The 121,896-nt window shown below is 42.6% G+C and overlaps 6 protein-coding genes and 1 long non-coding RNA gene across 15 annotated transcripts in view; 4 read left to right on the top strand and 3 right to left on the bottom strand.

The window, feature by feature from the left end:
• Nucleotides 1-2,107: 2,107 nt before the first annotated feature.
• On the top strand, nt 2,108-20,563 carry acvr1ba (activin A receptor type 1Ba). Of its 2 annotated transcripts, XM_033629339.2 has the most exons (9): nt 2,111-2,308; nt 13,440-13,670; nt 13,761-14,021; nt 14,221-14,451; nt 14,612-14,779; nt 15,261-15,417; nt 15,848-15,972; nt 16,060-16,190; nt 18,152-20,563. In XM_033629339.2, the coding sequence occupies exons 1-9, from the start codon at nt 2,245-2,247 to the stop codon at nt 18,275-18,277; spliced, it is 1,494 nt and encodes a 497-aa protein (XP_033485230.1). In that variant the 5' UTR covers nt 2,111-2,244; the 3' UTR covers nt 18,278-20,563. The 2 variants fall into 2 exon arrangements, with proteins under 2 accessions (XP_078026161.1, XP_033485230.1); XM_078170035.1 differs by having other exon boundaries at nt 2,108-2,308; nt 15,848-16,190; nt 18,152-18,972.
• Nucleotides 20,564-24,520: 3,957 nt separating this feature from the next.
• On the bottom strand, nt 24,521-58,407 carry kmt2d (lysine (K)-specific methyltransferase 2D). Of its 6 annotated transcripts, none has more exons than XM_033629629.2 (55): nt 58,384-58,407; nt 55,302-55,384; nt 54,929-55,037; nt 54,604-54,806; nt 53,268-53,377; nt 53,001-53,163; nt 52,335-52,506; nt 52,059-52,173; nt 51,770-51,948; nt 51,364-51,659; nt 50,913-51,032; nt 49,976-50,778; nt 49,732-49,845; nt 49,475-49,588; nt 49,259-49,363; nt 48,992-49,173; nt 48,555-48,719; nt 48,248-48,357; nt 48,067-48,111; nt 47,774-47,959; nt 47,507-47,677; nt 47,286-47,408; nt 45,042-45,163; nt 44,807-44,942; nt 44,618-44,698; nt 44,453-44,530; nt 44,186-44,344; nt 43,955-44,024; nt 42,853-43,091; nt 42,653-42,726; nt 42,229-42,279; nt 40,485-42,119; nt 40,231-40,404; nt 39,710-39,849; nt 37,653-39,439; nt 37,441-37,564; nt 36,125-36,206; nt 35,966-36,032; nt 35,621-35,853; nt 32,554-35,511; nt 32,312-32,461; nt 32,048-32,212; nt 31,596-31,743; nt 31,432-31,513; nt 31,163-31,335; nt 30,831-30,955; nt 30,603-30,738; nt 30,104-30,225; nt 28,547-29,990; nt 28,303-28,439; nt 27,785-27,915; nt 26,266-26,551; nt 25,927-26,000; nt 25,250-25,358; nt 24,521-25,131 (listed from the first exon to the last, which is right to left on the bottom strand). In XM_033629629.2, exons 2-55 carry the CDS (start codon nt 55,348-55,350, stop codon nt 25,039-25,041), a joined length of 15,219 nt encoding a protein of 5,072 aa, XP_033485520.2. In that variant the 5' UTR covers nt 55,351-55,384; nt 58,384-58,407; the 3' UTR covers nt 24,521-25,038. The 6 variants fall into 6 exon arrangements, with proteins under 6 accessions (XP_033485520.2, XP_033485518.2, XP_033485523.2 ...); XM_033629627.2 differs by lacking the exon at nt 58,384-58,407 and adding an exon at nt 57,831-57,969; XM_033629632.2 differs by lacking the exon at nt 58,384-58,407 and adding an exon at nt 57,831-57,969 and having other exon boundaries at nt 40,485-42,116.
• Nucleotides 58,408-63,120: 4,713 nt separating this feature from the next.
• dhh (desert hedgehog signaling molecule) lies at nt 63,121-70,502 on the bottom strand. Its single transcript, XM_033628340.2, has 4 exons — nt 70,197-70,502; nt 69,453-69,871; nt 64,604-64,865; nt 63,121-64,450 (listed from the first exon to the last, which is right to left on the bottom strand). Exons 2-4 carry the CDS (start codon nt 69,759-69,761, stop codon nt 63,645-63,647), a joined length of 1,377 nt encoding a protein of 458 aa, XP_033484231.1. The 5' UTR covers nt 69,762-69,871; nt 70,197-70,502; the 3' UTR covers nt 63,121-63,644.
• A 4,618-nt stretch (nt 70,503-75,120) lies between these two features.
• lmbr1l (limb development membrane protein 1-like) lies at nt 75,121-94,524 on the bottom strand. Its single transcript, XM_033629710.2, has 17 exons — nt 94,302-94,524; nt 85,427-85,511; nt 82,875-82,908; nt 82,412-82,551; nt 80,837-80,940; nt 80,613-80,736; nt 80,449-80,517; nt 80,299-80,363; nt 80,117-80,189; nt 79,927-80,016; nt 79,484-79,560; nt 79,302-79,379; nt 79,137-79,210; nt 78,903-78,993; nt 78,722-78,788; nt 77,662-77,823; nt 75,121-76,897 (listed from the first exon to the last, which is right to left on the bottom strand). Exons 1-17 carry the CDS (start codon nt 94,356-94,358, stop codon nt 76,812-76,814), a joined length of 1,476 nt encoding a protein of 491 aa, XP_033485601.1. The 5' UTR covers nt 94,359-94,524; the 3' UTR covers nt 75,121-76,811.
• Nucleotides 94,525-97,222: 2,698 nt separating this feature from the next.
• On the top strand, nt 97,223-101,101 carry dnajc22 (DnaJ (Hsp40) homolog, subfamily C, member 22). Its single transcript, XM_033627970.2, has 4 exons — nt 97,223-97,355; nt 97,865-98,474; nt 98,586-98,878; nt 100,694-101,101. Exons 2-4 carry the CDS (start codon nt 97,925-97,927, stop codon nt 100,868-100,870), a joined length of 1,020 nt encoding a protein of 339 aa, XP_033483861.2. The 5' UTR covers nt 97,223-97,355; nt 97,865-97,924; the 3' UTR covers nt 100,871-101,101.
• A 131-nt stretch (nt 101,102-101,232) lies between these two features.
• ikzf4 (IKAROS family zinc finger 4) lies at nt 101,233-108,675 on the top strand. 3 transcript variants are annotated; one of them, XM_033627963.2, is made up of 8 exons: nt 101,233-101,738; nt 103,554-103,608; nt 103,707-103,814; nt 103,925-104,227; nt 104,326-104,493; nt 105,243-105,395; nt 105,497-105,631; nt 105,906-108,675. In XM_033627963.2, exons 1-8 carry the CDS (start codon nt 101,598-101,600, stop codon nt 106,724-106,726), a joined length of 1,884 nt encoding a protein of 627 aa, XP_033483854.2. In that variant the 5' UTR covers nt 101,233-101,597; the 3' UTR covers nt 106,727-108,675. The 3 variants fall into 3 exon arrangements, with proteins under 3 accessions (XP_033483854.2, XP_033483856.1, XP_033483857.1); XM_033627965.2 differs by having other exon boundaries at nt 101,623-101,775; XM_033627966.2 differs by lacking the exon at nt 101,233-101,738 and adding an exon at nt 102,324-103,435.
• An 8,003-nt stretch (nt 108,676-116,678) lies between these two features.
• The window catches only part of LOC144464212 (uncharacterized), a 5,274-nt gene continuing 56 nt past the window's right edge, over nt 116,679-121,896 (top strand). The window contains exons 1-4 of the long non-coding RNA XR_013491983.1: nt 116,679-116,777; nt 117,467-117,583; nt 118,693-118,780; nt 121,776-121,896. The exon at nt 121,776-121,896 is cut by the window's right edge and continues 56 nt beyond it. This is a non-coding gene — a long non-coding RNA (uncharacterized LOC144464212). The remainder of the gene's footprint in view (nt 116,778-117,466; nt 117,584-118,692; nt 118,781-121,775) is intronic.

Raw genomic sequence — 121,896 nt, 5'->3', positions numbered from 1 at the left:
GAATGAAGATGTGGCCTGCTTTAAATTAGAGTCATGAATTTGGTGACTGACCCTTTGTACACATTTTGAAAGAACAAGATGTTATTGGTTACCGGATATGTTCACAGTTTCTACCATTGTTTTAAATTATCTTCATCAGACCAATGTTTCCTGTCATTAAAAGAGACATTCAGTTATTTACATTTTTCAGTCATGATGCCAGTGGACGGTTGCCAGTTAGACCCAGTTCCCTGAACACATTTTTGTTTCTAATGGACCACTTACCAAAAGTCCTGTCTTGAGTAATAACCTTAATCAGGAATGCATAAACTTAGCATAACCAAGTTAACCAATGTAACCACTTGATATTGTTGCTGTTTGTTTCATGCCAATAATCAGATTGGGGGGAAATTTGATTTACTGAAAACATTTAGTTTGACATGAACTGTAGGAGATAACATTATGTAGTCATACAAACTAAATCAGTAATGCAGAAATGTAATCATAGTTATCTGATTTTTTAAATAATTCTGACTGAAATCAGATTATTAAATCCCTGCTACATAATATGAGGGAAACCGACACTCATTGTTTTCACCGTCTTTAACATCACCTTTATGTGTGAAACCCACTTTTTATGTCATGAAAAGAGAGATTTAATGATTTAAATTTTCATTAGGCGTTATGATAACAGTGGAAGGTGGCAGGTTAGACCCAATGTGTTCCCTCAGTGCATTTTTGCTTCAAATACACCATTCACCACCAGAACAATCTTGAGAAACAACACTAAATCAAGAAGGCCAAAACATATCAAATTTAACAAAAACATTTAGTCTGATACAATCTTAAGAATATAAAAAGGCATAACAATGTAGTCTTTTTACCTCTTTTTTTAGTACTGTCTTTTAGAGTGAAGCTCATTTTTATATCATAAATAGAGACCTTTAAAAATGTAACATAATCTTCCTTTTGTTATATTTTGTGATTTTTCTAAAGGAAGAATGCAAACAACCTCCAAGCCTTAAACAGTGGATGGACATAATCAGGGACATCTTTCTAATGGAAAAGCTGACTTTCTCTCTGAGGTCTAGAGGAGCAATATTCCTCAGCAAATGGGAGAAATGGACTGTCTTTATTTCCAAACAAATGGATGCAGCTTCGCCGTGAATGTCTGGGCAATGAAAGGACACTTAGCATATGGACTTATGAACACTCAACCCTGGTGGCCCCACACAGTGTTTATGTTTTGTCTAAACGTCTAAAAATAGGCTACTTTAAATAAAGATTAAAAAAAGGAAGAATGTAAACATTCAGGCCTATCCAGACTATAGAGATTTATATTAAGCTAATACAGAGATTCTATTTTAAAAGGGATAAAAATATGACAAATCAAGAAAAAAAATATTTAAAATTTCAATTTTATAATATGAAAATAATTAAATAATTTTAAAAATTAGTCATAATTTTCTGTTTTCTAATAAAGTACTGATTGGATGCAGATGATTAAATCCCTGGAGGAAAAACAACAAAGATTTTAACTGTTTTCACGTCTAACGTTATCTTTATGAGTTAAACCCATTTATAATGTCATAAAAGGAGAGAGTTAATCGTTTTACACTTTCATTGGTGCATCAGAGTATAATGTGGTATGTTAGACTCAGTTTGTTCTCTAAATATATTTTGTTTCAAGCAGATCATTAACCAAATGCAGTCATACATGACCTCAATCAAGGCTAAAGGTTCAGTTTATTCATCCATAAAATCATGTGCGCCCAAAAATAAAACACAGGAACACATTTAACAGGTTTTTAATCTGACACCAGTCTTTGCACATAATAAAAATCATGTTACAAACATCACAGGTGAACTGATAATGTAGAGATGAATACGTTATTCATTCAAAAAGATGCACACATTTTGGTAGTGCTCCCTCTGTGTTGTGATGATGTGAATCTGGAAGACTGTAATTCACCCAACATTTTTATTTACAACACAGAGCCGTGACCTCGGTGGCAGAAGAGGACATGCAGCAGGCAGCCCTCCCCTTTAAACATGCACACACACACACACACACACACACACACACACACACACACACACACACACCCCTTTAAACACGTCACTCGCCAGGCTGGCTGGCTGGCTGGCTAGTATTTGGCGGTGTGGTGTGTGCGGTCGGACTGTGGTTGTGTCTCAGGTCTGGGCGCGTTGATAACGACACACTTCGGACGCATTTCCTCGCGGAGAGATGGGAATTTTGAAGCAATGGCTGTGAACGAAATTGCCCTAACGCTGCTGGCCCTGCTCGGCTCGGCGGCTGTCGGTAATGGTAAGTTTCATCCGAGCACCTCTCCGGCTTTTGTCTCGATGTGTTTTCCTGGACTGGGCATCGCCTGTTGTCGCTCATCGTGATGGCGCTCTGTATCGGGGATTTGGCTAACCGTGTCTAGCTAGCGTCGACCTCAAAACCACCGTGGCTGTTTGCTTGAACATAAAGTCACGCTTTTTGTGTTTGTTTAGGTTGAATGTGATTTTTATTGACTGACGAAACCCGCCGTGTTAATGGTCGTTATTGAACAGGGAGCTAAACCACAACAACAACATGGTGGGGCTGTTTGTTTCGAGGCGACGGCTAACGCTCGCTAGCTAACTGGATAATGAAGTGTTTAAAGTTAAATATAGTCGATAATTGAGCTCCGTTTGTCAGCGATAAGACTGAATTAAATTAATTTTGATTTGTATTATCTATTACATCGTATACATACAGAAATAAAGGCGAATGATAAGCGACAGTGTACTGTTGATGTTGAAGTTATCTGTCGCTGTTATGCTAACATATTTACAAAACAATCTCCTGTTGGCTTGTGACTGCTTATCGCTGTGTTGCCCGGGTACGGCTCCCTGTAATGATAGCAGACATTAAACATGTGCAGTGTGGTCTGCCACAGTGGAGGGAGCAGAAAAGAGTCGCTGAATGAAGGCCTAACCTACTTTGTGCATGAAATGTGTTTTTGAGAGTAAACACTGGCAGCTCTTCCATTGGTGTCCATTTGTAAGGAGTGAAAAGGCTGCTTAGTGGCCTCCAGCAGAAAGTGAATGCTGGCATAGGGTGACAACAGCCGTGCATTCAGCCATCCCAGACAGAAGTCAGAGTTGAAGTCTGGGTTCATTGTGATGGAAATGTGGCAAGTGGGGTCTTTTGAGGCGCCAGTTATGGGGCTGCTTCAGTCTGAATCCTCCCCGTCTGCTGGGGCAGCTGATACCCAGCTCCACACCACAGCCTCAGATGGACATATGTTGTGCTAAACTTGTTTGCCTCTGCAGCACATCTTTGACTTCACTCACTCAAACACCACATTTGACCACAGGAGCTCATAGATTTTCATTTGAGACACAAACATGTTTTTGGTTATGCATACCTCCATTTGTCCTTTCCTGTTGCAACTTGCCACCCAGCAGGTAAACTAAGTAATAAAAAGACAACTCAGTGTGCCAGAACAAATATCCTGCATTGTCACCTATTAAAGTGCATGTTGTGCTTTAAACAGTTGAGTCATCATTCCAAGAATCGTATAAATATGCCTCCCACGCTTAGTTTAGATAAAGGTGCAGCACACCCAAGTCGATCAGTTCATTGAAGGCACGCTAGTAAAATTGTCACACCTGAGTGATCAGTTTGTTTGACTGGGTTACTTCAATATTAACATTGATGTGTGAGTGAAGAGTGGGGGTGGGTGTGTGGACTGAGCAGACAGGGGGTGATGATGGGTTTGTCCAGCTGGCGGGGTCTGTCGTGTAAGGGGCCCACAAGTCTGTCTGGAGCCATGGTTTCACGCCATATAATGGATTACACCATGCAAGGACTGAAACCAGACAAACCTGAAAGTAGCAGCACTAGAGCGAATTCCACGCTTTTGGCAAGTGTAGTATGCATCTGGGAGAATACACTTTACTCACAGGTTTGATGAATCTGTCACGTGTTGTTGACTTCATTAGGATTAGAAGTCACTAGTGTTATGGGCATTACATGCCTGTGTGACGCATTCAGCGTGGGTGCGTTGAACACAATAGCAATGTGATATGGGTACTGTCAACCACACTGCCGTGAGGTAGGGCGCGCCCCTGTCTTTCTCCTTTCCTCCTGCCCTCGCCATTCTCTATCCCTGTCATATAAAAAGCCTGGTGCTTTATCAGAATTTAATCTGTACTTTGTTATCTGTGGTCCCACTTCTGCTTTCACTTACTCACCGCCACCATAGGGTGCTGAAGCAAGCTTTGGCATGGGCTGTTTTTTCCCTGGGTTAGATGAGCTCCTGCTATCTCTTGAACTCTGCACTCACTTTTAGTAGCCCTTCCACATACTATCAAGACTGTGCCAGAGTCTGCCTCTGTGTAAAATCAAAGACATGGCGACTGACAACAAAAAAAGTCCCTGCTTCTCAATTTGCTCAGGGAACTGCCCATGCAGAGCTTAACTCTGCTACAGGTGCTGTTTCATGTCAAATTTGATGTGAATGAGTTCAGGTGGAGGAAGCATGAGCTAGTCAGATTGGAACATGTGTACACCTGCCCATTAGATCAGAGCCAAGGGAATGCACTGAGAAAGGTTGAAACTTAATGGGTTCAAAGGTGTGTGTCTGTAAAGAAACGAGACTTTGGACAGGGGAGGGGGAGCGGTAGTAATTCCAGGCTTAATCTTGGAAAGGAGAAAGTTGTTTTGTTTTTTCTCCCTAAATGTGTAGCAGTTGTCGAGGCCTGTTCTAGATAGACAGATGTTTTGGCTCCCGTATCCCTGCAGCTAAATTATGATTAAATGAAGATGCACGTTCTCTGTATAAAACGTCAGGTTATTCCCTGGCACGGACACCTCCACCTTGAGAAATCTGTGTTTACTAAGAGTTTCTATAATGTGGCGCTGAGCCAGTCAGGGTCAAGAGAGGTCTGGGGTGGTCTAGTTTTCCCTCCATAATGACCAGTGCCGTTAATGACCTCCGCTGGCCCGGAGGCACAGGGCCCTAATTGCTACAGCAGACAGCGTAGCCTCTGACTGACCCAGCTCCGCCATTACTGATGTTGGACCACAAGGGATTACTGCCACCACAGAGCCAGCAGTTTCACCTTCAGTTGCCCACTTCTCCATGCTATTAATTTACTGTGAACACTTTGTCTTTGTGTAAAGGGTTTTTTTTGTAGCCTGTGTCGGTGGTGAAATGACATCTGCTTTTTGTGCCATACCTTAAATGTACCCTGAGAGTTGTTTATTGTCACAGTACACCCAGACAGACCCGGTAGCTATGTGAGTTCACGTCTATAGGGCTGAACCTGACACCCATCCTCCATTACATGTCTCTTTGTAGACGTGCTTGATTTGTGTTTTTGGCTGTTGTTGGAATGCAGATTAGACTTGCTCTGCCTCCTGATTTTCTGCTTGAAGGTGTGCTGTCTACTGACTGGTGTGATCCAGGAAAGGACAATTGGTAAGAAAGCTTTTGCGTAGGGAATATAGTGTGAGTGTGTATTATCTAGCAAGTGCTTTAAGTACAATTTAAACCTCTATCTCTTACTTTTCTCCAGCCTCTGTGGTGACACTGGCTTTAACAGAACCTGTGTTTCTCACTTGGCAATAAGCAACCGCTCTTGCAATGAACGTCACTATACAACATTGATTTTTTTTTAAGTTGTAAATGTAATTTTATAAGAAGCATATGATTTCAGTATGCATGTGGCAGAGCCCTTTGTAACAGCGCATTTCCTACATCAACACTAGTATCGGACTGTTTGATGATGATAACCAGAAGAAGCTGTCATGCTGACAGAATGTTATCTGATTACACACTGCATGCAAAAGACAGTAGATAATGTCTTTTATTCCATGAATGTCATTGTTTTCTACATTATATTTTTTGTTTAAAAATGATAGTCCCGATCTAGTTGTCTTGTGAAAATATTTTTTATTCTATTTTGTTCTGTTGGTTATTTAGACCAGTGGTTCTCAACCAGGGGTTCAGGGACCCCCAGGGATCTCTGAGGTAGTTCCAGGGGGTCTATTTAATTCACTCGGAGTGACTTAGTGACTCGGAGTGTCACTAAGAGTGAAGCCAGTGTGAGTAAGAGTCATGATAACCATGGTTATCTCCTTAACTGTAGTTGAACTATAGAATTCTGGTCCTAATCATTATCACCAAAATGTTTTCTGATGGAGGTCTGTGAAGCAAAAATTGAGTCTGTGATCCAATGTGTATAAATTAAGGGTCCTTGATACGGAAAAGGTTGAGAACCACTTGTATTGACAATTAAAGTTTGTGTCACCAAAAATCAATGTCATGAAATATGATATTAGTATGTTTGTTTTAGCACTGATACTAAATTACACATATTTCTATACCTTACACTGAGAAGTATAAAAATGTTTTTCTGTAAGGCCCTTTTTCATTTCATTTAACATGAAAGCCAAAGTTCTCAATTGTTAAATGTTGTCGAGATACAAGCAAACATACAAGAAATTGCCTAAATAAAAATTGTGTTTTGTTTAAATACTGGAACTATTTGATTGAAAATTAAAGGTCTAACATGTAGAAATTTAGTGGCATGTAACAGTGATGATGCCAAACTGACAAACTGTAGGAGAACTGTGGTGGCTGATGCAAAAACACAAAAACGCAAATGGCCTATCCAGAGCAAGTGTTTGGTTTGTCAGTCCTTTGCTACTGTAGAGCAAGATGGCAGCGTCTATATAAGAGGGTCCTGCTCCATGTGTAGACATAAACAGCTCATTCTGAGGCAGAGTCCTGCACTGGGTCGGGTACCCACCCGCAAAGACAGTTGATTTGCGGTCGGTTTTTAAAAAACAATTTTTTCCCAGGTTTGGATCTGGGTGGAAAAAATAACATGCAGGTCCGATCGCGGGTTTTAGATAAACACATCAGTCATTAGTTCGGCAAACTACAGATAATTATCTTGGTCATTATTTACTCTCTGAGGATTGCCTCCGCTATTTCACAACGGTCATTGGTTCAGTTGTTTACACGCGTTTTACCATCTAATAACACAATTTGTGATTGGACGACAGAATCAACATGGCTGCCACCATCTAACAAGCGCCGCTTCCAAAACAGTAAATAATTATTTAGGTATTTGAGAAACAAGTGGATAAAACGTACAACTATCACTTTATAATGTTTCTGAAGTGTTTCTCTGATGGATTACTTCTCTCCTCGATGGATTCTAAAAACACGTGACGGCTCATAACTGCTGAACGTCGCTCTGGACAGAAAGTAAGTCTGTTATTACACATGTAAAGTTCCTTTACATAGATTAAAAGTTTAAAAGCATTAAACGTAACGAACGAGTGCTTTTACACTCGTATGGGAGAAGAACACAGAGGGTTGATAATGGAGCTGAAGTCAGGTTTTTATTGTGCGAGCTGCTTCATTCAGGTCGTTGTTTACTTACTGGCACCTTAACTGTGGCGATATGCTGTTCAATATTCAGCCAATTTGACCCAAAATGATTACTTTAAATCCGGGTTACGGGTCGGGCTGCGGGTCGTGTTTCAACGGGTCGGACCGGGTTGCAGTACTAATTGGCCTGATGCCCGGGTTTGCGGTTCGGGTGCAGGTTTGTACATCCCCATGTCGGGTCGGGGCAGATCTTGAAAACTGGACCCGTGCAGGACTCTGTTCTGAGGTAACAAAGACACAACAAATCTTATTTTCAGGTGATTCTAAACTAATGATAACATTATTATGAATATTACATACCATTCTGCCAGTAGATGCCCCAAAATCCTACACACTGGACCTTTAAGTTAATAACGTTTGATATAGCTAATACTTCAGGTTCTTTTGCTCTGTACCAAAACATCTTTGGGGTTTGATTGCTAGTTGTAACTGTAGTCAGAGTAAATCTTATTCAATAGTCAAAGAAAGAAAAGGGAGTAATTGTTAGATTTCTAGTCTGCTTAGACTCAAAGGGGTTTTTAAGCTCAAGTCACATGGCAGATGCCCTGGCTCAACAGTACTGAAACATTCTGGGGCATTATAGAGGCAACATGGACCAGTTTGAGAATGTGAGCAGCAGCATGAAATCCAAAGTGAGCCAGTACTCACACTTGTGTGCCTTTGAACTGATCCAGGGCAGCCGACAGACAGACAGACAGACAGACAGGATGGGATGTAGCCTAGAGGCTGGTGGTTGGTAGAGATAGTAGAGGCAACCTCGGCCCTAGAGACTTCACTTTAGAATCAGATCAGTAATCTGACCCTGAGATGCAGACAAAGGTAATGACTTTCCTCCTTCCCCTAGCATTGATTAGGACACAGTTGTGGTGTGTGTGTGTGTGTGTGTGTGTGTGTGTGTGTGCGTGTGCGCTCACGCGCCCGTGTATGTGTGTGTGTTTGCACTCACACTGTCTGGTGGCGTCTGCTTGTCTTGATCAGCTCTCAGTCTGGTATCTGTATGGATCTAATTTCAGCCAGTGCATTTTGGTAATGGTGCTCTGCTCCCCGCACACACGCACGCACCCGACTGTCTCTGTCTGCGTCGCTTAGCTCCCAGAAACCCACTGTGTTTGTGTAACCCTGCTGCCCTGCACTAAGCACGCGTATTTTCCACAGACTTTATCATCTTCCCGTACTAGAAAGTTCACCTCCTGTTTTGACTGGGTTTCTCCCGCGTGAGTAGGTCTGAGCAACACATACACACACTCACGTACACGCACAACACGGTCATCAGGGTTAATGTGTAAAGGTGTTTGGAGTGGGCTCTGCTGTGGTTTTTAGTTGGGTCCAAGTTAAGGCGATGCTGGTTATGGCAACAATGTTTTATTAATCCCCTCCTCACTGTGTCTGCCATTTCCTGTCTCAACATGAACGGAATGATAGGAACTTCACACACTTGCAGCTCAAAGGAGTTGCTCTTTGCGCTGAGTTCTCCCCTTTTTCCTCCACTGTTCCCTTTTCCTGTTATTTACCCCCTCCCGTAAGTCAAAGTCTAGACTGGGTTTTAATGACGGTCGCAGCTGGTCACTTGGGCAGACCCCAGTCGCAGCTGGGGGGCCCCTGCTAGTCCCGCTTGTTACCCCCTCTGCCCCCTCCCCTTCGTATTATCCCGACCAACTCGGGACCAGCCCCCATCCTGTCTGGCCTGGAGCAGCCCCCAAATATCAGGGTTGTTACTGTTAACCCTGGCCTGTCCCCTGTGTGTGTGTGTGTGTGCCACCCATCCCCCCATCGCTGCTCCACGCAGAAGTGCGCTCCCCCACTCCACTCTGCTCTTTGTTCGTGCAGGGCCAGTCCAATCCCTCCTCATGTCGTCTTAATCTCCACACAAAGGACCAGTGTGAAGACCACCAATTATGTGGATACAAGAGCAGAGTTCACTCAAAAACCGCATACACCAGGCCTCTACTCATATCCATGTGTATTTAGGCTTGATATTATTCCCTCAAGTCCTAGCTTTGTAACACTTCTGCTCTGAATCCAGTGAGATATGCAGAGCGCTGTGCAAACAGCATGGCATTTCGGCAAATGCCAGTGGGCCACGAGTTCAGTGCCCTCCCTGTCTGGCATGACATTCATTTTTAAATTTACCTTTTATTGTAGAGGTCTTGATTTTGCATTGTGCCATCTTCTGAGAAATATTGTTAACGGCTGGGTGATATGATAATGTATTCTCTGGTGTCTCTGTAATCAGTCAGCCAGTGGAAATTTTCCTTTTTGGAGGTTTCCCTTTAATATTTCTGGTTGTATGAGGTTGTAATGAGCAATGTTGCAAATCAATGAGCAGGACAGTTTTGTGACAGTATTGGATTGTTACTCCAATGTGATGAATGACCTTAATTTGCTTGGTATTTGGGTAACTAGATCAGGCTACTTTATCTATAAATGGTTTCTATCTCTATCAATATATAAAGGCACATTATGTCATTCAGTTTCTCCACGTTGGCCACCCATAGTGTCGACGCTCGTTTGTGTGGAAGCAGGCTACACATGGTGTACTCACAAGGTAGCCTTTAACGAAAGGGAAGACTTGCCTCAAACCAAACTCTTGGTAGACCACAAACCATCGGCGGCAGAGTCGAGAAGGAGATGTGTGTGTTTTTCAGCCATGTTTGGTTTCCTTCCTGAGCTTCTGTCTGTAAGTCTGTGGACCATCTGTCTTACCACACACAGAGTCTCCATGATGGATGCGCCTGTTCATTTCAGATCACGGTGTCCTTATCAGATCACTGTTGTTGCTTTGATGCTGTTTATTGGTGCAATGTGTGTTTCGTAAGAAGTATTTTGTAACCCTCGGTTTGATTCTCAAGAGAAGAATTAAGGCCAATAAATCTAGTTAACAGCAGTGTGGATAAGAGATGAAACTGTATAGAATAGAATGATCATAGTGACCTAAATTATCACAGTTATCAGGATTATGGCAGTGTCGTTAAAATGTACTAAACATGTTCAGTACTGAAACACACACTGAAATGATTGCACCAAGTTTTACTTTGTATCGGTCCACAAGCAGCCTGTCTTTCAAATACTTGCTCAAGTGTCTGTCGCCCTTTTTACACAAAGATTGCGCTACAAAGTCCCTTCATTACACCGCCTTTGTTTTTTGCACAGAACCAAATAACAACGGCGTCATGACGCCCCAGTGTGTGATTTTTAGATAGCATGCCAGCATTTTCAAAGCTACAGAGGCATGACGGGCGTGACATGCAACACAACAGCGTCAGCCTCCAGTGTGACATATAACATACGCGTCGGCAGCTCTTTCTAAACAATAACATAGCTAGGACAGTCATATACTATCTCTGTTATATGACGGCTGATCTTGTCAGGAGCTCAAGGACTTCATTGTCTTTCCAATTTGCAGGCATTTTGGGACACTGTTTTTCCTCTTTGAATTAGCTGCTAATGGCTGCTATCTGCTTTTTAAATGTCCCACAATAACTCGTCAAAACATCACACCCGTCCTGTCCATGGTCCTATCCTACTCGCTGTCTCTTTTACACAGATGTTGATTCCGCTCTGTTACTGTCTCCACTGCTGGCTTAAAAGCGAGACAGTTCTGTCCCCCCACTCCGCTATCGTACCTTTCATAAAGAACAGTGAGGCAGAATAATGGGGGACATTCCTGCTTGAACAGGTAGTGTTAAAGGGGCTTCTATCACAGTAGATGAGGAAGCGGAACCGGTAGCATCACCCATTCTTCAAATGCTATGCCTAAAAAATCTCGAGAGCACTGTCACTGCTTTCTGCCATGTTTTTATTGACACAACAAATCCATGCTTGTGTGCTGAGCCTCTGTCTCAGACTGTTGCTAACTTTGGTCGATGCCGGACAGTATGTACTGTGTGAGGTAACAAAAAAGGGCTTTAATCATAATGAATGTTTAAAATGGTAATCGTAATTGTCACAAATTTTGCCATGCTTTATCATAAACTGGTAACTGTTTCACCCCTAGTGTGGAGGTAGTTTGTTGTGGAGAATTGCTTCTCTCAGTGATGCATGTTTTTCCTTTTTTAAATGCCACTCTTACTTTGAGGATGGATTGATCAAAATGCCTCCTGTCTGGACTCACTTGCTGATTGATTTATTTCCCTGAGAACCAGTAAACATCCAGCCAGACAAAAGAGGAGTCTAATGGAAGAAAGGATTCAGCTTGTCTGAATTTGATGATGGATATTGAGCGTCATCCAGCTTTCCGATGTACAGCTGTTGCTCCCGTCATCTGTTTTATTTGGCTAAACTATTTGCTCCATTAATGCAGCAGATTAGCGTGATGTGGCACACAGCTTGTTTTTCTCTCTTTATCAGGCCCAGCCTGCTTCACCTCCGTGTAATCTGCAGGAAATTCCATCTGCATGCGAACTGTGGTGAATTTGGACACACTCCACCAAGAGTTCCTGCCACTTTCCCGCTCACCTCCTTGAGAGCCACACACAAACATGCTCACACACAAACATTAACTGATGAGAAATATCACTGAAGCAAGTCCTCCACATTTCCAGTTACCACTCACTGGACAAGCATAGACACATCAGCATACACGCTACATGTGAAAAATGCTCCCACACAGATTACAACCTCCCAGAGTTCAGTAGAGTGGAAACCACTCCTATGACACCAGGGTTTGTGGTTTTGGCCACTTGGATGTTACATTCTGATGGTGCAATCACTGTATCAGTCATTTGGAGTATTTTTTTTAAAACTACTCTGAACAAGAGCCAAAGTATGACGACTCAGATGGTTCAAGAATGCACTAAAATCTGCTGACACTTTTTGACAGAGACCAAAGTTGGTACAAACGGGAGATCAGTGAGCTCATCTGGTCAAAGAAACCCTCAGGATAAGACACAGAGGATTAGTGGAAGCTTGCCACTCTTAAAATCTTTTCTTTCCTCTGGGCCAGACATTGTCAGTGGTCCAACCGCTGCTGAGCCTCCTCTTTTTGAGGGAGAATGGGGATTGAAATTCCTCTCTGCTTTGTGTCTCCTCCTGTGTTGTTGTTGGTACGACGGTCTTGTCTTCGCCAAGTCCACAGCGATTAGTCTTGAGTGGTCTAGCCTTTGTTTACCGACCGAGAACCAGCTCTTGGCCTGTCACGCCTCACTCACGGCCCTGTTGTCACTCAGACAGTTCGTCATTATTTAGCACTGACAGGGGTTCAGCTGAGTTTAGCAGCTTCCCCTGTGTTTTTCCCACGTGAAAACTAGTCCCACATTCATCTAGCCTTGCCTGGTCCAGCCATGCATTCTGTTTGGTCACAGCAAACCTTGGAAGAAGCCTTTTGTGCTGACCTTACTCTAAATGAGAAGCATGTGTGCTATGACTCAGAATCACATTTCGCTCCAAATCTAATCAGCTTGCAATTTCTCTACTCTCTTCATTGCCCAACCGACTCTGGTTTTGTTTTAGATGTGGCAGATTTGTGCGGACTTTCTGGCACTGACCTCATTTCAGCATGTAGATGGACCACCATAGTTTTATTATGGCGGCGGCAGGAGTTCCATTGTGTCAGCTTTAATAGGTCCCCGCGCAGGAGTGTGCTGTGTTTAATAAAACTCGTGTCTCATTAGCTTAAACAGTGGCAGCTCTCCCTGTCAGTGTGAGAGAGACAGAGGAGAGGAATGGAAGCAGAATGCTGCATTGGGGATTTGGCAGGAGCCCTCTCCCCTTGTTGGGTTTCACTTTGTCTGTCCCACTGGGCAGGTCCGTCTCCACCCTGCGTGTTTGGGTTCATCTGCAGTGAAGGATCTGATTTCAGGGCCGCCAGGGCCGTCTGGCTGCTGCTGCTCAACTCAAAGCTCTGTGCCTGCATGTCACAAAATGCTTACAACTGAATGGGACACTACATGCTTTACATCCTGTTGAAACTGTGGGGTTAGTTTGCCCCCTGCTGGACACAGTGGAGAAGTGAAATGGATCTGAGAAACTGATTTATTTACCTCTCTGTGTCTTTTCCCTCAGCTCTACGTTGTAACTGCACAAACTGTGAGAAGACAGGCTATGAGTGCGAGACGGATGGTGCCTGCATGGCCTCTACATATTACATCCAGGGGAAGGAGCAGCATGTACGCATCTGTATCAACCGGGACAACCTGATCCCCCCTGGACAACCCTTCTACTGTCTGAGTGCTGAAGGCCTGCTCAACACACATTGCTGCTATGTAGATTACTGCAACAGTATTGAAGTCCCCGGTGAGGCTGCGTCACCAAACATTAGAGAGCTTTCAGTTCAACAGTGCTGTCAATTTAAAGTAACCACCTCGTTTCGTTTTGCCCTCCTAGTTCCAACAAAGGAGGTGGACTGGACGACCTCAGGTAGCTCCTGGGGGCCAGTGGAGCTGGTAGCAGTCATCGCAGGGCCAGTGTTTCTTCTGTGTGTGCTGCTGATGGTCGGCGTGTTCCTGTTCCAGTATCACCAAAGGGCCTACAGCCACAGGCAGAGGCTGGAGGTAGAGGACCCATCCTGTGACCATCTGTACTTGGCCAAGGACAAGACCCTGCAGGACCTCATCTATGACATGTCCACCTCCGGATCAGGCTCTGGTCAGTACATGCTGTTCACCTGATATGATGTAACAGAACAGTCTTCAACATGTCATTTTATAGATACAACTGCAACACTCAGTGACAATTATTCTGACCTAGAATTTCATGAGGGTATGTCTAACAAACCCCTTCTACAAAACAAGTCTGCAGGTAATATTTGCTAATGTTTTGTTTGTCTTCCTACTGCCCCCTTCAGGTCTGCCCCTGTTTGTGCAGCGGACTGTGGCCAGGACCATCGTGCTGCAGGAGATAATAGGGAAGGGTCGTTTTGGTGAGGTGTGGAGGGGGAAGTGGAGGGGAGGAGATGTGGCGGTGAAGATCTTCTCGTCCAGAGAGGAGCGCTCCTGGTTCAGAGAAGCTGAGATCTACCAGACAATCATGCTGCGCCACGAAAACATCCTGGGATTCATAGCAGCAGACAATAAAGGTGGGGAAGTTTGTGGGTTGTGTGGAGACTTGGACTATTCACATGAATATTCAGGCATTTATTCAAAACATTGTTAAGGTGGATTCCTAGACTTCCCACATCAGCTTGTATATACTCTTACATCTTAATTGATTGTTTTCTTTCTTCTGCTCTCTTTCAGACAATGGTACATGGACTCAGCTGTGGCTGGTGTCAGACTATCATGAGCACGGCTCTCTTTTTGACTACCTGAACCGCTACTCTGTCACTATTGAGGGCATGATCAAGCTGGCACTGTCAGCTGCCAGCGGCCTGGCACACCTACACATGGAAATCCTTGGCACTCAGGGTGAGATGGACTGTCACGTTAGAAGAGTACTTCACCCACAAAATGACCATTAGTATGTCTGTTACTCACTCCATGTTATACTCAATTTGTGAAGAGGTCTCAGTTTTTCTCACATGGCCTCCACAGTGAAGGAAGAATCCAAAAACTGAGGAAATTCTTAAACTGAAGTTAAAATATATGAAAACATACAGTATAATCCAAGTCTCATTTATCCAGTCATAAACACAGTTGTGGCATGCGAAAAAAAAATTCAGTCAGTAAGTAATTCAGTGTAATACAGGGTGAGTAATTAATACACAGATGATCATTTTGCGGGCGAAGCATTTCCTTAAAGAGCAGCACGCCGTGAAATCAGTGAACAAACAAATGAACACAGCGGGGACATGAACGTGCACACAGTCAGTGATTCACATTCAGCGAGCATGTGCTGTTCCTGCTGAGCTCTATTAAATGTAATGATGTGTTGTCTGTTCTCCTGCAGGTAAGCCTGGCATTGCTCACCGTGACCTCAAGTCTAAAAATATCCTGGTTAAGAAGAACGGCATGTGTGCCATAGCTGACCTCGGCCTGGCAGTCCGCCACGAGTCCATCACAGACACAATCGATATAGCACCGAACCAGCGCGTGGGCACTAAGAGGTAAATGTTTCCGTGCAGATTCACCCAGAAGCACTAAAATGGAGATATTTATCAGGGATCTTTGTAGGCCAAGTCTGGCTACGTTCTGTGTTTGTCTTACTGTCTACATGAAAAGATGAAAAACAACAGTGAATATTGTTATGCCACTAACAAGTTTTTATATGTTTTAGCCAAATTGACCAATTTGCCTGCGCTCTTTGGACCTTTTAGAAAAGCCCAGTGATGGATGTGTAATTTTGCTGATATAATGGTCGTTGAAAAGGGGAGGAGATTGTCATGTATTATCCCAAACAACATTACAATTTGGATTCATTAAACCTTAAATTTTATGAAATAAGATCATTTAGAAGTCTATGTAAAAGGTTTAATTGGTCATATAAATGTCTCATCGATGCTGTCACTCATTGCTGCCCTTTGTCTCCACCTTCAGGTATATGGCTCCAGAAGTTCTGGACGAAACCATCAACATGAAACACTTTGACTCCTTCAAGTGTGCCGACATTTACGCGCTGGGCCTGGTGTACTGGGAGATAGCGCGTCGCTGCAATGCAGGAGGTAAGACCCCAATCATCAGCTCAAAAAAATATCTAAATGTTCTTCATGTGACAGGGACTGAAAAGGCTTCCTCATTGTGTCCCCCAGGTATCCACGAGGAGTACCAGCTGCCCTACTACGACCTCGTACCCTCTGACCCCTCCATAGAGGAGATGAGGAAGGTGGTGTGTGACCAGAAACTGAGGCCCAATGTGCCCAACTGGTGGCAGAGCTATGAGGTATTTCACACTGCAACATATACACTAACAGCTGACAGTTTTCTAAAAATACATGTAGGGGCTGTATAGAAAGGCAGTTGGGTATTATCAGGTTGGGCAGTACAGGACGTTCTGACTTGAAAATGGACTAATATTTTCTAAATCACTGTAGTGGGGGAGTATTAAATTAAGTTATCTACAGCCTACATCCTATTTTTTATATCCTTTTATAATAGTGCAGGGCTCAGCATTGAAAAGTGATACTGTGTTTCACAAATTTCCTGATGTTGCTAAAAAGCTCTCCTCTAAAAGTTGGCCCCTTCAAACTCTGATGGATCAATTTTTTCATAGACAGATGCTGCTCTCAATTTTTTTGTTTTGTTTCCAGAGATATCAAGCAGATCTGGTTGAATTTTACAGGAAATATTCATGAAATAATAGTTATCTAATTTTTAATACCTTCATACCTTCCTGAAGTTTCATCAGGGTATATAGTATGATGGTATTAATATGCAGCCTACCTACCTGTATTTTTGACAGTTTTGAAAATCATATCTTAATACTGTGATACCGCCCATGTCTATGATACTCTAAACATTTAGAAAACTTCCACTTTATCAAATAGTGCCATCGTTGATGGAAATTTATAATTGTTCTTATTATACGATACGTTTGCCACAGTAGTTAATGTTACCGGTGTCACACTGTGTTTGGGTATACACCTATTACTTTACTTGCTTACTGCCCCCACCGTATGTATTTCTTTTTAATCGATATGTACTAGGATGACAGACACTGGAATTATAAACTGAAAGTGACGGCTCCGTACAGCAGCAGCAGAGTCACAGCACAGAGCAGCAGGAGTCAGATTTCTCTTACCAGTGAAAAAAGTTCACTGTGAAGAAGATGGCAGAGGATTTGGTGTTAAAGTGAAAAGTAGAAGCGCCTCCTTGGCAATATTTTGAATTTCAACCCAGTGCTAATAGGAAACCTAATAACGCTAACAGGGAGAAAAGTATGTGGTTGCATCATTGAGAAGTTGGAGGTTGCTGCCTATCGCCTGAGGCTAATCCTTCTTGTTCCATTGCTCCCTGCAATATCTCAAAGTAATCTGCTGTCAACACTTCCCCAAAATGAATGTTGTTTTGTTTTGTAGATGCATCTGTTGATTAAAGATAGTGGTAGTGCTGATGTCACAAAACATGGCATTTCCTGTGACTTCCTCTGAATAAAAGTCAAGTTATTTTGCCAGTCAGATGCTTTTAATGCGAAGCTGCAGCAGTAGGAAATGTTTTGGTTGTATTAGCAGTAACTAAAGGGGCCGTACACATGCTGCGTTTTTTGGCCCCAAATTCATAATTTTAATGTGAACGCATGGCTAATGTGCTCAAACGCTAGAGCGATGTCATTGCGGTGGGCAGGCGTTCCTGAGCGCATATTTTTCATGGCACGAGTTCAACTTTTGGAACGCAGCAGCACATACCACGTCATGTGACGAGGAACAGCCAATCTCAGCCGACAGATATCTTTCCCTTCATGCGTAGATATCAGATGGATAAATATGGAGAAGTTGATCATGTTAGTGCAGGGCCACTCAGGGCTTTACGTCTGTCCTATGGACGATAGGCTTACACACCTATAAACGGTGCCTGGAACAAGATCAGCTCTGCACTCAGGATTGTAGGTAAATAGGCTATGATATGGTGCTGGTTAAGGGTGCTTAGCAACCTCGTATACAACCTGCCGCCATGCTCTTGAAAGCTCTCAGAGAAAAGGCATAAGAGTAGCATCCAGCGCCTGACCTCGCGTTTTCCGGGAGGTGTGTACGGCCCCTAATACAGCGCTCTACAGATAGTGCGCATCATTGTATCTTTGCTTGTGGTGTAATCTGTAACACCGGTGATGTCTGTGGCGTCCTTGTTATCAGTCAGCATTATTGTTATGTGTCTTTGTATATCTAACCTATGTCCCCTGTCCTGCAGTCACTGCGCGTGATGGGGAAGATCATGAGGGAGTGCTGGTACGCCAACGGAGCAGCCAGATTGACGGCCCTGCGCATCAAGAAGACCCTGTCTCAGCTCAGCGTGGAGGAGGACGTCAAGATGTGAGCGGCGTAAAGGCACGCTGGAGACGCACAACCAGACCACACTCCCATAGGAAACAAACACTAAAGACAGACTGCAAATGAAAACCCTGCCAGTTTTAAAGCCACACTCCAAGTTGTGACGAGGCCTACCTCACCTTTTTAGCCAAAACTACTGAGAGTCACCCTTCCCCCTTCTTGACGTTTCTGCCCCCCGCCCCCTTCGCCTCCCTTTGTTCCTCGTGTCTCCTCCCTGTTCCCTCCGACCTCCCCTTCTCCATGGGCCACAACACTACAGCACTACCACTGTTAATATCATCACACTCAACCTTTTGTTTCATTTCCCATGGCAGGAATTACTATTGTACAGCGACGGGATTTTTTTTTTGTTCAATCCTTTTTTACCTCTCTGAAATGTGTCCCATGATGGACTAACCTTGTCCAGAAGAGTCGAGAACGTTGTGGGTGTAAGAACAATAACACTTCATATTGTGTTGGCCGTGCAGCACTGTGGTGCTGCGAGCGTGAGGGAGGAAAGAGGCTGAAGCACTGTTTCTAGTCATGTGTGAAAAAAAAAAAAAAAAAAGGTGTCTGGACTACTAGCATGTTTCTACGACACTAAGATGTCCTCTGGTGTAGGCTGTAGCTCATTAGACAAATCCAGTAATGGGACGTTTGGTAATTAGGCAGACAGATTCTGCTTTTTAATCCCTCACTTGAATACCCTTCAAACCGAAAACGAGTTGCACTCAACTGTAGCTTCCTCATCGCGTGTGACACCGGCAGGTATCACACGGCAGATGTGGTCCAGTCCTGGTGTTAGTCTGAAATGTGGCAGGGATAATGTTTGGGATGGTTTTATTTATTTGTCGATAGTTTTTATTTCATATTGATGAACACTGTGAGACGAGATGTGACAAGCCAGAGTCGAATAAGACGTGGAAATTAGTTCAGTCCGAGTCTTTCACCATTTTTCAGGCGTTACATTCAGGGGTCGTTGCATTCACTTTAATAAGATACTGAGCGCAAACATGGATGTAGCCATAGGCCCCTGTTGGTGACAGGCGATGACATCATGCACACTGAGCAAATAAGAGGCGTATGAAATGGCAATGAAAAATACTGTTGTTTTTTTTAAATATATTTTTGTGTTTTGTGTAAAGACATCATGATGGGTGTTTTCTTTTGACGTTGACATTAGACACTACTGATGATGGGTACATATGATTTGTATATAAAACATGCATATGTTTTTTTGTTTTCCTTTTATGCCACAAGCAGCGGTGTGACATCTGAACAGTGATTTTGCTTGAATGGTACTTTCAGAAGTTTCTTTGATCTGTCTGCATGGTTTCGAACTGTGCCAGGAAATAGACTCTGTCATCTGCTGGAATTTGTTTGCTCCTCTCATGACAATTTGGTGGTACTACTGATCCCAGATAATTTTGCTGCAACCTGTTTTTGTCTTTTTTTTTTTTTTAATGTGTAATTGTTGGAATTGAGCTCTTCTCGGAGCTCGTTGATGCAGATCTGTTTCTACATATGTTCTCCCGGGTGACATCTCTTTCTCATTGACACTGGAATATTTAGGAGCGTCACATAACCTTGAATTCTGATACTGCCAATGGCTATTTATTCAGAAGTAAAGACAGCTGCTGACAGTTCACACACACAGGGAACATACGGATAGATGTGAAAAGTAGTCGCGACGTTTTCAGAGACTGACATGCTGTAAAGTGAAACTGCATGTTTTCATTCTAATTTGTCGTCCGCAGACAAAACTATGAAAGTATTACACTGACGTTTGTCACCGTTGGGCTCTGCACTGTTAATGTCCACATGGACTTTAGTTAATGTTAGTTATGTCATCACTTGATCCAGAAACCATGTGTCATGTTACTATCCATTTTGCATGCTGTCTCAAACACTGGGTCCTCTGCACTGAGGAAGATGAACTTAAGTCTTTTCCCCTCTTCCTCCCCATTGTTTTCTTTCTTCCTGTTTTTTGTTCGGGTCATTGGCTGTGTACCCCAGAAATGTTGCTGCTACTGTTAACATGGGTGGAAGTTCAGCGGGCAGATGGGAGGAGGAGAGCTGTGGAGGGAAAAATAGGGAGACTGCTGTCAGTTGAACCAAAATTGTCAAAACACTCCTGTCCATGTTTGGTTTGTTGCCATGGGTATATGACCATCAGACATCATCCTGTTCACGAGTAATACTTTGAGATTTCAAAAATCATGTTGTGCAGATCTTTTCAGAATTAGTTGAAAAGTGTATATAGATGATATACAATAAATTCCTCTTTTTCTTATTTGTGACTTCAGCTGTTGTGCTTATTCAAGATGCCATGTAGTGTGTTTATTGTCAACTGCTGCGCTACTTACAGAGGATTAACAAAAAAGACCACTGCAATGGACAAATGCCCTGTGTCATAATGTTAACAAAAGAGAAATCATCTTTGTAGCCTGTCTGCCCCTTAATTCAAAACCACTCTATAATGTAATGGGTTGCTCCTTGGCTCATGTCACACCCTTCCACCAAGTTTCATGAAAATCAGGCCAGTAGTTTTTTCCATAATCCTACTGAAATCAAACAAACCAAACAAAAAACATGACCTCCTTGGTAGAGGTAAAAACCATTATTTAGGATTAAAGGATAAGTTCACAATTTTTAAAGTGTTCTTTTAATGGGAACTACACCCATTTTCAAAATTCATACATTTTTCTTATGGTCTAAGACAGTCCGAAAAACATCAGTAAATACGTACCATTTAAGTATAAAGTCTGGAGCTGCTTCATAGACAATGAATTAGGATAGATATTCTAAATCAGTCCAACCACGGGGTCCAGATTTCTCCATAGTCATTAGTTCAAGGTCCACAGAGTTTAATATGTTCAGCGTCATTCTTGGGTTTGGCCATGTTATCGAGATAGCTTGCTGTCTCCGTTGTGTAGCTCTCCAGTGTCCAGCTGTTAGTCACTCACTCTACAGCAGAAAACAGCACTTCAGAGTAAAATCTTTGTGCTGGAAATTCACTATACTTCAAAATAAAGTGTTTTTGGGGGGTTTTTTTTGTTTGTTTGGTTTTTTTGTTGTTGTTTTTTACAAACAAGTGACTTGAGGTATATTCAGAATGGACCCATGACCCACTTTTGGACCGCAACCCACCAGCTCGGAACCACTGTTTTAGATGACACTGAGAGCACCAAACTTCCCTGTGACTGGCCGTTATTTGACACCATATCTCAGGAGCCAAAGACACTGGTCAGATACTAAATTGGTAACACAAATCTTTGTGTCTTCCTCAAAACTTTGGTAATTTTATAGGCCAGGTGATACTCAACTTGCAGCCTGTGGGTGAAATCCAGCCCGATATAGAGTGCCAGGTGGCCTGCCAATTGTTTTCTACTTCACAAGACATTTTTTTATTATTTTAAACAGGTTATTTTTTGTTGCCAGAATGCATTAAAAGAATCAAAATAGAGCTTGTTCACAAAAAAAAAAGTGCCAGGGGAGGATCCTCTGGACCCCCTGACAGATGTCCAGACTATTCATTTATATACATTAATTACTAAAGTGTGTCATTAACTGGCCCCTGGCCTCCTGGCATTTTGCAAATGTGGCCCCTGGGTACAGCAGGTTGAGTATCGCTGGTATAGATATTCTGTTCTGCTGGTGTGTAAAGCATCCATGTATTATTTAGAATATGTAGCTTCTTTGCAACATCTATATTTCAAGCACTGTCTGTCATGGCTACGGAAGGGTCTGCACAGACATGGATATAAACTGTAACTGCAACTTAACTGGTTCAAGAATCAACCTTAAAGCTCAGTGTTAATATTGCTTCTAAAAAATGAAGAAAGAAAAAAAAAGAGGACATATTTAAAATGCATTTTATTTTCCTTTACAAGAAACAAAAGCAGACAAAGAAATAAGATGAGGGGGAAAGGGAGTGGGAAAGCTGTATATAAAGAGATGCAACCTCTGGCGTCCTGAAAAAAATATGTACAATTCAAAATAATATCCATACAAAACATGCCACATACAATAAAAATGATCATTATATTTATTCATATTCCCTAAAAGTATCTCTGCTGTACAGATGCAACATCTTTTTAAAAAGTAGGTGAGGTTAAAAAAAACCTTCAATTTGAGCAAACTTTTATTAAATTATAAGATATGCAGAGAACTTAAATTAAGATTCAGAGAAGTTAAAAATTATTCAGGCTAAAATCCAGTGAGCGGCATAATGTCTCGTCATGATCTTCTCTTGAAATAGAAACATACCAAAAAATATATATATCACTGCTTCGGATACTTGATCAATATCTACCACTTTAGAGAAGTTCTCCGTTATACTATGAGAGTGCAATTCATTACCAGGTTAAGTATGGGATTAACTTTGAGTATTACATCATAACATACATTAGGCCAAGTAACCATTTCACAAGGTTTACCAACACATTCACTTCTATAGGGAAGATATAAAAAAGCAAAACACTAACAATAGTCTAGGGAGTTCAAGATTTTCCATTCAAGAGTATATTAATCCAATTGTGACCGATTAAGGGACAGGTTTTGGTAATCAACAAGCAGTAGCATAAATAAAAAGAAAAATAAACACAAACAATATTACATAAATACAAATGCTATGCACCATTGTACTGCTTTACGCAAGAAAGTGATTCTCATGTCTAATCGGCGACCCTCCACGTGAATCCAAACAGGCTTCGTGATCACACCGGCCTCTCGTCGCAGGTGATTGGAGACGACCGGACATTTTTTCTCAAACCTATTTTTAACAAACTTGTCTCTGAGAGCTTATAGCAAAAAACACTAATAGAAAAAACAGGTAAATGCAAAACACTCTGGTTCATATACATAAAGATATTAGTTTGCCATTTTACATATATTTATATTTATATACAGCTTTATCTTTGTTAAAATGATATCCAGTGGTTGGTTTTTTTTTTTTTCTTCAATTTTTATTTCTCTACACTTTTTGACTTTATTGATTACAAAGGGGCTGGATAAAGAGTTGCTGTCCCCCTAATGCATATACTATATATACAGTTTGTACAACTTTGCATTTTTAAATCATGTGAGGTCTTAGGTTAGGGGGAAGGAGGAAACAAAGTAGTATGGGAAGGTGGAGTTTTTAGTAAAGCTCCCTTTAAAGACTTTTTTTTCATTCATCTTACATAGAAATGAAAACAAAATGCCCTTTTTTCCAATAAGTCTTTCCCTGCCATCCGTTCAGCCTCGAGAGGACAGTACCAGCACTAGAAAAGCACACTACAGGGTGGGGGGGTGGGGGGGAGTAGAAACACTGCAGGCTGTACTCAGGCAGAGGAAGACTTACTACAGTAAAGTTTAACAACAGTCCACTAAATAATACAGAGAGGAAGAGGCATGATTCAAAGTTTAAGGTTGAGTCGTGAGAAGATCGAGTTGTGGGGGAATTAAAAAGCATTAAATGGGACAGTAGTCATGCATCCACCCGGCTGGGTCTGCAGCAAAGTGGAACTTCAAATGTATGAAGCGACAAGCAAAATGTGTACTTGGTTAATTCTGTGATCCTACAGCCATTCACTCACACCATTACTGTCTTGAAGCAACTTAAAAAGGTGGATGTTATTGTGCTTTCACACAGCTGATAACACGGTTTCTTGAGATGCATAAATAAAACGAAAAAAGAAAAAGCTACATCAATATCCAGGAGGATTTGGTGGCATACAGGACACCCGCTAAGCTTCTGATTGTGATTCTTAATGCAATATCTTATCAAAACTGTCATATATTTCCTCTGTATAAACAATTCATGAATAATAATTATGTTGGCTCATTATTGTAAATCATCATCAGCATAGAGTAGATAGAGCAAACCTGCTGCTTAAGATTCCCTGCTTGTCCGAGAAGGCTAAGCCCATAAAAACATTCCCCCCTTTCCCCCCCCCCCCCCAGTTCCACAGTAGCAGTTAACAGTTTTTATACAAAGCAGTCGCTTCCCGCTAAATCAATGAGGTAGACTGGGTCCAACTAACCCACCTTGGGACTCCACACAGTCAGAACATCTGGTGCCTCTGGAGCCACAGATCAATAGCATCTCAGATTTTATATTAACTTACATCTGTTTTTTGTTTTTTTGTATTTTTTTTTGTATTTTTTCTCCATCGATCATATGTAGTTCTTACACAGAGCCACATCAGGATTGTCTAGCTAGCCAATATCCGTGTTATCTTCATTGATGACTTGATGGGGAAAGTGCCTTTTCTGGGAGGTGAGGGGGAGGTGTGGTCAGGTGGGACGGGAAATAGGTCCGACTTAAAACATAAAAATGCATCATTAGTTCATTCTTAGTATTTTAAAAATGGCTTTTTGTCGGAGCTCCAGGTGAGCTCTGCACTACGGGTATTGAGATCAGAGGGTCAGAATCATTTGGTAGATGTTGAGGATTGTTTTCCAGCCACTGTAAGGTTATTGAGAACAGTCGAGGGGGGGAAAGGGGTTTTGGCTGAGGAAAAAGGTGATTGACTAGTCCGAACATGAAAAGTTAGCCCCGCCATCGAGCTGCTGCCGATGGAGGTGGTCGGTTGCTTTTATTGATTAATGCTCTTCAAACCTTTGGCTACAGGTGTCAACGCTTTAGTCTTTCAATGACGGAGGCCAGCCTTCCTCCACATCTTTCAGAACAGCTTATGCACTGGCTATGTAGGATTCAAAGGCTTTGGCGCAGGAGTGTTCTGGCACCAGTGAGAGGGGAATTCTCCATTTGTATTTTTCTGGTTAGTTCATCCACTTTCGGCAATTCCAGGCTCCGCAGTGGCAAGGGATCTTGTGCTGATCGTCCTCGAAATCAAACTGGTAGTCATAGGTGAGCTGGAAGTGAGAAACGGAGACGGTTAATGGATGTTGAGATTTAAAAATTAACTTCAAAAACATGGTAAAATTAAGGGAACATCTAAGAGTGAGTGTTTGCTTGTCGTATTCACTGCACCTCTTCTCCCTTGGGGATCCTGCGGCTGGAAATGATGATAATCTTGTCTTCTTTGTCAAATGTTACAACTTCTGCAACACAGTTCGGGGCACAGGAATGGTTGACGTATCTGGAAAGGAGAAAAAATAGGTCAGTTAAAAATAGGGAGTGCACTGAAAGTTGAAGATCAGTCGGAGACCCCTCATTCAACTGAGAGTCTTCCAAGTTGAGCAGCTGAAAGTGAGTGCCCTCTGCTTTCACGCTGCTCCCCGGTACAGGAAGCTACGGACGCAGATCCAGGCTGAGTCTGAGTGAGACGGAGGCAGTTGCCCGCAGGAAGAGAGGCTTTGCTGGGTCAGGCTCCGAGATAATGTTATCTTCTGCATTCTGTTTAGAAGTGGTGAATTTACAGTTCACAGCAACTTAATACAATACAGTCTGTGGCTGATCCATCGTTAGCATGCATTAGCTCTGAGGGCTTACTTGGCTTGTTATCTTATGTATGTGGATATCACTGTCACCCTGAAACTCACACCAAACCCTGTTCAAACTCTCAAACTCCATATGGAAAGAAAAAGGATGGAATAGTCAAATCCCACTTGACTGACATAGTTCTGAGTCGGGCACAGTCCTGATTAAAAAATCATACTAGACTCAAGGGTTAACAATGAGGCAACCAATAACAAATCAACACCTACCGAGCTGGGCCTCCTGTCAGAGTGGCATCAATCACCTGCTCGTTGTTTATGCGGAACATGTAGATCCCACGGTTCTACGTTAGAAGAAAGAAATGAAACAGAAAAAGGGTGAGACACACTTTTCAATTCAAAGTTTTTATTTTTTACAGACCTATATTTCTTGTTGGTTCTCAAGTGTTGTCAAACTGTGGATTAAATTTGGGCAGCTCACCCAAATATGTATTTCCTCACCCCAAAAAGGGTCATTTATGTGTGTACATTTTGTCCATTCTTAAACTTTAATCCGAAGGAACGCTTTATGTGTACTTTGCATCATGTGCCAGTTATAAATCAGCATACCTGCAACTCGTAGATCTTCTCACGGCGATTCGCCACTTCGTTGCGTATGACAGTGCCAATGTACTCGATGACCATGGTGTGCTTCTCCAGATCCTTAGCAGCGTACAGACCCAGGCCCTGAATGCGGGATCGTGCCAGATACACGTTGTTCTTCCACTCGGTCTTCAGGCGCCTATACTGGGACGACTTGGAGTGGACAAACTGCTTGCTGTATGGTGTGTTGAGCTCTCCAGTGAAGGTGCTCTGGTAGGCCTTTGACACGCTGGTGCTATTTAGAGTGTGAGGCCTTGAGACAGACAGAAAGTGAAATGTGAGACGGTATCCAGTCATTCAAGGTTCTTTGGTCAAAATGCCTACAACAACTGTACAACAAATAATTAGTTTTAAAAAGCTGTGCTTTGGTCCTTAACATGTGACTGCATTACCTAATATGTAACACTGAGTTAAATATAGGGATATCATTGCTTTATCATTAATATATTAACCGCAGAGAATATTTTTGACCAGTTAGCTGTGTCGGTCTGCAGGTTTATTTTGCTACAGTTTTGTAGCACTACTAGCACTATGCTGTACCACAACAGCACTATAATACTACACTTTTTAGCTAGCAGCCACTGTGCTGAATTGCACACCTCCACGTTTATATGAGAGCTTGCTATGCTAATGCTTTCCCCACCCATGATACTGTTGTTGCTGGTCCCCCCACAGGCCGCCCCAGTGAGTAAGCAGCTTAATTTTGTACTGTTAACCCCTTTAGCATTATCAACTACGCTATCACTGTTAACTCTGTGTGCACCTTCAGCGGCATCAGCAAGGCTAGTGGTGCTAAGATAATAACCATGTTTCTGTAGCAATGCCATGTCGCTAGCTAGTCCCTGCCTGTCCTGTGCACAGTGCAGAGTTGCTAGCTAACCAGTGGAGACCTGTGGGTGGGTAGTGAACACCATGTTATCCCATGTTAATGCAGCTAACTGGCTCTCTTACAGCATAGCCAAGAAAAATGAAATAAAAGACAAGACATTTACATCACAAAACATAAAAATTTGACACCTTTAACTGGAGAGCGCTTTAAAATGTGGTGCTAAAGTTCACACTGTGTCAATGAGTCGAACTGTGAATGAGTCAAATGGGTGTCAGGTTATAGAAAGCAGGAACTAAGTGAAAATCACCTAATGCCTGATGTTAGCAAATTTTTACTTTTTTTTTATCTACTGTGAAGGACTATGTTGCCAGATGGAGGACAAACTTTATAATTACTGAAATAATAAATAAAAACTGTATAATTATAATGCTTTATTGTTATGCTTTGCTGATAATGATGTGGTGATGAGTTATTGTGCAACACTTCTCAATTTTAAATCAACAAGCCTCTTTAACAAGCAGACATGCTTCAAATGATTTCAGCACAATCTCACAGGTTTCTCTCTGCCTGATAATGTGCCTATCTGTACAGAGCATGTGTTGCTGTAAAGTTCACTGTTAATTTCTTGTGACTTATTGCTAAATGTAGCTGCTTTACCTCTTGCACTGTGTGGGGACTTTGGGCTCAGAGCGAGCACAGCCAGTGGGGTTGATCATGAGGGGGAGCTCCATCAGTGGGTGACGGCCGTATCGGAACTGGTAGTTCTGACAGTTCTCCACTCCAGGCAACTGAAGCACAACAAACACAAATCATGTTAGTCATGCACTTTGATGTACAGGAGAACCACCGTAGCTGTAGCACACACGTCTCAACTACTGGGCTTCATTTTGGGTCTGGTGAAGCGTTCTGCATACTGTCATGCCTGCTTTAGTCAATACCAATCTATCAGGTGACGTAGGTTTTTTCATCAGTTGTCAGTATTTCAAGTATTGAACAGATTTGGCAGTTATTTCAATTAAAATTTGTTTTGACCGTCTGCTTGCTAATTCATAAGTTTATTACCCTACCCTTGGATGTGTGAATACTGGTTTGTAAAGGGTATGAATTACATCAGGGAGAAAAGACTAAATCAAATGGGAGACAAAGTGGTGCTTATTCTCGCTGCAAGTTCTTACCGACTCCGTGATCCGCATGACAGCATGAATTGTGAGGCCGTACATCTCCTCTCCCTTGACATGTTCGGTGAAAAGCTTCAACATGGATGATTCATCTCGTAGTTTAGCAACCTGCTGAACCACCCGCTCCCAGATCCCTAAACACAAAGGCGATGAATTAAACACAGTGAAAGTTTCAAGTGAAGAAGTAAAACACTGAGAAATACTATGTCAAATAAAGTGGGAGCAGTGTGCGAGTTCTTACCTTCTGGAGTAGTGTCACGGTACTGCAAATCCTCCATGCCATGCTCCAGGACACGCACCTCGAACAGGGGACGACCTTCATCCTCGTTGATGCGGCAGCGGTAACGACAGCGCTTGTTGGGCACACGCGTGCTCCAGTAGATGCGTGTGGCCTCATAGCCAACAGGGAAGATGGCAGTGGGTGAGTGGAAGTTGGCCATTTGGGATGGTAGCAACTGACCAACGGCATGAAAGATGAGACCACCAACACGGAACAGGTGGACACGGTCGCCTCGCTGTAAGATGCTGGCGATCTGCTTCACCTCATCGCGCTCGATGTAGACACGCCGCAAAACAGCGAACATGCTGAGTTCGTCTTCACTGGGGCCCTTCAGCTTGTGCTGGGTGCACAACATGGTCTTGTCCTTGAAGAACATGCAGCGTGCCCGGATGGCACAGGCGAAGTGGTAAACATTCGGGCAGCGAATTCTGTTGCAGCTGTTTGTGGCACCTGTTTTCTGGCAGTATGCGCAAAGAGTCCGCAATCCACGACGCAGAGCTACCTCCACATTGATGAGGGCACCCCCCTGCGTCTCATACACCTCTGTGGACCACAGGGCACAGTTGAGGTGCACCCACAAGTCCACATCAATGTTAAGCAACCGGGCTGGCCCATCTGTGGCTCCATCACCTTCCTCATGGCAGAAGCAGCATTTGCGTTTATCCCGAGGCAGCTTGTCTGGTCGGAGAGTAATGCGCAGGCGTTCCATTAGCTCAGACACTTCACGGCTGCTCTCCTTCTTGGACCCACCCTTGCGTATTGTGATGACAATCTGAAGACGCTTCCAGCGAATCCCCTTCCATTTTTTCACCTTGGGATGTACCACCTCCTCATCAGGGGAGAGAGGCCTGCGCTGCTTGATGGCCTTGGGGGAAGAGTCCATATTACTGGGAGAATTTTTAGGAGGTTGAGCCTCATCAGTGGCCAAGTCCTCTTCCTTGATAACAGTACTTAGATTATCTTCAATAGGAGCAGCAGGGGCAGCAGGGGCAGCAGGAGCAGCAGGGTCAGCAGGAGCAGCAGGGGCAGCAGGGGCAGCAGGGGCAGTAGCACCTGGGACTGCAGAGACTGTTGCTGGATCAGTAACTGACTCTGGAGCAGCAACTTCAGGCTCTGTGACATCAGTTGGTTGAGCAGCATCAACAGGAGGAACATCATCGTGTTCAGGCTCAGTCGTGACCTGGACGTTGGTGGGACTGGAGGGAGGTGGAGATGGCGAAGCTGATTTTTTGGAAGGTTCAGCTTCACTAGCTGGTTCAGGGACAGGTGGGGGAGGATGTGGAGGAGACGGTGATGGGGGTGGAGATTCTTCCACTGGTATACTGGGAAGGTGCCGCACATCCAAGTCATTTACTTTTGTTGTGTAACAGTGCTGGGCCGGTTTGTCTTCTTTATCTGGGAATTCCTGAAAAAAAATGCACATAAGAGATCTTCAGCTTTCAAGACATATATATTGCCTGATATATGATGATTAAAAAAAAACAATAAATAACAAAGTTCAAGACTGTAATGACTGACCTGTTTTATAAGTGCCAGAATGTCCACTTGTTTCTTTAGTGTACACCCTGGTAGAGACACGTCAAATTGCCTTAGCCACTCATCCTGACTGGGTGAAGCGCCGTCCTTTGCACACAGAGCCCCTGGAAAACATGACCACATTATTATTAGCCTTTATTTATGAATTAATAAACTTAGAAAGTCTTGCAAAGCTAAACACAGATATGTACATCAAAATAGGCTGAAAGATCAAGATTATGCTGTTTGGATAAAGTGTACATTTTTTTTGTTTAACCAGAAACAGTGTTGTTCCTATTAGCCACTTAGACACAAAACAGGGTCCAGACTCAGAGAAAAAAATTCTTAACCTCTGGATTTTTAAGTTTATTTGACGTGTAGAAAACCACACAGCAGGTCTTCAGCATGGTAGCGGATTTGCTTCCCTGTCAGTGTAAAAGTATGTCACGTTTTGTGGACACAACAGTACAATCCAAACTAACAATAATCTCTACAGACATACCCGACTGGTCGGATCCCTTCCCAGGCCCATCCACTCCAGACATGTCAGGGTTTTGGGGAGGGAAAGTCACCTCGTAAGAACCTGGCATCTTAATGTTAAGCAGCTGGGCCATGTGCACCATGACGTCGTTCAGTTTCTGGAAAAAAATGTTTAAAATAGTTTAACATAGTTCAACAATGCATGAAAATAAAGAAAGCTTAAACAGGGTGTAATGATATGGCTTAGTACCTTTGCTGCAGCAGAGGACAACGTGAAGGTAACAGACACTTCGTTGTTTTTGGCCTTGTCCCAGTGGTTGGATGTGGAAACTACCTTGCCATCAGATGCTTCAAATGGTTTGTTTTCTGGGAACGCTACAACAACAACAAAAAAAGCATAAATACATTTTTTGGGCACTTTGCATTTTACCTGGCATCTTAATAAAATCAAATTGGTCTTGAACAATAAAACTTAATGCAACACATTCAGGATGGATTTCACCAGAACATGTACACACAGATATAATACATGAGAGATGTTGCTGTTGTTTTTGAGAATTACACCAGGATGTTGTGTAATACCTGGGATGGCAGTGCGAGGTATGAGGGGGATGATGGGGGATATTGCTCTTTCCGTCTCCTCCTCTTTAGGCTCCCGTAGGTGAGGGAAACGTGGCGTTTCATCTCCTACGTTACTCTCTGGGGATGATGCTGGGATGATGCTTTCTGGGGCATCCTCGTCGTCACTCTCCATCCTGTTAGAAAGACATTTCGTACATTTATAGCCACTAAGCAACAAGAAATCCATGTATTCTGTTTGACAAAAAATAGAGAGGATCATTCTATTGTACCTGATGTCCTCATTCTGGTTATGTGGTGGGGTGGGAAGAGCTGCAAGGATGTCTACACTCTTCACATCCTCTTTAACGGAATCTGAAGGGAAAATTATATTAGAATATTTAGATAAGATATTCAAGAAAAACATTCATTTAATGCTAAAGCCCAGATTGTTTACCCATTGGCTCCTCTGCTGGCTCTGTGTCTTTCTGACCCTCGGACATCTCCTCCCCAGGAGTCACTCCATTCAGCAGCTTGTGCTGGACTGAAGGTGGAGGAGTAGGTGGCAGGGAGGATGGAGGTGTTGGTGGGTTGCTGAGGTTACTCTGTAAAGGCACGGAACATTATCCTCATAAAGTGACTGCTTTTGAAACTTAACTCAACATCCAAATGTTATCACAGCCTGCAACAGCTGAGTGCAGGTAATTGTGCAGCTTATGCCTAGTTCACACTAAACGACTTGGAGCTCCCCAACAAAAGCTAAATGACTTTGGGGATTCTTAATGGTGAAAGATCTTGTAGTGTGTGGCCCTGTGTTGCTGATAAGTCATGTAGTGTGAAAACCACAACTTCAAGACTCCCAGATACAAGATGGAAAGTTACGTACTGTTAAATTAGCTTTAGTTATACCTTTGTGAGTAACTGAGAATAGTAGTCTGGGATGTTGTCCAGCACTGCATTTCCAAAGGATCCTTTGAGTTGGGCTTTGCCATTAGCTGGGCTGCTTCCAAAAGGGGCAAACAGATCCAGACTGGCCGTGATTGAAGGCTCCATCAGGGGCAGCAGAGAGAGACCCTGGAGGGTCAATGTTCATTAGTTTACATGTTGAAGAACCACTATTTGAAATATCAATTGCAAATATTATTTAGGAAATTCATTTTAACATCCTTTTACCTGTTTGAGTTGTTTTATCAGAGCTTCGGCACTTTTCCCGACTTCTTCCTTCTTATTCTTCTTCCGTGCGTTAGGCCCTCGGTCTCCAGCTGCCTTGTTAGTGCGCTTTGGCTTTTGTGGAGGAGCCCTTTTTGTTATAGACTGTAAATCCTATAAGAGTCAAGACAAGGAATGAGGTCTGTCCCCCACAAACAACAACACGATGAGGGAAAAAAGAATGAATTCACTTAATAATAACATACCTCCATATTTCGTGGAGTCCCTTGAAGTTTTTGCTCCAACATTGCTAGTTTGCTGTTGATGTGGCCATTGATCTCATTGTGGATGCCTTCAGACGGCCTCTGAGCACCAAGCTGAAGGTTCTTGGTTCTCAGGAGTTTCTGTAGTAGTTGCTGTCCTGTCTCAGATCGGGGACCTTGAGTCCCAGGGTCGCCAGCCATGTTTCCAGCATTAATAAAGCTAGTGTTGTTCCCAGAAGTAACTGCCTCGCCCGTTGCTTCTCGCTTTATAGCCCCAGGATGATCCTCTGGTGCACCATCACACTGAACCTCCCTTGGCTCCTGTTTAATGTTCTGAAGGGTCATCTTGCATAGCTCCACTGGCCTAGAGCCCTGTTGTGTGTGAGGACCAGGGCTCTCTGTGACCTGCTGCGGCTGTTGCTGAACATTAGTGCCTTTCTGTGGACCGTTGGGGATAACTGAGGCTGAATGACATGTTTCACTGCCTGATGTCTGAGCTTCTACTTTCAGTCCTGGACAATCAAGCGGACTCTTGGCTCCAGGTGACCTGAGCGGAGATGCCTTGACATGGCTGTACGGACTTCCTCTTCCAGCCCTACTGTCGGCTATAGAAGGTGAGGAGACATGGGATGAATGAGGTGAGGCCGGGTGGGCTGGGCTCATGCCGAAGGGACCTCTTGGAGAATATGCATGGGATGGAGAACCCTGCATGCGGCCTGCTGCAGCTGCCATTAGTGCTTGTTGGTTCTGGTTGGGAGTGGGTGGACGCATGCCCATCCCTTGATTAAATGCATGCCGTTGTGGATCCCCAGGAGAGTTAGCTATGGGCTGACGTGGAGATGTTGGCCGTACCATGCGGCCCTGGTCCACAGGGGAAGGTGGCACTGGTACCTGGCCTCTCATAATATGTTGCTGCATCATCTCCCCTACTTGTGGTTGTTGTTGCCCAGGGACCATCATCCCCTGCTGCATTTGGGGAGTAATGCCAGGTTGCTGGCCCAACATGCCTGCCTGCTGCTGAGTGCCCACTGCTCCTGGCTTCCCCATGGCTCCATATGGCATCTGTGGCATCTGTCCTGGTGGCATGTGAGGCCTCAACTGACCTTGCTGGCCTTGCCCCATTGACATCCGCAGCATCTGTCCCTGTTGGAGCTGCCTCTGAGCAATCATGGCCTGGATGTGCTGTATCTGCTGGTTCGGTGGAAGATTGCGGAGCTGAGGGTTTTGGGCAATAATAGCCTGGATGTTAATAGGGGTGCGGATCTGTCCAGGTGGACCCACAGGCCTCTGTGCCATCATCCCTTGCTGCTGGGCTCTCATCATGCCCATCATGGCCTGTTGTTTTTGCTGCTGGGCCATGAGGGCTTGTTGTTGTTGACTATGGCTCATCATAACAGGCTGTGGCTGCCCAGGATGGTTCTGGCCTATCTGCTGCTGCATGTTGGGATCTTGTGCCTGCTGCATGGCATTTTGTACTGGTTGCTGTTGTTGCTGCTGAGCTAAGAAATCAATTTGTTTTCCTTCCTGTTTAACAGTATTCAAAATGGGCTTGTCAACACTGAGGGAACCTTGCCTCTGGTGAGTGAGGGGATGTTGTTGCGGATGTTGCTGAAGCACACCAACCTGTTGGGTTCCAACCAAACCTGTTTGTTGCTCAGGTACAGACTGAGGATTTGCTTGCTGCTGCTGGGCCAAATACACTGAGTTTTGATGCTGCTGCTGCTGTAACTGCTGTCGCCCCAAGTCTGTTTGATGATCAGTTGCAGAGCCTAGTTGGGACATCTGATTGGGAGTGGAGGGTCCACTCTGCTGTGGTGGTGTTCGTGAATCAGGGCTGAGGATCCCACCCTCTTTGGGACCTGAGTTTTGGTTGTCTGTAGCTCCCTGTGGCTGCGGCGTGATACTTCCTGCTGAAGGCGAGGAGCCCATCTGAGGGGTCGAGGGTTGGGAGAGTACTCCTTGCTCTTGGCTGGATTGACTGATCAACTGTGTTTGTTGTCTTTGCTGTGCCATCTGCTGCTGCTGCTGAAGGTGGGCCAAATTCTTTGCAACATTTTGCTGCTGCTGCTGCTGCTGTTGTTGAGATGCAAGCATGCGTTGGGCCAGAATGTTCTGTTGTTGTGGAGTCAACTGGGCCTGAGGACCTCTGAGGCCAGGATGACCAGGAGATCCAACCATTCCCTGCTGACCCATCATCAACTGAGGCCTCTGTTGCTGGGATGGTGGAACTTGCGGGTTCCCCATCATTCCTGGTTGAACTGCCATCATTGCTTGAGCGTGGTTAATAGGTTGGCCTCCTGCAAGGTTCTGTGGCATTGGAGCTACAGACTGACCTCCAACCATTCCTTGTGGAACCTGCACCATGGTCTGCTGACTGGCCTGGGTGGCTAGCATTCCTTGTTGAGTGTTTGTTTGTTGCTGGGCCATTAGTGGGTTCCCCATCATACCTGATGGTGGCTGAGCAATTAAGCCTGATTGTTGATTTGGGTGTGGCATGGGTTGCTGGCCCATCATTACCTGCTGCTGCTGTTGTTGCTGCTGGAGCTTTGCCATTTGCATCCTATGTTGAAGCTGTCTTTCTTGGAGAAGCCTGGGGTCTGCACCTTGCACTCCAGGCCCCTGTGGGAAGAATCCTGCTGGAGCCCCAGGAGGACCTGGGGCTCGGGGACCACCGGGTCCAAGAGCTGCAGGAAGCTGGGGTTGGGCTCCACCAATAAAGGGCTGCCCTTGGGGCATCCTGACGGGCATTCCACCTTGGGGCATCACAGCAGGGTGCTGGCCCATAACTGGTGCTCCCTGTTGGCCCATCATCATCTGGCCCGGCATTTTGGGAAACATGTGAGGGGGCCCTCCCTGTGCAGAATGACCAGGGGTAAGAATACCTGAGCTCTGCTGATGCTGCTGCTGCTTGCTTCTATACTCTGCAATGAGATTGGTGTGCTCCTTCTGCTGCTTGCGTACCTAGAGCAGAATGATTATGAACAGATATTAATTGTATATCAAGATGCAAAGCAAACTTCTCATAAATGACTCATGAAGTTGTCTTTACCAGTCTTTAAAATCTACACACCTGGTCAAGTTGTTTTTGAATTTTGCTCTGCTCTTCTGTAACCAACTTCAGTTTCTCTGCATCTGCCTCAGCAAACTCCCTGCCAGCTTTCTTTGCAGTGCGCTGTTTAGCACACAGTGCCTTGCGTGACTTGCGGTGAACTCCAATCTGTTCCTCCAAAAATTTCAACTGCATTTGTAGTAACTGCTGAGTGTGAAGAAGCCATTCTTCATATTGATGCTGTTCTGCATCGTCTGTAACAGAAGAGGATAACTTAAGACCACCATAAAAGAGTATTATGGAGACAGCAATATAACATTTCATAATATTACATTTTTAATAAGAGACACTATTGGTAGAACATACTGATTATTCCTTGCACAAACTGAGGAGGGTTAGGTCTTGACTGGGTAGGATCACTTGGTTCTCCCTCCTAAACACAAAAAGAAAGCATTTAAATAAGTCAGCTATATAAGACTTAAAATGAAAGTAAATCAATCATCTCTGAAAAGCAAGACAGCATACCTTTGGGGGTCCAGACGGAATTTGACCTGGGTCTGTGCCGGGGGCGGAGGCCAGCCTCTGAGCAAGCAGAGAAACTTGTTGCCTGACGAGACAGCAAAACATAAAAATGTATTATTATACCTGCAGCATACTGAACAATGGCCTGTAAGGGCATGCAGTTTCCAAACCACTGAGCAAAGCAAAGTGGTTAACTACTGAAATGTTATCACCACCTGATGGGTGTCCTGTGATGATATTACATTAGAGAGTGAAACTATGACACTGCTGCATACTAGGTTACTCCCTTTAGAGGAGGAGTGGAGAACAGTGGGAAGAATCAATGGGAGTGGCACATTGTAAAAACGAGCATGACTTCGAAATGGACTTGCCAAAGATTTTGTGGAAAGATTGGTCAAGAGCCAAAAGACAGCTGATAAAACATTACTTCTCACTGGTTTTAAATCATTCTTAACATCTGCTTCAGTAAACAGTTGTGACAGTAATACTAGCGATTCTATAGCAGAGGTGGTTAGTACATGTATAAACACATCTTCTAAGTAAACACACTATAATGAATCACCATTGTCACTAAATCAGAAGCTCTTAGCAGCTGACCTCCACTTACTGGTGACTGGTAGCGCACTTGTCAGCCATGACACGTTAATATCACTTCCTTCTTAAATTTTTATAAGTATCTGTTTGTTTCTATGATACAACAGCAGTAGTAATGTTTCCGTCCAGATATTAGCTAACAAAAATGAAAATCAGAATGTGTTTCCATTTGTTAGTTTTGAAGAGGGTGTTGCGAGACTACATCATTTAAAGAAGATCAGTACAAGAGTTTTCCTGTCTCTGAGGTCTAACCTCAGCTGTGCCCTGCTGAAACTATATTTACTCATTTATAGCTGAAAAACACTCATCTGGCTGTATTTATATAAGTGGCTGAACAACTTGGGTACGCAAAGCCTGAATGGTGATGTTTTTTATAACAAAATTATAACAAAATAATTCCTAAATGTCAAAACCCACATCAGGACTGCAAAAGTAAAATTGAGTATGTTGACTATGTAACCCCCCGAAACATCTGCCCTTAATACAAGCAACCACTGACACGTCCAGGCAAAGGGGAAAGTATTTTTTTGGTCTCTGTCAGGTGTAAACAGTTGGACAGAGGCTAAAGAGTGTTTAAACAAATTTCTTCCATTTCCATTCAGGTTTTTCTATGTATATTAGAATGAATCTAAAAACTATTAAATGAAACCATACTGACTGAACCGACCCTAAATAAAAACGAAGAAATGTCCAACTAATGTATAAAAGTTGTTAAATAAAAGTACCTGTTGATGCCAGAGGGTACAACCATTGGGTCCTGTGCCAGCACTCTCTTGATACCCTTTAATGCCACCATCTTTGCCTTGGCGATGGGATCCATAATGTCATCAGTAGCAAATTTGTCTAAATCTGAAATGAAAGAATAAGAAAATGGTGGTTTAATATGAAAAGAATATCATTCCATAGAATGATGACAGTGACAAGCCACAGTGCTTACCTTTATCTGGGAAGAAGTTGTTGGCCAGAGGAGGTTTAACTACTGGCTGCTGCTGCGGTTGATGACCAATACCCGTATGGATCCCTGGCTGCCCCATCCTGACCATGGCTTGTTGCTGGGCCATGTTCATGTGAGGTGGAGGTGCCATTCCAGGTCCCATAAGCCTTTGTTGCTGCTGTTGTTGCAACATGTGCGGAGCACGAGGTACCATTCCTGGCTGAGCCATCATTCCTTGGGGTGGTGGACGATGGTGGTGTTGCAGCATTATCTGTCCAGGTGCCTGTGGGTTCGGCTGTTGACTTGAGAGGCCAGGAAAATGAGGTGCCATGCCTCCCTGGTGGAGTGAACTAAGCTGTTGCTGCTGTTGCTGTTTCTGCAGCTCCTTCTTCTCATGCTCCAGCAGATCCTGTATTAGAAGAGGCAGTTCACCATCTAAAGAGCTCTCTACCTTTGCCAAATCTACAGCAGGGGAGTGCTGTTCCCCTACGTCAGGCAGCCCCAGCGGATCATCGCCAATATCTGCATGTGGAGCAGCTGGAGGAAAAGGCAATGCATCAGCTTGGCCTGGCAGAGGATACGGAAGTCCCCCTAATCGAACAGAACTGAGTGAAGCTGACTGGTTTTCTGATTGTGCAGGCTTGGCTGATGGTTCGGTCCCACCAAGAAGCATTGACACAGCCTCTCTTATTTCATCTTTCACCACAGTCTGTCCTGGGTGGAGCTGAGGCGTCAGCCCTCTGTCCTCTACTTTGACTTTGGAGTTATCAGCAGTTATTGCAGAGGGTGGCAGTTGGGTATCAGACCCCTTTTTAGAGTCAGGGGCTGCTGTGACCAGCTTCTTCCCTGGCTCCACCTTGGCTTTTCCTTCCACTTTAACGGATCCAGAAGAAGACGACGGTGCTTCACTTTCTGCTTCCACCAACCGCAGCTGGTCTGAGAAGACATCTTTAGGGTCTCCTTGGTCCAGTTCAGGATCAGTGTAAGCAAGCAGGTCAAACTCGTCACTGTTGAGCAAGTCGTCTAGATGTGGATCATTGGTTTCAAGGTTGTCCAGGTTACCCAAGTCATCATCTCCTTTGTCAGGGTCCAAGTCTAGAGCCAAATCATCCTCATCCTCCACACCTCCATCCCCTGGGGCATCCCCAAGCCCTTCAAGGTCAGGCTCTGGCAACTCCTCACTGTTTTCTGCTGTGGCAGGCTGGGGCTGTGTGACTAGGCTTGGTTGTCGTAGCTGACGCTGCTCAGTGCTAGGAATGTTTGGAGTTGAAGTAGCTGCCTGGGGCTGCATGTGGGGCTGTTGTGTTGCAGGGCCTGTAGACTGCTGAGGCAGCAAAACTGACAGTCCGCCCTGCTGTAACCCCAGCTGTGAGTTGCTGCTCCCCTCTGTCTGAATGCCACCAGCTTGAGCTATGGGATGTTGCTGAACATAAGATGCTGCCATCTCTTGCTGTGGGACAAAGAGACGTGGTCTGGGCTGGGGTCCACGGGGCATAAACTGAGGTCGTAGGGGTAGCCTCTGTGAGTTGTGTCTTAATTCAATGAACTGTGGTGGGGGTCCTTGACCCATTGGCTGCATGTTCTCTCCTCCATGTCCTGGTATCATGGCGTGAGGGTTACCCATGCCTTCCATACCCTGGATGTTGACAGCAGGGTTGAGATTGTGCCTTATGCCCATAGCTTCCATGCCAGGTTGGGGGAACCTCCTTGGACCTGCAGCCTGGCCCTGCCACTGAGGCGGGAATGGTGGACGGGCAAACATGCCCTGAGGTCTGGTGGGCCCTGGTGGCCTGAACGCCAGAAACACACAAAAGAAAAAAATATATTTCAATCTAACCAGCATATACTGTATTAAAGATTTTTGAAGATGTGAGGGGTGCGAATAATTTAGGAATGATTTTACTTGGATATGTATAATCCTACAAATACACTTTAAACATGCTAAAATGTCTTGTGATGCCATTATTAAAATAGTGGGGGTACATTTGTAATTTCTGGAAGGGTAAACTATATCTTATTATTTCACCCCAACTGTGAATTTACTTAAATGATGTGGTTACCTTAGTGCACTAGGATCCATGATGGCAGGGGTTCCTGTAGGTGGTGGGCGAGGGAGCTTGTCCTCCATACCTCCAACAGCCATGGGCATCTTCCCTGCCACAGAAGCCTGAGGTCCAGCAGTTGTAGCAGCAACACGATCCTAAAGGCAGCAATAACAGCAAAAAGAGGCGAATTTAACATTTCTTTTATTTTAGCAAACTCACTGTCTTGCCCAAAGACACATCAACATAAAGGGCTTGGTACTGAACCATCAACTCTGTGATAAGTGGACGACCCACTCACAGCCACCCCACTCACTGTGTTCTTTTGTCATTTAACTTGCACCAGCCAACAGAGAAGTCAAAGTACAGACTGAATTGTAAGATTGTGCACTTTCAGTTAATACTTCAGTTTTTTCGTGAATTCTTCAGCAGAGCAGGTATTTGCTGTAATAGTAAACAGGCCATACAAAAACATCTTTCTAACTGCTATACCACACTGTTATAAAGTTGTAAAGTAAAGTTTTGCCTGAGTTGTGTACCTGTGGATAAGGTGGTGGTGCTCTGTGGGCCTTGTCTTGCTGAAAGGCTCCCATCTCTCCTCCAGACCAGCCAGGGGATGCACTGCCAGCCGCAGCAGCAGCAGCCTCCTTCTCTTGTCTGATGGAATTTCTCTGCATTTGTTGTCTGATTAAAAATTCCCTCAGTCTCAGTCGCTAAAAAACACAAAAAGCATTGATTAGCAAAACACCTAGTAGGTGCATAGCATGGCTGTTCACTAGCTAATACTTTGTACCTGTCGGTGCTTCTCCAGCTCAGAGGGGCTAAGGCCTACTAACGTGGGGTCCTGCACTGCTGAAATGTCAGGCATTTCTTGAGTGCCTGGCAAAGCTGGCTGATGAGGTGCGTCTGGAGGGCGGGCAGCTGGTAGTTCTTGGGATCCAGAAGGAGGTGGCACCCTGGAGCTGAAACTGTCCGGCCCCATAGTCTGCTGAGTTTGTGGCTGGGGTTGCTGAAGCTGTCCCTGTAACATCTGGTTCTGCTGTTGGTTTATTTGGAAGCCTCCCGTGCTGGGGCTGCGACTGAAAGTAGGAGGTGCTGACGGTTTACCAGAGAGAGAATCCCCGATGGAACTGTTGGTGGGATGGGGTGGAGGTGGCTGGTTAGGATGAGGTGAGCTTTTATAATTTGCAGTTCCCTCTGGGGCAACAGAGGGGGGGCGAGGGGGTTTGTGGATAGTAGCAAAAGGGTCTCTAGATTGTGGCCTTGAAGGTGGCTGAGAACAAGGGTCTGGGGATTGGAAACGAGGGGTAGCAGGAGACTGGACAGAGTAAGCGTCATTGGAGAGGCCACCAGGAGTGTGAGGAGACTGAGAGCTGCCCTGGGACTGTGGGCTAGAGGCCACTCTAGGGCATAGTTCCTGCTGAGCTACAGGGTGTCTCTGGGGTCCGAGAGAACAATTGTCGCCTGACTGCGGCCTGGGAGTCAGTGGAGGCTGAGGGTGGGGGTCAGAGAAAGAATGGGAGGGAGACTGCCTGTAGCCTTCAGAGGGGTGGCTAGGGGAAGCTCCAGGATGAAGTGCCCCACCCTCCCCTTGGTGCATTCGTGGCGTCATAGGTGCCTTAAATAAACCATCTCCAGACTCCAGCATCCCAGCAGGAGAGCCAGTGGATAGATCAGGTCTTCCAACTGCAGAGGAGCGTGGAGAAGGTGCACTCATATCAGCCCTGTACTGTCCTGTGCTTGCAGGTGAGGAAGCCACTGCAGAGGGTGATGGGGATGAGCCATATTCTGGCCGTCCCATCCCTTGCTGGGTTCTGAATGGGTCTCCATAGTGGGTATTGTGGGGTGGTGAGAAGATGGGTGACTCCCCAAGCCCTGTGCCTCTTGAATGAGGACTTTCTGGAGGTCCTAGAGACTCCTGGGAGCCTTGCTGTGATTGCGGTAGATGACCCTGTTGCTGCTGCAGCTGTGATCTGAAGTAGGGGTCAACCTGCTGAGCCCGTCTGGGGGTTCCAGGAGTTCCTGGTTGCATGTCAAAGGGGCCAAGACTGGCTGGCCGTCCCTGAGGAGGACCCTGTGGGCCGGAAGCGGAATAACCTGAGGAAGAGGCCTGTAAGGGGCTGGCCCCTGCATGGGAGAAGGGTGTGTTTGGGTGAGAGTGAGAATGGGGTGACTGAGGAGGAAGCTTGGCCAAGGGATCTGTCCGGATTTCAGCTGACCCCGGGGTCTTAAGAGGTCCATCTGAGAAAAAGACAGAGGATGATCCTGAATCTGGAGGGAAGGGAAATGGGCTTTCTGCTGAGCTGGGCTGGGAAGAGATTGACGTTGAGCCTGAAGGTGGAGGGATCTGGAGGTGTAAACTGGGCCGTTCTGTCTTCACACGCACTCCCTCTGTCTTGATTGGCCTGCACACCTGACTCTCTGCCTGCTGTGGGAAGAGGAGATTACAGAGGAAACATGAACAATCTGTACCACGAATCTGCACCAAATCTTTCAGTCATTTTGACAATACAATAGGATGCTGCTGTTTTAATCACCTTCTGCGCCTTGTTGATCCTCTGAGCTGCTCGGTTATCTTTGGCCTTTTGCTACAGAAAGATAGATATGAAAAAGAACATTAAAATAAATTTAAAATGTAATTTTTACCTCTGCATAAAAAAATATATTGTGTTGGTGTTGTTTTGTTTAAATGCACAAACATGTGTAGGCTGAATCTGGATAATATTAATGCCACATTTCCCATTAGGGTTCTAATATTACATTTCTGTGTTTGGTAATCTTTCACTTGAAGCCTTCTGCATAGAAGTGAGATACCACAAGCCACAGGGGACAATGTGATCAAACAGAGAACAACAAAAACCTGGCATCACTGACTACATTTGAGAAATATGTATTACAAGAGAAGCACAGGGAAAAAAATGATTTATTATATTTTTGTAAACAAAAAAACAGAGAGCCTACCAGATATGGAACCTTGTCAGCAGCTGACACCTTCCTCCAGATCTTCATGATTTGCTTACAGCGACTAGCCCAGTCTGTGACAGGAGAAATATTTAACAGCTGCTTAATATCTAACAGAGATGTAAACCTATGAAAAAGCATTTGCTTCGTTCGGTCTAGCAATAGGTTGTACATTGGTACAGTACTTCTTCCATACTCACCTGGGTAGTCCTGTTTGAGAGTGGGAAAGTTGGTATTGGCGTAAAGCACGGGGGAAATGGTTGAAAGTTCTCCCAGCTCCTCATCTTTCTCCCAGCGCTGGAGACTGCGCTGGTTGTAGGACAGTCCATCACCCTCTGCCTCGGTGGGCGTCGGTGGGGAGGACGGGGTTGCTGGGGTAGAGGGAGTGGCCCAGGGGCTCTCCTCACCCCCATCTGGACTGAACAGTCCTCCTCGGTCCCTGCACACCATATGAGATGTCATTGTGTTAAGTAAAATAAAGTGCTTTAATGTGTCAGCAACACTGAAAAAAAAACCGACAGCAAAAAGAAATTGCACGTATGCTTTTACACTATGATCTACAGCACAATACCACTGTAGTTGGTGTCACCAGTGTTACAAGATGTTTGGGCATACATCGATTACAAAACTGCTCCCATAACTGCTTTACTTTTTTTTATATTATTAAAACCAATTTAATTAATTTTTGCAAATCAGCACCCATGTTCATCAAATGAACCGCAATTTGTTCAGTACTAAGCCTGTTATCAACACGACGGACAGTGTAATTACAAACTGAAAGTGTCAAGTGCTCCACCAGAAGCAAGCCAAGACCTTATGCACAAGGCAACATTCATGGACCCGCATTATCAGGGTGACTACAACCCAAATGTTGAGGAGAGCAAGAGGATGATAGAGAGGAAAAAAGTCATCCTCAGGCAGAGAGCGCACCCCTTGAGAGAAGAGGGAGATAAAAAGGAGAAGGGAGCTACCGCCGAGCCTGAGCTGCAGTCTAACAGAATAAAAAAACTGCAAATTTATGTAAAAGAATAGCAGATGCTGCCACAGTCACACCACTTGTTACTATTTGTTATGTTCAAAGTAATGGAAAGATATCAAGATCCAACACTAGAAATATCTACAGATATTGAGCCTCATCAACAAATACCTGTTCTTGTAAAATGTCGCTGTAATCGGTAACACTGGTGTTGTGATGAGTTTTTTTAACCCGTGGGAAGATTTCCTCACCGTGGCATCCCAAGAGCTACATACAAAATATTGTTGTAAAATAAAATTTACTAGGCAATTCCTTATTGGTCTTACCGCATATCAAAGAACGGTGACTGAGAGAGGCCAGGAAAGGCATCCATCATTCCAGCTGAGGGCAGGGACCCTGCAAGAGATGTTCCATGTTTGAATACCAAGCCGAACTTCACTTAAACCTTACTTGTGTACTTAGCCCTGAAAAAAATCCTCAATCATACAGCAAATATGGTTTTGAACTTCAAAAAGGTTTTAAGATATAATTATCTGGGGACATGCCCTTGTACACACCTGAGAGGAGAGCTCTCTGTGGCAGAGCGCTACGATTGAGTTCTCCCTTACTGCCCTCCAAGATGGGCTTCATGCCCCCCAAAGAGGAGCCGTCTGACACTCCCAGAACCTTCCTGAAGAACTGCTCAGAGTCCTGACTCTCCATCCCTTGTGGAAGACCTGTCACACAAGGACAGTAGCATGTAAGGTATGATGTTGACATCAGGTATTAAATCTCCAGTTAATGTTGCATACTGTAAACACCAAAGTATCCTCTCAGCAAACTACCTTCACTTTTTTCTGCATCAGAGTCATGAGGATCAGTTGACGCCTGGTCCTTCAGCGATGAGGATGGTGCAGAAACTCCTAAAAAGATATAATTTTAAACCAACCTGCAATTACCCCAAGACCATAACAATAACCCAGTAGCAAAATGTCCAAACAGTCACTCACCTCCACCTTCTCCCTGAGCCTGGGGGGCTCCACCCCCTTCTTGCTTGACAGGAAAATTATCTTTCACCACACAATCCTCAGCTAGTGAGAGAAGCACAAAGGTCATAAAGGTAATAACCTTGTCTACCCCTGGTGTCACAAATAATTTGAACATTTATCATGTGTCATAGGTCAAATTAGTCTTCTTACTCTCTGTGGCAGTTGTTTTGACCCCTGATGGAGCTGGTAATGAAGGTCGGGCAAGAAATGCGCCTGGTCTCTGCCCTGGGGGTGTCATCACAGCTTTCTTACTCAAGTCTATTAGTGTCTTCCCAAAGAAAGCCTCCTGCAGTCAAACAGAAACATTTCAGATATTAATATTATGTCCCTGGATACCATAAGTTTCCAAACTGTTTAACGGATGAGACATAGAGAGACATGAAACCTGGAGATATGCTGGAAACATGTCCTCAAGTTTGCTCTTCTTCCGTCCCCGACGTTTCTTTGCTTGTTCCTCGCCCTCTGGCGGTTTAGGATCCATTATGTTATCTGTGTCAGGATGAGGTCCTGTGCAATGACCATACAATTCAGCTTCCCAAATTTACAATATTCACAAAAAAACAAAAGCAGTCACACTGGCCCTAGTAATCGAAGAATGAGAAGGGATTCAGACCAATTGTTAGTTCAGTAACTCCAAGGACAAGCTGTACATTTGGAGACTTTAACTTATGCTCGACATCCACAACAGCTGCAACTGCCAGCCATGAAAACAACAAAACATGCATCACTCACACATGCACAGTAGTAGCATAGTACTTAACTAACTCCCCTTTCTTTTTAAAGAAAAAAACAGAGTCCAAGAAAAAAACATTTAACAGATTAACATAGGTGTAAAGCTGCAACTTTAACTACTCAAGTCTGAGTGTTTTGTTTTTGTTATCTAGTCCATTTAGCCGTTAAGTCACCATACACCTTCACTGAGAGCACTCATGTGATGTCCCCTTCTTTGTCAGGTAGTCAGCAAGCTGCTCCTTGGTAACCATCCAAATGATCTGCTGGATGGTCCCAGAGTGGGTGAGCTCCTTGACACTGCTGATTTCAAGGTGAAGACTCTTCGATGACTGATTTGCATTTAGTCTATGCATTTGTAATGATGCATGCTGTTTACTGTTTATGCATTTTCACTGTCTTGTGTTCTAATTGTGCTTTGGCAACACATATGAAATGTCATACAAATAAAGCTTATTGAATTGAATTGACTGATTTGGTGGATGTAACAGCATCAAGAAGAGAGTGATTATCTGTTACACACAGTGGGAAAACTGTTCCATGTGCAGTCACCTGTGGTAAGTTCTGAGTAGAGTGTAGCTAGGAAAACTGCACTGTCAATGCCAACATCAGCAGGTGCCAAAGTGCTTCACACAACTCTCCTGATACTTTCACTGCCAGCATACAGGTGAAAATCTTCCATTCTCTCCCATCAACATGACCAGGTATCTGCCTTGAGTGCCTGAGGTTTCCCATTGAGGAATCACTGAGCACCACCAGTTTAAGGGAGCTGTCTTTTTACCAGGTGCTGAAACCTCAAAGTTACCAGGTCAGACAGACTATAATGACCTCCTTTGAGGTGTATTAGCATGCAAGGGGGCTAATTTGTGGGTGTTTCTTCCTCACTTTCATTTTCAGTGTCATACTCTCATTTAACCCAGATTCTAGAAGCGTGGTATGGTTTTCAGTCCCCTCCAGCTCATTGTTCAGTTCTTCTAGCACTGCTTGTGGGCCATCAACCTTGCGAAGCCTGGAGTTACATGAACAGAGGTGCCCCCATTCATAACAAATATCACTTCACTACACCATCTTGGCTGATGACCACACCTGGACCTTTCCATTCTGTACAATCCACCTGTTTGTAATAGACTTAGTCTCCTGTCTTGGATTCTCTCAAGAGCATTCAGCTTCTGTAAATGCTCTCCTTACAGCATGTAGTGCTATTTACTGCTGAGCTACCCAAGTACCCGTGTTTGTAACCTCTAAGCTGGGGGCTGATCAGTGGGAACCAAAGGCAGATTTGGGTTCTGTGCAAATATCAGCTGGTAGGAACTGTAGCCATGCATTTTGTGTTTACAGTTTTTGCCATCAGAGCTGAGTGTAGGGCCACATCCACATTCTCTTTTAACTTTCATCAGGATTTCAGTGAGGGTTTGATGATGCCTTTCCGAAAGCCCACTGCTCCATGGGCTGCAAGCTGCGGTTGTTTTTACATCAATGCTGAAGCTTTGAGCCATGTTTCTCATTTCTTCACTGTTGAATTCACCCCCACTGTCACTGAATAATCTGCGCATAGGACCATGAACACTTAACCAGCAATGAATTAAGTGTTTCACAAACTCCCTGGGTTTCTTGGTGATTACAATGCTCCCTGCACTGAGGCGTGTGAAGTGGTCAATGGCATGCAGACATGGCATTGCGTTGTGGGAAAAGTTAAGCCAGGATCCACTTTTTGCTGGATGATCCTGCTTTTTTGTCAGACCCTTCTACATTGGCACCTCAGCTGTGGTGCCTTTTCTCACGCTTGGCTAATGTCGGTCTACAGGACCCCCCCATTTAGTCACTACTACTTTATGGATTCTGGAGTTATTTTATCATAACATTTTAATACTGGATGAAACAATTGACTGATGTTACTAACCTTCTTCGATGGTTCTCTCTATTGGCTGTCCATCTAATGTTGTCTCTCCAGCCAGCTGGGCAAAAAATTCTTTCTTCATCCGTGTGTGACACTTCCTTTGTCGCACCATGAAGCCTCCAATTCCTAGTACAATTTATAATGAATACTTGTTTACATGTTGTGAATGATAAGACATCTATGTGGATGTTATAATTTGTTTTGTGAAATTCTGGGTAGCTTACCAGGCCTGTAAGGTTTCCGCTTGCGTTTTTTGCTGTCATCTGTCTCCTCTGCTCCACCTTTGAGACCCTCGCAGTCGGCCATGCCTTCAGTGCCTCCTTCTGCACCACCTTCTCTGTCAGGGCTCCCAGGGTTCTCCATCTTGGTATCACATTCCATGGGCTCCCCACAGCCTAGATATACAAGATAACATTGAAATTGCACAAAGTCGTACAATAAAGGGAGCAAACTTGTTGATTCACCCCAGGATGAATGGAAAGTGTGCAAACCTTTTCCATCTTCCCCTTCTTCACCCTCCCTCAGATCCATTCCATCAGGACCTCCTTCACAGCACAGAGTGCCGAGACGAGAGCGACGCTGCCGTCTCTTGTGCAATGGAGACATGGAGATGCTGCGGAGCAGGGACATACCCGACTCTGTCAGCCACACACCCTCCAACCGGTAGAACTGGGGTTCTGTAAAGTGACATTTGCATATATGAGTGATTTCAGTCAAACTAACAAAAGATGGCAGTATTTAATGTGCTTGTGGTAATAAACATGAATAACCAAAATCCACCAACCTGGCTCTTTGATCTTTATTGAAGCCATAATGGCTGACTCTACTACTGTGAACAACGGCGAAAAGCAGGTAGGGGAAAACAAAAGAAAACCATGTCATCAGTAAATACAAGAATATCCTATGTATATTTTTGAAACTATAGTCGTGTCTTCATTTTTAAATAGTGTCGTTCCGCGACTCACCCACAGGTTTTGGAACATATGGGGTGCAGGATGTGCATGCAAAGCCCTCATCAGATGCTTGTTCCACCTCATCCTCTGTGTACAGACTCTCACAGACAGCATGGACCCATCTGCACAGGCACACAGAAATACACTGATACTCATACTTCTCATAACAAATCGCACCGCGAATCAAAGATGTTATAGAATAATTCATGATGTCAAAAATACATAAATAATCCATTCCCCGCTTGTCTTCATTAGCTGCGGTCTCATGGATACCTCAGTTTCTAAGTGTGCGCGTGTCGTTCTAATGAGCAGCACCCACCGATCGCAGTACTGACACTGCAGCAGCAGCTCCTCCTCCATGAAGTTCTCTCTGCATACTGGACAAGTGACGAGGCTGGCACAGGGACCACAGTGGGTGTAGTTGTTCTGCCACTCACAGTGGAAACCCGGCGTGTTGGAACCACACTGCACACAGCACACACACCTGCACAAAAGTAGTGAAGCACTCAGTAACAAATATACAGCTAATATGCAAGATTTAAAAAATACAGATGCTAATGTGAGTGGTGCAACATATTCTCTGCTGCTACAGAAGCAAGAGGTAGAGGGATGGGCCTTTGAATTGCTAATGCAGGGTTGAGGCATGAGTGTTTTACATAATATGCAAATTTACATGTATTCATTTCCATTTGACCCCATTTAAAGCTACAAGGCTGAATGAAGCATTGTGCTCTTAAAGTTTACATTATTTTTTACCATTTGCACTTCCAGCCACCCTTGGGAACATTGTGCAGGGGTGGGTCCAAGCAGTAGGTGTGATAGCTGACATCACAGTCATCACACAGCAGCAGACGGGAGGGGTCCGAAGCCTTTCCACACACCTCGCACACAATGCATTCCAAACAGCGCCAGCCCTTACGGAGCATCGTCTTAGTGATCTACAGAAGATAACAGGTTTAATCTATCTGGCTTTCAAAAATACAGTAATGAAAAAGAAACATCAGAAGATAACATTGTGCTTACTTTGCTGTTCACACAGTAAGGATGGTAACACTGTGCACACTGAGCACAGGCCAACAACTGTCCCTCTGCACCCTTTCCGAAACTGCCACACACAACACACATATCCTGAAACAGAGGAGAGAAAGTGAGAAGGGAAAATAAGAGAGGAAACCAAGAGTTGCATCTGTGGTTGTGCCACGGGGTAATTAAAATGTCACACAACAACAAGAGCTGTACCTGGAGCAGGACAAATTTATCAGTGTTTGAGAAAAGAACCACTGTGTTCTGCATGGTGTCATCCTCCTCATCTTCTTCCTCCTTACTTAGTCCAGTGTCTGCAGTCATGCTTAGCTGTGGACAAGAGGTCAATAGTTAGAGACATACTGCCAAAATGTGTCATTAAATTACAAATTGTGAGAAGAGTGATTATGACCATATTATAAATGTAAAAGAAAAAAAAAGAGCATCCGAAAGGCATGTTAAGTAGAGCTCACCAAGAAAGCATCAATGCAGGAGGCCATGGCTTTGAGGCGCGACCTGCCACCACGCCCTCTCCCTCCACCACCCCCTCTAGGTCTACGCTTCCCAGGAAAACTATTGCTTCGCCCCTAAAAGCCAAGAGAAAAATCCATTTCAGCGTCAACTCATGTGACAATGTGACAATGACATTTTAGAAATACAAACAAGAGCAAAATGTCAGCTGTTCAAACATAATTCAGACCAACATGGTGACCTCACCTGTTTGACCCGGGAGCGGCCTGGGGATCCTCTGCGTTTTGCCTTCTCTCTGTCGCTTCTGAGGGGTTCGAAGGGAAGCGAGTCATCAGTCTCAGTGAGCAGGTTATCTGTGTGTGAGCGACCAGCAGGAACGAGCCCAAGCTCCATGGAGAGCTGTGGATCAGGTTCTCCTGGAGAGCCCAGAAAGCCACTGCTGCTCTCGTCTCCATGGCTCATATTAGACATCTCGTCTAGCAGCAATTCCGGCTTTACTTCTTGCTCCTGCGGTTCCTGCTTTATGTCCACATTAAGTCCTTCTCCTTTCATTTGCTCATCATACTCTTCATCCTCCTCCTCCTCAGACTGAGGTAGTAACCTCCCCTCCATCTCCATAGAAGAGAGGGCCTCTTGTGTGTCTCCTGATAAAGAAAGAGGAGAAGGAGACTGAGGGTCCTGGCATGGACTTCCTTCCTGCCTATTATCCATGGGCAAATGCTCTGTTTTGTCCACAGAGGCAGGAGAAGCTGGTAACTTTGGTGGATCCTTACTGAATGGTTCTGTGACAGGCATGCCATCAGAGCCATTGTTTAATAACTCTGATGATACTTGTTGTTTCACTGAGGGAGTGGCCTCTTGCTTCTCCACTTCCATGTTCTCAGGGCCCTGCTGTGACACTGGTGTTGGTTCTGCTTTAGGGTTGTCAGACTGTGTCTCTGCTGTGGGATCCTGGGATGGGGTGGCTCGGGTCACTTGGTTGACTGCCTCCTCTGCTCTCTCTTCATCAGCAGGTAGACAAGAGGCCTTCTGTTCTTTTGTTGCACATTCTAGATTTGAGATTAAAGGAATGTGTGGTTAACATTTATAAATCTATCATTAGTTACGGCACACCATCATACAAATAATAATGTGCTGCTTTGTGATCATTTTCAAATATGTCTACAGTGTGTTCTGAGTTTACCTGTGGACTCCAGTGGAGCAGCGGGCGCCTCAGACGTCAATCCTTCTGTTGCTACCTGTGGCTCGTCTTCCATGATTTTCTCCCCACCGTCTGTTGTCTCAACAACTGCAGATTCCGTCCCTAAAGCCAAAGTAGTTAACTTTCAGAGGCACATCTCAGACATGAATTACATCACATTTATTTGGCTGGTTCCTTTATCCAAAATGACTTGCAATGAGTGCATTCAACCATGTGGATATAACCCAAAAATCGAAAGAATCATGCAAGTACATCATCAAATATGCTAAACTACTTCAAGTGCTTAGAAACAATAAGAGATATAAAGAGGTTGTGCTTTATGGATCAAGGTGCAGTCAATATTAATAAGTTGCATTCTTCTACTGGTCCAATAAAACTCGTCACTGGCATGTCTCACAAGTTTTTTCTTATGTTCCGTCTGACGCAGACTTACCTAAGTCCATTGGTGTTTCTTTGTCAGTCGTGGCCTCAGCCTGACCCATGTCTGAAGTGCCTTTCTGTCCTGGTGTCACCTCTGTGTGCTCTTCTGTCACCATGTCTGCATCTGTTTGGATTGTCATCTCTACTAAATCCACGTTTCCTTCAGTCTCTTCAGACGCTTCCCTTGTTTGTATCTCCGCCGTGATATATTGTTGAGTGACAGGCTGCTGCTGATCCTCCTTGCAAAGCCGGCAAATGCACTTGGCTTCTGGAAGCTCCCCTGGTAGAGCACACTCACTGTGCACCCACCTAAGACAATAAACAGATCATCAAGGAATATTTTATGACAATATGAGCAACAAGCCCACACATGACCGCCACCTCCAATGAAAGCTACTGCGCTTCATCATCAGACCTACCTGTGGCACATGCTGCAGCACTGCAGAGTGACAGATGGGTTGGCAGCTTTGCTGCAAACACCACACATGGAGCTGCGGTGACGCTGGCAGCCCTCACATACGGTGTAGTTGTCAAACCACTGGGCTGAACCTGGCAGGCCAAGTCCACGGACACCACACTCCGTACATACACGACACCTCTGACAAAATACAGACAAAGGGGGTAAAATGTAAACGGAAAGATCAAAGACGCAAGTTTCAGTAGTAACAGCATCTCTTTGTACTGAGGTGAAAGACAAATGTGACTTACTCTGCATTTCCATGGGTCAGAGGGAAGAGAATCCATGGCTGGCTGGAGACAGAAGGTGTGGTAGCCCTTATCACAGGCATCGCAAACCAACATTTTGGAGTCTTCTCCCGGTTGTCTGAGAAAATTAAGAATAATTCACGTTATTCAAATTAATCTTAAAAATTGGAAATAAAGCTCAGGTAAAATAGGACACGTCTTAAAAAAACAATGTAAATATAATGCAAAGCTTTCAGGAGCTACATCTGAGTCGTTTGTACAAGGTGTAGTTTGACTCACCTGCAAGTCTGGCACACTTTACACTCCGGGCACTGCCATCCTGCCCGCTGGATAGGCGTGGCACCAATCTCCAGACAGGCCGCATGATAATGTTGGCCACAACCCGTACAGAACAACAAGTCAGTGAGCTCCCCCGCTGAGTCACACACTGCACACCAAGCCTCCTCACCTGCTGTAACAAAAAAGAAACACATGAACGGTTATTAGAAAAATAAAGTCACATTAGAACAATTTCCTTCTGAGTTATTCTTAGCTAGTTACATGAAAGTCAGCAGGGAACAACCACGAGGTTGGTAGCCAGTAGCCACTTCCCAAAGGTGCCTAGTGTTTTGTTTGGGAAAGGAAGTCTTTTTTAAAGCTGAAAACACACATTTTAACATTTAGAGAGTACAGAGTACAAATGATTGCTTTATTTCAGCTTTCAAACTATGCAGGCAGCTGACATTTTACGACAAGGACTATAAAAATGCAGAGTCCACTGTCAATGAACCAAAATCAGTTTGGAATGCTTGAGTTGTCTCACAGGAACTCTGAGAGAGTGTCAAAGCTTTGGACTTGTTTGATGATATTTGCAGCTGGTCATCACCTTTGTAATGTCTGCATGGCACAAGCCTTACTGTGAGCATGTCCTACGTAATAATAATCAAAGATGCCTGATTCTCTTACCCAACTCCTCTGCCTTGTCTATGTGCTCTGGACAGAGAAGGACCAACTGCTTCATGGACTGGAAGGACCCACTGGCCGCTGAGCAGGGGAAGTGGTAGAACCGTGAGCAGCCCTCAGCATGGCATCGAATGGTCGCGCCCAGCCTTTTGCAGTATTCGCAAAGCTGAAACAACCAAATGGTGAAAAGTTTGATTTTGTGAAGCCTCTGTTAATCCCTGTATTCTGACTCACCACCGTCTCATCCACGCCTAGCAACAGTGCACTTACCCGCTGTGTCCCTGAGATAACGGCCTTATCCACGTTCTCCAGCTCCTCATTTTCCATCCGCTTCACTCCCTCCGACCACACCGCACACCAGTGATGAACCAAACAGCCCCCTGTTCAGTACAAAGCCCAACATCAGTGATATTTCTAGCCAAATTTCAATTCTGCATCTGTATTTCTAGGACCTTAAAATATGTTTAATAATAATAATTATTGTACACTCATGGAATAAGGGATCCAGAGCGCAAACATTTTGGTGGCACATGCGACCAAAAATCTGTCAGGTGCAACTAAACATTTTCATTGGGTGCACCAGTGCATTTCACATTTATTACACCGATGTATGCAATGCAGAATGAGAGTTCACAAATGCAAGTTTAGCCCGGAAACTTTCAGCTGTAGGCTGTTAGCAACAGGTGCTGAGGATAGCAAAACAAGAGATGGTGTGTAAGTCAGTCACACAATAGCATCGCAAATGATACGGTTGAGCTTGAAGACCAGCCTGAGGTTTTCTGGTCAGCCACTATAGCAACCAAGACAGAGTTGTGTATAAGACAAGGACAGTGCATCAGTGTTTCTCTAGAGCTGTAGGGTAAAGCAATGTGAATGGAAATATATCTAACATGCTAAAGCACATTTCATGGCATCACCCAGCTGTTCCACTGGGATGAGAAAAATACAAACCAGCCCAGCTCCTTATCCCTGCTGCTTTCCGGCAGCCTTTGAATATAAAAGCAGAATGGGATAAATGAAAAAAAATTACTGAAGCAATCCGCATTTACATTGGCATACAGCCACAGGGGAGCTAATTGTAACACTCCTCCTAATGCACAAGTTTTATATTTTATCAATCTATTTATTTAGTATTTTATATCATAAGAGATTCTTTTCAGTTTTATAGCCTGTTGTGAACTTTTGCCTTTTGGGGAAGTGTTTGCTCAAGGTTTGTCCAATGGGGGGTGCCTCTGTCCCCAACAACAGACATTTTGTCTGTCTTTGACACTTGCACTACTGTCAGTTCAAAATAAATTAAGAGAAATTTTCCCTGCTTTGCCGAACTCACATCAAACCATGACTCCTAAACAGATAAAGTGGACTGTGACCTCTGTGGACCGTTACACCCCTAGTTAAGAAGTTTTCTATGTGTATGGAAATTGACAAAAAAGGTAATGCTTAAACTGTATTATTGTGGCACCAAAAGGCACAGTACAAAATTTTGCGTGCACCTTGATTATTTGCTGGAGCACCTACATGATAAAGTGAAGCGCACCAGTGCAACCAATGTAAAACCTTAGTCTGGAGCCCTGGGAATATGATAGTATAATGTTATGAGTTCAACCTGAGTCGTCAAAGAGTGATGCCAGACTGGGGGAGTCAGAAAATCCAATGGAAGACAGGTCATCATTCCCAGGCTGTGGCAGTGGGGAAGCTGATGGCTTGAGGGTCGGCCGCTCAGAAGATGGCCCAAAGTGTCTCAGTTCCCGCTGTCCATGCAGGCTCCGCTCCACACAGTTACAAAGCGCACAGGCTCGAACGCTCTCTCTGTTCAAGTCACAGGCAAAATTGTTAAAAGTACAAATAGAGATTCACTGATAAGCAGATTCTTAAGATATAGACGACGACAGTTAGGATGATATCCTTTATGACTGGAATCGAGAACTTACAGAGGTGTGCTGGACGAGGCTGTAGTAGCATCAGACACGTCCTCAGCAGCAGGAAGGGCTTTGGACTCCTCAGAGGAGACAAGCTGCTTTGAAGGGGCATTGTCATCAGCTAGAGAATGATAAAAGAAATGATTTATATTAAAAAGAAATAAAGACCATAAAGATGTTCCTATTGTCACCTCTAATAAATTCTCTTAACATTATCAATTGAAGGAAAATTAAGAATGGCCTTTTGTTCTCAACCATATGCATTCCCCTTTCAGAGCAGAGGCACAATGTGATATTATTCATCTTCCTGCAGACTACATATAATTATGCATTCATAATACATGACCTTGGGACATTGGGAAAATTTTTAAAAAGATCATATTACCTGTTGGTTCAGAGTCATTCTCTTCGCAGTTTGATTTCTGCTCGTCCATCCCCCGTACTGATTTTGACCTCCTTGACAGAGATCTGCAATTTAAAAACATGCATAGAATTAACTTCTAAACGCTCAATCAGAAGTAGAATAACTTACGAAAATTATTCTCAGTGTGCAAAAAATTGCGGGCATCTGATCTGATAACTGGCTATGCCATTGACAACTGGTCTGTTATCACTGCATAATGAATGGAGAGACTAGATCTGATCATGATATGAAAAAAATGCTAAATGCATGAGATTTACGTTCTCTCCCATAAATAATTAACAGCTAAGTGGTATGTAGGTCCTCAATTACCAAATGAGAAAATGCGATTTTCATGAGCCATCATATGTTTATTTTCATATAAAAGGATTCCCCAAAATGCATCTTTCTTTACCACAACATACACCACACTAGCTTCCCTATCCATCCAAAAGCACTTTTCACATAAAGACTTACAACCAACAATGCAACCACATAAACATGACAGCTGTGTGCTCACTTTGGATGATTTCCTTGAGTTAACCTGACTAACGTTAGCACTAATGCAACCGAGCTTCCTCGCAAACTCATGAAAATAGCGCGAGGGTTACAGGAGACAAAACAATCGGAAACCGCTTTAACAATTCAAGTTATCATTTACCAAGCAATGCATAATCCAAATCGGTGAAACTGCCGCGTGAAAAAGCACAAAATGATAAAACTAAAATGGTGTTTTCCCCAAATAAAACAACCATAAATCGGGATACACAAAGAAAACACAACTTCCGTGTGTAGAACTTCCTGTTGCAGCGGAGCTCCTTTCGTGCAGAACCTTTGTCGCTCGCATCATAGTTCCGCTATGAGATCCACGCCATTAACAAAAATAGTGTAAAACAAACAATGCATGGCAGGAAGTGCTCAACATTTATTCATCCACATAGCTAATAAAAATAAGTTGTGTTTTGTTTTTAACGTTTAAAGGCCGTTAACAGGCGACACTTTAAAGGGAGCTCATCGGCTTCGACTCGCATGGTATATTTTGCTTATGGTAGCTCACCGCCTCACCAGTATCTGTTAGTGTCATCGTGAATATCCACATTTTGGAGACTAAAAGAAACCTGACAAAATCGTCCGCGGCGTGAGGCTGTTTGTCCTCATCTAACGGGCTCAAAAGACAATAAATATGTCAGCGGCTTTGACATATAGATCCAGCCGAGAGTCTCGCACGGTTTAGTCGGTTGCAAAACAAAAACTGTGCCATCTTATTCAGAAAATCCTCCTGTAAAGTAACACCATCACACTCTCATTTCGACATGTTTCCTTTTAATTCTCACTGAGGCAGCACTAAGCAGATCCCAGTCCGATCCCAGCCCGTGCGCTTCTGTTGTGTTTTTAACCCACAGGAGCAGAATTAATCACAAATTAAGATCAACATGCAAGTTATTCTCACGCCAAACCAATTACAATGCATATACATCTTTGTCAAGATTATTCAAGTATGCCTGTTCAGTTGGTACTTCAACATTACAGCCAAAACACCACAAATAAAATGCAACACACCTGCACCGTTAATTTAACCTACACAATATGTGGCACTACATTAAAACGCTGTTTAGCAAATGGCACCCAGAGGTGTTAACGACTGAATACAACCAAGCTGATGGTTAAAATGAATTTCTGTATGAAGCGTTAACGTTAAATCCTCGCAACGTTTTCTATGGCAGCAACACTGGCAACGAACTCACTTCTCGACAACTAACGTCAAATCTAACTCCTATAAAACCTAACTGCTTTTATATTAAAGTTAATGAGTGTACTAAATTAGCTTTGTCTCTAACATGAAGTTGGTAATGTCCAGAGCAAAAGTGATGACATGATGATTGCTAACGTTAAGTTAACGTCTTAACATTCTGCTAGCTAAGTTAACGTTAAAAGTGTGAACGCTACAAATTAACTTTCGCGGTGAACGTGTTTGTTTTTATTGTGTGATGTAAAGCCAGAAGTGGCTGCTATTTGTTGCAGTGCCACGGTGAAAGCTATAGAGGTTTTATAGTTGAATAATTGCAAAGCTAAGCACTATTCCTCAATGTAAACACCTACTTCAAAGGGTTGGTTCTGTCCAGCAAATAGCCTTGTCCGCGTAGCTGGCGACAGGCTGATACGGAAAAGCTAACAACTACCAATGGTGACGTAGCAACAAAGTATCCCGAAGAAGCAAAACTACGAGAAATACACACAATCTTATGCACAGGAGCATGTACTTTCAAAATATAAACCGGCTACCCTTTGGATCGTACGTTGGACACAGCAAACGAACAACATATTTGAACCTAAAGTTAGCACCCAGGTAACATAGCAAGTTCTCCAGCAAGTAGACAGCCCCATCTGGTCGAAGCTAACAGCTAATGTTACCGATAGCAGAGCTAACATTACCCGGTCTAAGGTCAGGGTTGATGTGTCTTTAGGTATGTCTGTTGCAAGAAGTTCAAATAGGCCATAATAAAAACAGCTCACCTCACAAAAACAATATCGTCTCCTCATACATCAGCAAAATCGAAACAGCCACACAGCTTCCCAAAATGCTGATGGTCGCTTCATTTTATGTACCGGACTAACGCTGCGGCTAGCCGGCTGGAGGGAGAGTGGGGGAAGTGCACCTCGGCGGAAGGCAGGCTGTGCGGTGGTGCTAGCTACGTAGCTTAACTAGATGGATAATGCTATGGTTAGTTAGCTAACCAGCAACTTGAGCTTTGTGTCGAGTGGTCGTACACTGCCGGGGAACTATTAAGCACCGAGACAAGCCTTCAACCCGTCCCGACAAAGGCTCCACAGCTTCATGCCGTGAATCCAAAAACTACCCCGCTATCTGGCTCCTTGGATAAGCCTTTAGCTTGAAGGCTAACAGCAGCTAGCTTCGGCTCTGTTCTGGAATCTAGCTCGCGAGGTCGTTACAGCTACTGCAAGTTTACACCAAACAGTGCATCCGAAAATTACAGCCCCAAACTTTGTTGACACGACTGTAAATATGTTTTCTTTTAGTTTTAGTCCACTGCAAACATTTATCTACCTAAATTTGCAGCTCAACTTTGCATGGGTACCCTTGTATGGGTCACTAGCATCGCTTCACTTCGCTGAACTGCGTTGCGTCTGCACACGGCTGTTCCGCCAAGTGGCTAGCCGCAGCTAGCTGTGCTAGCTAATAATAACTACGTCAAAAATTAATTCATGCAAAAGAACGGGCGAAAATTGTGTTTTATTACTAGATAACAGCAAAACGTGCTACAGCTTTAGTGTGGCATTGAACAACTTTGTGCGAGGGTGATTTAATTAAGCACACAGCACACGGTTTTAATCTGGAGAGCGCGGACCATTGAAATATGGTGGATATTAGATATTAGGTCATTAGATTTTCGGATCCAGGGAAGCCATTTTTCATTATATTGTTATGATTGTGGAGCCAAAGCTACTTTGACATGCAGGCGGATGAATGCATGCGTTTTGATAATCGATCACGCGATTAGGCTCATATTTCTTGTGCAATTTAATTTCGTAATTAACATAATAAATAAATGTGTTACTGTACTATTGCTAATTAGTCCTTCTCTGTTTCTATATTGCTATGCATTGCGCATTTGGTCGGAGTGACTGAGAGGGATTGGGAAGTGTAATTGATTTGAAACTGCCATGATCTGGGATCAACCTCGACCAAGTTTTCAGCAGGTTCACAGAGTGTGACCTACATAAACCTGCATAACCGTGTTGTGATGTGCACTGGCGATTTGTGGCCACATTGCTTTGTCTTATTACCCAGAGATGTGTAATTACCATCCACCTAGGTGATGTTTTTTAACCCATGAGCATGTTAATGAATGATCAAAATGAAATAACAGTAAAAATCAGTGTCAGACCTTTGCATTTATAAATGATCAATAGTTATTTGTGCATGCACTAGGCTACATGTTCAACTCAGGATAAGGAGCAATAATAATGTATACTGTGGGTGAACAAAATGTATATTATGTGGAGGTGGGAATGAGAAGGGGCCTTCTTTATCATTAGGTTGCCCTGTTACTGTGAGGAAATCTCAGTGGTATGGGGGACTTGGGGAGGATGGGTTTCAGAAAGTTGTTCTCAATTCTTAAATGTAATTTTTTTTTAGTTAAACTACTACATAGTGAGGGCATGTTATCCTAACCCTCTGCATATAGCAGCTTTTAATTGTTATGCAGAAAAGGGCAGGGAGTCCTCTGAGATGCATGCTTATTTTATTTTGCCTTTTTTTAGATAGTGTTGCAAAGCCCAAAAGAGTTCTTGCAAATCCTCTTGTATGTAGTTCTTCTTAAATGAAGGCACCAACCTCCATATGTCATCCCACAAAATGCCAGAGGCAGAACACACACTGAAGCTTGGATGTCATCGGAATGATCCTGTGAACTTGCACAAAATTAGATTTAGTAGCAGTTTGTCCCTCTGTGACAAGTCACAGGTTTGTTCCACATCAGCTACTGTATCTCTCCTGTCATGCCCCAGAGCCAAACTGTAGCTTTACTTGGGCTATAACCCAACACTGTAGAGGAGAGCATGAGCTAAATGTCTCAGGTGTAAAAGTAATGTTAGTGATCACACAGGAATGCCTGACAATACTCGTGTGCAATGTAAGCAGTGAACAAACACCTGCTGAATCTACACTGTATGGTGTCTGTGTATATGCGCAGAGGCATTTAGAGGCCTCACGGCTAAGATGAGACAACTGAAGAGAAAAATGTTGACAAAAATTCCTATCAAAAGGATAAATGTTGTTTGGTTTTTAAAGCTCCATACAACTAAACAAGGGAGAACATGTTGTCCACTGATCATAAGACTGAGGTTCAATCACTAGCTGCTTCCGTCAGCATGTAGAAGTATTCTTGGGCAACATACTGACCCCCATATTGCTCCTGATACTTGTGCTATTGGTGTGTGAGTGCATGTGAATGTGCAGGTGGCACCTTGTACGGTAGCCTCAGCCACCAGTATATAAATGTGTGTGTGAATGAGTAAGTGTGACAAGTAGTGTGAAAGCACTTTGAGTTGTTGAAAGACTAGAAGGGTGCTATATAAGTGCAAGTCCACTTACCATTCCTCTAAATGTGACCTGAAAGTAAAACTTAAAAAGCAACTGATACACACCCAAAGAATCTAGTTCACAGCCCCGATTATTCACATGATGGTGGTGAAGAGACCAATTATTATTTTCAAAATTATCATGACTTTTGCATACACCAAACCTGAAACAGTAGACAGCAGGTCCAATGAAACCAGATGAGACAACCATGTTTTTTAGGAGGCCGTGCTTTTTACAGTCATGACTCTTAAAATATTACTGAATGAGACGGACCCAAGTCACTGTTTTGCAAGTCACAAGTGAGTGAGCCTCAAGTCTTTGCATCAAATTCCAATTCAAGTCTCAAGTCAAGACTTACAAGTCCCAAGTCAAGACCCATAGCCCTTTCAGTTTTGAGTCCTTAACAAGTCATGGTGCACTTTTTACCAAATGTAATGCTACTTAACAACAGAGTGATAAGATATTACATTTACAGAATTGATGAATGCTTCCTTTAAATTGTATTTATTTGTTAAAACCAGTGTGACTTAACTTAATGATAAGAAAAATAGCAACGAGCACTATTAACCAATGGTTTACCACAACAGAATGAATGTTTCTGTCCTGTCTTGCTGTATTCAACACATCTCATACTGGAAAAATGTCAATAACTGTCTCCTCCCAGATTGGCTTTGAAGAAAGGTTTCAAGTATTTTCAAGTCCAAAGGTTAAAGTCCAAGTGAAGTCACAAGTCATTGATGTTCAAGTTCAAGTTGAGTCCACACCTCTGGTTACTAGAATCCAATGAATAAAAATGGTTTTATATTGACTTGAAATTCAGTCTGTTAAAAAGTCAATTGCAACTCAAAGTCTGGGTTTCAATCACACAGGCAGTTATGAGCTCTGTTGTCTGGGATACAGACATTTTGACTCAATTTGTTCAGGTGTGGTGTCTGTAAAGTTTAGGAAGATGTTCTGTGGCGCTCACAGTCATTACAAACCCATACAAAATTTCCACTGATGCATTTTCTTTTTCATGTCTCTAAATATAAAGGTGTGTCATAACTATTCAAGCCTGATGAAACTGCTCTGTATCAATCAGTCACAATAATATTTTGCTCAGTAAATGTGTGCATCTCAGTGCCTGAATTATGTTGGGTGTGCAGGTTTTAATTTTGAAAATAGGTTATTAGTGGTCCCCCTGACAGGATTAGTTAACTCCCCATTCAGCTTTAGCAAGATTGGATTAGATTTTGGGGGGGCTGAGACCGGTAGGAAGAGAGTGACTGACTGGCCCGTTGACGTAAATAGAGGGTGGTATTAGGATGCTGGGCTTTTCCCATTGGCCAGTCAGCAGAGCCGGTGCTTTCCCATCTGCCTCCTGTATCTCGAGGATAATCCCCTGGAATACCTCCACAGATGTTTACTACAGAGCATAAACCTGGAGAAGAGAATACAGTTTGGTTTACTCAGTATTTTATTTTTTACAGTTATATACCTCAAAGATAATTAGAGAAACAGTGAAGGCAGTTTGTGGTTTAGTTTTCTTAATATCCTATAAATTCATAGCTCTGATAATATAGTGTTGAGTACTCCAGTCAAACATTTGCCGGATTTCCAGTGCTGTAAAATGACGAATGACATCTTATTGCACACACATGGTTACTGATAAATAAATAATAATAATAAACAAATCAAATCAAGGTGTGTCTATTTATAATATGCACAAGCATGGGTGGATTATGAGACAATATGTACCTGGGCACAGATGTGCAAAAGGCCCCACCACCTCTCCTACACAGGTGTACAACACAGATTTTATAGATGTTTGGCCTCCTTTTTATTGTTGTTTTGTATTGTTTTGTTTTGTAGTTATTAAGCATTTTTTTATGGTTTTGTGTGTCTTTGTGATAATTTTCACTGTGATAATCTTGTGTGTGGTCGTTTTGTGTCTCTTTGTGGTTGTTTTAGCTCCTATTTTGTGTGTCTTTGCATCTCTTTGTGGTCATTTTGAGTCTCCTGGTCATATGAGTTGAGTGACATCTGCAGGTGAAGGCTGCGTCTGGTCTGGTGGGCCCATTCAGTAGTCCATCCATGTGTACAAGGGCCTTTGAGAAATTTTAACAAATAAAATACACAGGTTTAATATCAGTTCCTCCACTAGGGGGTGTATAACCTTGTCCTACTTGTCTTGATTGTGGCCTTACACATTATTATGAGCCATTGAGTATATTTACATTGCAAAACTGCTTACAAGCAACTGGAAAACTGCACTTGTTTAATGCCAAAATGTATAGTGCAGACTGGTAAACACAGATGGGATGCAGCAAAATAACAAAGTTGTGTAAACAATTAAGCGTACTGGTGTACGCCACCAACTGATATAGTACTTGTGACCCAAATTTGAGCAGTGGATGCTAATAAAGCTGTCTCCTTTAACTTGGAAGAGACCCAGTGGCTCCCTTGAAGCAGCTATGTGATAAAGTCTGTGATAAAGTCACTGTGGTGGCAGTGTGGGGAATATTAAGTACGTCTGGGCTTCTCATTAACCCGTCGGCCTGCTGGACTAGATTTCCACAGAGCTCTTGAACACTGCAACATACATAATGCTCATCCACCAGCCCAGAAATGATCTTTTGCATATGTTGCAGGTTTTTTTCGCACTCAGCTAAACAAGCAAAAAGACAAAATTCACCCCAGAGTTGAAGAAAAAGCAGAGAGTTGCTTAATAAAATGTCATTTTAATTTGTTTTATGACATGAGAACACGTGAGGACGAACAATACATGTAGTGGAATTATTATAAAATGAAGCATTTATATATTATGATTCAGAAAGTACAAAAATAAAGATTCTATTGTTGTGGGAAAATTCATTCCTATCCCATTAGAATAATACATATATATATATATATATATATATATATATATATTTTACATATATAACTGAAATAATTAAAGAAATAACATGATGTACAAATAGACTATGATACAGTCATGATGGCATGACCATTTTTTACATTAACCCGCTCAGACAGTTTGTCCCATCAAACTCAATCTCTTACAGAACATCACATAAGTATTAGCATGTATGACGGATGATAATGCAAACAGAGGTGAGAAAACAAAGCAAGCGGTTCCAGTGCTTTTTATTAAATGAAGAATAGAACAGGAAGTGTTAGTGTAAATGTATCAAAGCTGAGACACTGAGAGGTACGACATGTGCTGAGTGTAGAGTTTTAGGCTTTTAAGGATGAAAGGAGTCGGAGTCTAAAAAGATACATCCCAAACTGTACAGTAATCTAGCATACCAGTGCACCTCTGATGTCTGCTTCTCCTTCATTTTCATCCTCAGGGGTTCACTCAGATTGTCTTGTTTGATCAGAGTGCCGTTATTCACACATACACCTGCTTTGTCCTTTGAGCCCAGTGTGCTACAATGAAATGGAGTCTTGATGCAAGCCGTTTCAGTCTCTGTGGTCTGCTGCTCTTTTCCTGTCTCCCCCCACAGTAGCTGGCTGAATGAGGAGAGGAGTCGCACAGGTCCAAATGCCCAGTGCGCCAGCCTGTGGTTCCCCACCAGAGCATAGCTGGATGTCAGCACCCCATCGACAAACACAGTTCCAGCTTCTGTCAAGGGTGCATACACTCCCACACTCTCCTCTACTGACACTGAGATGATTCGAGATGGACGGACTTGACCCTCTGCTGAATGGATGAGCACACAGTCTCCTGTTTTGGCTCTGCTTGCAAACCGAGCCACATACTCGCTGCTGTCGAGTCTGCAGTGGGAAGCTAAAAAGACCAAGTGATGTGGAGTGAGGGCCAATCTATGGCCATCTTCTGTCTCCAGAGACAGAAACGTAGACCAGCTTTCTTGGTCCCGGTGTAGGAACAAGAGGACTTGGCTAAACACAACTTGGCCTGTCCCAGACAAGGCCATGACTCTGTCCCCTGGAGCCAGGGAAGACAGGCTCTTCTGCACCCCTCCAGCAACCATCACCCGGGCCCAGCCTGGGAAACAGCCACCTTTTTCCACTGCAACAGAGTGATCTGCAGGAAGATCAGCAGAAAAGCCAAGATGACTAAACACAGATTGTGTTCCTCTTTTTGTCTTAAATGTCCTGATACACCATCCAGTGAAATGATGTAATTTGACACACTTAACTGCATGATGGTCTATGAAAGCTCCCTCCTTACACTTACCAGCTTTTACTGAGCAGTGGATATGATATTTGGACTCGTAGTGGACCCAGTCAAAGCCAGCCTCCACAGCCAGCTGGGCTAGAAGACCATACTTCTCTGTTTCTCTGTCGTCAGTGGTTATATCCACGGCCCGGCCTTCATAGTGCAGAGAGCCGGGAGGGTGGTGGCCGTCCTCATCCCAGGCCTCTGTCACACGTAAGTGTACCCCTGGCCACTGGTTCATCACTGCGATAGCCAGCCTGTTCAAACAGTCCTTACAGCGCTAGGAACAAAATGAGAGGGGAGGCGCTCAGTTTGGAAAAGAACTTTTTTAAATATATTTTTTATTTATTTATTTATTTTTTTTCAGAATGAAACAGACACAATAAACATAATTATAAATTACAGAAAACATAAGGAAAGACAGATGCCCCCATAAAAATGCATTCTGTGTACAGAAAGCGATGGTCAACAGAATTAGAGAACAGCTTTTTAATACCAAATTAGAACTTGAAATTGAAGAATATATTAACTCCTAACCATTTAAAGTATACTTTTATGTATATTGTGAATGCTGTTAACAAATTCACATGATAAACAAAACCTACGCCATCAACAGTAAGTATCAAAATAATAAACATTTGCCTGGTTTTCCTCTCCTGACAGTAAACCTTTTATTAGTTTGAAAACAGTGTTAACTGATAAATCGGCCAATATATCGGACAACATCAGCATCAAATATATTGCTGTACAGAAATATCAAAAATATGTTTGAGGTCATTTATTGCAGAAACAGAGCTTCCATCACATAGTATGTCTATCAGAGAGCAATGACAATTTTATTTCAGCTGTAAAATATCCCACCCAGTGCATCTTGGCTGAAGATCTTTTGAACCAAATCTAGAGATCGAACATGTTTGTTTATGTTATAACTGTAATTAATCCAGTATCAGTCAAACTGTAATGTAACGTTATTCTAAAGAAAACTGCTCTTATGTGTGGGGTTATGATCAAATCACTGGGTCCATTTTGAATCGGCTTCCAAGCTGGTAAAATACCTAGATTTATTTATCGCGCCTTTTTTTCAAATAGGGAAACATAATGTAGAAAACATTCAGGTAGCCATTTAGATTTGAGGTCCAGTGTGTAGGATTTAGGGGGACATATTGGTGGAAATGAAATGCAGCATTTTAAAAGTGTGTTTTCTTTAGTGTATAATCACTAAAAACATAGGAATTGTAGTTTTTTTCGTTACTTTTGAATGAGCTCTATATCTACAGAGGGAGCGGGTCCTGGTCTACGGAGTTCGCCATGTTACACAGCCATGTTTCCAGAGACCGCTAGGATAAGTTCGCTCCTGAACGTCTGGATAGTAGGATATTAAGAAAAAAGCACGTGCACTCATTAGAAGGTGCTGAGCTAGTGGCCCGTCTGCGATAAGCCGAATGGCATCAGAGAAACTCTAAATTGTAACATGAAACTGCTTTATTCAGTGTTTTTACTGGTTTAAATAGTCAGTTTAATTTAGAGAGGAACAGACCTCTGCACATAATTCGGCTCCAGATGAAAACCTCCTGTACAACAGACACTAAAGGAGTTCTATGCGGAGCGACGCTTAGCACATGAGAGACCTTTCAACTGGTTGCAGTTTGCAATCCTGATTTAATAGTGAACATGTATACACAGTAGGCTAAACTATCCTTAAGTTCTTTAATATTAAACTATATGCGAAACTCGATCATTGTCAATAACAAACTGGAGTAACAGCACTCTTTATGTGTAGGAATATAGTGTGTGGATTATATCAATATATCTGATATTCCTTTTTACGCTTTTATTGTCTTCTAGTTTGCCTTTTGAAATGCATTGTGTGTTGGGGAAGGAGGGGAACGTAGGGTTGTTGCTTTGTGCATTATATTATACTGTTTTTCTCTTGTATCCTTCAATATAAGGGTACATAAAGGAACATTTGAAAATATTCTCAGTTTATTTCATAGGCAGTGATTATATTTTAGCTACTTTGTCTGCAGCATGTGCCGTGAACATTGAAAGGCATGTCTGAACCCCACTCGGGTAGATGTAACACTTGTAATCATTTATTAACAGGGGGGTTGGCACAGCCTGTGTTTACATTAAGTACACATCGTATGTACGCCTACTGTACACCGCTGATGATCTCAGTGCAACTCAGAGGAAAAAGAAGCATTTCAACACTGTCTCTGGCTCCCAGGTTATGATTGTCTGTCTGCTGGCATCATCACACAATCCCTCCTCTACTCCGCTAAAGGCCATCTCAACCTTGCTCCAACAATCAGAGCACAAGAACAAAGCTACTGTAGCCAGTTTGGGTGAGTCCTTGCCCTTTTCGACAGGGTGACAGAATAATCAAGGCCATTCTCTGCCCTGTCCAGATTGTTCCAGGCATGAGTTTCTCAGTTTCACCCCTGAGACATTTGATCAGAAATGTGCACAGTGACTCCTCACGCCCCCATAATGTTACAGACTGTGTCAGCATTGTCACAAAATAGCAGGCTTGAAAAATGATGACGTCAGCAAACCAAGGTGATACAGTCATTATCATCTACTGAGAGCATATTTTTCTTGTGACTTGTGATGCAGCATGTCTTGTGGCCTACCATTGACGAAATAAAGCTTATCCTGCAAAATAAGTAGAAAGAGAGTTGGGAAAGAAACAGTGATGGAGAGACGGAGAGAGGAAAAAGCTGGGTGAGAAGAAAGCAGTGTAGCGGAGGGCCGAGGTTGGGAGTAAAGAGAGAGGGCAGAGGGGAAGAATGTATGGGCACGGACTTGGGAATGTGACAGCAAGAGTGAGAAAGCGAGAGGGACAGAAAACAAACTGGCTACATTTTTCTCGCAATGCCATTGAAGAGAGGCGTTTCATTGTCAGAAACTACAATAGTCGCTTTTCCGACGGTGCCATTACTTCAGCAGGCGGGAATTTTGTATAGGCGACCCCTCCGAGTCTCCAAATGACGCACAAAGAGCGTCTTTCATATCTGGGCAAAAGAGGGGCACATGCACACGTACACACACACTCAAACTGGGCATCAGCAGGGCACACATATACGACCACAGATTTCCATCACATACAATCACACGGGGAGGGGTAGGAACACAGATTCATATCCTAAACAATCACAGAAAGCCGCAGCATCCAGAGCGGGGTGACATCCGAGTGGCAAAAAACCCTGTGGTCATCAAATTGAGCTGCATACAGAGCCAGTGTGAGACAATACTTTCCTACTTTCAAGGCTACTCCCAGTGATCAGCACCTCACTACAACCCCTCTGTGATACTTTTCTATATTACACATCCAGCAGTGTGGCATTCAAAATGTTTTGCAAAAAGCTGTCCATGTTTTAAAGAGTAATTTCTGTATTTTTCAACCTGGACCCTAATTTTTCCGTGTTTTGTGTCAAAAATGGACACAACAATTTTTTGAATGTGCATTGCTGCAATGTAACATCAATGGGCAGTTGTGCACTGTCAATGTACGTCCACTAAAGTGTTTCTTTTTTTTGCCACTGACAGGCTCAGATTGGGATTACAAGTGTCTGACAACATTATATAAATGATCCCCACAGAGATAGACCTTTTTGTTGAAGAGTAAGATCCATTTTATTTAACCAGAAACAGCCTCGAAATTGTTATCGTCAAACCCACCAGACTCCATTTGAATAAGTAGTAATTTTATCATTGTAAAACACACTTCATTCAAAGTCCACAATAATAAAATAAACCTCACAAATACCACCTTGGTTTGTTTTTCCATTGTTTCATAAATTATAAACTCTGGTTTGGTTGAAATAAACCCTTAATACACCCAGTTAGATGTAAAAATGTGCTGTCTCTATACTCACTAAAATGACTGTTTATTTATATGAAGTCTGGTGGGTTTGGCGATCTGATTTTGGGGCGTTTTCTAGTAAAAAAAAAAGAAAAAAAAAGGATCTTACTCTTTAACAAAAGAGTCTATTTCTGTAACATCCTTTCCTTTATGTTGTCAGACACTTATAAAAACAATCTGAGACCGTCAACGGCAAAACAAGCATTTTAATGGATGCAAATGGATGGTGCGCAAATGCCCTGAGTGGTTACATTACAGCCTGTCTCATGCCGGCTGAATCACTCTAGCTCGATACTAGACCAATTTAAAAAACTGTTGTCTCCATTAGTTGTTTAGACACAAAAACAAAACAAAATAGGGTCCAGGTAAAAAAAATCACAGTTACCCTTTAAATCCTCTGGGCCAATGATCGTCTTTTCTAGGCCTGGGATTTGAATTTGGATACCTACCCAGTCAACATGAAGGAATTCAAGTTCAAGTGCCACTGAGAACCTGTCATAGGAATAGTTTGATTTCCAATAACAAAGACTTTGGTTAAAGATTAAAAGGAAGTGTTCCTGAAGGGGAAGGCAGCCTCTTAAGGGGTAGTGTTGAATTACATCCTGATCTTCTTATCTCAAGAAAAGGGAGGGGAAGTTTGGTTAAAACTTACACACTCTGTGTTGAGCGTTTGTTTGTGTGTTGAGAGCCAGGCGAGGGCAGGTACGGCAAACAATGAATGAGGTTATGTGATTTGAAGGTGCCATGCTGGGTGGCAGGGCGTGAGCTGTGAACTGCTGCCTTTCCCCTCATGTGAATGTAGTTAATCAATCATCCAGCAGAGGGGTTGGCTTGAAAAGGTTCAAGAGACACCAGAGAGAGCATCCTTCAGTCAGTCTCTGCTCTGGATACTCATTTTAGTGTACTTACCAGGTATCACTGAGGTTAGTGAAGTGATCCAGTGTAACATCCCATTCAGCAACAACCTTAAAATCTCAGATGACAGAGCTGGATTAACCTCACCTTGGTCATGAAGCGGTCTGCGTTGGTGTTCTCCTCATCCTTGAAGACAATGTCTGGGTTGTAGTTGCACACAAGTTCATTGAAGCGCTCAGAGTTACGTGTGATCTTGCCCTCTGCTCTCCCGCTGGCACCGAGGTTGTTTTCTGAGAAGTTGGGGAAAAACTGCTTGTAGTGCATGGCTGTGAGTTTCCTGGGCCTGGAGCGTATGCCGTACCCAGGGCCCGGTCCGCACCCCTGGACCAGCCATATGCAGGTCCACACAGTGAGCAGGCCGAGCTGTGCCAGGCGGGCCCACCAGGACTGCTTCATTGGGGAGAGTTGGGGCTCCCAGGAGTCAGTGGCTCACAGTGATACCCCAGTGACACGGCATGTGAATGAGGGTCAAATCCTGGTCCATTCCAAATCATGTGGTGCCAGAGCTGATGGTGACAAAAATTGTTGGGACATGTAGGAATTTCTCTTTATTGTAGTCACTCTTTTTTAAAAAGTGCAGTGCAAAGTGAGACTTTATGCTTGTATTGCTTTGATGACCAAAAGTTAGTTAGACTGATCTGATTGGCTGCAAGATTTTGAACTTTGGCACCAGCTATATAATTAAAAAAAAAGCACAACAGGCTTTCTGTCCAAAGATTTCGCCACTATCAGCTGCTTCTAACCCTGCTGTGAACTTAAAGTCATTATCATACGTCCTTCGCAGGTACCTGCCTCGACGCAGGTGTTTTTTGTGGCTTTCTAGTCACTTACCGCTCCTCTCTTTACGCAGTTCCTTTGACGAGACACACAAACTGACGCACACCAAAAGCCCCCACTGCTCGCTGCAGTTCCTATGGACGCTCCCGTGGCGCTCTCATCCTCTTAGTCCGTGCAGAAATATCTCTCCTCTCCTGAGATTTTTTTTTCTTCCTCTTTCTCTCCTTCGTCCACCGTCTTCTGTCGCGTTTCGGAGCTCCTGGCCACCTTGCACCAGCCATTGGGTCTTATTAGCGTCCGGACAAGATTGCCCTCCCTTCCTCTGCGCGCTCCCACTGCGACAGCACACGCCTCCAATTCAACCTTACAAAGGACAGATGATTAGCCTTCTTATGTTAACACAATGACCCCCCCAACCCTCCCTCCACCTCATTAGATATGTAAGGGCAAATAAAACATTGGTCGTTTTGCAACTTTAACAAAAATCCCTTAAAACTTTTAAGACACAGGATCATTCAGAGCACATACAGTATATTCACAAATGAATAACTTTAAACCAACATTCCCTTGCTTGTGACAGCTCATCCCACCCATCAGCAGCAAAAGGGGTCAGCTGTGATGACCCCTGCTGATGTTATTAATAGACACAGTTGAAGGTGAGGGTCCAAGAGGGAACACAAGTGTCCAGCCTTGACACCCCTCTGACTGAGACTCTCCAGTGCTGCCTTCCTGTGTTTGGGGAGCCGGCCTGACCCCCCTGAACCCTATGCACCCAAGACCTTTGCGCTGGAAACACCCGCCGGCCACATCAACATATTATTTTTATCTGTCTCAGAACAATAGCTGGGAGAGTCATAAAAAATGTGTCAGATAATTCAAAAGAAGAAACAAAAAAAAAAAAAAAAAAAAAAGAGCAATCATTTTGTCTCGGGGGGGTCTGACATGTGTAATCACACACGGAAGCTTGAATTAATGGCAGATTAAAAGGTCGAAGTGTGTCACCGTGCTATCTGCAGCTTCCTGGAACACTTGAGGACTCAATGCATCATGGTCAGTTTTTTTTACAGTGACTTTGTTTCAAAGAATCTTTAGCCCAAACACAACAGAGCTGTTGCGCACTGTGTGGGTGTTTACATGCGTATTTTTTCTGTCAGTGCATATCTCAGTTTGCTGTGATTGCATGCTAAAGATGCTTCAAGATTTAATCACCATTAATGGCTTAAATTTTTATCATACTGTGCTTGAAAACAGCACTTAGAGGAGCAGTGTGCGGGAATTAGTGGCATCTAATGGTGAGGATGCAGTTGGCAACCAGTTGAAACTTCTTCCACATGTGTCAACTCCCTGTTAGGATTCCCTCAATGTTCATTGCTCAGCAGGTTTTTACCAGGAGCCACTTTACCCGCCGAGGTCTCTTCCTCTCCAAAACAAACGGACTCAGTGAATACAAAAAGTAACAAGTACAAACACTGAATAAAGCAGTTCCATGTAACAAATCAGCGTTCATCCGATGCAGTTCAGTGCATCACAGATGGGCTGCTAGGTCAGCATCTGCTTATGTGTGCTCACTTTTTTTCTATGATAACTTAAGATCCAGATGTTCCAGAAGTTTTAACCAGGAGCAGAATCATCCGCACAGGTCTCTTCCTCTCTAAAACAAATGAACCAGGTGATTTAAACTGGTAGAAACAATGATTAAAGCTGCTTTATATTAAAAAAAAAAAAAAACACTGTTTTTCTGTTGCTGCTCATCTCAAAGGTGCTTATTACTTTGGTGGCCAACGTAGAAACATGGTAGTGGACTCCATGGACAAGGACCTGCTCCCAGTGTAGATATAAATGTCTCATTCTAAGGTAACAAAAACACGACAGTTCTTATTTTCAGGTGATTATAAAGTTAAGAGAACATATTTATTAAATTATATTCCATCTATGCCAGTATGTCCCCTTAAATCCTTCACACTGGACCTTTAAAATGTGCTTTTACATAGTGATGAAGCATAGGTCACTGAGCTCCACAGTGACCGTGGAAAGGCATCCATGTCGGGGAAGTTTCCAAAAGATCCCAGGATGTTATAGGGAGGGGTGGCAAGGCGAAGCTGCATCTTCCTGTCCTTATGATAAACATGGCAGAGGGATCAAGTCCAGCCCAAGCAGCGCAGATGAGAGACATCAGCCTACATGACAAACGCAGGGAATGACTCAATCAAAAAAAAGCAACAAACACTTTCATATCTACAATTACCCACACACCGATGTTTCTCTTCAAAGCTGCACAAAAGAAGAGATTTCCATCTGACATGAAAGGGAAAGGAAGGAAGCAAACATCTGCGGGTTGGAGATGGAAAGAAAGTCAGTCTTATTAGTTTTTATTTTGGTGCCCCCATCCTCCTGCCTCCCCCTGCCTCCTTCTGGCTCTTTGCATTTCACTCCCCCATTTCAGGATGGGAGTACATGGCCGGGTGAATTGTTGGGTTTCCTGCAAAGCCACAGTGCAGAAAACGAGATCTTTCCTGCCTGGGTTAGTCTACCCTGCTTTGTTCTTTGCAAATGGACGCCTGTGCCTGCACCTGGGCTGGTGGTCAAATACAGAACATACCTGCAAGCCGGGTTTATCTTCTTCTGCGGAGTCGTCAGCGACTATCAGAGTGCTAATATCGTCACATAAAGGACGTCTACAGATGCAGTCAAGGATGAATTATGATTGCAAATCTCCTTTTTAAGGGTTCAGTCATTGTAAAAGGTTTTGAAACAATGCCGGCTTTGACATCTCAAGTGTTTGTCTTGTCTCTTGGAGCTGAATAGACACTCTGCAGGATCCACTTCCTCAGATGGAGGCCGTTAGAAGGGTTGGGGGGGAAAGGAAAGTCAAGGAACTGACACCTAACCGCCTCCCTCCCCTCTCTCTCACAAACAGACACACACGTCCTTTCTCTCTGCCCACCACCACACCGCCCATTCCACTGTCTCTCACCATGTTATCAGTGCAGGAAGAGGCAGGGTGGTGCATACACTGGATGATTCTTGGCGTGTGTATTATAACTTTTGGTTGGTAGCGACTCGCCACGCTTCACCTTTAAGAACACACCAATCACTGCATGTGTCATGTGCTGACTTCGGGTGATGTGAAATGTGTCCAGGTTTAAGTTGCTTTGCTTCAGCCTTGATTTGGCCTTTGAAAAAGAGCACCAGTGAGCTGAGGCTGAGGCGATGCTGCACTGAGGTGGACAATAGACCGAGAAGGGTGGAACTTCCTGGCCCCAGACAAGCAGGTCAAAGGTCAGGTATGATGCTATACCTTGTGTTTGTGAACCTGACCCAAAAGGAAGATTATTTTAAAATATATGCATCATATTACACACACACTCCAAGAGCTCTCTTTTGAATTGAACAGTGTTATTTGACAAGTTTCTCCCTAAAAATCTACGCCACGCCATTCACCCATTACCCAATGAAACAAAGGCCAGTCAACTGTGTGAAGAAAGTGTGCCGTGAGTGTGCACGCAGGATGGCGGGCAGCTATGGCAAACGGACAGTGTGACCCATTATCAGTTGATTAGTGGGCAAGTCTCGCCTTTTCCTGTGAATGGTTCTGTATTTGCGAGCGTACAAACGAGGGAATAACAGCCCCTAATGCACTTTGGCACGGACTTCAAACGGCCGACTGTCAGGAACGCTAATCTTTGTCTTTTTCCCCCCTTCATTCTTATGTTTTGACAATAAAGATAGCCTATCTCATCCCATTACAAGCTGCCCGTCTCCCGCCTTGTCCCCGATATGCCCGACAGCTAGTCCAATAGAGTGTGTTACCCAATGGGACTGCTGGGACACTTTGATTGCACTGCTATCGACCTTTATATTTTGCTGCAGGGAGAGGTGCTACCCTAGTGTTTCCAATCCAAGGTTAATGTATGTGTAAGGTTGTTTCACGCTGTGTGTGTGTGTGTGTGTGTACAATGTACCTTAATAGAAAGAAATCATCATATTTTCTGTATTTGCTCTGCAATACACCAATAAAGTACACTATTTCGTCAAAGTGTAAAATAGTGTGGTGTCCAGACATACTTTCAGTAGCATAGTAGCAGCATTGCATCTTTAAATTCAATGTTCAGGGAGTTGGGGATAGGGCCCATATATATGTATAAACCCTTTAATATTTCATTTTCACATGATTCAGCAATGACTAAATGTGCTTCCCAAGTCATGCATACATTTCTTGAATTGTTTTTGACCCTCTAAATCACAATCTCAACCTCATCGGTCTGAATTTCTTCAATTATTCACTTCAAAAAGTCTATTTTCAAGACGCACTGATCACACACTAACCCCAGACACACACCTTATATCTGGCTTATGTGTCACTTCCTCAGAGGTAACCAGTCTCCAGATGTCCAAGTAATGTTACGGCGACATTTCAGTTCATTTCCTTTTTGCAAAGGAAAGGCAGTGCAAAACAAATCCCAAACCAAATAAGCTTAATTAAAACATCCAACAAAACAAAACAAGAAATGCAAACAAAAATCAAGAGGGAGAAATTAATCAGAGACGGGGTTTTCTTGAACTGAATTTAGAAAAAAATTAGCTGAGGAAATGAACAATAGGCGAGGAAAAGGAATGGAAGAAAGGGAGGGGGGCGGGTGGTGGTGGCGACGTGAAGGAGTGAATGTGTGGACGTCGCTTCTCTCATCCTGATTTGCAGGGTTTTTTTATCTGGCACTTGCATCAGAGTGAGGAAAGCGTGGGCTACGGCTGTAGTGGCGTCGCGGCTGGACACTGCTGACAGACAGGCCAAAATATGGCTTTCTTCTGCTTCTGATTAAAGAAGTGCAACAAAAGGGTGGAGGGATGAAGAGGACAGACGCCCTCGCCAGTCACACCCACCCACCACACATCAGATCGCTCACAATGTAATTCTTTAAATGTAACAAACAGCATCAGAGAGAGAGTTTACATGTGTATCCAAAAACTCACAAAGAAGTTAAAAACATAAGATGATTTTTATTGTTCTGCTCTTAAAACAATGGTGGTTAAAAATTCTGTTCAGAAAATCTCAAACAGAGCATTTAAAAGTAAACAAACATTTTTTTAATCCTTGAGAACAACTCTAAAGATTTTTTTGTCTCAACTGTATCACATTCAACATTTTTAACAACTGTTAAAAATCCTAAGAGTCAACGTGTTAAGTATAGATCCCAAAATGCCCATAAATAATGACAAAAAAAAAAAAGTTCATTACAAACTTTGTGTTCCCAAAAACAAAGGAAATTCCCAGAAAAATGAAATGAGTAAACCTCAGAGTGTTCCATATATATAATACATATAATAACTAAGCGGAGTAAGAGTCTCACACAACACAGAGGCTGGTGTTGGGTTTAAGAGACACTGTCCCCTGCTGGTCAAACCAACAGCTAATAACCTGCTGATACAGCAGCTAAGGCAAACGATGACGCAGAGTCACCAACACATTGATGATGATGAGATACAGCTGATAAACACATCACAATATAAAAACTGACACTGGGACAGATTGCATGGATTGACAATCACATTCGCTTTTCTATTCTAACCCTTCACCCCAGTGTCCAACAAAGAGGAATGAGATGAAAAAATACTTCACAGAAAATTAAGAGAAAGCATATAGAAGATTTCAGAAATCACTTTTGGTAAAGTTAAAAAGTGTGCGTTTACTTATAAAATATTGCACTTCCCCACATAAATTCTTAATAATTCACAGTTTGATTGGTCAAAGGCAGAAGTTCCTCCTAGTGAGTGTCACATGGTGTTCAAAAGTCTTGCATAAGACAAAGTGTAAAGCTTTCATTTTAGTGTATTTCTGTAAATTAATGAGTCATCCTCAGGCTCAGTACGCTTACTGTCATCTACAAGAGTAAAAACCCTGTTTAATGCTCCTAATTCTGCTTGTAAACTACGTTTCTCTAACACTGAGATTATGACCTCCCTCGCATATTCCCTGTGTAACCTGAAGATCCATAGGCAGACAGGGTACTCTGCGTCCTATTTGCTCCCAATAACAACTTCCTGTCATTAACTAACATAACACTGGTGCAGACTGGACCACCAAACACATGGAAGTAAGATTCCCAATCTTAAAATAGTGGTACGACCAAAGAGGGGAAAGCGTGGGGAAGTCGCAGAGAAAGAGAGAGCACTCAATCGACCTGGAACAGGAAGAGGAAATTACGTCACAGTTAGAATGTAATATTTCAAAATAACTCTGCTGACTTTCACATGTGTCAAAAGAACAACGGCTTTCCACTGGATCCTCTTTTCATGAGGCATCAGATTTTGATGGCGGGGGTTGCTCTCTTATTGTCCACTATGGCAGGACTGGCTTAAATCCCTTTTCCCCTTGTACCAGTCGTAACCACGACTCAGCTCACTGCTTGTACCAGTATTTATCCTTGCTGTCAAATAACTGCACAAACTTGGACCCTGATATATTGGTCATTAAACACAACTTCAAGCAGTGCTCCCACTGGACACGGTGCGGGCAGACTCGTCACCTCGCCGGTCTCTTCACACAGGGCGACCTGACCCATGTACCAACTGGCAAAGGGACTGAATTGCAAATGCCTTTAATCCAATAGGCGCACATTTGAAGTGGCTCGGTTTCTAAAGGTTAGGAAAGGCAGTGGCGTGGAGGAAAAGTCACTGGATTTTAGACAGTCCACTGGCCAGGAGGAGTCTGAAGGGGACGGTGGAGCGTGACACAGTTAAGGGCAATCTGTGGAGACCTGCGGAAAAAAAAAAGCACCATAACATCAGGCACAATCACAAGGTGGAGCACTAAACTTGCAAAAATAGTGATTTAGGTGAAATGAAAGTCTATTAATCTTGGAACAAAAGTGAGTTGGGAGGTAATGGGAAAGTGCAGGAGAGCTGCCATGGTGCAGAGATGCTATCTGTGCTGTGAGGAAGGGGACTGTGTGTACGTGTGTGTGCGTTTGGCGTGTCCGTGCTCTGAGCGCTTGTTTGTGTTGGGTGGAGGGGTAGAGGGTGTGTGTGCTGCGAGGGGTCTAGGGCGGTGTGCCTCAAGGTCCCTGAGGGGACCTGACTCTCCTCTTGTCCCTTTACACTTTCCTGAAAGAATTGTATTCTTTCTATCTGAGGAAGAGAGACCAGCCCATAGGGGAACGGGGCCAAAGGTGGAAAAACGTATGACATGGCTGAGCGGCAATGATTTTGGCACAACACAATCCCATAGACTGAAGAATATATGCACGCTAGGGCTGTCGAATTAGAGAGAAAAAACAAAACAAAAACAAAAACAAAAAAAACACACACATTTGAATATAATTTTCTTTGCACTATGTCCATAGGAAGGCACACCGATACAACCAGAGACGTATCTACTTGTATGCTTCTTTTTTCACAATCAAATGTCTGTTTTTTTCCACAATTCAATTATGTAACTGAATTTAGAATACTCATCGACAGCCCTAAAGCATACAAAGTACTTTCACCTTGCTTTTTAAAATAAAAATGAAAGCAGACTCACCGAAGGCACGGATGAGCTCTCTCTGTACCGCCCAGGTGACTGTTTTGATCAGGGAGGCAGATGTGAGACCAGCAAACAGCATGTTGTACAGGAAGACGACGTAGAAGTTCCCCAGCCAGTTGTACCGACCAAAGTCTCCCAGCAGATCGAAGCGGGTGATCCCTAACATGATGGAAAAGGAGCAAAAGAAAATGTTTTACTTGTGAATGAAGCCTGTTGGAGCCAGGCCTCACCTGCAGTTGCTGTATTCCTGGCATACAGATGCCCTCTTGTGGGCATGACTAAGACTACAGGTAAAATGTTGATTCAGCAACTCTCAATGCTCCTAATGTTTGACCCCTGACTAAGTGACATATTTTAGCAGCATTTCGTATTATATTCAGTGCATGACAATAACAGTACAGAGCAACTGACAGTGAGGGTGATGATTGCAGAAGTTTGTGTAAAATGAGATGGAAGGGATTCTTTCCTGTAAATATTACAGAGATGAGTTTTCCTGATATTTTAGAATCCTTTTATACAATTCTCTGTATGCATTATGTTTTGTTTTTTAACAATCCTACATACTCAATAGGCTTCTTTTTTTGACAAATCCAGTTCAAGTATAAAATGCCCTCTTCTCCCTGACAATTGGTCATTGTTCTATTAGCTCTTGAGTTGTTTTAATTGTGTACTTCTCTAATGCAGGATGAGGCTGTTAAGCAGCAAGTGAAGACTCTGTAAATATAGCTTGTGTTCTGGTCTTCACTGTGACTTTATCCCGTGAGATTTTTAAAAAAGTTTCTACCTTGAAGAATAATATAAACCTCAAAAACAACAATTTCATTTAGTTTTCTTCACAGAAATGAATGAAATCCTAAGATATAGGCATATTGTATAAGTATTTTAAAAGTTTTCTTACGATCCTTGTGACCCTGTCTCACAATTTATTTTAATGTTTTGCAGATGTGAGTAGCTTACAAAAAAAGCATACTCTAAGATCAGGCTTTTTTTTTGGTATGTATCTGGAAGTTTTTGTCTATTAAATGTTCAACTCTGAACACTCATGCTATGTCCTTACCAAGTGTGCGTGAAAAAACAGGCAGTGCTGAGCTCAGGATGAGCAGTGACACGCAGTTTGCAATTATCTGAAAAGAACAGAAATATTTTGAGATTACTATGAGGAGTAAACACCAGATTAGATTAGGTTCTGGTTACATCTCACTGTGAGCTAAGACACATGCAAAGGTTAGCTGTCATACCTGTGTGAGGTTGGTGTCCTGTGCACGAGGCAGGAGGCTGGTGAAGAGAGGAGAGCTATAAAAGCCCACCACTGAGGACACCATCAGATAGCTGAAACTCATTTTAAGGACAACACTGGAAAGAAGACTGGTAAACTCACAGAGGTAGTAAATAATATCCAGAAAGTAAATTAGAAATGAGTCAGAGCCAAATGGACAGACAGGTTAACAGAGGTGAATGGGATGAAAGGATACAGGATGAGGACTACTTGAACTGCAGCACCCAGTGAACCGAACATGGAGAAGGAGGCCATCCCCAGGTGAGGGTCCTAGAACACATAAAAATAACAATCATCAGTGTACGCCGATAACTGGCAGTCCGAGCATGAAAGGTTAACAGCTTCTGTCTGTAATCCTCACCTCCATTCCTCTGGGCATTGCAGTCTCATCCAGGAGCAGCTCCAACACATTGAAACAGACCATGAGTACACACATCACCTGAAGAGATATGAAAAGTAATTATACGACGATTAAAACAACCATCAGTGGTGATAAATAAGTTAAAACAGCCAGTGAGAATATATCAGTAAATGAGCGTGTACCGTCAGTGCGAGGAGCATGAGCATGGCCAGTGGATAGCCCAAGTTTCGCTGCCACGGGGAGGCTTTCCTGCGCATTTCTGTGAGGAAAGCGAGAGGAATACAAGGGAAAAGGAACAACAATCAATAACTGTACAGCAGCTAACGTAGCTCTCAAATAGACGCTGGGTCTTGTTACATTGATGCTGCAAAGCTGTTCATTTTCATAGAGGTTCTTTGGACGTTTAACACCTCTTAAAGCTCACCAAGTTGTTGGCTACCTGATTGAGCTAGTGCTAAGCTGCTTCTATCGTGCACACAACTGTAAGTGTTAAAACTTCTGTCAATATGGACACGCTACACATCGTTAGCTCTGTTAAATTCTCAAAAAATCAACCGTCGGCCCAGGCTATTACTTGAAGTTTTACAGTATACAGTGTAATCACAGTCTGTTCAGTCAATCTTACCCAGGGCGATACGCTTGCTCCGAGCTGTTTGGTACTCTTTTTTCATCGCCTCCATGTTCAGCTTGACCCAGCATGACGTTGTGCTGCCACCTTTGATCAGACAACGACACATGACGCAGACATTAAGTCAATCAGTCAAATTTAAATTGAACAAAATGGCAAAGGAGTGTTTTCACCGTGACGCACTCACATTTCAGCTTCCTGGAGAGCGAGTCTTCCTCAAATGCAGTGCAGCTCAGGGTATCTTCTACATCTTCCAACAGCTGAGGGGGATAAGAGACATCAATCAATTCAGAAACTTCAGTTCACAGCCATGAGACAAAGGCTACTCTGTGTGACGTGGGAAGTGTTGTCACTGGGTCTGTGACTCACCCGTGGTTTGACCAAGAGGCTGCCAGTTACACTGAACATTCGGGACAACCCAAAGGGAGTGCATACTGAGGACGGAAACAAACAGACGGTGATATGCAAGTGTCATATTATATACAGTAGTCTGCAGCAAAGTGATTGACGTATACTCACACAAAAGCAGCAACACTCCAAATAGAGAGATGCCTGAGTACAGGTAGGGAAGGTAATACTCCCACAGGTCTGAAATTCAGAGGAGGACAGTGTAAGCAACTCAATTAAAAACTGTAAAACCAGTTGCCGCTGAGGGATCTTCAGGTATAATGCATGTGACTCACCATAGAGGCTCTTCCTGGCAATGTTGTCATGGAGGAGGGCTGATGCCACCCACACAATGCCCAGCACAAGCAGAGCCAGCAGCAACAGCAGCACAACTGCTTCATACACTCGTGCCATAACCCCCTACACAAACAAAGCAAATTCTCTGTGATGCACTCACAGTTAAGTCTTTATTAAAAGGCTCTGGTGTCTACAGATGCCATATGTGAGGGAAGTTATGTACCTTTCTGGAGCCTGCAAATCCCTCAGACTCCGTGAAAAAGTAGGCAAAGGGCATGAGGAAGACGAGGGACAAATTGGAGAAAAGGAAAACTAGGTTCCACAATCCTGGCAAGAGACAAAAAGAGTTGTTTAAATGTTATTTTTCAGTGCCAACATTCATTAGAGATTAAACTGCAGTGAAGCAGTACTACTATCAACCACTGGGAGGCATAGTTCTGCCACACTGTAAATTCTGAAGATTTTTTTTTTCTTCAAATCCACTCATGCAGTTTTTACAAAGATTCTAACATTCACCAGTGCTTTCCTATTTGAGATTTGGTACCTGGTAGTGCAGGCATCTCATGTACAAAAACTAAGTCCTTGCCACAGCAACCCAGACTCAATTCCAACCTGGGGCCCTTTGCTGCATGTCCTTCCTTCTCTCTCCCCCTTTACATGCTATCATATCAAATGAAGGCAAAAATGCCCCCCCAAAGATCAATTAAAAAAAAAGAGCACACTTACACACTTTTTGTGCTGACATGTTTGTACAGTACATTGGATATTGCATTTTCCTCAGTTCTACAATTGTATAGTATTACGGGATTGAAAATACATTAACATTTTTAACATTTACAATATTTTTTAAATAATTATTTGGATTATTGCACAAAAAGCTCATGGTCTTTTCAAATAAATGCTACACTAACACTTCAATTCACATCAGTTTTGCCATCTAATGAAAAGTGATTGATCAGGCTAGAAAATCAGTGATTTGGGCAGGTGGGACAGTAAATGACGAGCAGTGTTCAGAGTAAGTTGTTAATAACTTACAGAAACATTTTGTGCAATATTCCACCTTCTCTTCCCCTTTCGCTTCCCTTTTAAACACACCCACACAAACATACTCAGCCAGTCCTCAGTCCTGACAACTGTGCTACTATAAAGGATAAAGTTTACAGACTAGGGGGTTGATTAACACATATTTTTAGCATCTGATACATTTTTTTTTTTTTTTAATATCTGCTCATGACAGCTTGTTTGGTGTTTGTCTTTTTCTATTTCTGTGTGTGCACACAGCCCTGCAGTCTTATGCTCTTTTATGGGGACTGGCAGGGCGTTAACTGTTTACCTATGTTAACTAGCATCAGTTGGCACAGACTTTTAAACTATGAGGACAATGGGATTTGTCATTTTAAGTACACAGGTGTGAACAATTATGCAGTTAAAGAACACGTCATGAATCAAGTAGACTTTTCTTATGACCTTTCTTAATTAAAAAAAAAAAAAAAACGTAGAAGATATTGGTGAATGAGGCCCCGTGTAATTAGCCTGGAGTTGGACGGCTTGACTGAAGTAAACAGCAGCAGTTGGATCATTAAAAAAAAACAAAAAACACAAATAACACACTGAGCAAGGTCACAGCCACTCTGTCCATAGTAATTATCTGTTTGGACACAGGCCTGTGGTGTATTGATTTGGATGTTTTCGATCCTCAGTGAATCTGATCTAGTTTCAGACAGTGATGCCTTCTGCTGCTTTTTATGATTATCAACTGCTTGGTTTTGTCAACTAATAAAAACAGCAAGATGTATACCGTGGATAAGAGATCCATTGAGCCACTGCATGTAGTAGCTCTGTGGGAAGGTGAGCAGCACCTCATTGGACAGGATAGAGATGGGGAGAAGGAGCACAGCACACACTGCAACAGACAGGGTGAACGTACACAGCCACAGCCTGGGAGAAGGAGAGAGACAAGCTATCAGTGAATATTTGAGCTTATCCGCACAGCTCAGGTGAAAGGCTAGGGTGGCTAAGGTAATACAGTGCCAGCGTGTCGGGGCAAAGGGTGGAGTGACACTTAAGTGCCCTCGTCCCAACCAACAACCACATAAACACACACAAGACAGGGCAATAAATTTACAACCAATTGGTCTCGGGCCCCTCCACATGTCACGCTGACGAAGGTATCTGTCAATCATTCACGCAGACACTAATCCAAGTCAGTGATTGGGAACAGATTGCTGTGGATAGGTTAATCATTAGAGGTGTTCACTTACGCAATTTTGTTGACGGTGGCATCTTCAATATCATCTGAAAGAGTAGAGACATAAATAGGATTTCATCTTTTGTTTGTACAACTTGCCACAGACATTAACAAACCTATTTGCTGTAACTTTGTGACTGATGTAGGCTGAAAGGGACATTTCACTCCAAAATCAAAAATGAATATTTTAACTCTTACCTGTAGTGCTATTTATCCATGTAGAATGTTTTGGTGTGAGTTGAATATGCTGGACTAGATGGCTTGTGGTGCTAAAAGTGCCAAAATTGAAAAACACGACAGCAATATCCCTTTTCAGAAATCAGGACCTGATTACCCAAGATAATCCGCAGACCTTGTTGTGAGCAGTTTCATGCGGGAACTATTTTCTTTGTACCAATCTACGCCTGCCAACCTTTTCAGCGCACAGAAGCAAGTGTGTATCTACTGCGAGCTCACATAGCACCACTGAGCTAGCTAACATTACAGCTCAGCCAAGGACGCCATAAAGGTTTACATCTCATGCTGTCACAGGCATACGCCTCTCACATAAGTCTGGCACGTGTGGTTAGAAAGAAAGAAAATATTTCCTAACTGAAACTGCCCACAAGAAGGTCTGTGGATTATGTGGAGTAACCAGGTCATGATTCCTAGAAAGAGACATTGCTGTTGAGTTTTTCAAATGTATTTTATTAACATTTTTGGCACCACAAGCCGAGTGCCATCTAGTTCCATTATATTTAAGAGAAGGCAGACATATTTATCTCTAAAACTCTGCATATCGCACCAAAACTATCTAGATTAATACAACAACACTACAGATAAGAGTAAAAATATGTATTTTTGATTTTTGGGTGGCTTGTCCCTTTAAACACAGGTTATTTTGACTGCATAGCAAGTCTGTGTTGGTAAAAGCTGTCTGGGGCAGTGTGTGTGTGCACTGTATATATGTATAGGGGAAAGGTGTAATAGAAGCAGTCCATATGAGGATGAAAAAGGTCTCAGTGGTCTCAGATTGGGGAGTGAGTGGGGGGTGAGCATGTTGGGAACATTTTGTTCAAACAAGAACACCACTCTATTAAAACCTAAATTACATACGCTATGAGCAGGAAACTACAGAGAGCAAAATATTTAGAGTATGAAAGGAAGCCATCTATAAATGTTATGTGCCCAAAACACTCTGTTAAACCCCCAAAAACTTCTAAGTATTATGCAACTTTCTGTAGATGTGTAAAACTATACCATGTGAATTGCTATTCTTTGCCAAGCAGTGTTCATCACTGTGCAGGATACTGTAAATTGCTCTTATGCAAAGGTTGCCGCAGCTCTTTAATAATAAGGTAAAGCCTGAGGAGCAGAAACCAGTTCTTGATTCCTTATTGTCAAAAACAACTCCATAGAGACGTATTGCACAATCTGCATGTCGCTGCAGGGCACAACTGTTCTGCTGTTGTTGATGCACAGACAACATTTGTAACAGGGCGCTAATACATCACAGGTCCTTAATAAAAAAAAGGGAGAAAAGGAAAAAAAATAGTTGGCTATGTTCCAGGTTTCAGCCCAGCCCAGCCACAGTGGAGCACACAGACCTGGCTATTTGGACATCCTACATCTGCTTCCAATAGTGGCAAGTTATGGGATTTGTTATGTAACTGTCAGCTCAGTCACCCCGCAGAACTTTAAACATTTTCTCACTCTTAAAAACAGAGAACATATTTTAGATTCAAATGCACAAGGTATGTTGCACTTTTGCAAATGCATGTCAGCTACAAAGTTGACGACCAAAACATTTTTTTTAACTTTGTTCCAGCTGTCAAAAATTAAAGCCAGTAACTGAGAGTACTGACAGATTAAGCTCGTCTCATGATTTTGTTTGTACAGTATGCTTGTTGGGAAAAAAAAAAACAAAAAAACATCTCGTCTGAGATGTTTCTGTCTGAGTATTGGGGCCTGAAGCTACGACTCAGTTTGTCTTGTAGCACATTCCTCACCGCCCCTCCACCATCCTTATCCACAGGGAGACTGCCTGAAGCAGTGGTTACATGTTACAAAACATGCAGGAACACATTGCTCCAGCCAAGGTCCAGAGGTTGAAACTTCCAGTGTTTTAACCTCAGCTATGTTTACATGTAAGCAAACACAGAAAACCTCTATTATTCAAATCTAAAATATCTATGCGTAATATCTTCTTCAATAAAATAATTTAAAAGTATGATTAAGGTTTGTGAAAATGGCGATATTCATTTTATTGCTTGAGCATCATCTTGCTCTCAGATGACCCTGTTGCCTTATGCATCCATCTACCCCCCACACAGTATAAATATGGGACCATTTACTCAAAATAAAAAGAAAACAACGTGTTTGAACAACACCTGTGCTTGCTTGAGTGTGGCCTACATACTGTGTGAAAAAAAAAATCCAAACACCAATGTAATAAGTAGACTTGTCAACACCATCAATTCCCCTCCCGGCAATCCTCCATGATCCTTTGAAGGAAATCTCTCTCACAAAGCAGCCTTTGTTTGCTGTACCTGTTAAATCCAGGACAAGAGCAACTTAAAAACTCACCTGTGACAAACTCTGCAGCCTTCTTGAAATGGGTAAGTATGAGGTAGGACACCATGTAAAGGCATGTAAACAGGAGTACACATATCTGCAGAGGCGACAGACAGAAAAAGAGATAGTGTTATGTCTTTCACTTCTGTACACATCTAATCGCATAAAGGAAGTGCAGCTTTGTAAACAAACCGTCATGTTCTGCCTATTACTACTGATGAGCAACACATGTATCTAGGTTGGCTGGTATCTCTGATTTAGTATGTTGTGATAGATTTTAAAAGTGGGGGTGGATATGCTGCACAGATACCAAAAACTTAGAAGAGATAGAGAAGGCACAGGGAGAGGAGATGACATGCATACGGTCACGTCTGCAACAGATTTGTTCCTCACAGAATATTCTGACAGAAGCAAAACAGGCTGTGTGTTGCTACAAATGCAAACCGCCAAAAACATTCACGGTTCTGCCAAGGTCAAGAGAGACAGATGGAGTCTGAAGATTACCGATTTATTCCAACAAAGAGTGAAATGGGAAACAGTGATAAACTAGGAGGGATTAAGGGGAGTAAAAGAAAGAAGGGTTAATACCAGTGACAGATAGCGCCCCCATACTGCATGTAAAGATCACTGTCTGACATTACACTAAATCTACCCACAAATTTGGGCTTAATCTATATTCACTCAGCAATCTGTTGTCTGGCAAAGCTGTCAACATTTCATCCTAAAGCCTGAAGTTAATGCTTGTATGAACAAAATACAAAACATCAGAAAACAGTGACCTTAATGAAACTTAAATTAAAAAAACAAAACAAAAAAACAGATAACCTTGAGTCTGCATCACCTAGTCAATGCTCAGACACACACTCAAATATTTCTCAACTGTGTGAACCTGTCGGGACAAAAAAAGGTGACGTTGTCACAGCAAACAAACTGACAGACAAATCTCAAACACATCCGTGCACAATGCCAAACTTGAAACTTGTGTTTCAAGAATGAGTATGATTAAACTGAGCTATACTGCCAGTCCTCTCTGCCACTGAATATTGGGTGCTATGAACAGGAAAGTTTCTGGACTAACCCAGTGAGTGTTCAAGTTTCACAGCTACTGTCCCAAGTACCTCTCTTAGTCTCTTAGCAACATCCCCACAATACCTTCACGCCAGAAAACAAAGTTATTTCATGGACAAATTTACTATTCAATCATTACACCTCATTAAAAACAACATTTAAGGCCTTGTTGTCAAAATTAAAATAATCTACTCTGTTCAGAGGCATTTTAGGATACCCAACTCTTAGCTAGTCTGGGTCAGGTCTATGTTGTTCGCCATTAAAGCACCACCCTCCCTTCCAAATGATGCGAATGCACCATTGTCCCCACTGGTGTTGCTGAATGTAAACTCACAGGGTCAACAACATCATCAGGATTTATCCACTGTGGATGAAGAATTTCTGTGGTAAGTTTCATGTCCATTCAATCCATTCAACAGTGTTGGACAGACAGATGAATGAAATGATGATGCCAGATTACAAAACATTTCCACATGGCGACTCAGAGGGTGCCAAGTAAGGGCAGCAGGATGAAGAAGTTTGTCCCTGAGGTAACTTCAACAGCAAACAAAAAAGACGGAGAGGCTCTCAGGAGCATAACAGCATGTGACAACATACTTAAATCGGTGCAAACATAAGCACATGTTCACGGTAAGAACAAAGAGCCTAGAAATCAATTATTTCTAAGCATCAGGTTTCCATTAAATTGACAACAGTCAGTCCAATACGTACTGTGAGCAACATTAAGTGCCGGAACAGTTGAGGACCACGTCAGAACTCTTCATGTTGAGACAGAGTGCATTTACATCAGTGTGTCTATTATTCTAACTTCATAACAAAAGGGTACTTTAAAATGGATCACTGGGACATATGGTGCAAAATAAATGGGGTTGGGATACAGGCTTACACCCCTCCTCCTGCGTCGTTCCAGGAAGTGCAAGATGTTGACCCACTTAAAGATGGAAACAAAACCCTTAAAAGAAAATACAAGAACAACCCACAAACTTGCCTGATATCACACAGAACTGTCAAGTCTTTACACTATGTTTCCATCTTTAGTCTGACACTGCCTACACTCTAACAAATTTCCTTGGGGGAGGGGAATTTGATTTTCCCTAACCAGTTACCAGAGACCAACATATCCACCTGAATCTGACATCATTTTAAGTCCACGCTGATGTGTAGCCACGCCAAAATACTTGTTACGCTGGGATTTTAAGAGTGGAGTGGAGCAAATTAAAGCAAACAAGAAAGGTAAGGTGATACTGAGACGAACACCCTGTTGGCACTGTGTATCTTGTCTATGGACTATTTCATTCAAGCCCTGAGGAGCAGTGCCTGGCCTTGAAGCCAATTTTACATTAGTGGATAAAAGTGGAGCTACAAAGACTGGGCTTGCCACGTGATGTTTGGGGCCAAAAAGACCTTTTCCCATAGACTTACACTGGGGAAGAGGTGGCTAATTTTTTTGAGCATCACAACCCCTGCAAAATGATTTGTTTAACTGTCGGTATTTCATCCATTCCATCCGCTAACATTTGGAAAGTCTACAAGAGCCGCACAACTAAATAATTCTGTCCCTATTCCAGAGGAGGGCTTAACCGACTGAATTGGCCGAGCTTGGCCTCTGCTAGTCTCCACTGCGCTTGTTCTATGGGCCTCACAATGTGAAAGATATGGTTAATTTCATAATGCGGAAATCAAGCTTTTGTTGCTGAATGCGCCAATGAGCAACTTTCATAGGAATGAACAGGCTGCCTCCAACGCCGTATCCAGGTCTCCTTAAACATCCATGGTTTTGTTGCTAGTCTGTTACTAGGGCAACAGCTTTGGTCCCTGTTTGCTTCCTGTTAGTGGCTACATTAACAAATGCAGTGTCTCAAATCGCATACTTCTGTACTTACACTTAATATTTTGAGTGCATAAGCGCGTTCACACTGAGAAGTATGGAAAAATGCAGTGCACTATGAGTACCCGGATGGTGCACTCAAAACAGTCAAGAAGTTGAGCGTGGAACTATGGACACTTCTCGCCCTTAATGGTCGCCATCTTGGCTACGTAGCGGAAGGGGAGGAACCACTTTTCAAACTGGAAATAGTGGCTGAGGACTGTGTGACCGTGAACGTCTCTGCATTGTACAAATACATGTGTTTTTTGCACTAAGCACCACTATACCGTTGTCAGGTATAAGCCAGCAGTATGTTTATTGTGTTAATTTAACAGTCTGTAGTGATTTGGTACCGCGAACGATAATGCGAATGCTAATGCTAGTTTGCTAACTAGCTCATTTGCGGTCATCATTTCCAGTGAGTGCACAACGGCCGTGTTTGGTTTGAGACAACACTACCCTGTCGAAATTTGCGCACTACTCCAATGAGTACATAGAGCACTTAGTATGCTACATGGAAGTGTACTAACAGAAGTATGTGATTTGAGACACACAAAAACATTCAAACAGGAAATACACTTGGATCCATTTAAAATATTTATGTTGTCAAGTTTAAAACAGTATATAGAGCTTGTCATTGTTATTATTACTTCTCATTGGTTCCGGTGTGCTGCTTGACAACTGCCTTTTCCCCGCCAACGGCTTTGATTGGCTAATAGTTCATACCCCCAGGGCAATTATTGGATCAGTTTTTATTTTAACCTAGAAACAGCTGTTTTGTGTCACCATGCCAGCAGAGTAGGGTACCAGACCTTGGAGTCTGGACCCAGGCAACGTATAAGTCCTCATCTCATCTGTGCAGATCAGTTTTAAATAACAAAGTACCAAAAGTTCACGTTAAACTGCTCAAATTAGAAATCAGGTTTCTCTTCTTCATGGTATCTATAATAATGTTTGACAGCTACTATTTCACTGGTAAAGCCCCAACATTTCTACAATAACAAGCAAATATAAAAGTCAACCACATTATGTAGTCACATTTTGCTTAGACCTACCTAAGATCACTGCATTATGCCCAACAGTTCATCTGTTGAGGAGTACAGTGTTTTACTGTGTAGGTGGGGATGATCATTGGTAACATACAAGCTGCATCACAAACAACAATGGACTGTACCTAATCAGCTCAGTGTGCAAAAATGTTCAGTTCTGCAGTCTAATTTGCTCTGGTTAATCCAACAAAAGGAAAAGTAGGGAACAAAGGATCGGTTTTGGCTGAGGAAAAAAAACACTGATTTAGTCCACATATGTGGGGACACGTGCTGATTGGCAGTGTTAAGAGCTGGCAGCACATAGCAGGCCACCAAGAAGAGAGTTAAAAGGAATTCAGCATCCAGAGGGGGACATCTTTGTGCTGAACACAAAGCCCCGGAGATCAGAGTTCACTCGGAGCATTTTAAAATTCACAGAGTGACCTAAACATCTTTGTGCTGACTCAAGCGAAAAAACAATGACGCTCACATGTTTACACATCTTGCCTAACCTTGTAGTTCCTGTACTAACTAAAAGGAACGGGAGGTTGGCAGTGGCACAGCACCTTCTTGCAAAATGTCAAGTGGACTCCCTTAGAGTGTGTTATTTAAGGGGCAACCAGCCTCCTGTCCAGAGAAACACGTAGGCAAAGCATGCAACCTTTGTTTATAATTAAGAGGATAGATTTAGCAAGACCTATTCAAGATTTATTCAACAGCCAGAAATAACTTTAAATGTTGCATGAGCAAAGCCATCCTAATCTAAAGAGAAGGTGGGCAGCTGCGGTACATTGTGTCGGGTGTTTTGATTATTATACAGGAATGTGTCATGCAATATTTGATAGCTTAGTGATATGAGATTTCAGACAAGCACAACTGAAATTACAGTAAGATAATTGCATCCTTGAGAACAGAAAATGTTTGACAGCAATGTGCTTTAATTTGTTTTCCTCCGACAACGAAGCCATAACATAGCCTCTCCTTAAAAACTAAAATAAAACAAAGTAAGAAGCAAATTTGAATGCGCTGACAAAATTACAGATCATTAATATCTCAAAATTCTATAGAAAGTGATTTCTAAGACACACATTTGGATTAGATAACGTGGTACTCAAACAACTTTTCTCAGGGTGACTTGATATCTTAATTTGTGCTGATGCTGAGTGCTCCACATCTCTACTTATCGTGACCTTTTATTCAGCCGATCATTGATCCTTCTTGATCCCTTTAGGCTTATGGGTGTGCACTCCTGGCTCTCACATTTACACCATCTCACATAAACAAATCTCTTCAATCTACACCTGGTACACTTGCCACATGCTGTGATCTAACATGATTTACGATGTTATGTTAGGCCTTAATTAAAATGTTTTGAGTGATTAGCTGGCGTGTCCTGTTGAGCCAATGTATGAAATATACACTGCTTGCTTACTTGGTGTTGTTTGTTCCAAATGAGGAATTCAATGTTATCTATTCACATTCTGGAAAGAGTTACTGTTGACTTGTTGGACTTGTTGGACTGCCGTGAGGCTCCTGACCAAAAGCTGTACAAAGCCAACATTTCCATATAAATACTGCCTTTTTTCCTGCCAACCAAGCACTACATTTTGACACTGGTCTGTGCTCTAACAACATATTACACAGATCACTATGATTATGTAAATGAGTCTTTCTGTCTTCTGAGCACTGACGGATTACTGCAGGCGCTCTTCTTGCCTTGGCAATGTTTGTCCTGTGACTCCCCCAAATAGTTTTATAGGTCATCTCAGCCTCGGATAATGAGAATTAATGTAACACATGCCATTTTATATATCCAGATGGTTTTCAAATGCATTTGAAAATACCTTTAGCCTGATTGGTTTCTGGATGCTCAGACAACCAAGGTTGAAGGTATTTGCAGTGTGTAGGTTTAGATCAGTAATAGGTCCTTTTCATGGCAGACATTCTGACAAGTCTTGGTAGAAGTGTGTGCAATAACATTATAAGGGGAACTTCACCCATATTTCAAAATCATGTATTTTATTCCTATGGTCTGTAACAGTCTAAAATATATTAGTAAAAACAAACAACTCTCTGTTGAATCCAAAAGCTAGAGTGCTAAAACTCAAATTTGTTATATAATAGTGTATAAAGTCTGGAGCTGCTCCATAGACAATTAACTGGGAAAGAAGTCCTAGATGACACTGAGAGCACCCTCGGGAATGCTGAGAATATATGGGTACATTTTTTGTTTCAGTACTGAGAACACTACAATAAAGTAAAGCTCATTTGGGTATAAAACAAAGAGAACGAACATTCTGTGTGTCCACAAAACCGTTTATGGAGCAACTCCAGACTTAATGCTTAATGACATTACAAGTTTGAGACTTAATTCTCTGGTTTCTGACTTTGAGAAATATTGACTGACCTTTCTTAGGCCATGGAAATAACACTAGTATTCTTTATTTGGGTGGTGTTCACTTTTGATGATGGCTGCATTCCACTTAGGGGAGGCCCTGGTATTGTGCACGCTAGCTCACTTGAATAGCTTACTGAGACACTTAATGTAACTGAGTCATCGTTGATGTTCTCAATTTCACCTGTGCTTTTTGGACTATAACAAGTCAACATGTCTGCTGGGAAAAAGTCTTTCGAGAATATCTCATTTCAAAACATGCTTGGTTTAATGAGATGCCACAGGTTTTTGATGTATACTGTACAAATTAGTTTAACTTTATATGAGACAGCTCTCTATTTTGCCCTCTTTGCCATCTTGTTTTCATGTTCTTTTTTTATTTATTTAACCTCTCTTTAACCAGAAAAAACTCTTGAGTGTTCTGGCCAAGACATGCAGCAACATAAGTTACAGACAGACAACACAGAATAAAAAAAGGTAAAGCTCTAAAACAAGCGATATTAAACACAAAATGAAATTACGACAAAGAAAAGCCAAAAAACTATGTTAATATGCCAGAAATGAACCATTAAAACGCAAAAAAACCCGGCAACTACACATGATTACAAAGACCAGCTAAGACACACCATGACATTGGCATATCGAAGATTGTGTACAAAACCTGCAACGGCCGAGAGGAACCAATGAGTGCAATTGTAAGTCCTTCTGCAGAAGACTCCACATATAAGAAGCTGCACATATAAATGCTCGCTTGCCAAACTCTGTACGCACCCTCGGTACAGACAACAAAAACATCTTCTGTATTAAAAATGCTCAGATCAGAAATGTTATATTCAAAAACTTCTCTTATTCTGCTATTGCTGTATCCACCTATCTATGGTATCTATCTACCTGGTCTTTCAGTGTGACAAGTGTTTATCGTTTGGATGCTTTACTATGCAAAATACTACAACTGTATCTACACGTGCTCTTCCATTTAAAATGCGCTGACCAATGATAAGCTCAGCCCAAAGCCATTAATAACCAGAGATGCAGGGGCAGCTGACCAGCCTGACGGGGAGCATTGAGGAGAGATAGTAAGCTGGAGACTCGAGGCCGGCCAGTGGCTTAAGAAGGGGGTGTCGACTAATAGCATTAGGTCTGTAGGTGAAAGGGACAATGACACAACAAGGGCAGAAGAATTCATATGGGCACTTTAGGAGCTTCTGATTTTAGGTTTTTTCTACACAATTGAAAACACATGTCTGCAACTACGAGCATTACCTGACATGGGATTGCCTAGAGGACACCTAAAATGGGCAGACTGATCTAATCAGAAACAACTTTAACAAGGAAATAACCTACAGAACTAAAAAAGTTGAGGAGCCAAAGCAGTTTTAAACACACCTTAAAATGCCTCAGACTATTTTGCTCTGGCTGTTTTTATAATTTAAAAGTGACGTCACAGCAGAGATGTTGATTTGTCATAGCAATAAAGGCACAGGTGCATCTAATGACACTAACACTAGAATACTAATACAATACTAGAGCCCTGCAACTGGGACAGCTAAATAAAAATGGTGTTATTAGATCCACCTGTGGTTTAGCTGCTATTACATGTAAAAAAGGTCCTCTGGCTTTCCTACTTAATTTACTCCACCCTATCATTTGCTGTTGTAATGACTCAGTCTCCCAAGGCGATCATTCATTTTTATTTTACATAATTCATCTATAAATGTACGCCCGCTGCAGTTTCTGCTCATCCTCTTATACTACAGTACTAGTACAATGTGAGCTTTTTCTTATCTATTTACAGCGGAGCAAAACCAGGACAAATTGATAAGTCAACCACTGATTCCAACACATACAGCAGAAAATATATTGTTTGACATTGTCCCTTATGTAACACTGTACCAGAAATATCTCCAATCTTAGGAAACGACCTGCCTGTGAAATCTGATTGTACTTTTGTAGGGTTAAAGGTCAATATCCATGTGCCTTGCTGTAAGGGAACTGGTCTTTCAGGCAAGTCTGAAGTTCAACATGATGTTGCACAAAGCAGAATCAGCCAACAGGCAAAAACCACCGCAGTAAAAGTACAATGCATCATGAACTGTGTGGTAAAACAGAAAAATGTGTGAAGTAGGGTGTGAAAAACAGGAAAATGAAGATGTGAAGAGAGTTGCAGCTCTTTAGAAACTCATAAGGAAGTGGCCCAGATGCTGAGTAAGCTCCTTGATATCTCTGAGCCTCACCACTACCAAATGACCAGCTGCATCCGTGCAGTGATTAACGTCTGTACAGAAGCCAACAGCCACTCAAACATTAAGTTATCCACAAGTTAAACTTACTGTTTCAGATACTGATGCTTAACGCTGAAATATGAGACTTAGAGAACTTAATAAGAGAGTTGAGCAAAAGCCAAGTCACGCGAAACAAACACTTAATCGACGTGGCTTGTTTGTCGTGATTAGGTGGCTGCTTGTATTGTCGGAAGCGACCCCTCATATGCATATTAACCGACGGTTACATTAGCGCAGAGTTACTTACTATGGTCTCCCGGACGCGGTTGTGGAAAAGTTGCTCTCTAACCGACACGTCGTCCATTCTCCGAAACCATAACAGTGTCCCCAGAAGCGCTGAAGGGGCGGAAATGGTTAAAAAGTTAAAACTCGGGGCATGTTGTTAGTAATGCCGTGGATGTGAGGCTGTCCAGCCCGGGTGCATTTAAACGGCTGAGCTAGCTGCTGCTAGCTACACTGAGCTGTGTGATAAAAGACAAACAAGGAGGGGTCGCCGGGCGGGGGGCGGGGCCACACTGAGCGGAGGGAGCTCACAGTGACAGGTAGCTGTCAGTCATCACTGTCATTAATACACTAACGTCATCACCATGAAATGTCATTCATATCCAAAGGTGTGTATGTACATAGTAAGCATATCAGAGATGCCATTTAAACACTGAGATGCTCACGCACTTTGGAGCGTGTACAAGTATTTCATTGTTAGGTGCTCCAAGTAAAAATAGACAAAGAACACATTTACATGGCCAGATCTACTGATGAACTGCAACACACTTAAAGAGAGAGTTCAACCCAAGATCAAAAATACATATTTTCCCTCTTACCTGTAGTGCTGTTTATCAGTCCAGATTGTTTTGGTGTGAGTTGCCAATTGTTGGAGATATCAGCTGTAGAGATGTCTGCCTTTGCTTGAATATAATGGAACTAGATGTCACTTGGCTTGTGGTGCTCAAAGTGCCAAAAAATACATTTAAAAAAACTCAACAGCAATGTGTCTTTTCAGAAATCATGACCCGGTCACTCAAAACAATCCACAGACCTTGTTGTGAGCAGTTTCATGTGGGAACTATTTTCTTTCTACTGAACTACACCAACCACATCACTGCACAGAATGCATCCAGTGTTAGCTCACCCAGCACCATTGAGCTAACCAACATTATAGTACTGCTGAGGACACTACTAATCTTTACATCTTGCGCTGTCACCAGCACCAGCCTCTCGTCCATGAGTAGATCAGGCGCCATCTTGTCATCCAGTATCTAGGATTTACTTTAAATCTGTGGAGTAGATGCACACTTCCTCCTGCGCGGTGATATGGTTGGTGCGTGTAGTTTGGTAGAAAGGAAATAGTTCCTACACAAAACTGCTCAGAACAAGGTCTGTGGATTGACTCCACTACAATTCTATAAAGGCTTTCATTTCTTGTTACATTTGCTTTTAAGTCAGCGGATGATTTTTTTTCTTTTCTAAAATGCAAAAGCCCAAAAACTGTGATTATGCAGTTCTGTGTGTGGTTGTTTGTCGAAGCGGTGCTCCTGTACCTCTACCTCATGCATGTGCTGCTCAGATTGGGCAGCTCATCAGTAGAGACAGGGGGAGAGGAGAGGTCAAGCTGTTTCACATTTATGATGGTGCTGTGTATTAGAAGTTGAATTAACCCAGCCTACAAATTATGACTTGTTTACTTGCTTTACTTACAAATCAGTGCATTCAGTGGGTTGTTTTACATGGATACATAGCTAGATCTATTGGTGAACTGCAACACACTTAAAGAGAGAGTTCACACAAAATACAGATTTTTCCTCTTACTCCTTTTTTACCTGTAATCAGACCTCCTCTGAAGATGGTCTGAGTACAGTTTGCTTCAAGTCCATGGTACAGCTCGCTTAACCTGTGCCTTGTGAACACAAAGTGTCACGAGTCAGTGCATTCAGAGGGTTATTTTAGGGTGTTTTCACATATAGTCCTTTTTAAACAAATCGAGCTCAGTCCTCTTAAAGTGCACCAAAAAGTGGACCAACAGAAAAGGGACTCAGTTCTTCTTGTGTTCACATTGTCAGCTAATTTAAAAGAGGGCTCAGTTGTCTTTCTGTTCTCACATTCGCCTAGGTATAATTGGTGTTTGTTTTTGTTTTTTTTCCTTTGACATGGCACTGCACTGTGATTATGAAGCCCATCGCTTTCACATGAACTTAAAAATGGAGGAAAACATCAGTGTTTCTGTGCTGTAGACTGTTGCTGTTTGAGGTATTCTACAATCCAGATCTGGAGAACACCACTTTGACAAAGTACCACACGCAGAACTGCACGATCACAGATTTTGGACTTTTGCATTTTACGAAAGAAAAAATAATATCAGCTGATTTCAAAGCAAACAAGAAATGAGAACCTTCACAGAAATGTAGTGGGTAAAAAGTAAAATGTTTCTGAAAAATAATACATCAACATATATTTGGCTATACATCAACATCAACCTTTTCTTTTTTACAACATTTTTTTCTAAAGTACCTCTATAACTGTGATTAAGTTCAATTCTGAGGTACTTTTAACCTACTTTTTTGAGTTGATTTCAGAGGGAATCATTGTATCTTTTACTCAACTACATATATATGACAGACATAATTACTTGTTAAATTGTACATTAAGATTTTTAAAACCGACAGTGAGCATATAAAATATGACACACTCTTACAGCAAATTAAATTACCCAACAATAGTTTAAATTAGCTCAATGACCACCAGATGAAATGGTTCTTTTGCATCAGTAAGAGTAATCCAACCTCAGACATACACTGACACAGGTCATTCTCTCAGTAGACTTTCGTCATAGCCTACTTATGTACTGTCAAGTAAAATTTTAGTTTTACTTGTAGAGTGATATTTTTACATTGTGGTATTGTATCTTTTACGTACAGTAAGTAAAGCATATGTTAGGATTTCTATATTTTTTGTCATTGTTCTTGCACACAGGGAATTTAGTATAAGGCTTTTATTTAGGGTTTAATATTCTTTATTTGTGTATAGCTCTGTTTGCAATGCATTCATTTTTAAGAGGTTTATAGAAGAGCTTAAGGTACTCTACAGCATTAAACCAGTGTCCTATTGCTCACAAATGTCCCTCTCAGACATTTCCCTCACCTTATCAGTTCAGATGATCAAGCGACTGAAACACTGATGAGGCCACAGTGTAATATCATTGTCATGATCCAAAGTCCAACTGTTGCAACAACATGCAACTTCAACTAGGCCTAAAGAAAGGACGAGAAAGGATTTATCGGGATAAGGATTTGAAATCATGGGCTCAGTAAGTAACCTAGTTTTTCTTTAGATGTATTTTATTCTTAAATGTATTTTAAAAGGTAAATATATTGAACAGTTAGTCTGATATAACCTTTGGATTGACTGAATTGATTTATAGAGAAAGACTGGTGCTTATGATCTCAGTGTCTGAGTTCTTGTACACATGTGGTATGTTTTCTCCTTAAAAAACTACATGTGATAGCACTGACTGTCAGAACTTGTTTTGGATCACGTAATGGCTTACAATGACAATGCCCATCATGAACTAAGATAAATCCCCCTTATATAATATATTATTTAACCAGGGATGTGGATTGCTGAGATTAAAAATCCCTTTGCCAAGACACAGCAGCACGCTGATGAGGGGAAACACACAGAAATGTGTAACACTGACTTGTAATGAAATAAGTAAAATAGATCATGTAAAACTGGTAATGCAGCCTTTAGTAGTCAATATATCTTAACAAAAAATGAGAGGAGGTAAGACTAAACTTTTCCCTTAATTCAATGCAGGTACTCATGAAGGATGACTAACCTTCACCTGTGCAGGGACTGATCCACCGAGGCCAAAGGATGGTAAAAAGTGTCATAGTAGCCTACGCCCTGTGGGCAGCAGGTGGTCCTTTGGGCCTTCACCATTTATACTTAGGAAGAGACAGCCATGCTCTGCTATGGATGCTAACCCTGGGAGGATTTGGGTTTGGCTGGGTCAGAGAGGTCATACGTATTCCTGCATATGTTAATGAAGCCAATCGAGACGGAGACAAAGAGAGAAAAACACCTCCCACCTCAGGCCTTCCACCTGTAAGCCCTGTCAGATTCATTGGGCAGGTGTGTGTTGGAATCTACTTTGGCACGGTGGCTCTGATTGGACTGAACTCCCTCAGTTTCTTCTACTTGATCGTCCTGCCTTTATGTGTGGGTGCAGGGGTGCATCTGGTGTCCTGTATTGGTCAGCAGACTTCTGATCTCCAAAAAACATTGACTACTTGTCTCATAACCTCCCCAATATTCTATGGTAGCACCTTATCACCTCTCCCTATAAGCCTTGCTGCCAGTGTCACTGCTGCACAATACCGAAGGGTCAAACCTCCACGGACACCTGGGAGCACACAGAAACTGGGTGAGATGATCTAACAAATACATCAACATTATTTGATTTCATTTCACGGCTTAATAACATTGCCTCTCTCTGAATTTTTAAGGTCCACTAAAATGTTCTTCTCTTGTGCAGGTCCACGGCTTTACAAGCTCGGCCTGGCCTGGCTGGCCTTCTCTGCTCCACTGGGTTACTGTATTTTCCATAACACCACAGCCACACTGTATTACCTGTCTGACTGTGTAGCAGCACTGCTGGATATTTTCTGGTTTCTCCCTTGGCTCAGAAATGTGTTAGAGTACATTCTTTTAATTCCATATCGGGTCTTGTGTGTTCTTACTGGAGGGGGGTACTACGAAGACGCTTGGAGGAAGGTGCTGGAAATACTGCTCAAAGAGTATACTGAGAGAGAAAGAGAGGCGCTGCAGGTGAGCAAGCGCATAACTCTGGAAATGCTGTATAAGGGACGAGTTAAAGGCTAACTTTGGTATTGTCAACTCGGACCCTATTTTCCTGTCTTTTTGTGTGTAAGGCCAAGTTCAGACCAAAGACTCACAACGAGATGAAACCATTTTAGAAAGTTGCAGACAAAAATTGCAACACTGTGAACTTGCCGGTCACTGCTTCACAAAGGTTAGCTGATGATGTCACCTGCGACTCAACTTGTTAAATTGCCAGTGGCTAGGTTTAGAACGTAAGGCACGTCACCTGTTTTAACAGCCTTGTAGCAAAGTCCTCTGGGCAAGTCACTAAAAAAATTGCAGCAGACGGTGTGTTCACTTGCTGGAGCATTCTCTGACAACAGCTGTCCGTCACCGTCGACGCCAAGTCTGTCTCATTTACATCTCTGTGGCTGTTGACACATATGTCAGTCTCAGTGCTCACAGTGTATTGATGTCAGATGTTGGGTATCTGCTGGCTGTATGTGTGCATGTCACACATACATACTCACTGACTGATTAATCGAAAACTGGCAGGTTTTCAGAACGTTGCACATTAGCATGTTGCAAGTAGTTGCAAGTTTCAACTTGTTTTGTATCGAATCTTTGGTCTGAACTAGGCTTACGTGACAAATGGGAGCAATAATTTTTGAAACTGGTTCAGTATTGAGTGAGAGCACTGCAGCTGGCAGCAGCTAAACAACTGGAGGCTACTGACCTTACGTATCATATTATTATTTCATATTTTTGGAAAAATGAAACAGTGATTCCAGAGAGAAGCAGATAGAGGGGTCTACAGTCTGTGTTTGAAGGATATATCCAGGATGTCACTACAGATCACAGTGTAAAAGTGAACCACCACATCACTGCTGATGGCCACAGAAGACAATGAATATAAAGGGAAACTTTGCTGATATTGAACCAGCTGTGTGACATCACAGTGTGTGCAGATGAACAGTGTTTGGCTTCACCCCTGTGCCACTGTCAGCACCCGGACCTCCACCGCCGGACGGGCAGGGTTCTCCGGGGGAAGTCAAACAATGTTCATCTGTGCACAGTGCAATGACAGACAGCTGGTTGAATATCAGCAAAGCTTCACTGGTTCCTGTACAGTCTAAATCCACAAAACCAGCCTGAAAATGAAGGAAATCTGAAACGACTGCATTAGAGTCAGTGGCGCACAGCTATGTTGTTGTTGGACCCTGGTCTGAGCCGGCCCCATGCTATGTTATGATTGGCCAGTCAGCGTCCAGGGGCGGAACCTTGCAAAGGGTCAATTATGCACCATGATTTACATCCACTAAAATGCTTGTTTTATGATGGCAAAATTACTGTTTATTTCAATGGAGTCTGGTGGGTTTGGCCATAGCGATGTTTAGGCTGTTTGTGGTTAAACAAAAAGGATTTTACTCTTTAACAAAAAGATTGATCTCTCTCTTTTCCATAATGTTGTCAGACACTTATAACAACAATCTGAGCCTGTCAGTGGCAAAACAAGTCCTTTTATTGGATTTACACTGACAAAGCACAATTGCCCCATATGGTTACATTGCAGCCTGTTTCACCGCTGCGGACTGCAGCACTGTCACTCAATACTGGACCAGTTTCAAAACTTATGTTCCCCTTTCATCACTTAGACAAAAAGACACAGGATAATAGGCTGAAAATTATGAAGTTACGCTTTAATATAGTTATACCATAAGGGATATACAGTGCATCAGTGTGAACACTTTCAGTGAGTTAAGTCATTTCTCTGGCATCGTCATAATCTCTTCTTTGTATCTGGATATATCTATGTTGCAGGTATTGTCATTAGAAGTAGAGGCCTCTCTTGAAGACATAACCCACAGCTATAGGGAGCTGGCCAAGACATGGCATCCGGACCACAATCCCGGCAAGGATGCTGAAGCAATGTTTCTGAAGATCAATGAGGCTTATGAGGTCCTTCTGCGACGGTACAGACCTCATCGATTCAAATAGTTGCCCTTCATTTCTCTCTGAGTGGCCTGAATGGTTACAAGGGCAAAGTGAGACTCTTGATGGCATTGTTTGTCAGTCACTGTGTTTCTATTCTTCAGTGTTGCATGCACAGAGACTCTCATAGCATTTCACGGATGTCTGATTGGTTACTTGGAGTTGGTCTCAAACAGCACTTTGCTGCCACATAGTGGTGCTGAATGTGTACTACCGCCATAAACTATTTCCTCACAATTTTACTTGTCTTTTAATATGTTTGCCTGCTACAAAATACCAAACTAACACCACCATGTGCATGACATTTAATTTCACAGCATGAACACAAAATATTAATACAATAAAAATATATTTAATGATGTTATAATCATGTAATACGGGTAAACAGACGCCAAAGAGAGATAGATAGAAATTGGAAAATAACCCGCCTACTTCATTTTCCACTTGCATTTCCGGAAGAGGCCTTTATCATACACAGTTATGATTTTTTTTTCCACTGAATAATTTTACTAAATGCAGCATACTTACTGTCCATCTTGTTCTCCAGTATTTCACCAAACAACATGAATGCGCAGCAGCCTATAATAACCTTGTGTTGAGCCTGTTAGTTGTCCTCATGGCATATATTTCATCACATTTTTGCCACCTGTACCCGCAGCTGACATGCATCGATGCATTCGACAATCACTGAATCAAGAGCTCTGTTGTACAATTATTCGGTCTGTATCCCAGCATGGGCCCGGAAGTTCTTTGGGATTCCCAGGTAAAAAAAAAAAAAAAAAAAAAAAAAAAAAATCCCGGAGATGCTGTCGTCGCTTGGGAAAACAAACAGCTATCCAGACAATTAAAAGGGAAAACACCGATCGGTCGCCAGGTAAGGAGGAGGCTTGTGGACTTCACCGCGGCGCTTGGTAAGACCATCCATCGGTTTTAATTTGGGAGTACGGCATGTTTTTGAGTAGTTGGTAGGGTGAATGCCATTTGTCGTGTGGTCGGGTGCCATAGCAACGGCTCATGAGAAACATTGTATAGCCGTGGCCAGTTTGACGTGCTCGATGTCGGATGACAGCTGCGTTCATGCGGACAATTTGGACTGTGGCAACTCCTGCAACAAATTGCCGTGGTGTCTCGCCGCTGTCTCGACCGTCCATGAGCTGACTGGTGTCATAACGGACCAAAGCAGCACCGAGCAGCTAAAACTAGTAGCCGCGCATACATGGAGAAGCATGATAGTTATTTGAAAATGTAACGCAATATGTTTTACTGCACAGTCAGTCGCCCAGGAAAGGGTCGGCGCTGGTGCGCGTCCCCCTCTCTTTTTTTTTTTTTTTAATCGCCGTGCCCTGGTGTGACTGGCGCGTCTCCCGGCTGCATCAGCGCCTGTTGCTCCCCATGCGCGGCCAATGCCAGGATATTAATTTTCCCTGCGATGTGTTGTCTCCGCCCCCCCCCCCCCCCCCCCCCCCCCCCCCCAGCTCGCTCCACAGTCTCCTCTGTCCATTGTTGTTGTCATCCATTTGAGCAAAAGGTGCAGCATTGTACATCTGGGTATTATTGTGTCTCTCTTTTCTCTATAAACATGACATTAAATGGGGAATCACCTTAACTCTGCTCACATGGAATCAACATGTTATCTGTCTGTTAACTTAGCACCGCCCGTGTTGGAAATTGGTGTAGTCTGCATACCTCTTTGCACTTAACAGTCTGCTGCACCATGTCACCTACAGTGAAATATTATTGGCCTATTGCACGTATACAGAGGGGGTGGACAAAAAAACAGAAACAATAAATAATAACAGCAAATAAATATAACCCACGAACTTAACCTCATCAAAATTCAACATTGCCAGATTATGAATTTATAAAATATTATAACTGTATATATTATCAATGTATATATCATATACATTTAGATTATCAGAAAACTGCTAATAATTAAGGTAACGTACTAGGCCTACATATAGCTTTATAGCTTGGATTTTTTTCTTCTGCATTATTTCCTCTCTACCTCTCTGGTCATCCTCATGTTCTTTCTCTAAAGTTAAATTTCCCCCTTGGGATTAAATAAAGTTTGATGTCAACATCTTAATACATCAGAATCAATTTTATTGGGGAAGTACTATGTGTACATAAATAGACATGACAGCTGGGAACAAGGATAACAAATCTATACAAATAAAAGCAAAACATAGGCAGGATCATTATGAACACAAATATTTTAAAGAATATGTGTGTATATAAATATTCTATAAATATATATAAAAAGCACAGAGGACCAGTGTTGAATTTTGTTGAGATAACATCAGTAGTGTAAGGTGTTCCAGCTATTTTGTCCACCCCCAGGCGTTTTAACTCCTCCTCCAACACTCTTGGCCATTTGGTTTCTATAAATGCAGGGCTTCTCATATTCATTTGCTGGCCATGTTGCAGAAGAATCTACATGATACAGAAATAGCAGGGCAGAGCACAGGTTTACTAAATTAGTTTATTAGAGTGAACTTATTATTAGACACTTGGAAGTGAGAGCTTAAAGCTGTTTCCTAGCCTTATCCTTGTCACAACAAACAGCTGGTAAGTATATTTTCTATGGTCAGTGACAAATGTGTTTGTGTTAATGTGACTAAGATATTTTTATTATGAGTGGGGAGAAAAGTAATTGGAAATGTGTTTTTAAATGATATTTCTGTAGGCATCTGGTGAGAGAATGAATGCTGATGACTGCAATGGACGCTCATATGCACAAGGTAAGTTTCCTGAAAAGGAAGAAACTACTATACATTTGTGTGTGCAGTCTCCAGACTTTAATGTTTACTTTAATAACATGGGCATATTTGTGTTTCAGGTAATGGAGGAGAGTCATCAACCGAACAGGATTTTTATGGCAGGTTGCAGGGCCCTTCGGCAAGATCTCCAAACAGTCAGCAGTCGTCACCACACCGATCCCTTAGTGGTCAGTTATCCTTCCCTTGTTTCATTGTGCCTGTTTTATCTGTGTAGAATTCTTCATTAACATTATGTATGAAAGCAAATGTGTTTTTGCCTCACCCTCTCTCCACACAGCAAACTCCATCAAGGTTGAGCTGTGCAGCGATGATGAGTCACCAGGTGCTCCACAGCCAGAGAACAGAGAGGCTGTGAGGGACGATAGCAGGAGGGATGACAGAGGGGACCCCATGGAAGAAGGGAGCGCAGAGTACGCTGGGGCTGGAAGAGACAGAGGGAGCGTTTACAATGAGATGGCCAGTCCAAATGCTGCTTCACCAGGACCTATCCGGCTGCCCAATGGGAAGCTCCAGTGTGAAGTGTGTGGGATGATCTGCATTGGACCCAACGTGCTAATGGTGCACAAGCGTAGCCACACAGGTGAGAACAAGCCAGCAAGGCAGTGACAACATTGTTTTACTTATTACACTAAATGTCTTTAAATAAAGGAAGTTCTTTGTTCATCCATATGCTCATAGGTGAGAGGCCGTTCCAGTGTAATCAGTGTGGAGCTTCCTTCACCCAGAAGGGGAACTTGTTGCGCCACATCAAGTTGCATTCGGGAGAGAAGCCTTTCAAATGTCCTGTTTGCAACTATGCTTGTCGCCGGAGAGATGCCCTGGCTGGACATTTACGCACACATGCAGGTAAGTGAGTGTGTTTTAAGTGTAATACAACAGTATCTAACTGTTGATATATTTTTCAAAAATGTGCTTATTCAGCTATTGAATCTGATGGATGCAGTTGTTAAATAACAATACTATTCCTTGTTATGATGAGGTATGATGTTTGAATCAACGGTAAGTGGCAGAAGTGGGGATTCATTAGAACGGCCCCCTTCTGTGAAACTCAGAGGAAGTAGGTTCTCACCAGAATCTACTGTAAAACACATGACAAAATATGACATTTAACAGTTTGAGCAAAACAGGAAATCCTGTTGGCGCTTCAAATTGTGAACACACATTCAACAGGTGTTGACTTTTACAGTCTTGGTACAGTAGGTCTTGGCCGCGGGTCTCAAGAGGTTCATTTTCGAAGAAAAGATTCTTTTCAATCTGGATTTCAGCGAATTGACGTCAGTCTCTCCGATGGCTTAGTAAGAGGAAATGTTGCGGTGGAAGGCTGGGCATTTTTCTGTCGTCATTGGCGAGCAGCGTAGAAAAATTTCAGGAATTGCCAATCAATGGGGAAATCCATTCTCTCAAACCTAGCCAATAATAATTTATTCTTTATAAAAATCCCCTCCCACAAACATATTAATATACAACACCAGTATAGTAGTTTACATGACTAGCAAATTACATTAGATCAACAGTATCCATCATCTAGAGTGACATTTTGGTCATTTTGTCCATCGCAGAAGAAATCAATTTAATATTTTTTCTCTCAATTGCAGCTTCTTCTCCAACGGTGGGAAAGCCGTTCAAGTGTAGCTACTGTAGTCGCAGCTACAAACAACAAAGCACACTCGACGAGCATCTAGAGCGCTGCCATAGTTACCTGAAGAGTCTGGACCACCAGACAACAGTCAACGCACAGACAGCACAGGGTAACACAACAAACACACATGAAACTCACTAAGTTGCTGCATGACTGTAAATGCAAACAGACCGAGTAATGCAAGTGTGTTATATTGATGACTGTTTGCAGGTGAAGAGTCAGTAAATATGGAGGCAATTACTAAACCTGTGCTGCAGCCATCCAGTGAAAAAATCCAGTTTGTGGATAGACTGGCTATCAGCATCACCACCAAACGCAAGAGGTCAACGCCACAGAAGTTTCTGGGTGAGTTTTTTTTAATGAGACAATCCATGTGTAAATATATATATATGTAAAACCTATTACATATGCACACTTTATTTATTAATTTAAATTATACGGTAATAACAATATATTTTTAGCTTGATAATGGGCTGATTAAGTACAGTCAGCCAAATGTCAACTTGCTGTTGCCAGTTTGGTGACACTTTGTCGATGTTGCTCTGTGACAATGGGCCAGATGTGGGGACCCTCCATCTTAATGTTTGCTTAATACTGATATGTCTTTTTTTTTTAATAGGTGAAAAGCACATGAGCCTCGACCTACCTGAAGCACCTTATGAATTGTCCTCTGGCTCTGAGAAGGATGGAGACCTCATGAGCTCTCAGCCTGCTGGAGACTCTGCTGGTTTGGCCGGTTCACATCTCCAACGCAGCAGGGCTAAAGGGGAGAACCATGAGCCGCCTGCACTGTCTCAGCTCCATCCTGCCTTCCTGTCGGAGCTACGCACGGTTATGGGCTCCATCAAAAGCAACGTGACTCCTCAGGGCCCCCGAGCCCATGGTGGAGGTGGGCTGGCAGCGGTGTCTCTTGGCCTGGCTGGGCGGGAGGCAGGTGAAGGCCGCGATGACCAGCGCTCAGCCCATAGCCACACCACCTCACCCAACGGCTGCCCCGACTCTACAGACACAGAGAGCACAGCAGAAGAGCAGAGCACAAGGGCTACAGCCCCGACAAGTACCTCCAACAACCACCACCTCCACTATCAAACCCCAGCACTGCCCCGCAGCCATCCCACTTCCAGCCCCAGCCAGGCCAAAGACTCGGACCCAGAGTGGGAGAGAGCGTGTCCTGTACCCCCCATGATCGCAAAGAGGAGCCCTGTCTCGCCCCTTTCTTCCATGGAGACTGTGCAGGTGTTAGACAGGGACGGCCGGCCTGTGCGCAACTTCCACTGCCGGCACTGTCGCATCCTCTTCCTGGACCATGTCATGTTCACCATCCACATGGGTTGCCATGGCTTTCACCAACCCTTCGAGTGCAACATCTGTGGCCACCGCAGCCAGGACCGCTACGAGTTCTCGTCTCACATCAGCCGCGGAGAGCATCAGGTGGGCTGAGGAGAGGTGACCGCTGCTCTCTAAAGATGTAGGCTCCTGTTTGTTCTGCACCAGATCAGTTGCTTTAAATCCCTAGTGTAAGTAAAAGGATTTGTGGTTTTAACGTGAGAATATTTATCAAACTAAAGCAGATGCGAGTGAAGAATCTTTTCACCGCACCATTTAAAGTTTAGAGGAGGCAAATTATATTCTATGATTGATTGCACTCCCATATCAAATCATCTGGCAGAACTACTGGTTCTGCTTCAAAAGTGCCTTCTTTGGGGGTTTCCTCTTAACTACAAAAAAAAAAAAAAAAAAAAAAAAACTGGAGGGGATCTGGTGCTCAAAAATCTTGACTAGCCATCTTTTGCTAAGTGATTTTGTTAGCACTTTTGAGAGTTCATGTGCACAGGCAGTTAAAGGAAAGCATGGCATGTACATTTTAAGAATTCTATTCGGTATGCACTAAGAGCTTTGTTTTTGTGGTTGAGGAGGGTACTTTGTGTCGTGTGTCAGGTAAGCTTAATATGCACTGAGAGCTTTGTGCCTCTGGGTTTGGGATCAGCTTTTGTCACAGACGAAGCACAGAAATGGATTGCCTTAACTTCTACAGCGGCTGTACGCTGCTGTAGGAATACATTGTTTACAGCATGTGTGAAGTCACCTCAGAGGGGAGAGAATATTTTGCAGCTGCACGGCGAGACTATCAGGACAAAGCAAAGTCACAAGGGAAAAGAACTTGAAAACGTTCAGGGGCCTTTAGGGCTCGTATGTAAAATAGGTTTTTGGATTTTAAAGTGAGCCTTAGAATACTGGTGCAGATCAGACCACGAGCCACGTAGTGTACAGTAAGACCCTGACTAAGATGGCCTGGGGTGCTATACCTATACAGGATTGCACTTTTAGGTTCCCTGCTTATATATGAACATCATTGCTGAAGCACTTGATGGCTTTACAAGTTGTTTTTTTTTTCTGTGATTGTTCTACTGCACTGATAAATCGCATAATACTCACAATAATCATCTAATTTGCAACACCAGTGTATTTTTAAATGGAGCCGGCCTTCTACAGAATCCCACAGCGTTGCACTGGTTTTGTGGTCTACACTCAAGTTTGCTGCAATGTGTGACTGAGAATTAAATATCAGTTCGACTATGACGATTCTTTTGTGGTTTTGCACTCAGCAGTCGAGGCTGGGATTTTAAACAATTTGCATCATGTAAGTGGATTAACAAATTAATTATTTAAAAGATTAATTAACAAATCAGTTTGGATCTGTTGAGTTATCACTTGTGATTATCTATTTAGTGTTGTTTGTTTCAGCCTTGGTGTATTTAATCAGCTATATTCCAAATCTTATCCAGCATATTCCTCAAGTCCATGAAATGTTACCTCCTGCTTCTTTATAGCACCCAAATACCTTATTGCTACAGTATGGTGAGTTATCTGATAATGTTAATATTGGGAACATGAATGAGACCAAACTCAGTATTCTTACTTGTTATTGTGGGTTTGCTGCTTCATAGTTTAACTTAATTTCCTTCGATCGCAGGCAAAAATATACTTGAAACTGTTTGAGAAAAAAAGTAAATCTAAAAATGCACTTGGTTTGATAAGTAGAGAAATGTGTGTGAATGGAATATAGCATGTGTGCTTGTCATTTTCTGCTTTTTCCCTGAATTGTTACTTTTTTCTTTTTTTTCTTTTTTTTGAAAATGTGAAGTAATTTCAAGAAGTGAAAATGAGGCATGGGTTTTTGTCTCCTCGTGTGGACTTTTCAATGTTATATGATATTTTGTGAATGATGTAACATGACAAAACACTTTACCTCAAAGTTAAAGATGTACAACTGCCTCATTATTTCAACAAGTCATGTTGCTTTCCGAGATGTTCTTGCAGTTACAGATGCGTGCCCCTCGATATTCTCAAAACTTTTTACTGTCAATAAAGTTGAGTTTATTGTAAAAGTGATTTTCTGTGGTTCGACTATGATGGCGTCCACAACTTTGTGCTTCACTTGAAATACATTGAGTTTGTCATTAAGCTTCTCTCAGTCTCCTGTGTGACAATGCAAAAAGGAGAAGACTAGATATCTGAGAAAAATTTCAAATTACGCATCATAGAGGCTTTGCGAGGACATTACTTCATAGATATACAGATCAGACACTATTCCTTTAACTGTGCTAACTGCAACCAAGAATTTAATTTTGATTTATACAGCTGTGTCTGTCAGTCCATGTTAGATATTAGGGTGTAAAGAATTGCCTGTAATATGTATGGGATATTTAGCTAACAATAACAGACACGCTGATATTGTCATATAGCATTCGACCTGCCTATACGAACCCCTGGAGATTTTAGAATATAATTGTAACAGCTAGAGCAAATATTCCACTGTTATTTAACGCTTTCTGGGGCTGGACTCCCAAGTATGTATTTTGGAAGCCAAATAATTTATTTTGTCTTGCATTTTTCAACCTTATTGTTTAAATTTTCCTTATTTTAAAAATGTTATATCTTAAAAACAATAAATGTTAAATTGGTGTCACAGAAAACGCATATTTATCTTGTAGCCTCAATATTAAAAAGTAAAAACATATGCTTTATATACATTTGTTTGACAAGATTTAAAACCACAGTGACATGCTCTATATGTAAGATATTTAAAACTGTCGAGGATTCAAATACACAAAAAAGCATAATGGTTTATTTCGTCTGTTGTCGTCTATTGCAGTACAAGATGGCGACTGAAAAGGAAAGTGTCAGACAAGAGTGACATTAAATTTAAAAAAAAAAAAATATATACCTTATATACCTACAAATTAATCGACAGCCATTTCTTGAGCTCCGATTCAAAATTCCTCTCAACTGGGTTTAAGACAGACAAGGCAGCTTGTTCCAGTGATATGTGGCTGTATATAAAAAGTATTTTCCCAAAGAAGTTTTATTCTAATCTTATAGGAATACATGTTAGACTGTCTGTAGTGTTGTGGGAGTGGCTGTTTGTTACTACATTAAAATATTTGTATAGGTAGGGAGGTGCAGATTTGTAGGCAAATAATATTTAGGATATTTTACACTGTGTATTGAAAGTCAAAACTCCAAAGTTACAAGTTAGCAGTGTATTTCTTCCATAGAAACAAATTTAACTAGAGGTAGTTAAAGTGTTAACAGTGAATAGGGCTAATCTTAGACTGCTCTCTCTTCATATGACCTTTCAGTCTATGTGACATACTTCTGTTTTGTCTGTTCAAGGTTAGTTTTGACCTTTTTCCCCTCTGCAGTGGAAAATCTGCCTTGGCTGCTCCTACATACAAATTCCAGGCGCAATTCTTCAAAAAGTGCATAAACAAAACACCTACAGTGAATGACAACGTTCAGGAGTACAAAAAGTCATACCATGAGAAAGCCACATAACCCTACATGGTAGTCTGTCTTACTTTGACAACACACACTCAGCAAAGTGTCAACCTGTGTGACCTTAAATGCACCCATCACCACCCTGTAAAGCACGTACGGCATGGTGTGCTGAAGGAGAGTTCTACAATGTGTTTAATATGATAGACAATCTTATCAGCAGTGACTGCGTGCGCAATTCAAAACCACTTCTTAGTGCCACTGTCACTAGATGTTTTTTTTAATTTGCACCCTTGATGTAAACAGCTCACAAAAATACCACATTAATGTCCCCACCCAAAGCCCCGCTCCTGTTTACCATTCTTCAGTCTGGCTGTCCTGGCTTTAAAAAGTGTTTACATTGTCACACTGTAGGATGAAAATACTCTGCGGTGAAACAAAGCAAAGCAAACAAGATGGAGCATTTTAATCATTAAAGCTAATTTGAGGATTTGACACTACTTGAGAAACGTGCGTACTTGTGGTATGTGCAGCTTTTACAGTTCTGAAGAAACAATCTGCTTGTAATCCCTGTGTGAATATGCTGAGTTGTGAATTTACAGTTACAAAGAACTGCTCAACTGCCTTCAACAGGAAGTTTTCAGAAGTTCCTCTGATTAATACTGTAATTTGCTTGTTTTTCCATGTTTAACACAACTTACAACACATCCATAATACACAACAGCTGATAGTTTCCAAAGAATAAAGTTCTTTCTTTTTTTAAGCATTTTTCCTATATTCAAAGTAGCCACAGCTTTGTTTCCATTTCCTTCTGCTTATTGCGTTGGCAGCAGGCTAAGCAAGGTAGTCCAGACATCCCTTTCCCAGCAACACTTTCCAGCTCCTCCTGGGGAACCCCAAGGTGTTCGCATGCCAGATGAGATATATAACACCTCCAGAATGTTCTGGGTCTACCCCACGGCCTCCTGTCAGTTTCATGTTCAGGTTTCTATATCGTTTGATCTCATCAAATACTGGCAGGTACTGCTACTCATCGTCTTTTATTATTGTAAATTGTAAATATACATGGTTTTTGGGCTATCACCTGAGGCTCTTGGAAATTACAATGGACATTTTTCATTTTTTTCTGACATTTTATAGAATAATCAATCAATAGATTAACAGTCCAGTGTGCAGGATTTAGGGGCATCTATTGGCAGAAATGCTATATTATTATTCATAACAATGTTTTCATTAGTTTATTATCACTTGAGACTAAGAATCAATGCGTTTTTACCTTAAAACAGTGGTTCCCAACTGGTGGGTCGTGGTCCAAAAGTGGTTCGCAGGTCCAGTTTGTAAAAGACACAGAACTTTTATTTTGAAGTGCTGTTTCCTGCTGTAGATTGAGTGAGTAAAGGACAGCTACTTGACAGAGACAGCAAACTAGCATGATGACATGTCCAAACACAAGAATGACGCTGAATGTATTACACTGTGGGACCTCAAACTAATGACCGAGGAGAAATCTGGACACCGTGGCTGGGCCAGTTGGGAACCACTGCCTTAGAATGATGAGTATATCTATATACGGAAAAGGTCCTTTTCCACGTAGTCCGCCCTGTTGTTCTACAGTAGCCCAGAAAACAAATTAAACACTGGCTCTAAAAAGGCCATTTGCATTTTTGCATTGGCTTCTGTAGATCTCTTGCAGGCTTGGCACACAGGAGAAATTTCCATTCTGCAACCTCACCACTAGATGGTGCTAAATCTTCCACACCAGACCTTTAATCAAAGAAATGGTAGATGGATTAATCAGTTATGGAAATAATTGTCCATTGTAGCTCTAGATTAGAATCTCAGCATACTGTCATTTGAAACAAGTGCTTAAAGATACTTAAATAAGAACCTATGATATGTTTTGGGAAAAGTTGGTTATAGTGTAAAAACTGAATGTGATTTGTAATTGATAAGATTAACACACAAAAACAGCAGACTGGCCCTTTAATCTCTTAACTTCAAACAGTTAAGGTTAGTTTTTTGTCTTCACATAGTCAGATAATTCAGATCAGATAGTCAAGATGGCATCACTAATGGTCGCCAAGGCTTTTTAGTGTGTGTTGTTTTGTCTTGTTTTGCTTGTTATGCCACTGAACTTTTGCAAATCCCCCGGTTAATATTTTTTATGCACATCCTGCCCAAACTGTACAGCTTATTTTGAAACACCTATATTTTACATTTTTGTTATGTTCTAGGATTTTTATATAAGTATCTTTAATATATTTCATGGTCATTTTTCCATTCTACATTCATGTTCTTCAGTGTTGCAGTACTTTGCCTTATTTTTATTCCTCTTAAAGTGTTTATTGTATGTTTAATGTATGCACCAAAAACAAAGCAAAATCTTTGTAAGTGAAAACCTACTTAGCAAAAAACCCTTTTATGATTCTGATTTCTGATCATTCATTCTTTCATTTTCCATAACCGCTTATCCAGGTACAAGGTCATGGGGGGGGGGCTGGTGCCTATCCCAGCTGACACCAGGCAATAGATGGTGTACACCCTGAACAGAGCTGACACATAGAGACAGACAACCACTCACTCTCACATTCACACCTACGGGCAATTTAGAGTCACCAGTTAACCTGCATGTCTTTGGACTGTGGGAGGAAGCCGGAGAACCTGGAGAAAACCCACACTGACACGAATGGGGAGAACACCGAATCTCCACACAAAAGGGCACTGGCCGGCTGGTGGATTTGAACCAGAACCCTCTTGCTGTGAGATGACAGTGCTAATCAGTGCACCACCATGCCACATTTCTGGTCAGTTAATGATTAATACAAATTACCATGAATAAAACCCAACAACAGCATGTTTCTGTGTCATCTACTTTGATGCACTGTGTGTTATCGGGTGTCTTTTTTAAGGTGATGTTCCACAACCAACACAAGACAGGATAGATTACATTATACTCACAGGTGGCCTGTCATCTGTCTTCCACTGAAGTCTCCAATCAGGTGATATGCAGCGACAAAGTCACCCTGGCCTCAGTGATAACCCACACAGTGGCAGCATCCACAATGTCCCTCATGACAAACTGTAGTTGATGGTGTCCTGGTGCAGCTGGTGCAGTGGATGGACATGATGCCTACTGCCAATCTTGGCCACGTCCCACGGTGGTTCCCTCTGATTTTGGTCTATAAGTTTGTTTGGGATACAGGAACAAACAACTTACTTACTTAAAATAATTTTTTTCTCCAATTCTTCAGTTTCTTCTCCTGTTTTCTGGTGATTTTTATATTCCTTTCAACTTTCACTTTTACATCACTACTTCCTAAATAAAATGTTTACCTTTACTCCACTACATTTCCTTAAGCATCTTACTTACTACGAAATAGGGAAGGGGGAGGGAGGGGTGGATTTTTAAGGTGGTGTACATGTTAAGAAGAAGCCACTGTATTCTCCAGAAGCCTGTCTGTGTGAATATGTTTTATTAGCACAGTTTTGCTCAGCCTGGATGCACCAATTCTAATCTATCGTTTTAAGATTGGAGACTCACAGAAGAGAGGGTGAATAATAACTCGAGGAGATAAGGATTCGAGACTGCGTGGTGACTGCTCCACTGTAGTCTATCAGCCCGAGAGGTCAAAGCCTCTAAGTTGTGAAGAAGATCTCATTTTTCTTCAGGGGAAACCCCCACTTTGTTTGTTTACTTTGTTATACCCAAATGAGTTTATTCTATTGTAGTGTTTTCAGTTGTGAAACAGAAAATGTCTCCGTATACTCAGAACATTCCCCTGGGTGCTCTCAGTGTCGTCTAGAACATCTTTCCTAATTCATTGTCTATGGAGCAGCTCCAGACATTATACCCTATGACATCACAAATTTGACTTTTAGCACTCTAGCTTTTGGATTTGGGGGAAAGTTGTTCATGTTTACTTACAGTACAGGCCAAAAGTTTGGACACACCTTCTCATTCAATGCGTTTTCTTTATTTTCATGACTATTTACATTGTAGATTCTCACTGAAGGCATCAAAACTATGAATGAACACATGTGGAGTTATGTACTTAACAAAAAAAGGTGAAATAACTGAAAACATGTTTTATATTCTAGTTTCTTCAAAATAGCCACCCTTTGCTCTGATTACTGCTTTGCACACTCTTGGCATTCTCTCCATGAGCTTCAAGAGGTAGTCACCTGAAATGGTTTCCACTTCACAGGTGTGCCTTATCAGGGTTAATTAGTGGAATTTCTTGCTTTATCAATGGGGTTGGGACCATCAGTTGTGTTGTGCAGAAGTCAGGTTAATACACAGCCGACAGCCCTATTGGACAACTGTTAAAATTCATATTATGGCAAGAACCAATCAGCTAACTAAAGAAAAACCAGTGGCCATCATTACTTTAAGAAATGAAGGTCAGTCAGTCCGGAAAATTGCAAAAACTTTAAATGTGTCCCCAAGTGGAGTCGCAAAAACCATCAAGCGCTACAACCAAACTGGCACACATGAGGACCGACCCAGGAAAGGAAGACCAAGAGTCACCTCTGCTTCTGAGGATAAGTTCATCCGAGTCACCAGCCTCAGAAATCGCAAGTTAACAGCAGCTCAGATCAGAGACCAGATGAATGCCACACAGAGTTCTAGCAGCAGACCCATCTCTAGAACAACTGTTAAGAGGAGACTGCGCCAATCAGGCCTTCATGGTCAAATAGCTGCTAGGAAACCACTGCTAAGGAGAGGCAACAAGCAGAAGAGATTTGTTTGGGCCAAGAAACACAAGGAATGGACATTAGACCAGTGGAAATCTGTGCTTTGGTCTGATGAGTCCAAATTTGAGATCTTTGGTTCCAACCGCCGTGTCTTTGTGAGACGCAGAAAAGGTGAACGGATGGATTCCACATGCCTGGTTCCCACTGTGAAGCATGGAGGAGGAGGTGTGATGGTGTGGGGGTGTTTTGCTGGTGACACTGTTGGGGATTTATTCAAAATTGAAGGCACACTGAACCAGCATGGCTACCACAGCATCCTGCAGCGACATGCCATCCCATCCGATTTGCGTTTAGTTGGACGATCATTTATTTTTCAACAGGACAATGACCCCAAACACACCTCCAGGCTGTGTAAGGGCTATTTGACCAAGAAGGAGAGTGATGGAGTGCTGCGGCAGATGACCTGGCCTCCACAGTCACCGGACCTGAACCCAATTGAGATGGTTTGGGGTGAGCTGGACCGCAGAGTGAAGGCAAAGGGGCCAACAAGTGCTAAACACCTCTGGGAACTCCTTCAAGACTGTTGGAAAACCATTTCAGGTGACTACTTCTTGAAGCTCATCGAGAGAATGCCAAGAGTGTGCAAAGCAGTAATCAGAGCAAAGGGTGGCTATTTTGAAGAAACTAGAATATAAAACATGTTTTCAGTTATTTCACCTTTTTTTGTTAAGTACATAACTCCACATGTGTTCATTCATAGTTTTGATGCCTTCAGTGAGAATCTACAATGTAAATAGTCATGAAAATAAAGAAAACACATTGAATGAGAAGGTGTGTCCAAACTTTTGGCCTGTACTGTGTATGTTTGGTCTGTTTTAGACCATAGGAATAACATGTATGAATTTTGAAAATGGCCATATTTTAATAGTTGACTTGGCAAATCTGAACATTGGATTAAGCCAGGATAAAAAATATTGTATAATTTTGTTGACATATTAGAATCAAAGGTTTTTTACAGTGGGGATTTTGGTTATCTTTTTTTTTATCAATCTGAAAATACTGCCAACAACAATAAAAAAAATGCCATGTTTTTTTTTTTTTTTAAATAAAATGTTATCACCTTCAAAATATAGATAGGAATAAGACTATACTAGTTTGGTGTGTAAGCTGTAACGTTACTTCTGAAGTGAGAAAAACTCATTTTAAGAATTTGGAGCTTGAAAATTAGTATTTAATTTATTAAAAGTATTGTAAAATTCCATAAATGTATAGACAACAAATAAAACACTACAGTAAAAAAAACAAAACTACTTACTCAGGTGTGGCGTTCAGGCACTTCATCCACCACTAGCTAAGCTGCCACCAGGTGCAGACGTTACCTGTTAACGTTGGCATAACGGCTGCATATCCTTAGAGACCGTTGATAAACGTTTTATATTACAACGGGAAGGAATTGCTTCGAGGCTACAGGTAAACGTCAATTTAATGTTATCAACTGCTCGTTAAAAGCGGTTAAGGTCAATGCTTATAAGTCTTTCAGTTATTTTTTCCCGGTAGACTAACGTTAAACATGTTCCGGTCATAGATATCAAGCTAAGCTATTAGTTAATTAGCTATTGGCTAACGTCGGTTAATAGCTTAGCTAATAGCTTAATTTAGCCGACGGTTAAGTTAATGTTGGGACATTCTCAGGCAACTAGCGAACGTAATACTCACTATTCCTGCCTTAAATGTACGTTAATTGTTAGCTAAAAATATAAATTTATATTCCTTTGTACTCAATGTGTTTATTCCACTAACGTAACAGGTGTGTTGCTATTGCATTGCATGTGTTCATAAGTTGTTTGAATCTCCCAACTTAAACTTTGTAATTTGACCTTTATTCCACTAGATGGCGGCAGATAATAACTTCCAAGTCAGCACTGGCTTGATTCTTTAGGGTAACAAGTGTGTTTATGCCCTCAGTGATGTCTGAAGGCTGCTCTACACAGAGATGATGACCTACGACTGCACTGTGGTAAAAGCATACAATAACTGCCAAACAAGGCCACAGATGTGTTTAGCTTAAACGTAGTGCAGGTTCTTGCTGCATGCTTCCTCACACTCCACATGAAGGGTAATTTGGAAACTATACTGTAATTTGGGAGACTTACAAAACCTGAAATGTATACATGTTTGACATGGTTGTCTACAGCTACTACAGATATATTTGCTTTTTATTCAGCCATATTGTCTCTGTTAGGGTTGCAAAGGTATGAGATTTTCTGTTTTAGAAAATATCATGGTTTCATGTTGTGTGCCACAATATTTCACAATTATTATTATTTTTTATTATTAGTTACAGTGATCCTTAAAGGCATGAAAACAGGGATGTTTTGGTTGAACACATGCAGGCAGTGGAGGGGGAAAATAGATGTGCGCAGATGACATTCTCTATCCAGTTGCCTTTTTTTGTTCAATACTGTAGGCAAGCAAATATACACATTATGATAACCGTCCATTTTTATATCATGGTATATGATTTCAGCTGCAGCCCTGGTGTCAATTAAGTCAATCCGGATTGGGGTTAAAATGTCAGCAAGGCTGACTGATGTCTGTTTGTGTGAAGCACCCTTTCCTCAAAACTAACTCATAAACAACCAGAATACGTCAAAAGCACCGGTCAGAGATCCTCAGGGGGATAAATAATCTCCTTTTCTTCTCCAGGGGAGCATGCCAGATTCTGTACAGCCTTGAAGATGAAGATAAAGATGACAGAAATAAATTATAAACAAGGAAGGAGACCATTAAAGCTATCTCCAGACCCCTGCAGTGCAAACAACGGTGGGTACTCGCACAGCCTTATACCTGGACTCATGTGCGGACACAACAGTGCACAATTCACTTGACTTACATCTTTCCCACACCCCACAGTTCTCCATAAGCCACCTCATTCACCTACTTCTAAGAAGCGAATCAAGCTGAAATCCAACAAAGTTGTTTATATCCCAGAGGATTTTCCAAGGAAATCTTCTGGCTGCTGGATAATGTCTAGCTGGTAGCCTATCAAGATTAGAACAATTATTCTATCAGGCTAACACACCCATTTGTCTTTTAGATGATCCAGATGCCAGAAAAGTTTATGACTAACAGCCAAGCAAAACAAAGATGACTCCAAACATGCTTGCAGTTCAGAGGAGCTGTTCACTGCAGCTGTATCCTGAATGGGCTACAATATGCATGTGACATTAATTAATGCATTTATTGTGCCATTTCAATTACACAAAAAATGTGTTTATTTTTCAGCAGCAACCAAGGGCACATTCAGGTGCTCTCGGGCGCAATTAATCTTTTAGTAGTCTCCTCTGCAAGGCAATGTTGAGGGTTCAGTGCCTTTTCAGCATTGCTTATAGCTGCAGCGTCCCAAATGATGACATTTACGGAGCAATTTCCCTTATTTAACTTTGCACTTTGGACATTGCCCATGTCAACAACATTCAGCATTTAATGTCACTAAATTAAACACACTTGCGCATAAAATCGCAGCACTTACGGCTCCTGCAGTGGAGCTCACCCAGCTCATGTATTACACTCACACAATATTCATTTAGGGGCCAGAAGGAACTTTTTAGGGTGCAAAATGTACTGAAAGGCTGCTGGCACAGATTGTAGGACAGCTCTGGCTCTGGAAGCGATTAGCCCTCAAAGCTTGGGTGAGTATATTGCAGAGAGACAAGGGCGGGTGGGAGTTGTATCGTGTGTGTGAGTGTGAGAGGGACATGGAGAAAGAACTTGTGTGTGTGTTTTTTGAGAGAGGGAGATTGGGGCAGTTCTGTTATGCAAGCAGTTCTCAGTATGCATGTAGATTGGAAGATGTGTGGCTCCTGTGGTTGGCTGTCCCCTGTGTCACTGCCTTTAAAAAACAGTTGCCAAGAGAAATGTCTTCTTTACAGGCTTTGGCTGCCAGATGCTGGGGATAATGGATAGGACTGCAGAAGGAAAGATGGAGAGGTGTGTGCAGCCAGCCACACAGACATGCAAGTGAGCACATGAGCATTAGCACACACACACACACACACACACATTTGCACACTTTGTGGGCAGGGGATCACCATAATGCTGAAGTAAGGCGTGAATAATTCATCTTTAAGTCACTGTTGTACAACTGCCACACACACACACACACACACACACAGTGACACACAGGGGAAGTATTAGGCCTACTAAGTCATGTCACACTAAGTCGCCATGAATGAGCATATGGTTTGGGCATGCTTACAGATTCCAGAGGTGCCACATTTTGTAGATGTGTGCAGGAGCTGTTGGGAGGGAATAGTTGTGTGTCTGTGCAGCTGTGAACCAACACATGGGGCGCCAGTGTGTGAATGCGATAGTGTGTCTGTGAGCGGGATAGCCAGTGACACAGGAATGTGTCATAGTTCCTGCAAGCCACTCAGCTCCTAAACTGCAGCAAATAAACATTCCTCTACTGCTGTGTCAGTGCTGAGCCCTCGCCCACTGTCGCTGTAAAACACAGCTTGTAATTAAAACCAAAAACTGAGCATTTCTCCTTTTGTTTCCAAAAGTATTACTAGTTTAGAGATAATGGCCCCATGCCTTCAGAAATTTCTCAGTACTGTTTATTGACTCAAAGATGGCTTGTTGTGGTCCAGATGATGCCGAGGTGGGACAACTGATAATAAAACCGTCAGAACCATCTTTATTGGTTAAGTGCGGTTACAGTAATTCTGATTTGCTGTGGTTGGTCATATTTCACTGTGTAGCACAAATGATCTCACATCCATGCAAGAAAAACAGCTATATAGCACTACACAGAAACATCATAGATTCAAACCTAAAGTCAGACAGATACAGATACATTTGGACGAAGAGGAGTGTTAACATTCAATATTGCCAGACACATATTGCTGTAATTTATCACTGACTCGTCTGGTTGATTTGAATAAATGCAGGCTTCATCCCTGCTGACAGGTGAAATGATGCGCAGGCTTATGTTGTGTCACATAGATTCCACCACAGTTTGGGCTCGTATTTTATTTGGATCTCAGAGCTGAAACGTTGTCGTGCTGTACCCATACATTGTCAGATGTCTGTAAACATATTCTACTGTTGGTTGTCCTTGCCGAACGTCTCTCCCTGTCATTACAGCTCTGTTTACAGGAAGACTAACAGTGTTTGCTAGCACGTGATCTCCCCCAGAATATACAGTGGTTTAAAGTCGCACTCTGACGCACAGTTTTCCACCTAAAACACTTAATCCCAATGGAACCAATTCTGACATGTCACTTTATCTGTTTGTTGTCTCTAGTCTGGTTTTGCCAGGTTAACATTCACAGACGTATGATTAGGGATTTTAACCCTTTGTTGGATAACTACTGCCTGTGCATTCCTTTTTTTGACAAATAGTACTTGAAGGTCCAGTGTGTAGTATTCAGGGGGATGTATTGGCAGAAATGGAATATATATGATAAATTATTTAGTGTATAACCACCTGAAAATAGGAATCATTGAGTTTTTGTTACCTCAGAATGAGCTGTTACCTACATAGAGAGCGGGTTCTCATTCACAGAGTCCGTCATGTTCTAGAGAAGGCCATTTGTGTTTTCACATCACCCACCATAGTTAGCAGCCTCTCCACAACGGTTTAAATCAAGTAGTCAGTTTGTTGTGAAGATAAAGAGACCTTTGTGGATAATTTGGGCTCCCCATAAAAAGTCTGGATCTTAAGTTATCATAAAAAAAAAGTGAACACACATAAGCAGATGCTGGGCTAGCATTCCATCTACAATGAGCTGAACAGCATCGGATAAACACTAACTGACGTGAAGCTGTTTTATTCAATGTTTTTACTGGTTTTAATCACCTGGTCCATTTGTTTTGAAGAGGAAGAGACCTCTGCGGATAATTTGGCTCCTGATAAAAACCTCCTGAATTAAGAACACTGAAGGGATCCTAACTTTGAGTCCACACTTGGAACATGGGATAAGTTTCGGCTGGTTGCAATCTGCAATTCTCACCACTAGATGCCACTAAATCCTACGCACTGTTCCTTTAAGAAGTTTGCTGAAATGTTCATTGTAAAATTGTTCATGATGAGCCTGACTATGACCATGTAAAATTTACTGTCTCACTCCAAACATCATCTGACCTGGTCTGACCACAGCTGTGGCTGAAGTGTCAAGAAAGAGGGCAATTACAACAAATGATGCAGGAAAACATTTTAGTGCTGACAGGAAAAGAATGGCGCATGCAGTTTTAAAAGTTACATGCACCAGTGCACATACTCAGAAAAAAGTATTTTGATCCCCGATGGTGATGAGGTGTTTATCTCAGCAGTCTTGAGGTTGAGAGTATTTAATATCAACAAAGAAAGGGCCAGCAGAGAAAAGGGCCATCACGCCAAAACAATCACGATGTCATGCTGTGTATGTGCAGAAGGTGAAGAGTGTTGATAACTCGAAATATATTATCACCCCATGCCGGTTCACTCATGCCTATGTGTGTTCACACACAGGAGGCTCCTACTCACGACATCTTTATGTGAAGAGTGCTGGCATATCCCAAACGCACACACGCACAAACACCGCAAAGTTAAATCCCTCCCACCTTAACTGCAGGGCTCGCTCTCCATCTCGCTCCACAGGGGCACAGAGCCTGACCACAGACATCATACTGATTGCTCACCATGGTCGAGTGGTCTGTCCACATTCCCACCCTGATTCACTATGTGCAGAAAACCCAACAACGGAAAACAGTGGTTTGAGAGTGTCTGGAGGTTTGCGGACAGCAGTGAGTGTCCACTGTGTCTCTCCTAAATCTATCCTCCTCTCATCCCCTTCGACTGCCCTGCTGCATACCCCGGGAACATGGGAACAGTTGAGGGCAGACCCAAACTGATGTGTGTGGAATGTTTTGGAATCGAAACGAGAGGATTAAAAAAAAGAGAGGACACTTGAGTGCATGTGTCTGCTCGCTGGGATGAATGTAACCTCCTTCCTTCTCTCCTGTGTGACAGGTTGTGGAAGGCCGGTAGATGATGAAGTGATGGAGATGTTAGGAGGCCACGGCCATTGTGATGCTGGGTGGCTGTTACTCTGGAACTGCCATCTGCCGAAAAGGTCAGTTGCTAGGGGACG

The sequence above is a fragment of the Epinephelus lanceolatus genome, chromosome 8 (genome assembly GCF_041903045.1).
Source record: "Epinephelus lanceolatus isolate andai-2023 chromosome 8, ASM4190304v1, whole genome shotgun sequence".
Classification (NCBI taxonomy): Eukaryota; Metazoa; Chordata; class Actinopteri; order Perciformes; family Serranidae; genus Epinephelus; species Epinephelus lanceolatus.
The sequence above is the reverse complement of the archived record's forward strand: the minus strand, read 5'-3'. Positions and strand labels throughout refer to the sequence as shown.

Coding starts and splice junctions, on each gene's coding strand:
- dnajc22 (XM_033627970.2), top strand. CDS start 97,925: ATGGTAAAAAGTGTCATAGTAGCCTACGCCCTGTGGGCAGCAGGTGGT. Junction 98,475..98,585: donor TGGGAGCACACAGAAACTGG/GTGAGATGATCT, acceptor TCTCTTGTGCAG/GTCCACGGCTTTACAAGCTC. Junction 98,879..100,693: donor GAGAAAGAGAGGCGCTGCAG/GTGAGCAAGCGC, acceptor TCTATGTTGCAG/GTATTGTCATTAGAAGTAGA.
- dhh (XM_033628340.2), bottom strand. CDS start 69,761: ATGAAGCAGTCCTGGTGGGCCCGCCTGGCACAGCTCGGCCTGCTCACT. Junction 64,866..69,452: donor CAGACCGCTTCATGACCAAG/GTGAGGTTAATC, acceptor TTTTGTTCCTAG/CGCTGTAAGGACTGTTTGAA. Junction 64,451..64,603: donor CCACTGCTCAGTAAAAGCTG/GTAAGTGTAAGG, acceptor ATCTTCCTGCAG/ATCACTCTGTTGCAGTGGAA.
- kmt2d (XM_033629629.2), bottom strand. CDS start 55,350: ATGGACGAGCAGAAATCAAACTGCGAAGAGAATGACTCTGAACCAACA. Junction 31,336..31,431: donor AACCAGAATGAGGACATCAG/GTACAATAGAAT, acceptor TCTTTCTAACAG/GATGGAGAGTGACGACGAGG. Junction 28,440..28,546: donor CCGTGACACTACTCCAGAAG/GTAAGAACTCGC, acceptor CTTTGTGTTTAG/GGATCTGGGAGCGGGTGGTT.
- acvr1ba (XM_078170035.1), top strand. CDS start 2,245: ATGGCTGTGAACGAAATTGCCCTAACGCTGCTGGCCCTGCTCGGCTCG. Junction 2,309..13,439: donor CTCGGCGGCTGTCGGTAATG/GTAAGTTTCATC, acceptor CTTTTCCCTCAG/CTCTACGTTGTAACTGCACA. Junction 15,418..15,847: donor CAGCGCGTGGGCACTAAGAG/GTAAATGTTTCC, acceptor CTCCACCTTCAG/GTATATGGCTCCAGAAGTTC.
- lmbr1l (XM_033629710.2), bottom strand. CDS start 94,358: ATGGACGACGTGTCGGTTAGAGAGCAACTTTTCCACAACCGCGTCCGG. Junction 80,017..80,116: donor GCTCTCCAGGAAGCTGAAAT/GTGAGTGCGTCA, acceptor GTCTGATCAAAG/GTGGCAGCACAACGTCATGC. Junction 78,994..79,136: donor GTTCAAGTAGTCCTCATCCT/GTATCCTTTCAT, acceptor AATGAGTTTCAG/CTATCTGATGGTGTCCTCAG.
- ikzf4 (XM_033627963.2), top strand. CDS start 101,598: ATGGGCCCGGAAGTTCTTTGGGATTCCCAGGTAAAAAAAAAAAAAAAA. Junction 103,609..103,706: donor TGGACGCTCATATGCACAAG/GTAAGTTTCCTG, acceptor TTTGTGTTTCAG/GTAATGGAGGAGAGTCATCA. Junction 104,494..105,242: donor ACATTTACGCACACATGCAG/GTAAGTGAGTGT, acceptor TCTCAATTGCAG/CTTCTTCTCCAACGGTGGGA.